At 39.7% G+C, this 104,371-nt stretch overlaps 5 protein-coding genes across 27 annotated transcripts in view; 2 read left to right on the forward strand and 3 right to left on the reverse strand.

Annotated features, from left to right (window-relative positions):
* Nucleotides 1–3,626, forward strand: part of casz1 (castor zinc finger 1) — a 175,482-nt gene extending 171,856 nt beyond the window's left edge. For all 21 annotated transcript variants that reach the window (XM_079674826.1, XM_079674829.1, XM_079674825.1 and 18 more), the window contains one exon: nucleotides 1–3,626. This exon is cut by the window's left edge and continues 1,558 nt beyond it. The gene's annotated coding sequence lies outside the window, so the exon portion shown is untranslated.
* Nucleotides 3,627–17,354: 13,728 nt separating this feature from the next.
* Nucleotides 17,355–66,364, reverse strand: pex14 (peroxisomal biogenesis factor 14). Its single transcript, XM_079679759.1, is given in 11 exon segments — nucleotides 17,355–21,213; nucleotides 22,542–22,943; nucleotides 22,945–23,017; nucleotides 25,428–25,519; nucleotides 30,636–30,733; nucleotides 34,656–34,758; nucleotides 36,762–36,847; nucleotides 39,331–39,456; nucleotides 45,554–45,638; nucleotides 63,194–63,244; nucleotides 66,272–66,364. Coding segments are annotated over 11 exon segments (1,176 nt in total). The 5' UTR covers nucleotides 66,308–66,364; the 3' UTR covers nucleotides 17,355–21,189.
* Nucleotides 66,365–68,434: 2,070 nt separating this feature from the next.
* Nucleotides 68,435–73,783, forward strand: dffa (DNA fragmentation factor, alpha polypeptide). The gene is made up of 6 exons (XM_079676007.1): nucleotides 68,435–68,662; nucleotides 69,803–69,961; nucleotides 70,064–70,218; nucleotides 70,554–70,758; nucleotides 71,237–71,361; nucleotides 71,776–73,783. The coding sequence occupies exons 1-6, from the start codon at nucleotides 68,569–68,571 to the stop codon at nucleotides 71,986–71,988; spliced, it is 951 nt and encodes a 316-aa protein (XP_079532133.1). The 5' UTR covers nucleotides 68,435–68,568; the 3' UTR covers nucleotides 71,989–73,783.
* Nucleotides 73,784–75,404: 1,621 nt separating this feature from the next.
* Nucleotides 75,405–83,777, reverse strand: masp2 (MBL associated serine protease 2). Of its 2 annotated transcripts, none has more exons than XM_079676005.1 (6): nucleotides 83,409–83,777; nucleotides 83,113–83,335; nucleotides 81,918–82,095; nucleotides 81,183–81,314; nucleotides 76,092–76,288; nucleotides 75,405–75,879 (listed from the first exon to the last, which is right to left on the reverse strand). In XM_079676005.1, the coding sequence occupies exons 1-6, from the start codon at nucleotides 83,513–83,515 to the stop codon at nucleotides 75,718–75,720; spliced, it is 999 nt and encodes a 332-aa protein (XP_079532131.1). In that variant the 5' UTR covers nucleotides 83,516–83,777; the 3' UTR covers nucleotides 75,405–75,717. The 2 variants fall into 2 exon arrangements, with proteins under 2 accessions (XP_079532131.1, XP_079532132.1); XM_079676006.1 differs by having other exon boundaries at nucleotides 83,113–83,189; nucleotides 83,409–83,487.
* A 16,949-nt stretch (nucleotides 83,778–100,726) lies between these two features.
* On the reverse strand, nucleotides 100,727–102,189 carry sst6.1 (somatostatin family member 6.1). Of its 2 annotated transcripts, none has more exons than XM_079676009.1 (2): nucleotides 101,657–102,189; nucleotides 100,727–101,283 (listed from the first exon to the last, which is right to left on the reverse strand). In XM_079676009.1, exons 1-2 carry the CDS (start codon nucleotides 101,759–101,761, stop codon nucleotides 101,056–101,058), a joined length of 333 nt encoding a protein of 110 aa, XP_079532135.1. In that variant the 5' UTR covers nucleotides 101,762–102,189; the 3' UTR covers nucleotides 100,727–101,055. The 2 variants fall into 2 exon arrangements, with proteins under 2 accessions (XP_079532135.1, XP_079532134.1); XM_079676008.1 differs by having other exon boundaries at nucleotides 100,730–101,295; nucleotides 101,657–102,177.
* Between the last annotated feature and the right edge of the window lie 2,182 nt (nucleotides 102,190–104,371).

The raw sequence follows: 104,371 nt of genomic DNA on the forward strand, positions 1-104,371 counted from the left end.
GACTTTAATTTATTTTAATTTGTTCACTTTTTTGTGTGTGGTTAAAAGAAAAACTGTTAGAAAAACAAAAACAAATCTCTCTATATAACTATATATGTGTGTGTGTGTGTGTGTGAACGATGATATACAAAAGGAAATTGCTGGCACAGGCGACTGCAGGGCCGAGGAGACAGACAAAGGGACGTGAATCACTAAGGGGAAGCAGGATGCGTTCAAACATTTGATCTTTCTTTCTGTATTAATATTATTATTAATTATTCTGAGACACTGAGAGAACAGGGAGTCGCTCTTCGCTCGTCCCCGTCTCTCTCAGATGTTGTTCGTGTTCTCGATGACATGTGGAATTGACCAGTAAATATTTGGTCAGTGGGGCGGTCTCAACAGTTCTCTGACATTCTGCTAGCAGCGTTCCACTAGCACCCAAACCAAGCTCAGCCCTTTGTAATTGTACCCCCCTGCAGAGGAATCAAGTTTGTGTGTGGATAGTGCACTTTTATATTAGCTGACCACGGTGATTACGATGATAACTCATAAGCATATTTAAAAATATTTTTGTTACCATTTGCATCTTTGCATTACAATTTTGTTGTGTTGTTAGTCAGAAGCATATCGATCTGTGAGCAGGCGAGGTCGTGATTAACGGCAGGAGAGCCAGGATATGGGGGGGGGGGGGGGGGTCGGACTGACCACAGGAAAAGATGAGTCACTCCGATGCAGAGCGAGGGGAGTGTGTTTTATGTTGACATTTGACAGACCGAAAATGTCTCAGCGGCATTGTTTCCATTCACTTCGGCTGTGGTTGAGCTCCTGTTGTCACGGTTTTTATTTAATATTTATGTGACCTTCCAATGAGAAATTTTAGGGTGTTAATGCACTTTCTAGGTTCATTTTTACCGTCTGAAAAAAAATGATATATATCTTTTAACAGGGAATTTTGCTTTAAAGATGTTGTTTTAGTTCACTTTTGCTTTAATGCACAAATAGATGTTAGTGTGACAAAGAACTGTTGTTCTGTGATTTATTTAAAGACTGGCTTTTTCTTTTTTTCTTTTTTTGCTTCTGTGATCCGACAGTTTTAAAAAAAAAAGAAAAGGAAATGGGTGCATCAGAAAGAAGGTGCCCCCTGACGAGAAACACTAATACGGACTGTGATTTGAAATGAACTCTTAAGAAGTTCATGGCGATGCTCACTTACTGTAGAACTAAATTATAAATATGTCAAAGCCATCCTCTGGTTTATATTGAGCGAATATGTTCGACCAAGAAGTGGACACACTGATTAAGAATGATCTCCTGAGCTTGGCATTGGAAAGAAACCATCATAATATAGGGAATAAATAAGTGTGTAGATGATGTTCCTCCAGATATTGTTTTGAGAAGAAAAAAAAAGGTTGTACAGTATTTTCCTCTGTAAAAAATAACTATATATGAACAAAATGCTCTTTGATGAACAGCTTCCTTTCAAAAGAAAACCGTTAAGAGGAGAAATGAATAATAAAAAGTAAAAAAATTCAAATAGCCTCATCATAGTTTGCTTGTGTGCGTGACCTTTTTTAATTACCCCAGACTTTTGGGGGGAAAGCTGTGCATACTGTAGCATTGGCAGATTTCGTTATGTTTGCAGTACTTATTGTTTTCTTTTTCCAAACTATGTCAGAAGCTCAAACTAAAATACACTGATTTGAATTAATTCATCGATGTTTCTGTTTTATTTATCAAACACTTTTTAGTGACTGTCATTTTTCCATGTGTGCGCTTTTGTTCTTCCTCATGAATTGAAACCCTTGGTTTATATTGACTTTGCTGTGGGCCTCGTTCTCAGACTGATTGTCTCCGGGGATCCAGAGCGGAGCGGAGGCGTCGCCACGTTTGTTTTTAGTTTCTCATCAGATAACTGTAGGGGCTGGGAGACATCGTGCACTTGAATTCAGTGTGTGTGTGTGTGTGTGTGTGTGTGTGTGTGTGTGTGTGTGTGTGTGTGTGTGTGTGTGTGTGTGTGTGTGTGTGTGTGTGTGTGTGTGTGTGTGTGTGTGTGTGTGTGTGTGTGTGTGTGTGTGTGTGTGTGTGTGTGTGTGTGTGTGTGTGTGTGTGTGTGTGTGTGTGTGTGTGTGTGTGTGTGTGTGTGTGTGTGTGTGTGTGTGTGAAAAATAGCAGGATTTATAAAAAGTTGAAAATAAAGAAACTATAATTATATAACAATACACATGTAGTGATTGATAGTGCTTCAGCCTGAGGACATTGTGTGTGGACGAAAGCAGGGCAAAGGTCACAGCAGCGATCTCTGTTTCTCTATCCGTCAGTGACACTCCTGGTGTGTGTGTGTGTGTGTGTGTGTGTGTGTGTGTGTGTGTGTGTGTGTGTGTGTGTGTGTGTGTGTGTGTGTGTGTGTGTGTGTGTGTGTGTGTGTGTGTGTGTGTGTGTGTGTGTGTGTGTGTGTGTGTGTGTGTGTGTGTGTGTGTGTGTGTGTGTGTGTGTGTGTGTGTGTGTGTGTGTGTCTCCCCCTGAGAGAGACAGATAGGCCGCGGCTGTAAGAACACAGACCTGTGGCTCTGTCCCAGCTGCTCAGAGCCTCATATTTCATGACCTTGTGCGCCTTTCCCCCGTTTTGTTCAACTTTCAATCCAACTGGGACACTTTCTGCCACAGAATTTGAAGAAAAACAAATGAAAACAAACATCTGCATCCATGCAGGTAGAGGAATCAACAATATTTGTTGTTGTGGTCGCCCGTTGTTCACACTTGACATTCTGGTGCGGGAACAAGATCAGAGCTTCGGACCATTAGGGAGAGTTAGAGTCCTGCTACTGCTAACAAGATGGCTCTCTGTGTCTTGTTCACCGTTAACAGGGCACATTTATTTTAGTTCTTTTTTTTTTTTCTTTGCTTTGAGCCACGTGCTGGGCTCTCCTCCCACTCCTCATGTCACCCAGCGGCCAGTGTGCCGGCTCTCTGTCCCTTCGTCTACAGCTGTTCCTGTCCTTCCTCCTTCACTTCCTTGTGATGTTTTTTTTAATAAAAAAAAGAGAAAAAAATGTGGGTAAAGGCATCACCATCTGTCAGCCAGCTGGCATCCTGTATATAATCTACTAGAAAAAAAAAAGAATAAACATGAAAATTATATTACACAAAAACCAGACGGAAACGACCTCCAAATCCTGCATAGGCTGCTGCCGAAACGACAGATCATTTTACTGTTTTAATTAACGGAGTAAAAAGATGGTATAAAAAAGTGGGGGGGAAATAAACTGAGATGTATTTCCACTGCTGCGAAAAATGTAATATGAAAGCCTCCTGCTTACTGCAGCGTACTGGGTAAACAGCAACATTTTAGACTTTGTAAAATATATTGCACTTTTGGACTAAAAGCCATCTCCCGTTAGCGTTCAATTTGACTAGACTCATGAGACATTTTATATGAAAAGCAGACAATGAAGCAATTTTTTTAAAGTCTACTTGAATGTGTTGCCCTCAGCACTACTATTCATTCTTGTCGTATTGCTTATTTACACTTGGATAACAGTGCTGTTCATCTTCATTGTGCTATATTTATGTTTTTCTTCTGTTTCTGCATGTCTTATGCAAAGATTGAGCTTTTTATTCAGTGAAATAAAAACATACTGAACGACTGTAGGCCTGTTTTCACTGTTCATGTCTTGTTGAATGTCAAAGAAGAGTATGACAAATCTTTCAACTGATGCATACCTTTTCACAAAACACAACACCAGGTCGTGTATATTACGCGTGCCAACAATTTGTGCTATGTGCCGGCCATCGCTGACACGCAATGGGTTGATGTGCCAGGAACAGGTTGAGTGAGAGAGAGAGGCAACAGTCGGGGCTGGGAACATACACGACAGGTGTGCACTGCATATGTGGTCACATGACGCCTATAAGGCAGATTAGGGCCCAAACAGATGAAGCGCTGCTTAATGGCAGCTTTTATTAAGTTCACAAAGCGTGGAGGAGGGGGGGGGGGGGCAGAGGAAAAGCAGGTGGCTGGGCCCGGGCACTCTGAGATGAAGACAGATATTGTACAGTGGAATCAGTGGAGTGGCCACTGTGGAAGGATTTATGAAGATTTGTCCGCTGTGGACTCACCGAGTCCTGCGTAATACAGCCAGAGAGGGAGAGCTGGAGAAGCTCAGAGAGAACAGTGTGCCAGCCAAGAAGCCAGAGAGTGCTATCATATAAAATGAGATTAAACTATTATAATACCTATAACAAAATTAAAAGAATGCACAGAAATAATGACAAATGTAATATAATATGGAGGAAAATGTTAGGTGTACATGAAAGTAAATTTTTTTTTATAAAAGATCAGCTGATTGACATGTATTATTAAATAAATGCACATTACGAAAAACAATGCACTTCTAATGACGACAAACCAACTACCATACTGTATAACTATCAAATATATCAACACGTGGTACTGGTGTTGAAGACATTAAGACTGTACTATTATAATATATATAAATAGTGAATATTTACCTACAAATATATAAAGAGAAAAATACATAATCATATACATTTTTCTTAAACTCAATGTGCTGCACGAGAAAGGAAGGAACAGGTGATATTGTGTGTAATCACTATCTCATGAGCATATTTGAGCGTAAAGGTGTCATATCAGCAGAAACTACAAATGGCTCGATCATTAAAGGGAGGCCGTGATGATCTGAGTCTCTGTGTACTGTGTGTACTGTGTGTACTGTGTGTACTGTGTGTACTGTGTGTCCGGGCCTCAGACAGAGACACTTGAGTGAGATGTGATGTCAGTTTAGTCTCCATCTCTCTGCAGAGCTGCCTCCAGGCACACACCATTTAAACAGACAGACTGTTCACTGGTTGTTAATCTGCCATGTCCCTCATTCTGGGTCATGCTTCCAGACTCTCGTGATTTTAGCTTTTTTTAATTTTGAAAGATACATTTCACTCGTATTTGGGTGGAGTCAAACTAAATTAACAGTTATTAATTTATTGAAAAATAACATCATCAGGCATCAGAGCAGGGGTGTCAAGTGGGGGGGGCCAATTGCCCCCTTCAAAATATCATAAAAACCGAGATAGTATAGCATGTCGAAAAAAACAAACAAAAAATAATATAGTATGTCAAAAATATAATATAAAAAGGTAGTATGTTGAAAAATAAAAAAGGGACAACAATTTGTCGAAGATATCATAAAAAAGAAAGGACAAAAAACGACATAGTATAGAAAATATGAATATAGTATGACGAAAACATCAGAATAAAATGATATACTCTAGTATGTTAAAATTAATAAAAAGTCATAGTAAAGTATGTTTTAAAAGCATATTCAATTAATATTATTGAATGTCAAAATTGAATGTCAAAAGTTAAAGTTATATCATAGTATGTTTAAAAGTCATAAAAAAGTCAAAATAGTCAAAAGATTTATAGTATGGCATAATATGTCACAAATTAAAATCAATATAAATAACAGAAACACATAATCACAATGTACTGAGCTATTAGAGAGCAGAGACAGTTTTTCAACTGCAAGGAATCAATTGGCCTTATTGTGGTATGGGCACTCCTAGCTACATCCTAGTTCTGGCAATCAAAAGTCCCAGGCTACTTCAACAACACAACATACAATTTATTTAACGTAGAAATCAATTAGACATAAAATAGTGCAATAATCTGTTTAGCCTGAGAGCCCCCTGTGGAGGGGGCTGCAGGGTTTTTTTCACGAAACTGTGTCTCAGGGCTTCTTAATATTTAAAAACCTAATAATGTGTAGCACCAGATTAACTGGAAGAAACTCAGCTAACTGACGATACAAACCATTTCTACCAAAACATAACACAAGTCTCATAAGAAGCGTCTAAATGACCCCTGAGCGGAAAAATGCTAACGCACTTGGCACAGAACTCAAGGTAAAGATACCCTTTTTACTTATTGTAACTGCACATACAAGATATCCGATTAAAGATGAGATTCCACAGATTATATAGGTATTAGTATCAACACTGAGTGATCAGAACTTGCGACATGGGAAGCAAATACAGACAACACACAATGTAGCTTTAGATAGCAAAACACGGAGATATGCTCACCTTTAGCTGTTATTGTGATCAAAAGTTTTGTTCAATGGCATTAAACGATAAAAACGTGGCTGAAGGTTAATCCATAGGTTAATCCAATGTGTTTGTCACTTTGAACAAATTATTGATAATCCATAATTCCATTTTTATGTAAAAATCAGAGAATAAATATTAGCTGCTAATGGTAGCCACCAGAGTTATCGCAGCTTCCGGTTTTGGCTACGCGTCACTCTCACTCCTGAGTGGCGAAGTCACGCCCATCTACTTCCGGTCCATGGGACCTTATTTCGGAAAAATTATGTATTGAAGTCAATGGAGAGAGAAAACGTATCTTTCGATCCCGTTTGAATTGTGCCATGAATTATACATATGATGTTTGTCAATCTTAAAAAATAATTTCCATGTCAAAAAAGTCACAGTTTGTCGTAAAACTGTTGAAATATAAGACTATGAAAAATATGCAACTACTGTAGAAAGACTACAAATCCCAGAGTCGCGTAAGTGATGTCACAATTGTTTTCCTCCACTGAGAGATAGCTATTAACTAAGATCAGCGCCATATAGATATAATCCATCTATATGGCGCTGGCTAAAATAAGATAATATAGGGGTGTAACGGTATCCGTATTTGTCCCGTACCGCCACGGTTCGGACGTCACGGTTCGGCACATGCAGTCACACGGCGAATACGCCTTTTTTACGAGTGGGAAAAAAGCCGTATTACACTATATATAATCCAGGGGGCGGTATTGCGCCTAAAAGCCAGCCGCCCGTAAATAACAAATGAAGAACAACACAACAAAACGAACACAATACATGAAGAAGAAAAGTTAGTAGCTAACTAGCTATGGTGAGTTCACACAACACACAGGAGCTAGAAGAACCACCTGCTTCTTTTAGATCAGGTGTGTGGGAACATTTCGGGTTCCCTGTGGACTACAACAATGATGGGGTGCGAGTTGTGGATCGGACGAGGACGGTTTGTCGGTGTTGTTCGACAGCGGTGCGGTATGCTAGTGGTAACACGTCAAACATGCTCAATCACATCCGAGTCAGTCTCAGTCCCCAGCGAGAGGGTTTTCTCGACGGCAGGTGACATAGTTACCGCCAACAGATCTGCCCTCACTACTGACAACGTAGACAAACTCATCTTTTTGAAGAAAAACTTTAAAATAGAGTAAAGCTTGAGTACCTTTTATTTAGGTATAATGGCCTCACACACTCACTGTTAATTACAGATGTTAGACATTGCTCCTAAAGATACAGATTTTATTTTGTTTTATATTTATCATTGTATTTATTTTTATATTTTGACATCAGGAGATATTATACAGTTCTGTATTGCCTTTTATTGATTGTGATTGAAACATTTTCTTATTATTTATTTTAATATTGTCAAGACATACTTTTTAGTTGTACAGCTTATTTAACCTTTTTGTTTGACATCAGCCATTATAAATAATATGGCCTTCTGAGTGTGTGTGTTACTGTTTGTGGTTTGTTTTTAACTGTGTAATACAGTTAATGATTCCAAATGTTAGAGTTCCTTATTTTCATACCAAAACTTGCACTACTCTACTAAAATTATGCATTTGGGACTTTTTTTTAGCTTTTCCTTGTTGTACTTAACCCGTACCGAACCATGACCCCCAAACCGAGGTATGAACCGAACCGTGACTTCTGTGAACTGTTACACCCCTATAAGATAACTTTAACAAGATGATGGGTCTTGCTCGTTCTTTCGCTTCCCGTCTGATGAAAGGACCAGGAGTGGCTGGATCAAGTTAGCTAGTAGCTAGCACGTTAGTTAGCATTACAGCCTTGTCATTTTTATTAGCCTTAATATGAAGTAACCCAAAATGTTAAACAGTAAGAGTAGTAGTCATATTTTGTGAACCCTTTGAAGAGTACTGTCACCGGTGTGATCATTATATAATACACAATTTAAGCCCGGGGGAGAAATGCTAACGCTAGCATCGGCGATCGCCGATCTTTTCTACTTAATGCTATCTGCACAAGTGGTTGACATTAAACATTAAAAAGACCAGGCAGTTCAGAGAGAATCAAAGGAAGGCAGGCAGCTTTGCATGACATTCTTCTGGACGTTTCATTGTGGTGATAGTGAGGGTAGTCAATCGTTTTGTTGACAAGACAGTAGTGACGGCCATCTTGGTGACGTCTGTGTTGTTGTGCGAGAGCAGAGATGTAGTTCTTTGAGCGTTTCACACAAAAAAATGTTACTTCACAGTTTTACGACACTTTTTTTTTTTTTTTTTACTTGCAAAATTATCTTTTAAATTGACAAACATCATATGTGTAATTCGTGGCACGATTCAAACGGGATCGAAAGGGAATCTTTCTCTCTCCATTGACTTCAATACATATTTTTTCCGAAATAAGGTCCCATGGAGGTCCACCGGAAGGGGATGGACTTCGCCACTCTATTTGGTAACGTGTGTGTGTATGTGGAACCTCCCCTCGATTCCATTAGCTCTAGCTGTTAAAAAGAGATGTCAATCATCAAAATCGACCAAGGGGGGCCAGAGTAAGGTCAAATCCACCAAATGACCCCAGAAGTGTTTTTTTTGTGCTAAATCTCTCTAAAAAGGTCAAATTTCACTTGTTTTGCATCAATCTTGATACAGGGTACTTATTATATGTTATAGTTTGGATTCCTAAAGCTTTTAGTCTACCATCCCATCATTCAAGGGTGGTTTTCACTATAAGTAATTTTCTTTTTTTGGACGGACACTATAATTTACATTTTTTTACCGTGTTCAATCTGAATTTACTTTAAAATAAAAGCATCTATATTGATTCTGACACTTCTACATCCAACTCACAGATGTAACCTTGCTTTGAGAAAAAAGATTATTAATTTTCCCCTTTTAGAAGGGAAGATATGGTCATTTGTTCTGGGAATGTCATTTTTGAGCCTGAGACCTGAAAAACAGGCTCAAGGCTTAACAGGATAATCATCATGGTGCAAGTAGGTTTCAGGAGTAATACAAATAAATACATAGAAAATAGAAAATAAAACATAATATACTATTAAATACTGTAAATCCCAAACATACTGTATACAGTTTAATTTATAAATATATATGAATATGTGTGATATAAACATCTGAAGTAGCATTTGTCGGCAGCAGACAGAACAGTTGGCTGCTGGGTAATGGAGGCTTCTGGGTGATGGAGGCTTCTGGGTAATGGAGGCTGCTGGGTGATGGAGGCTTCTGGGTAATGGAGGCTTCTGGGTAATGGAAGCTGCTGGGTAATAGAGGCTGCTGGGTAATGGAGGCCTTGATGATCTTGTGAGCCTTCTTTTCACACGGCTGGGTGGAGAAGTCCTCGATGGTTGGCAGTTCATCATAAGATACCATATAACCTTTTACATAAACAATAAAGTTGTAATTTGAGTTGCAACTCTGATTTTATGAAAGCTTTTTGCTGTTAAACCAAAAACTACACTGCTAAAGTCCATAGTTGGAGTTGAATGAACCAACATTTACAAGTTATTGTGCTATACTATCAATTCACAGTGTGCTCAAACATCCTTTATCATCCACCCATAAGCAATGCAGCTAAAGTAATTGCATTAAAGAAATGCTAAAGTTGTGTTTTAGATAACTGTTCATGTCCAATTTACTACATACTATACTGATGACAACTCTTTAAAAACAAAATGTAAGATTAACATAATCTCAGTACCACAACAAATAGAAACGCTTTTTGCATCAAATGAATGAGTGACATGATGTCCCCTATCTTTGTCATCAGACACAGTCCAGTGTGTTGTTTATGTACCCACAGGTACACACAATGTCACATTTCCTGTGCATATGGCTGGCCCACTCATTTTACAGCTTCATTGGCCCATTTATAGTTGACGTTTTTGGATGAGATGTTTCCCCTTCATCTCTTTCAGCACTCAGCCCGAGTTAGACCTCTCTTTAAATCCGATGCCCTTTGCAATAGATGTCCATTTATCTATTTTTGCATGTGTATGGGCTTATTTTGGAAAGACCTCGGTCACACGGCGGAAAAGGGGGCTGTGTGAAAAAAGCTGCTTTGCCATTGGTAGCAGCTGCTGCAGCTGAGACACCTCTGAGGAAATGGAGAATTGGACACACATTCATCCAATTTACCATTAACAAGACCTTATTGGATGCAGGGCCATAGGAACATGTGGCTTTGCCTTATGTGGCTCTGTTTAGATATGCTGCTGTTCCACCTGTGGTACTGGGTCGCAGATAGACTGGGGGTCTGTGTCTGGGGATCTTAGTGTGGTGTGACAGTGATCAGTCTGCTACAGGCAAGGTGTATTGTGACATATTTACAAAAATAAATAAATAAAAAAGCATTTATTACCATTTATATTCAATTACAGCACCTACAAATGTTGCCATTAAAGTATATTAATGGCGCAAAAAAGATACAACAAGAACATATCAGGGACTCAAATTACAAGAATTTTCATTTCCTCACTGTAAAAACCATCTGTAGGAAAGTCTGAGCTGAAACACGAGATAGTTTCAAACATCAAACACCAGAACCGGTCCACAAAGATCTGCGAAAACGAGAGATTTCCATGCGTTTTAAATTTTCCACATTTAAAACCCAACCACACTGAGAAACTAGGTTGTTGTTAAGCTTTTCAACATAGCAACCAGCGGTCAGTCGAGTGTTGACTTCATCCTCCTTTAAATATATAATTATCCTTTAAAGATCAGTACAGATCCACTTCTGTGTGTGCTCAGCAGGTTTTTGGATCAGATATTTTTCTCTTGTGCAACACCTGTGTGTTTTGTTTCTGGCTGGGTAACTTCTTTTTTTCTCTTTTTTTCCATAAACACACCTCACGTTCTTTGGAAGGTGGCGTATCTCGAAATCTTTGTATTTCAACACATTTTTCTTCTGTGGAGACATAAAGATAACAAAGCATTTTTCTCACAGTTTTGCTGAAACATTCAGTCAGTGAAAACAAACAACGGTAGTGTGGTTATTAACTTTAAAAACCAGTAATACTGGATTCAACTCCGGCCAGTTCACAGGAAAACAAGTGGTCCGGATACTGCTGATCAGATCGTCATGGTAATGCCCACTTTACCTCTTTGTCTTCAAAACATTAATTTAGAGTTCAGGGCTAGTAGGAAGGCAGGAATGATTGCATAACAGTAGAAATGGCTAATGGGAACAGTATGAATCTATGCAACTCATGAATGTAATGTGTACATTTTAGTACTTTTTATTATGAATTCTGCCACTAGAATTATAATTATTCCCCCCATCAGATTTGACAATCAGGCACTGTTTTTGAATACTGATGAATGTTTGATTCTATATACAATTGTAGTGTTTATGACCACACAGGGCCGGCCCTGAGCAATTTGCTGCCCTAGGCAAGATTTTAGCTGGCGCCCCCATGACCACCAAAACAGAAAGATATGGACACAAGATGTGTGCAAATGTATTTAGTTTCTCATCCATTTGAACATTATTTAAGTGGGGGGTGGACCTAACATCCTCTAGAGGGGTCCGGGGGCATGCTCCCCCCGGGAATTTTAATAATATTGAAGTTAAATGCATCAATCTGGTGCACTTTGAGAGATCTATGGATACATCTCTCAACATGAAACAGGACTGTAAGCAGATTTTCTTTTCTTTATGGATATTTTACAAAACACTCTCCTTTTAAACTGTATTCTTGTATATTTATAACAACTTTTTTTTACTGTCATATAGTATTTTGTACCTGTTTTTCATCTATTCTCTTATTTTTTATAACTATAATGATCATATAAAGGTGTGCCTTTACCTCACTGAGCTGAGGTTATCAGAGCCGCTCATTCTTTCAGGAGAGAGCTCTCTAAAACTCTCCCCCCCCCCTCCCCCCGTGGCCGCTTACACATTAAATTCCAATATTAATTTTTTTTTTAAACAGAAGCTGTATACGTTTTTGGGGAGTTTGATTTATTTTCAATTAAAACCTATAATTGCACACTAAAACCATTATTTAAAAAAAAAGAACTATTTCACATAAACCTCTGGTTTTTACTGGGGCAGTTCAACTTGATTTGGGGGGGGGGGGGGGCGCCATAGTTGTACGCAATATAGGCGTAGTTAGTTATAACATAACAAGATGTACTTTGTTGATCCAAAATCGGGAAATTGTGTTGTTCTGAAATTAAAAATATATATTTTTTGCTTCATTTCTAACTTCTTTTTTTTTTCTCCCCAATTGTCGGTTCCCCCGATGGGTTGATGCGCCCTTAGCATTCGCCTATACTGCCTATGCCAAGGGCCGGCCCTGTGACCACACATGTGCTGAGTTGGGAACAAACACCGTTCTTGTATTTCTGTTCGCTCTGTTCAAAGTGAGCACATTTTCTAAAACGGAGGGGGGGGTGTTATGTTACACGGGAGATGTTATTTGGTAAACATACAGTTGTCATCTTACAAACACAAACAGAATCCAGTGGAAAGATTAGTGTTGAGGCCCTTTAAACAGCTTGTGAAAAACGAGCCTCCTGTCAACTCTGTTACATAAATGTTTACTAAGAAATACCAAACATTGTGTTCTATTTATTTTACTTGCCTCTAGTTTGCCCATTGCCACAGATTAGTCATCCCCAGAGTTAAACACGACTTTGCCAGCAGAACAAACAACTAGTAGCAGACAGCGACCAGAAACAAGTGCAGAAACGGTTGATCCGGCTGGCTCGTAGCCATGCAGCCATTACCCTTCAAGTAGTTTGCTTCAGAATTGGACCAGAGGTCTCCAGAGTTGAGTTGGAGTATTTCATCACTTTATAAGTCTTATCCAAAAGGGCAGAGCCTGGAGCAAAAAAAAAAACTAATGGCCCGGCGCTCTCTCAGAGGCCAGAGTAATTCTCATTTCACTCCAATTGCCACAGCGCAGCACGGCTAACTGGCAAGTGAGGCCCGCTGCTGCTTTCTTGGCAAACAGAGAATTCTTAAGTGCTAAGCTGTAAATTTGCTTAATATGACATGAGTCCGAGGGGAATGGGATCATTTTCTTTCAGGAAAAAGCCTGGCATATTGGCTGACAATAAGCTGGAACGGCCCGACATGGTGTTTCTGCCCGGCGATGATGGCTGGAACACACAACGGACAGCTTTTGACAGAGCTGTAAAACCGCTTGACTCTGGCACCGGCGCTGGGTGACTCATTCTAATGTTAATACTGGGAAAGCCTTGTAACTTTAATTTCTGTGCAAGAAAATTATGGTTTTCTCCTTAAGCGGCTTAGAGTGGTTTGTCTGTTTGCACAAGGAATTTGTTAATTACTGAACGTGAGAATGTGCAACATACACAAACCTTTCAGTAGGTTTACTTAATAATTTGCTTATATTGTAAAACATGGCAAATGGAGTCTCATTTACATAAAGAAACAATACAAGTTTGAGTTACAAAATGCAGGAAGTATCATTTGTTTCATCTCTGACTCCTATCTGGAAGCAGTCAAGGGTCAAATAAAACCAACATGTGCTGGCCATTCTAAAACTTAAAAGATAATTAAAAGATAAGTGCAGTTGGTGAATGATTACCATAAGACTGGTGGATAGTAGTTAAGAAATAATGTCCCAGTCTGACACAGGCTGGGTGTGTTTGTTCCATACAGATTTCCTCACCTTATAATTATGTTGCAATACATCATCTGATCTTTAGAGACCTTCCTTGGGGGTTCATAAGTATTTTTGGTACGTACCCATAGTAAAAAGGTTGTAGGCTGCCAAAATGTCTCCAGGTTAGAATCCTGCTTGCAGAATTTCAGGCAATGTCATCCTCCCCCCTTTCAACAATGCATATTTCAATAAAAGGCGCTTTCTGGCCCAAAAAATATCTTAAAACTAAAAAAATATTGTCACTGCTCCCATGTGTCGACATTCTCTGGGTGGGAAAGAGGATACAGTTGAAATAGCGTGGGGATTTTAATAGAAATGTGACAACTGTGGCTTTAAAAAGGCAGCATGTGGTTCTACTTGTCTACTTGTCTACAACTGTTACAATACATTTAAAATTAAAGCATTACTATCAGCCTTTTTTCTGTTGAATGACAGTTGAATATCAGCAGCCCCCTCCCACATGAAACATAAAAAGCCCGGTTTCAGTATCACAGCTGTGACCTTCATAAAACAGAGCTGGGCAACAGGTGGGCATCATGTGTGTGCTAATCTTCCATATTATGGTTGTTGATAACAGACACTGCACAGCCCCGCTCAGTTAAAACTCAGTAATTTAATATGGAATACATCAGCAATGTGATATTTGTAGTATGGAAGAAGCCAAGGTTGGGGAGATTCTGCTGATGCTAAGAATAGAAAATGTCCATCATTCACTGTGGGTTTCTGTTACCAGAAGAATCTGAGGGTACCACAGACCCTCCAAAACAAGACATTGGGTGTCCACAGAGGGATTTTAGGATTATTTTTTTCACTCACTCTCCTCCTCACTGAGAGCATGAAAATGTGGATTGTATTTCGCTGTGACAATCCATGCCAATTTTGGAGGACGGGGTTGTTGAATGTGTATCCTTTCCCCTATTTTCACAGGACCATCCTACTTAAGCTATAAATTCTCTCACAAAGCTTCTGTTGGATGAAAGTTTGGGCATCTAGGCAGCCGTTGATTCAATAATGACTACAATAAGAAAGCTATAGGCCTGGTCCATCCTATGATAATTTATAATGTACGTTCTGGATATAACACTAACACCGCAGTCAGAGAAAGAGTATGTTTCAAAGTCATCCATGACATTTGGTACAAGCATTCATGTCCCCCTTAGGATGGATCCTAATTTATTCAGTGATATCTTATTCTTTGACTTTACATCTAGCGCCATTATCAGGTCAATTCATGATGATTGAATCGCTAGAGGAATTAATGCCATTCCAATCAGCCTAAGCTGTAAGCAACTTTAAAGACCTAATGTGAACGTGCTTGACAATGTACTTGCTAATGATAGCATTATCAATACATGTATGTAAGCGTCCCAACGTTAGCATTTAACCCAAGCACCGCTATGTCTTAGTGCAGCCTCGCTTCTCAACTTGAACTCAACAGAACATGAGCCCCATTGTAAATGCAAAAAGCCATGATGAAGACAGTGATTGAACTCTCTATCCCCCCTTTGTCTCCCCCCCCCCCCCCCCCCTCCTGTTCGCCTGGCCAGCCTGCTTCAGGTGTTCCTCAGTCGGGCCCTGTGATTAGTCTAATTTGCAGAAACGCTGGCGAGCCTGCACCTGTTGCCCCTGCAGCCTGCAGCCGCGGCCCCTCAGCCACTGACAGGCCTTCCCTTGGATAATCTAATCTCCTCTCATCGGCGTGGCTGCTATCCCAGTGCAGGACAAGGGCGATCATTTTTTCTAACACTTGTCTTCCTTCGTTTTCTCATGGCCACCATACTCCTGATGGCTCATAATTGGACCATTCATAAATACTGCCAGTTCCCACCTCACTGTTTTTTTACACCTTGCCGCTCTTTCCTCTCACCAACGCCTTGCTCTGCATGCCAATAAGGTGGGTAAAGCTTTCCTTGAGGTCCCGAAAAAGGCCCAGCAGTCTTCCACATGACAGCCTTCCAGTATTCTCCATTTGGATTTGAAACGGCGCCAGGAGAAAATCAAGTGACACAGGCCACACAGAGTGGAAGGGAGGGAGGGAGGGAGGGAATGTGATCCCACTTGATTGTTGAGAGTTTATATAGCGAGTGATGACAAAGTGCTTTATGACTTTGCAGTGTTCGCTGGGCCCTGCGATTGAGGCCTTATACAGGCAAAGCCCCCTGGTGACCTTGGCTTGTCAAATGTTCTCATTTTCACCAGGAAGGAGCCAATGCTCAGCGGCTGCTCAGAGCTGGTAAGCTGCTTTTAGAGAGACAGCCGCTGAGAGCTTTTGGAGGTGACCCAGGCTTCCTTACTTTCACAGCTGAAAACAGTATTTAGGAAACGCATCAGTCACAGTTTAGGCCTACAAACCAAGTGAATTTTAATCCAATGAAGATTATAAATCCATGAATATTTTTGACAATGCTAAGAGTCTGTAGCCACGCTAGCAGCTATGAGAATCTTTGCTTGAGCTAAATGAGTCATTCTACAGAAAAGGTGGAATCTGGGTGATACAAATCTGCTGAAATATATTCCTTCTAAACACATCTAAAACCTGTTAAATAGCAATAACTAACTCTTAACTTGATGAATCCACAACAAGTAGAACTTAAAGTATTTTTATTATTTTCATACATTATACAAAGCTTATTTATATAAGAACGTCACTGGTGTTACGTGTTACCAGGAAGAAGAGTAACACCAGTGACGGTAACACCAGTGACAATTTGGAGAAAACACTACCATTTTAACAAAATGGCTGCCATGTGTCAGACCAAATATGGCTTCAGTCAATATCAATATTGTTTAACTCTTCAATACAATACATTTTCCCATTCAAATGTTCACCCCTAGGGCTATGCAATGAGTAACACCAGCGCCATATAGATAGAATATTTTCTCTATATTGCGCTGAGTAACACTAATGACAGACTTGAAAGACGCACGTAATCTCTTGTTACAGGAGGCTCTTCAGAGACAGTACATTACTTCAAAATAAAAGCGTTTTGTGTAGCAGTAACACCAATGACGTAATTTTGGGTGACTGACATTTATGGATATTATTCATAATAATTTGCGTTTTTTTTTACCATTTCAGTGTTATATTTAATGTTATGTAAATATGAATGAGATGTATTTATTGAAAAAAAAATGTTTTAAATAAACTATAGGCTCCACTTCCATGTATGATCAAAGTGACAAGGCAGTTCCTTGAACTTGGCATTTTAAATAAATTGCAATTTATGTATAATTTTTTTATTTAGTACTATTGCAAAGACAATCTCTATTTATTCAACATAGATAATGAATGTGAGTATTAGGTCAACGTCAAGTATTTTGGTGTCTGCAAAAGTAAGTGACAGTACTTCCACCTTTTCTGTAGAATGACCCAAAGGCTAACGTCAGAGTGCTAACAATCTTACAATGACAATGTCACATTCTGAAGTTACATGTATGTTTACCAAGGTCACATAAATATTCCCCATATAAATGAATTATTTGACTTTATGTTAGGGTTCTTAAATAAGAAGTCAGGGGAATCCCTAATCCAGAATTCCTCCTCTGGACACTCGGTACAACTTCTGACTATCTTTTTAAAAGTTGTAGAAATAAGACAGTCAGAAGTGGTGGAACAATCAATGGACAAACGGTAACATTCCTAAAGCCAGTTCTATTCTTTATTTTCCAAAAACAAAGAACATAAAAGGAAACGTTGTTGTGGAACTAGAAAGATAAGAACATCTTGAAAGACGTTTTATTTTTCACTGCAGACGTAGATAACATCAGACCAAACAAGGATTCCTGAGGAGTAAGAGGATATTTCCAGAGGGGTAAAGCAACCGGAGGAGTTCCACAGGGCTCGTCACAAATCAAATATTACTTCAGATTTCTCCCAGATGCATGCCACGTGCATCTTATCTCACAGGGAAGAGGAAGAACAAGTATTTGATCATTAGGCCCCCCGTTCCTGCATTGCCAATGACCTTTCCTATGCAAATCTTTACAGGATACTTCCCCTTGGAGAGAGATGTTAGGAAGCCGTGTGAGGCGGGGCTTGAAGAACTGGACCTACGCTGCTAGGTGGTGAACTGAATCGATGTGTAATGAGAAAACAAAAGCTGGACCAAGATCAACGCTCAAGGACTCAAGAAGGAGTTTTAAACAAGTAGAGCTGGTGCATGTCTGCGTGGAGCAGGCGGAGGCACGTTAGCTCTCTGACTGGCTGCTCTGGGCTAACAACCCTTGCATTGATCCGAGGAGACACTCAGCCCTCTAACCTGCTGAGTGCTCAGTTCCAGTGAACAATGGAGTTCAGAGCGCGTCGATACACTACCCTATTGAGTGCTCTCCGTTTAGCAGCAAGATTGATGAGGTTAAGGCTCCCAACCGGGGAGGCAAATGGTGTCAAAACCAAGGTGTTGCTTTGGACAAACAATCCTTCACTGGACCACCACACTGAAAGGCGCTGGTTACTGGCTCACACTCCAGCTCTACCCAGGAAGTGTACTCACACAGGCACAGGGTTTCTGAAAGGGGTTGCAGACTGTGGTGGATGTTGTTAGGACTTATAAAATGCAGATGAGAATATGAAGGTAGGATAGATGGCGCTTTCTGGACAGGAATGTGCTGCAAATCCCCTAAGACACTAAATGATGTACAAGTGGATTTATTACAGTCGGTCCCTATAAATCTAAGGTTGGCCTGAACTCCAGGGAGAGGTTAATGGATTACAAAGGGATGTGGTATCGAACCTCAGAGAAGTTTATACACCTCATCAATATGTGAAATGCTATTGATCATTTAGACCCTGATAAATTAAATTCATACACTTGATAGCAATATTCAGAAAGCCCCGGATGAGGGAAAATTCAGCTCAGTTTCTATTTGTTGGATGGGGACAGTGGGATCTTGTTTCGGGAAAACAATTGCATATTAAGAAAACTCAGGGTGGCCGTCAGTGATTTGAGCTCTGAGGACTTTGTTGGAATTATCACCTTAGCCTACCATAAAGCAGTGGTTCTCAAACTTTTTCTGTCAGGCCCCCCCTTTGGATAAAAAAAAAAGTCGGGCTCCCCCAACACAAATAGTCAGGCTGAGTGGCAGCGCCAGAGATTTCTTTTGGTGCTGTGGGGTAGCTTGACGTTTCATAGAGGGTGCTCAAACATTTAGGGTTTCCCATTAATGTACCGGTGGCTACAGTGGAATTTTCTACTGCAACAATCCCCACGCATATACACAACGTACCCGCAACTGTTACAATGAAGGCTCGATAATCAGCTCACGGCATATAGGTGTAAGCAGGGGTAAAGTGCTATTTTTATAGGTGGTGTGTGGACGTCACATAGGGGGGGGGGGGGGGGGGGGGGTCCGGGTGCAAGCTCCCCCGGGAAGATTTGTTGTTAAATATTGAAGTTAAAAGCATCAATCTGGTGCACTTTGAGAGCAAAATGAAGAGATCTATGGATACCTCTCTCAACACCAATATGAAACAGAACTCTAAACAGATTTGCTTTTTCTTTATGGATATTTTACAAATCACCCTTTTAAACTTTATTCTTTTTTTACTGTCATATAGTATTTCATACATATTTTTCATTTATTCTCTTATTTTTGTATAACTATAATGATCATATAAACGTGTGCCTCGGAAATAATTGTTTACATTAATGGTGACCAAAACGTTTGAGACCCACTGAGATAACACAGAGAGTCCTTTAGATCACTGAGTCTCTCATTCTCTCAGGAGAGGACTCTCCTCCACTTTGTTGTTGAAAAAACATTAGCACTCTCTCTCTCTCTCTCGCTCACGCACACACACACAAAATGGGTCATTCCACACACACACACACACACACACACACACACACACACACACACACACACACACACACACACACACACACACACACACACACACACACACACACACACACACACACACACACACAGCCGAGCTTTAATGAAACACAGATCCAGACGTAATAGTACTGTATCATATTATTTCGAATCAATAATCTTTCAAAATATGATTTTTTTTTTTTAAAAATAACTATTTTTCCTCCTGGTCTCTCGCGGGCCCCCCTGTCATGCCTCTGCGTCCCCCTGGGAACTTTGAGAACCACTGCCGTAAAGTATACTGTAACATCCACACTTTTTTGCTCTAATGTAAATCACAAGAACTTATTGAAGCTGAGATTCTGATTGTTACTCAATATGAAATGTGCACCAGATCAGACAACTTTAGGAATGTTGATATACATAGTCATAAGCAACAGTTATTAATTATAAAATGTTGCAGTTATTTAAAAATAGTATTTAAATATATCCTGGATATCTTGAAGCTCCCAATGTATTCATAATAGTAGAATAGGAAACCCTTTATGAGAAGGCTCTACTCCCACAACAGAAACCAAAAGACACAGACGAAACACCTACAAATAAACAACTCTTCACACAATTAATGTGAAACTATGTCACTTACTCATTTCCAGAAAGAAAGCAAGCAAAAAAAAGGCCTAAAAGTCCCCCACCATGTCATGCTCTCTGAAAAGTACTGTACTATTCTCCTCTGTATCTGCTTGTACAGTAGAGCTGGTTTGGAGAATGAGATAATTGAAATCATAAAGTTGACCAGAAATGATTTTAGATTTCAAAGAGTTAGTGTATTTCTCTCCACTGTTAAAATGTCACAGTGTGGAGGTAACTAAATATGTAATGCGTATACTTGGGACGGACATACGATGAAACATTGTTCTACACAATGGAAGTCAAATGTTTCAGATTTGAGTAATACCTAACATTTTGTATTAAAGAAACTACCCTCATATTGTTACTTGTTATGAGAAAACCTTCCTGTATCTGAACATAAACTACCACATTCACACACTAAAATGTTAACTGCAACCCACTTCTTGCCTTTATGTTAATTGAATAGAAGGAAATACATAATAGGTATATTAAACTCAACTATTATTTAAAAAAGGCACCCTGAAAGTCATGCATTTTGCAATGTATCTACTAAAATATAAACTTGTATTGAAGGAAAAATATAAACATAAAATGCTCATAATACTAGGTTAAGTAGTAGAGTAGAGTTGATTTAAAATGAACATAACAGAGATTTTACTTGAGTTAAGCAGATTTATTTCACATATGTACACCTGTGGCTGACATCCAGACAGTGATCAGTTACAGAGAGGACCAATCACAGGTTCTACAGGGGCTAAAAGAAATGTTACATTTCTTGATTAAGTGCTTCTTTTAGCCAACCTTATTCATCCATACATAGTCATCTCTTCTGAATTAAAATATATAGTTTACATCGTTCTGCATCGTCTCATCATTCAAGAGTTTAACAGAAACTCAAACAACATCACTTGAAAGTCAGGATGGGTGTCACACGGATACGTGCAGAGCCCCTCTACCTCTCTGTGTTCCTATAGGCCATGTGACGGCTGTGGAAATGGCACCAGAGCTGATATCCCTTCTTCTCACTCAGGGACTCTTCTTGTTAGCTGGAGACAGAGTGAGTAATTCAATAAGTCAAGTATTCATTTATTACTTTCCTTTTCAATCATGGGGCAATTTTTTTTTTCTAACTTCCCCCAGCCACCTCCACACTGAGAATAAAAAAAAAGTGATTCAAGTTCTGCAACTTCCATCCGTGGCAGCCCTCGTTGTCTTACTGCAGCTTAATTACAAAAATATTGGCGCCGTTTTCTGTAAAGATTACTCACTGTAGGAGGCCCTCCGTAATTTGGACCGCAGGGTTTGTCACGGGAAATAATACAATGGAACTGGGCTTTCTGTATTAGATTTTCTCTTTTAGCCTCCTTGACATTTCAAGCTGCATGAACTAATACATCTGTTATTTGTTGATCATTTGATTATTAACATACTTCACAAACCAAATCAGCGGCCCTGCTGGAGACACAGACACAGCTCAGCAGACAGTCTGGGTTTTCTCTCGCCTGCCACGCGCAAACGCACTCGCTAAAGATGCACAATTCAGCCCTCGGTAAAAAAGGAAAGCTGGGGGAAAAAACCATTTATCTTCCCCTCCTTTGAGCGTATGAGCACTCTGACACCGGCATGGAACAAAGCCCGTCATCACATTCTAATCTCGAATTTCAGGGCTTTTATTTCACCCAAATGCCACCCTGCTGGCCTTGTAAATTATTGACAGACTGACACCAATGCGAAAGGACACATAAAAGAGGCTAAAAGCTCCGGCCCTGGAAGAGCTTGTCCTCTCCTATTGCCATCAACAGGAGAGCGACTCTGCTAATGTTCCCTGGGAGCTCACGGTAACTTTGAGGCTGAAGTGTCAACATATGACTCCTGACCTCCAGCTGCATCACACAGGAGAGATATTGGCCCCTTGGTCTGTATGAAAGCCCTAGTACAATCACAAGGAAATGATGTGAATTATCTGATCAAATGATGAAAATATAAAAGCAGTCAGTCACACATGGTTAGTATTGCATCCAGCCTTTCAAAGTCATTCTGATTTGACTATTTCTTGACATTTCTCCTTTTACAAAAACAGCATGGTGGGTGGCTCGGCGTGCACTCATTTAGTTTGTGTGATGAAAAGTCAACCGTGGTAAGCCGTGTGTCAACTGGAGATCCAATATTTGTCAGTTTTACGTCTCCTCACGCCTACTCCTCATTTAGCTCAAGAATAAGATGTTACAGACACAAATATGAGCAGACAGTTAGGATGAATAAAATAACTAAAAAACAAACAAACAAGTGAGAGCAGAGAGGATGAGAGAGAGTGGGCAGAGATGAGAAGCGGCGTTAGGAGAGGGTTTTAGTTTTCTACTGCTATTTAATCCACCTCGCTTTCAGTGCTGGCACCCTCGGGGCGCCTCAGTTTGTCCACCTGTTCATTCATCTGTCCATCCCCACGCCGGTCCACTGAGTGCATGCTTACACCGTCGTCGTCTTTCTCTTCTTCCTCTTCCTCCTCTACGTGGCTTACCACCTGCTCCACCTGCTCCTCTTCCTCCTTCTCCTCCTCCCCCTGCACCTCCATGCGGACCTGGTCCTTCAGGTCAAGGAGCATCGTTGCAGCGGTGCCGTTGTCTCCATTGATAACATGAACTACATCAGGCTCTCCCATTGCATCCTGGGAGCTGTGGGGTCCATCTTTGATTGGGGACGAGTTGGCGGACTCGTTACTGACGGGGGAGATGTCGCTGCTGCTGCTGGTGGTGTGGCTGACTGGCGGAGAGCCGGGGTACCGATGGAGGCTTCAGAGGAATCTGCCAGGAGGGGATTTTAGGTATAGTGGGAGTGGAAGGGAATTGTTTCCTGTGAAAAAGCGGGAAAGAAAAGAGAAAAGCATGATCACAATGTTATTAAAAAACCTCACTGTGATCATTAGAGCTTTCCCATAATGTAATCAGGCATTCTGCAACCACAAAATACATATAGCTTTCTAAGCCAACAAAGTGTTGACTGACAGCGTATCCTCAACACTAGTTTACATTTGAGCATGCAGCAACACACGAAGCACACTATGTCATTCTCATCATTACAGCAGAGAAAATGGCTTTCCCCCCCCAAAGAACCAGATGTTTGTCACACCTGGCAGAGATGCTCTAAGATTTTTTTTTTAATTACATCCACTGCAGCTTTTAAGATCAAAAAGACAACGCTGAATCGTAATGTGATAAGCACTTCTGGGTGTTTTAAAAAAGAGAAAAACAGTTTGGAGATGATTTGGATCATTTGAACAGGAAGGGAACACGTTTGGAGACAGATGGTGATTCAGAGCCTTTAGTTTGTGATTCAAGCCTTCGCCAGAAAACTCATTGTGAGAGTCAGGATGAAGTGAAGAAAGCAAATGACAAAGGGATTATTGCTGATTAGAATGTACGAGGGGAACAAAACACGCTCAGCCAGACAGTTGTGAGGTAATTTTCGTCCTCGCCGGGTTTCTGATGTACACTTTTACTTCAGGCTTCATTATAGACGCTGATACATAATCATGCATGCTAATGGCCTGACTGAGCTGGGTTGGGCCTAACTAGAGTGAGGAACAAAGAAAGAGAGAATGAGAGGATGTCTGGCATTACACAAAGAGACCTTTGACAAAACCAAATATTGTACACCTTGTATTCAAATGTAGCAGGTAGGATGACAATTTCTCCTGACTACAAACAAACCAAGCCAAGGTAAGGAGGAAGGAAATAAGGAAGAAAGAGGGAAAAGGAGAAGGAAGGAAGGAAGGTAAGGAATAATAAATGATGGAAGAAAGGAAGAAAAGAAAATAAGGAGGAAAGAAGGAAGGAATGTAGGTAAAGAGGAAGGCAGTTAGGAAGTAAAGAAGGAAGGGAAGTGAGTAGAAACAAATAAAGGAAAACACAAGAAAGGATGAATTTAATATGAAAAGTAGGACAAAATGAAGATCGAAACCAAAGGAAAGAAAAAAGAAAGGAAAGAAAGAAAGAAGGTAAGGAGGAAGAAAGAAAGGAGAGTAGGACAGAAGACAGAGAAGGGATAGAAGGAAGGAAAGTAGGATAGGATGAAAAAGGTAGAAGAAAGGAAGGAAGGAAGGAAGGAAGGAGGGAGGATGAAAAGAAAGAAGGAAGTAAGGAAGGAGGAAGACAGGTAGGAACTGAGGAGCTAACCTGAACCCTAACCTCACTGGGGGAGATACCGAATGATAAACAAGTACCTGTGTTTGATCAGGAACCATAACATCTCTCTTGGTCTGCGGTGTCAGTTTGCATCCATAACACGACTGAAGACGTGTGGTTTTCTTGCTTACCAACAAAAGCATTAATACAAAGAAGACCAGCTGATGCCTGCAGTATGCTAATCGACCGAGGCACTGTAATCAGTATTATAACCTCTAGCGCCTACATATTCAAGATGAAGGATTTAGCTTTAAGTGTGCGAGTCGTTTGGAAGAGCAATGTGACATTATGTGTTCTTTAAGTTTGATTTATTCAGTCACAAACTCAAACTTTCACACCATAAACCACAGAAGTGTACAGTGGAAGTGGGTATGCAGATATAGATGTATAATAGGGGTTTTGTAGTTTTGTAGTATGTTGCTTCTTAGATTTTATAAAATATATAAATAATGAATCTTAACTAAATGTAACAACTCACAGTCTTCCTCAGTACATGGGACATTCATGCTCACGTGCAACATGTAACAGTACAAAGACAATATTTCATACATGAAACTGCTCCCACAAAAGAGGCCAAAGACACATTTTCACTGAGTTGGACAGTAAATTAAATATATACCTTTTAAAAATAATTAATTAAATTAATCAATTCATTTGTGTCCTTATCTGTCATGTGCAAACCAAAAATAAATAGAATAAATGTCATTTCAATGTGGCAACGTCAGATTATGTGGATAGTTGAAACATATTTAAATGTTATGTACACATGAAATATGGCCTAAGTGAACAATGGTTCAAAAGAAGTGCATCCAGGAACATTGAGTGGTTGTCCATTTTTACACACACACACACACACACACACACACACACACACACACACACACACACACACACACACACACACACACACACACACACACACACACACACACACACACACACACACACACACACACACACACACACACACACACACACACACACACACACACACACACACACACACACACACACACACACACACACACACACACACACACACACACACACACACACACACACACGGATAACTTTGTTACCTGCTGAGCAGTAAGCCCTTCAAAGAGACGATCTCGGCCTTCAGCTCTCCAACAGTTTGGATGTCCAGGACACGGTGTGTTGAAGACGAGGTCTAGAGGAAACACACAAGACACACACAACAAATGTCACAGACACACACACACAAAACTGTTCAGGTCACATGTAGGGTCAACACACAAAGTCAATACACAACTTTCAACAACTCCTCTGTGCTCAGTCTCAACAACATGAAATTATAAAAAAAAGCTTTGTATGAAAAAAAGCACAAAGGGTTCAAGGTAAACAAATATGGTAAATGCAAATGCTAAAAGCCACATGTTTTTGTGTGGTCAGGTCATTCGTCGCCATAACAACTTCACAACGGCTTACGGCTGGTGATGACAGAATGGAGGACTAACAACCCCACTACAGCCACTTTTATGGCGTTGACTGCTCAGAAAGTCCAGTGAGTGTGAATCATGCTGTTTTTACATAATTTTCCATACTATCTAGAAAAAGATTAGGCCAGTGTCTTGTGTTTTGGATAATGACTTTATCTTGAACAATGGTCACATTCATGAAGGTAGACCATAGTTTGTTCTTTTTTTCTTTTATCAAAGGCATGTGTTATCACACACACGCTGGTATGGCATGAGATGCTTCAGGCTATAAAGGCAAGTATTTGAATGGCAAATTGCTGCAGAAAATCTGTCTCTGCAGCACCTTTTTAGGGTTGGGCATGACCTTACAGTGCTATGAAATGACAGGTTTGGAGAAGTAGAAAACATCGAGGCAGCTGTCAATTGGGATGATAAAACAGAACTGGGGCAAAGTTTTGTGACTCCTGTGTCACCACAAAATAAATGGAAATCCTACTCAAGTAGGCCAAGAGTGGAGTTCAAAGTTAATCTGAGTTTGTGAGATGATGACTAAGTTAAGACACAATAGGAACATTACTACCATCCAAAACCATTGCATTTTTCTTTTGAAGTACTGAAGAGTTGCACTGCTTCTAGCCAAATGAAACCTGTAATGGGGCACCATGAGAAGGCATTGCTTGCCTTAAGTCTCAACCCAAAAAAGATTGGGAACCAGTGATGTAGATAATTGCTCCCCATCCTCGATGCATTGCTGAGTAAAAAAAGAAATATAACAAACATGTGCGAGAACAGGGGGAATAGACTGATGAGACCAGAGGGAGGAGAGGGAGAAGACATGGGAGAAAGTGGGAGAAAAGAAAAGTAAAAACTGTAATTAAGACTCTCCTGACTCACTGGAGGAAGCTTGTTAGGAAGCCTGGACCCCCTATCGAAGGGAGAGGGATAACTTGGACTCTTTGCCTTGTAATTAAATCTAAGAGAAATTAATTGAATCACATCTGAAAGGGATCAGACTCATTTACAGTGGAAGGAGGGAGGCAGAGGAGGAGAAGTGAAGGGAGACAGAAAAGGAGGCTTTTTTTTGGCTCTTATCGACTCCTAAACCTCGCTGATAAGCAGCCCTGCTTTAGAGGTGGTGCATTGGAGGCCTGCTGAAGACACTCTTATTACAGCCGTCACCTCATTAGAACCATCTTAATCCCTCGCCTCCCCAAGGCACCCGTATAATAAGGCTGGATTCTGCTTCTCTCTCATTTTACATCGGAAAAAATTAATTGCCGTATGGGCTGAGCTAAAAGACTTCCAAGGCAGAGAATCGACTTAAGAAGTATGCAAATTGCTCCAAATAACTCGAAATTATTTCTATATCACTTCACATTAGAAGAAAAGGCTTTAGAAAAGGATTGTTAACCGCCAGCTCCATAATGTGCATTATCTTCCAAGCAGCACTATACAATATCACACATCAAGCCTTGTCACACAACACTTCCACTGACATATGTCTTATTAAGTCTGAAGAAACCTAATTAAATGTTGGGCCAGGACTGGATTTCAGCTTTGAGATACATCATGAGAGTGTGTACACACATTGTGTAAGAATCTTGTGTTAAGTGCACTAGCTGCTTAGGTGGAGCTGAGTGGAGGGGTATCAGTGACTGGAGAGATAGAAAAAAACACAGCTGACTTAAAAAGCCCCTCCTGAAGAGCTGACACATATCCCAAAGACCGCACTGTGTATATGATGTGATGTTTTAACAAAATGATGACCAACAACTTCTGCAGTTACTTTTTCAGCTTTCTTGCAAAAGAATACCTGCCATCAAGAAGATATGTCTTTGTTACCAATTTTATTAAATAAATACTCAAAAGAAAATTATTATTTTCAAAGGTTGAATGCTGCATATGTGACTTAAATGTAATGTGTATTATTTCTAAGAGTTAAATGTTAAACTTAGCAGTTCTCCTGCTGGTTTCTAGGATTTAAGCTTGTAGCTTTGAAAAGGTCTGTCTGCGTATATTTATGACTTTATACACCATTCAAATATTCTACGCAAATGTCGTTATTCATTGACCCACCTGCTCTCATTGACTAAATAAATGAAAGCAACACAACTGCTTAATTAAATCAAAAAGTATGAAAGTTTCAGAGTTGAGTGGAAATGTCTCTGCTGCTCTTTCCTCTGGGGTTTGACTTCTATCATACTTCCTGGTGTGCAGGTGCAGGGCTCTGAGAGCTCTGTTTAGCCAAAACAGTGGAGAACAAAACTCTCAGCTTGGCACTGCACATCCCAAAAATCATCATGCATGAACAAACAACCAACAACCAAATGAACCCACCAGCCACAACCAAAAACAGGACTAAGCCCCGATGAGAGGAGCCACCCAGTATCAGCCACCAGTGTGATGGCAGGATGTGATTTTGTCGTGTAAATAGTGTACATAGTAAAGATTTGCTGGTTTAAAAGCCTTGTAGCTAATGACTCGGATGGGTGCCTGGGTGTGAAAAGGGTTGGCCTCTTTCTGGTGGTTAAGTAAGCGGTTCAACAAAAAAAGAAAAAAAAATGTATCACCAGCAAAGAAAAAAAAAGACTATCAAGTCTAGCAGCACCCAAGGACGGCAACGCATCTGGCTAAATGAAGATAAATGCCTGTGGACCATTAGCAACAAGATAAGATCTTTAACAAGGCTTGTTTAAGAGTGTCTGAAGGCAAATTAATTCACAGTTACTCTGCCGGCAGACAGTGTGTTTTCGTGTAACGCATGTATATTTATGATGGAATTAGTTTCAAAGGAAGTCCCCAGAGGAGTGTTTTTGAGTGGAAACACTGGTACAGTGCAATTGATTTTACTCTATTTATGCACTTTCCCACTGGCAGTTCATCTCCCGCATACAAGGAGGCGGTTTCTAATCTTCTATGTAGTATCCACTAATAAAGACAACGATCAGTGAGTTGAGACAGCAGGGAAAACACATTTAACAGGCAGATTTGTAATGATAATGGAGCACAAATAGACTGGGCTGTTTAACATCAGAGCTGAATCATCTCATCCTTGGACAAATCTATCCTGAACACCACTGGTAGAACACAGCTGCGTGACTTTGAGGAGTCATGATAACTGAGAAAATGGTGAAAAAGAGAGGAACTGTCTCCGGTGCTAAAATATGGAAATGTGTAAAATCAGCGTGTGCTGCGTGTGTGCACATGAGTCATCTGTCTGAGCTCACTTCCATAATGAGGTCCCCAGTTTAGGGACAGTAAACGCACTCTGCAATTGAGCGGTTTCCAAACTACGAGAAATGTTTACTTAGCAGCTGAGGAAACAGAAGTCTCCATATGTTTCGGGTTAAAGGCACATTTCCGCGTTGAGAGGTATAATTGCTAAGCGTGGAGCACTTTGAGCGGCGTGGTGAAGCAAACCCTGAAAGCCGCAAACGGTGAATGATAAGTAGCTCGCCAGCTCCAACATGTGTTTCTCATCAAACATCCAGGACCTGAAAACAATTTCCCAATTTCCCCCGTGGCCTGAGACAACAGAGGGCCTTGTGCCGACTCGCAGGGAAAATTTAAGATCAACACTATAGCTATAAAGCAGAGTTTATGATTTGTTTAATGGGTGTTTTGATTTGAATTATACTTTTTATACACTACTGCTGTCCAACAAGGCACTTATAGCAAATGAAGTAGACACTTTTTAATCCAATCTGTGATTCGGAGATGACAAATGAAAAGAAAAAAGCATTCCACGTCCCTTTATGCTGGAGAGAACTCATTGTTTGATGTGTTCCTACAGCCTGTCTGATAGGAAACTTTAGATAGATTTGAGACCAGCTGACTTGGGCCTCTTCGGCTTTGTACTCGCTCAGAGGGACTGTGTGGCTTAGATCTTGAAACAGCCAAAAATGAGCTATGAGTCGTCAGTTTTTGATGAACCTCGTCCAGGGAAGAGATTCATATTTTTTTTCTCCTCGTTTGTGCCAAAGCAGATGTGTCCGCATATGTTTTCCTGCGATTTCCAGATGCTACAGTGAAACACCCATGTGCTTAACAAGCTGTGGACATAAAACATTGTCTAAGATTGTCTCTTCCAAGGCACTTTTTTTTAAAGCCCAGAGATCATAAAGCAATTTATGAGCGGTGTTATAAAAAGCAAGCAACATTTCATCTCAGCACATAAGTTTTTAGACCAATCACTCACACCGTTTCACCTAAACACTTACAATTCTGAGTAGATTATGAACACTGTCTATAAAAATCAAGGCGAAGAGGAACGACAATATGGTTAAAGATTATGGTCCAATGATGAGATGCACCATACCTTTTTGCAGCTTGTGTTCTGATGATATACAGTATAATAAGGCTGTCCATCTAAGGTGGTTATGACTCGGGGAAGCACGGAGGTTTTAGTACACAGAGGCCTCGAGAAACCTTTTCTCTCCTCATCAATCTGCAGAATTCAACCTGCAACTTTACGTTTACGGAGCTCTTCTGCAATTTCAGAGTTACTGCCTGTCTAGCTCTCCTCAAAAACATTAATCATACGTAACAAACCTTGAAGGTGCAGTCCATAACTTTCATGCTCAAACTACAGTTAAGATGCACTTCTTGCCAGTGAGGTGTAAAGTTGTTTCAGCTCATTGTGGTTAGTTTGGCAAAAATATAAAATAAATCAGACGTGCCAATTTCTGCTGTAACTAAATTAAAGTAAAAACAACTACAGCTCTGGAGAACGACACTGTGATGTGAAGGTAGATTTTCAGATGTTTAACTGAAATTGCTGACATCATAGCAAACTGATTGTGCTGGTAAGAGAAGAGCACAGAGTTGCTGATGAGGTGTTTTAGCTACCTGTGATGAAGTCAGCTCTTGAGAAAGCTCCTGGATTTTCTGCTGCTGCTGGATCAGGAGCTCCTGGACGGAGACCAGAGTCTGCTGCAGCTGGCTCACTGTGAAAGCAAGATGGTAAATTCATCAAACTTTTAAAAAAAGAGAAAGATTATGTTGTTTTGGTACCTCAGAAGTTAACATTTTCTTTCAAGTGTCGTCGACAGAACAGATGAGACTCAACTTGTGTCAATGATCAAAGCCGTCCTCTAAGAATTGTAATCAAAGTTAATACCGGGTAACTTAAGTCGCAGCTTTTTGGTCCGAGGCGCTGAGGGTAGAGGGGGGGGGGGGGAGGGGAGGGGGCACATAGGATGGAGATATTAATCTCTAGTGCCTGAACTTAAATCAAATAACAGTCTCTAACCTTCCATTATCCACCCAGACACTGCCTTCTAATGCATCTTAAATCCTCAAACGATCAACAAAGGAAAAAACAAGGCTCTCATTTGGGAGGAGGCTGCCAGACAAAATGTCCCCCCTAATCCTAATAAATATTGTTCTTTTTCCATTGACTTTGAAGATTGAATTAGTTCAAGTGTTGGTGTTGGACGAGGGTGTATGATTTCAAATAACACCGAGCACAGTTTGTTGCCCCCTGCTTCCAGTCACGCGTGTATTACCAAACAATGCATTAAGTTTCCCCGAGCTGATTATATTACAGAAAACCAATAAACATTCATATAAATCATGGGCGTGTAAAGTGTTAAATCAAGCCTAATAGGATTAACATCAACAGATATTGTGGCGGTCCACTGCTGAGGTTGTCAGGCCAATGGTTAAAAGCCTGAGCTGCAGCCGGCTGGACGGGATGTAAAGAACCCTCCTCTCACATTAACCCGGGACAAAAGACAGAGCTCGGCTGTGTTTCTTTTGAAAAACCAACACACACAAGATATTTGATCTTAAAAAAAGCTAATATCTTGTAGTAACACCTGTGTTTAAAAGGGTGGAGTAGTATCAATATAGGTGGGGTGCTGAACGTTTGATCTTTTCATGCGCGCAGAATCCTTTGGAACACGTGTTTGAGCAGGATCGTTGGTTGGAGCAAAAAAAACTCATTGTGCAATCAGTTTCAGTTTGTTACTGAGTTTGTGCTTCAGAGTGTGACCAGCCTTTCTGAAGACGGTAGTAAAACTAAAACACCACGGCCATCCCTGCTTAAAAAGGTGTTGCTATGACAGGGTGTGCACGCTAAACCAAGAGCAGCCCTATTAGTCTCTGATTCCACCTCACCACAGAACAGCTTATCCAGATGTGTGTCAGTCTGCCAGTCTGTAATACTGTGCCTCCTGAATTACCACTGGCACCGCTTTTTCAGCCACTTCAGCCAAACGCTCCAAATCTTTTCATGTCCCTCCACAAAGTTAACTCCTGGACTCTTCGGACACTTGACAAAAATGCATAACTTCTCATCTTCGGTTATCACAGATATGGAGCCAAGAATAATGAAGTCAATGACTTTGGCCAGGCATGAATCAGAAGGAGGCTGTAGCCGGGGTGTGTGTGTGTGTGTGTGTGTGTGTGTGTGTGTGTGTGTGTGTGTGTGTGTGTGTGTGTGTGTGTGTGTGTGTGTGTGTGTGTGTGTGTGTGTGTGTGTATGTGTGTGTGTGTGTGTGTGTGTGTAGAATCAGAGACAAGATGTGTGAGGCTTGCAGCTGCTGCGAGGACGGTGCACATTGTGTATTCAGTAAATTATTCAGTAAATACCTCGATATAATGTACACTACATATGTCCAGGCCTGTCTCTGTCTTTAATGGCCAGCTGGTCACCAATATGGCTCCCACCGACAAAGAGTGCCCAAACAGCCGCACAATTCCATTACAGCCTGGGTGCGCTGAAGTAGTTCCAAGATCCATTCATTAATTGTCTGTGTGAAGTTGTAGGCAAATCATAATGGGAGTCAAGGCCTCCTTACTCTCGAGTTGGGGCTGGCGAGAGAGACTAATGTGGTCCCCATTCAAAAGGATACATCACCTCATTGCGCCCGGCACTAGAGAAATACATGAACTTTAACAAAAGGGGGTTCAAGCAATTGGCAGCAGCGAGGCAGTCGGTCGCTATTACTCAGTGCAGCGAAGAGAGAGGGAGCAATAGGGAGAGGAAGACAAAGGGAAAGCAGAGGGAGAAAACTCTCAGTGTAATTGCAACCCCTCTCCCCAACTGTTAACTACAACAGTCATTAACTACAATAGCAGCTTGGCTACTGCAGTCATAGCAAATTAGTTCCCCACACTGGCTGAAGAAAAAGACTCATGTTTTGTTTTTTTCCACTGGAGTCTCACCTACGCGGTGTAAAGCACAGGAGGACTCTCACTGTGAAATCCTGTCTGAACCGACAAACAAAACAGGGTTTGTAAGTTGGCAAATCTCCAGAAAGTGATAAGTACACGAAGAACAGGCAGTGAAATAGACAGAGGAAATGTGTTTGCATAGTTGGGAGAAAATGACCATAAAAGAGCGTGTATTTGTTAATCAGATTCAGGGTGGCACACCTTGCACGCGATCGCACACAATTGCTGCCCTACATCTACCTTAACCGGCCAGAAAACAAAAGCCTGGGTGTGACTGGAAACAATGATAACAGCACTATTTTCATCCTCACTATGTCGGTCCGTGACAGGAGCAGCATAGTCAAAAAGGTCATTTGTTTTAATTTAGAGATGAAGGGGGAAAAGTGACAAAGGATGGTTGTGTTAGTCTCGCTGCAGCTCAAAACCCAGTAAACACATGCACGGTGGTAATTCATACCATTTTTAAACAAAGATACAATCACTTAAGTAATGCAATATTTAGCCAATAAACTTGTGAGGTTATTGCAAAACACCTTTAGGATTTAACATCTCAAATCGAAAAATACCTACATAAGGAAAATGCCATCAAAGAGTTAGTAATTCATTCACAAATTCTATATTGTCAGAAATGCTTTAAATATTTGATCTTATTTCCAATTACCTAATGCCTTTTAGTTATTTTACTTAAAGCAGGCTTTTAACAAACAACACTGCATATTGTCAGCTTTACAAAAAATGTATATCACTTTTTATCTTTTTAAATACAGTAAACTCTCTGCAGGCATAGGTTTAAGCATGCGTCGACAGTGTTTGTTTAGTTACTCTCACTGACTATGGGCGACAAAACTTCTTCAATCCAGCTTTTACTTGTTGTGTGAGCTGTCTTTGAGTATCCTGAACAAATATATTCATATTTAACTTTCAAAACGCTAGTTTCAGCAGTCATTATTTCTAACCGACTAGCTATCTCAAATGGGAATTGATACCTTTCCGGTGAAAACATACTCCAGTTCAACGGGACTGCTAACGAGACCAAACTTTCTCAGAGTGCCTCTCTCATTTACGCCTCCCTAGATTTTTAATTATACTGACGAAGAGCAAGAAAGCATCTTTCTCCCGGCTTCACTCTCTCTCCATGTCTGACAGCGAGGTTGAGATTCCTCACCTGTCCAACACGGGAGCCGCACCTGTCACCCTGCACTTAATCACACTAGGGCCAGTGCCGAGCCCAGACGCTACACAGTGGCATGCCACACGCACATCCTGCACGCAAAAGCACTCACACATACAAACACACACACACACACAAATACGCACAGAAAATTAAAATGAACTTTCTCGCAACCTACAGGGAAGAGGGTGGATGACGATGATGGTGGTGGAGGTTTGGATGGGGGTGATGTTGGTGCAGGGGGAGACGGATGGAGGGGGGGGGGATGAGAGAGGATGGGTGGTGGGGGGGGAAAAGTTGTCATTTCCCAACTCCTCATTAATATTCCGAGGTTAAGAGCTTTTCAGCGAAACGTAATTAATTGAGCCCGAGCCTGACAGTAAACAAGCAATTTCAAATTAAAGCGAAATGACAGCGGCGTCATTTGTTAAAAACGTGCGGGGGCCCCAGATTTTGGCGACAGATAAATGAGGGAAAATGTTAAGGAGGGAGAAAGTGATGAAGATATTAATCTTCACCTGTCTGTGTCAGCGTGCCACTCATTGCCGCAATGTTGCTCTCCATCCTCTGCAGATGCTTCTTGTCCTCTCGGCGGCCCATAATGAGGGGAAGGATGTATTTCTGCAATTAAAAGCATGGCACAATATTATAATTCTCTCTGGTGGGATGGGGCAGAAGATGAGGAAAAGACAGGGCCACCTAGACTTGGCAGCATAGGGTCAAAAGCATTGTTTTATTGGACGAGTGCCTCATTGTCTAAACTGCCTGATTATGTGCATGTTATTTTTTTTGTGGCAGAGTGCCCAAGCAACTGATAAAGACATGTCCACACATCTAGTGTTTAAACCATTAGTTGATTACAAAATTAACCAACCTTTTGATTAACCATTAGTTGTTCAAGTTACTTATCAAGCATTTATGTCAAATAGTTGCTGTTTCAAGATTTGCTGCCACTATTTCATACCATTGTTAATGAAATATCTGCTGGGTTTTTAGTCTTTGGTCAGAAAAAAAAAACACTTTGAAGATGCATCCTTAAATGTTGTTCACAGGTTTCTATATATAAATAGACAAACACATAAAACAAATATATTTATACTAATCTACAATGAAATTGTTAGTTGAACCACTTCAAACATATTTTGAGCAATATACATGAATAAAACCCAGGAAGGGACAGTGAAAATAAGACAGGCCTCATGGGGAAAAACATGGCGATGAACCCTGAAAATAGTCTAACAAAACCCCAACAATGTCATGTTGTTTATCGTCTCTCTGCTGCTAAATAAACAGAACTCCACCAAAATGATATGTTTGTCTGACAGCCAAATGAGGAGGTTTGCTATCCAGTGTGAGTGTCAACCAGATGAGCCGCTGGTGAGTGTCTCACTGAATCCTTTACATATGAGCAGATCCAAGCTCACCAAATAACATCAGAGTTGATGTGGTCCTAGAGGGCCGCACTGAATTGCAAACGTTTGTTTGTTTAAAAGCTGAATAAAGGCAACTTAATACCTCACAGCCGGTTTGCAGCCCTCAGCTGCCCGAGCCGGGTTTTCCCTCCAACTCAGGTGGCAAGCCGCAACACCAGTGCAAGTAATAAACACTTTTCAAAGAAAAGGATTAAATGAGTGTCAACACGTAGTAATTAATAAGTGGGTTGCTGGGAGTGTGATGTTTACAAGGTGCGCCATAACATAAATAAAGTATGGGCAGAAGCCTGGACATATGGTGCGACTGGCGCTACGCTCCAATGACATGACAGCAACCTGTGCCGTCCCGCCGGGGTATCCCACCTCATAGGGGACCAGTGGCTGTTAAACCCTTTGGCACGTAGGAAACAGTGTGTGTTTTCCTCAGTGGAAGAACACAGAGACAAAGGGACTGGGCATGTGCATCCTTATAAAAAAGCTGCGTAAAATGGATGAAATAATAGGACATAACAGGATCTATAGAGAAGTCAATATGTCCGACAGGGTCAGGTAGGCATATGCAAGTACATGATACGCGCTCCAATTCTCTCTCGTGCACACACAGAGGGAACGGCCTGTCATCCGGGCAGAGAGCTACTGCTAGAGCTCCTGTCCTCCTCTAAAACGAGAGTAATGGCTTCCACATGCCACTCAGACTACTACTAACAACCACTATGGGATTAATGTCACCGGGGACAAGGGGCCTCATGAGCTCATGTTCAAGGGCTGCTAAACCCGATAAAAAACCAGGGTGATTATTTTTAGCCGGTAGGACGTCAAAAAAATGGTTGTGTGCTGTGTTGGCAACTATATTTTTTAAAGGAAACAAAATGTATATGGAGAGGAGGAGGGACGGGGAAGTTAAAAAGAAGGGCTTCAAATGAGATCATGCTTTGACGTAAAGCAGGGTGGCTTTAATAACAAGACCAGAGTGATGTTACATACTGCAGAGGCGCCTTCTATTCTAGCACCATCATTCATCATGAACTGATGTACTTGCAAAGCCCACCAATTTTAATGTAATATCAGGGAGGCAGTACTGACAGATCTTAGGATGCAAAGGATAATTTGTAAAACAAATTTTAGAAAGATTACCTGTGAAAAAAGTCAGTGAGGAAACATAAAGAGCAGGAGAAGCAGGGTGCAACTTACTTTGTAAAGCTGATGAAAGCCAAAGGCGATGCCAACCATAATGATGGTGAGGGCACCATAGTCTCTCCATCTGTAGCCTGTGGGACCTGAAGGGGAGGATAAGTTGTTTGAGGTTAATGGGAAGTTTAATTTTAGCTCGAAAGTTTATATCATACATTAAAGTTTGTAATAAACATTTGTTAATGCATATTAGATTTGGTTATACTTTTTATGTCCCTCAATGTCACATAATCATTGCATGGTTGTATTCTTTAGATGCTGATGGATGGAAACAAGTTGTGCTGCATCACATTACTGTGACAATGTAATTTATACTTGCTCTAATTATTGTAATGTTATTTGTAGTAGATTAGACAACAAAAGCACGTTCGGAACATCTCCTAAATAATTCATTTTAGACTCTAAGAAATAAATGGAAGCTAATGGATGCCTTGAAGTACAGTAACAAATAGATTTATCATCTCTTACAAAGCACAGCCATCTAGTTTGTTGAATGAAAATGAAATGTTTAGTTTAGACAATTTGTACTTAATGCAAACCAATAATGTGTTCCTTTAAAATAAAGATATCGTAAAAATAAATTCATAAATGAGCTCAATGCAGTACAAATGCTGTTCTTTTCATTACAATCAATCATCTATTTATCCATCGAGCTGTTTACATTCAACTCTGACCTATACAGGGTTAGGTAAGCAAAGCATCACCCACTCTATCCTGCTCATCCAGAAAGGACACCATTGTCTTCCACTTATTTTGGGGTTGGGCCTAATACAGTGTTTGCAAATAAATCACTAAAATGGACAGGAAGGTAAGTCTTTGTGTGTGTGTATGTGTATGTGTATGTGTGTGTATGTGTGTGTGTGTGTGTGTGTGTGTGTGTGTGTGTGTGTGTGTGTGTGTGTGTGTGTGTGTGTGTGTGTGTGTGTGTGTGTGTGTGTGTGTGTGTGTGTGTGTGTGTGTGTGTTTAGAAGTTGACTGCCTTGCTGAGTGACAGATAATGTGAAAGTGTGTCATTGTGCAAGCTGTCATCTGGGTAGGCCAACTGTCTGTCAAAGTGGAAATTCCCCACATAAGAGAGGCATTCAACTGAAAATGTCACTAAACAACAAACAGGTCTGCAGGAAATATACTGTGAGCTTTTTCTTTTAGACACTCTGGTTGTGCCCAAATGAATATGAAATTATTAGCAGATAAGCCACTAAAGTACGCCACTGATATTCTATTACAGGTCTGATTTCACCTAATGGGTTATGTGGGACGCGTTTACTGGCTTGAAGTGAGCAAACCAGATTGATCTTGTGCCTTAACACTTGTGTGATTTAACATGCAAATAAAATGAGAGAGCCACTGTCATGTTGGACTATATGGTATTTCTCAAGGTGAATGCCATTTTATTCTTCTTACTCAAGGGCAGGTTTCATTGCTGATGCAGCATTCAGGGATGAACCTCTAACCTTTCCAATCGAGAATTTTGAGTCATTCTCCAGCATCCATATGGTAACCACATAAATTTGGGTCTTCATCAACATTATAGCTGCAATAGACTGTCACCTATCCCAGAATACCTTGCTTCTGAAAGGCCTGGGAGTCCTTGGGATAGGTGGTTGACCCTGAACAAGCCTCACTGCATCACACAGTGTCTTCACCTGCTCTTTCCCCCCCGTTAGGACCTTTCATTCTTCCTCTGTCTCTCCTTTTTCCTCTACCACTTCCACTCTGCCATCTTCCTTTTTTTATTTGGTCACTTAAGCTGTGGAACTGTGGTATCCATCCCCCGTTTTTCCAATCTCCTCTCAAATTTATTGGGTTCAGTGGAGGCCTTCCTGTCCTTCTACCGCGTGGAAATAGAGATCAGAGTATCCATTACTTCGACAGAGATGGATGCGGGTCCCCGTGCACCGTCCCCATAACAAGGACATCAAAGGGAGGTAGCCCCCTCTTTTCAGCGTGACCCCCCATACAAGACTCCCCGCTCACACCTCATTATGCAGCTCCCTTATAGCCATTTTGATATAAAAACCCCCCACTATGGACGGAGAGCCGCGAGTCTCTCTAACTACATGGCCATCCCATCAACATCACTTTCATTACAAAACATGAGATGCCAGGGGAGTCAAGGACAGTGTGGTAATAAATGAGGGTGGAATACATCTGGAATCATTGTCATATGGGTTAAGCATTACGCGGACTTCATTCTGCATTGGTAAATCAGTGGACAGCACTCATAACCTCCTGAGGTAATAAAGATACAGGTTGCAGTGTGGGGTCTTCCCAGTGTGGACCCCTTTGAAACAGAATGGCAAGAGACTTCATGAGCTTGTGCTGTGCAATGTCATATCCCTGTCCCTTCCCTTCATTGTTGTATGGCAACATGTATGTAAATATTCTGGTTTTGATACAGATAATCCTCTTAAAGGGGTTTTAAATTAATAGTAACAAGAGGGAAGATGTCTAACAGCAAATCTGATTAAGTTTTTTTAGACTTCTTTCTTCAGATAAGAGTGCAGATAAGTATTAATATTACATATATGCATGGTATCAAAGGGAAGAAAAGGATGTGTGCACTCACTATGTGGTGCAAGAGCCAGCTGAGTGGCATGGTGTGGATGTGGGGGCCCCACAGGGATCAGAGCCAGGACTTCTTCAGTACTTCCAGAGCGCTGGATGGCCAACTCTACCTCCACATCCGTGAGCCCTGGAATACAGACACACACGTTAGAGACATTTGGAGGAGGTACAGTCACTGTGTGTTAATGGGAAACGCCAAATGGCTCCTTCGCTATCATAATCTATGCTTAAATACTTCCCAAGCTGCCCACAAATCTTTTAAGTACAATTTAGAGAAAGTATGACAAATGTTCATTCAATTTTGCCTAACCTCCTCAAAAATGCATTTTCATTTCATAATTCAGAAATTCCACTGAGAGTTTCCGTTTTAGGGACATCCATCAAAGGCAGATAGCGCGGAAAGGTTCACACAATGAAATCTGAAACTCTGCTAGCCTATTAACTGCCACCAAAGGCAAAGAAAATAAGAGTCTGTCCACTTCTCCATTTATATTTCCCATGTGGAGATTTCATACACCCCAGACAGCGAAAATGCATTATTTTAATTTCTTCATTGTAATGTAAATGTATTACATAATTTTGCAAATGCCAATATAATTTAATCTTCAGATCTTTTTAATGATTTTAGTGATGATTAAATTGCAAAGGGCTCCCTGATGGAGAATCTGAAGGGAGGAGAAAAAAAATCTAATATGAACATCTCCTTTTGTGGCAAGAAAGGATTTTATTTCAGGCGCCATATGCTGTGGGTCTAATTTTCTAATGAGCAACTTGGCCTTAACAAAAGAAAATAATGACAACTATTGATGAACTACATTAAAAAAAACATTAACCAAATCATAATAAACAAAGCTGAAGACTAAGAACCAAAAGAAATGACAGTAATATTAGACAATTATGAGCATGGTTTACCTTACGATAAAAAACAAGCTAAGTCTGTATCATCATGTGGTCCATTGCTTATTGTGGTCTAACAGAGTATCTCTCTCACTAACATCTCACTTCCTTTGGCCATTTCCCTTGCTTATTGACAGAAAACCCCCTTTGTAAGAGAGCCTTTTACCTGCACTGTTCCCGGAGGATTTAGAGAATTTACACAAGCTCAGAATAAGCTTCCTTCATCCTTTCCAGAGAAATCGAGCAATTGGAAAAGGTTCAGTTGCAGAGGTTCAAGAGATAGTCCAACGTTTTCATTAAAAGTAAGTGCTCAGAGCCAGATCCTAATATCTCTGGTACTGACCTCCAGGGTGGTCTTTACAAGAGAAGCATACAGTTTCACCCAGGTGAAGTATTAATATTATAAACTGTGTAAACATGTACAGAAGAGCTTTTAACTTCTTCAGGTTTTTCAATACTTCTTATACTATGATTCAATTATCCTCCCGTTTCAGTGATCTATTGAACCTTTGCCCGTATCAGCGGCACAAAATCATGGAAAAAAACCTGCGCTAATCTACCACACAGTTTGTGCCAAGAGGAGGTCCCTCCCGTCACCTATTTAAATGCTCCGAGGACTTCAAATGGCCATGAAAATGGTTGAATAATTGAAGGCAAATATTGGCCAGCCTGTAGTCTACAGCCGGTCCTGAGTGCCAGGAAGTGGTGAGCGCCATGTGCTGAGTTTGTGCAGTCAGACTGCACTGTCAAATAAGCAATAATGTGTCCCCGGACTCCTGATTCATCTGACCACAGCAGACTACATGGTGGCAGACTATTGAGTGAGACATGCAAAGATCTCCGTTTCACTGAATGAGAGGAAATAAAAACAAGCTTCTTCCTTTCACCTTGAAATGTAAAGTCTTTTGAAAATAGAAAAAACACATTTATGCTGCCATTGAGCTTAATGTATGTACATCTTAATGGCTGCTCACACCTCTGATGTTGTTTATGCAGCAAATGAAAGGTTTTGGTAGCTTGCATTAAAATAAAATACATGAAAAATACTAAAGCTGTTTACTAGTCAAATTACAGCTTGTTAAGTTGTGTTGCGTGCTCTGATCTGTTTATTGTTGAGGTGAAGACAACAGCAAATGAAAGAACCCTTAGATCCAAAAGAAAAGGGAACACGGTGAAAATGAGTTTTACATATAAAAGGAAAAGACCAAAAAGCGATTGGGAAATTTATTATGGGTTCCAAAACCTGTGGAATGACCCCTGGACCCCTATTTCAGATCGACCTGTGGTGAGATGAATTTTTTAAGACATAAATTACACCTAATGACGACACCATAAAAAAGAACAATAATGGAAAGCTATTCTGTATTTCATTATACTGTATTATTTGGTGCACCTGATACACGCAGGGCCTGTTTATGAGTCACCGTATTAGCAGATGCTCAGCCAAAGCATTTGCTTTGACCTTGCCATTCTCATTGGGGCATGAAATTACGGTGCTGGCACCTCGATATTACAGCTATAAATACTGTAAACTGCATATCTGGGCTACGTTTTCTATTGTCTTTCAACATAAACCTGATCGGTATTTATTTAAAGGAAAACCCATTGCTCGTCAGGTTATTTACAGCTCTATTTTCACTGCCTCACATTCTCTGGGTATTTTTAAAGGGCAAACAGGCAGCGAGGCTCTTACATTAAATCCATTTCTCCAATTCTGGCACTTCTGGACTTTATGGGTCAACACATAGGCCGGACAGCCAATTATAAAAATTGCTTACTAAAATATTTTCGGTGCTAAAAGGTGAATGACTTCTTCACTGTCGTCCCAAGGCCTGAATTATGAAGTTGCCCTTGAGTGAAAATTACTTACATTTTGAATATCGTATTTAGAAAAAAAAGAAGGCATGGCGGGGGTCATAAATAGATAGAGGTCAATGGGTTATTAAGAAGTAGTCAAGTGCAACTTCTCATGCGGTGCTGGAGAAGGAGATTCTACATGTCATTTGGTGAGGTACAACTGCTTGAAAATAGCATGCCCTAAATAATGACCACTCTCATAGAGTATTCATTTATGTATTAAAAAAGGGGACTCTGCTCTCATTTCCCTGCTTTATCACCTTGTACTGATGACAAAGTAGGCAAGGCCTAGGCTAGGTGGCGCCGTGGAGTAATTTATAACCACATCAATCCCTTTACCTTCTATGCAGGCCTTGGTCATTGTCATTTTTGTCCGAGAGGTGAGTCACATAACCCCACTTACAAGCAGCATCCTATTAATATCTGGGATGATGAACCTTATCCTTACCCTTACCTTCAAACCAGGTATGGTAATAGACCAATAGCCTACCTGTGTTCCCTGTGACCCTCGATCACTGCCCCTCTAGTCAGGGTTAAATCTATTAGCATTATTTATTCAACTCAATAACAATTGGGACGGTATAAAAAAGAAATAATTCAAGCTATCATTTATGTCTCAGTGACAGAGAATGTACTGTGCCTGTAATGCATTTAATATTGTATTTACCTGCATGCAACATTGTCTGTGTACTCGTAGTGCTTTATTTTCCCATACAAACTGCACTTAGTTTGGTAATCTTGGAGAGGCTGAGTGATGTCAGTTTAGGGGCCACGGTCAAAGTGACATGTTGAAGGCTGGAAAATGTGGTTGACTTTATCCTGGGAATTTGATTTTTTTTTGGTAATTATGTGTGTAACTGCTAATTGTCTGGGCTTAATGGCGGTGCCAAAATGGGGCCCAACGCTCTTTAGTTGTTACATCTGTTAATTGTAGAGGACATGGATGGCACAATTCACTAGATGAGACTGGAGCACATTATATTTCACTCAAACACAATAAAATGTACTTGATCTTGGCAAGGAACAAATAAAGCAAAATTGCCTCAAGATGGCTGCAAGACAGTTTAAACGCAACTCATTTCCCGACTCCTCTGCAAGAGAAAGAAAAAGACATCTGGGTTTGAATGAAGATTTATATTACATCTAAGTGACAAAGTTTCAATATTTCAGCCAGTTTATTCAACAAGGACTCGAGAAGGGCAGATAGAAATATTGGACTGCATAATTGCCAATTCATAACCTTAAATTGACAGTTGAAGGAAAACAGAAAATTATATATTTCAATGAATATTGAAATAAACCACACTATTAGGGTCTCTTTGGAAAAAAAGAGATGTAACTAGAGAGGCATCCTTCAGTGCAGATTAGGGCACAAATGCGCAGGAAAATAATATGCAGGAGCGAGATTATTGTGTAAAGATTCTGCAACATGCAATCAAAGTGGGCCCTATTTTCCCCTTCATCAGCTGTCCGGCGTAAGTACTGGCAGCAAGAGGAATCCAATTTAAAATCCACTCTACCGGGAGATGGTATTGTTTCATTTTATGTGTGCTTTGACATTTCTGCCTGTTAATATAGAGTAAAATCCAGAAGTATTTACATAAATATGACATTAAACTGTATTAGAAATTAAGACTGACACATTTGCTGTGGCGAGTGAGGGAGGAGGATGATTGAGTTTCTAGGTCAAAGGGTTGAGAGGACAATACATGCTGGTTACAAAAACGGGGAAACCGTGAGTACTGGCTTGGTGTAAATCAATGCCATAGCCTAATATGGCAGAAATGAGACGGATACAAAAAAGCAACTCAAAAATCATGATGCCTGATGTTCTCTTTGACTATCTTGTGCCAACTTATTTCATTTATTTTAGTCAACAGAGAAACTTGATTTTGACACGTACTTTTTTTACCTTGAAATTGTTTTGTTTTTTTAAATTACACTCACAGTAAAATAATGATTATTACAGAAATGTCCAAGATCGAGCATGTCACAGCCTTTTTCCGGAAACAGTTTCCTGTAACTTAAGCATTTATAAACACGGCGTTTACAGTGTAATTCATGCTTTGAGACACTTTCCTGTAACAACTCGAGGAAGCTTTAAGTGTTTACAGGATTTCAAGGTTCACTGTTGTATGACTACACCTAAGTCCTATGAAAACGGCAGAGTGCTACTCAAACATACTTTGTGCTCAGGGTTTCATTGCTCTATTGTCTCTCATTCTATACCCCCTCTCTATCCATGAGATCAATGTCTTTATGCAAATCAAGGGTTCTTGTTTAGATCTACAGTGGAAAGGACTTTCCAAAATAAATCTGCATTAAAGCATCATACATATTTCATGGACTTGAAGTGCAGTAAGAGCAAGCCATTTTAGATAGCAGAGCTCCGCGAAGTTTAACACTAAGCAGAAAGTAAGAATAAAATGTGGCTTAGTATGACATCACTTCGTATTGATGAGGCCTTATTACATTTGAGATATCCAACAGTAGATTATGAACATGCCTTGGATGTCAATAATGAGACACAAAGACAAAGACATTTCAAAAGATATCAAGAGTCATTAGAGCCACATGAGATGTGTGTATAGCAGCAGGCAACCATGGATTTGGTTTCAGGTTACCTTCTCCTGTCATGGAGCTTTTAGGCTCACTTTTCACTGTTTGACCACTCTAATGCTGGAGGCAGTGTCCCCCAGCAGGGCAGAGGTACAGCCCCCAAAGTACAGAAATGTTTTGAGAAGAAATTAAATAAAAAATATTTTTCACAAAGACCTTATCTAAGAGAAAAGCCATACTCTCTCTATGTACATACTCTGTGTACATATTGTCATTGCTCAGCCATAGACTGACAGTCAGAAACACATGGCACAACACTGCACATTTCCACCGCCGCTTTATATTGAACCGATTTAAATGAGTTCAGAGTAATAAAGCTTTTTGCAGGTTTATTGCACAAACAATGTGTCAGAAATAATCTCAATGAATTGCAAAGAAAACTGAAGAGCCAGCAAACATTTCCACCATCCCTGCTTAGAAAACCTCCCTGTGTCATGCTTCAAATTTACGATAACAGTTAAATTAAGTAAAAGGGTTAAAATGCTGGAAGGCAATATTGATAATTCCATTGAAAATGCGGGATGGAGTTTGTCAATATTAATTTTCCTGAACCCAAAGGAGCATCCCAACTGGTGTGTCATTTATTCACGGGGCCTGAATCATGCACTCTGAAGCTAAATCGACCCCTGTAAGACCCCCAGGGCAAAGAGCTACGGCCACAACCTTTGACCCTTATAGACTAATCTTACCAAAAAAAAGACATGGCGTGTGGATCCCCTGACTAACCGCATTTTTTTAAACACATACATATGGATTACAATGTTAATCCTATATTCTGACATATATATTGTATTTGTCCAGGCTTCCTGCATTGCTTTCAACATAAATCAAGAACAAATCAAATGTCTCACCTTTTTTCGTTAAGAAGGCTTTTCTAGTGGCCAAGGGACTCTGACGTACTTTTGGGTTCTGGAGAAATTTGACAGCGGTGGTAATCTGTGAAGAGAGACAAATGTGATTAAATTCCACACAGTGAGATAATGTGAGATGAAGGAGATATGGTCTGCAGGATAGTGATGCTTTCAACGGGACACACAACAGTCTAGACCTTCTTTAAGAAAAAGGTTCGTTATAAATCCAGACAAAAACTTAAATGGATATAATTTGATAGTTGCTTCTAAGCCCCCACACCCAGCAGAGAGTAGAAAGACCACCTGACCACTTTCCAGCTAAATGTGGGGAATGACCAAATCAGCAGTTATAAAATTAGCCCATCAAGAGTGCTGGTCAAATGGAGTATGGAGCTTAATTTGCTATTACCCTCTTAAAGACAAACTTCCATTCTTAAGTGCGCAGTGGAAGAAAATCTATACTTAATGCAGAGGTGATCATTTGTATCTAATAACTTGAGAATCCTAGGCTGAAAACTTCTGTAATTCTTCCAGTTAAAATCCTGCCATGATCAAATCACCCAGCCTGAATGTTGTAATGACTTGAAACGTTAATGCACTAGAACGTTAAATAGCATCAGAACATCAGTAGTTTTAAGTGCACTGCGTTCATCGATTCTATTATGTTTTCCTTCGAGATGCACCTTAATTTTCCACCCCAGTATGCATTTCCAAGAATTGGAGCGAGAAAAAAAATCTTCCTCAAATGGCATTAAAACATAAATTTGAAGTGGGCGCCGTGAAGTGGCGCCTCCTAAAATAGATAAATATGTAAGAACACAGAGAAAGGGGAAACACACTGGAGGGGAGGTTTAGATGACTTATTATCGCACCTGTGGTCCCCGTGATTCAATTGTAAAAGTCATCCCTCTAATAGGTTGAAAGGTTTTGATTACTCTTCTTTTCTCTTAGTGTTGAAAGATACAAAGTGATTGAGCGCCCTGCCAGTGGTAATTCGTTTTGGGTAATGCATTGCATATACTATGAACCGGTTTCAATCCAAAAGAATTGCAGTTTAAACTTGTCCAAAGGGTAGGTGTGGCAGAGGGCTGCATAAAGAGCTGGATTTCTGTGACAAACACACAGTACAGTAGAATATCATGGCACAGGCAACTATAGGGAACACATAAAAACATATTTAACTTGTCTTTAGAACACTATGAATACACTCAATGAGAAATAAAATGAAATTTAGTAGTTTTTGAGTCAACAACGTTTTACTTCAATTAGGTACAAACATGAAAATAATGATGCACAATCCATACATTTACTCTTGATTTATACTTTTTTTGTAACTCTACTTTAAGACAAACACAGTAATGAAACTTCAATGTCAATTTTATCAAAACATGCCAGATTCCTCCCACGAGATCCTGGCACAATTTATTTAGACACTAATCTACCATTTCACTGTGACACCACCGTGACCTTGGTGTACATATGGGTTACGCAAGGGGTATGGAATTTCCTGCATCTCTATATGCTGAGGGCTTATTAAAGTCACTCACCCGGAACCTTCATTGTGACAAGCAGATTAAACCATTTGCATGGTGAACCCCCAACTGATGTTCTGGGCCAAAAGATACAGTCAAAACACAGAGCAAATATCCCTTTGATAACGAGACAAAATCATCCTGCTCTTGGCAAAGCTCTTACTGCTCAAGTTAAGTGAGCCAATGAGAGTACTTGTGGTAGAGGCAGAAACCAGAGATAATAAACACACTGAAATCTAATATTGTAATATTTATTCCAGTAAATAACGGAGGCCCTGTGAGAGGTAATGACCTAATAGAGGAAGAATATGCTGAGTGAGCAAACCTTGTTTACGTACTCCTAAAATTTCAATAGCAAAATATTGACAGGGAAATGGTGTCAATGTTAATAGGCATAAGTATGACATCTTAGTAAGGACCGCAGCTTGCTCAGCGGCAAACTAATGAGGCAAATGTCCATTTGGTTAAATCTGTAGTGGAAGGATCTTCAGGGAGAGGAAAAGTGCACTTCTTAGCAGATGACATAGATGCTTTGCACAAGTTCCACCCAGACATCTCAATCAATTATAACCACATTGCACAGATTTCAGTCTTGTCTTGTTATTGACTTATGGATCATCCCATTTATAGTGTTGGGTAGCACACAACTGGGCTTTTAGAGGGTTAAGATGGATGGAAATGTATGCACATTTGGGTTGGAAGTGTAAATTACCAAAATAAAATGCAGGTGAATTTCCTTCATTTTTGGGAAACTATAGGAAAATATTTTGGTGAAATCAATGTTGGCTCTTTTGTAAAGCTTCTTGTAAAGCTTTGACTGCTAATGCACCAAAGTGCTCCATATTAACAGCAATAATCTTTACAAACCAGATAACCAATAAAGTGTCAGGTAAAGCCGAAAAAGAGGCGAAAACTCAATCATAGGAAGAGATAACATTAACCAACACACTTAAAGAGAGTGAAGTTGATGAACAGACAAGATTACAGCAATGTTATTGAGTTTGAATTGGACAAGACTTTGCGCTGCACTTGTCTGAAAATTACAATTGTGATACGTTGAATTGTGAGAAATGAGAATAAAAACCAATTATGTTCGAACCACATGGTTGGACGCCTGAGGGAATCCATGTAACCAGTTGTATATGTTTGCTCTAACTAGTGAGAGCACTTAACTATTATATACAGTGAGGCCTGCAGATATACTGCAGGTGCGCATTATGGGGGTTTCAGAAGTACTTGGAAAATTCATAATTTATATACTGAAACAGCAACAAGCTGTATGATTGTTTTCGGCTGGTTTCAATATTGGAAGTTACAGTTAGTTTCAGTATTTGAAATTAACTAGAGAAAATCATTTTAAAAACAACAAATGTAAAGATGCAACAGAAGAAATGGTTTAAAACTTTTGAAAAGGCTATAGGACCAGAAAGCAGTGGTTGAAACTGTGGCTTTCCTTCCTAAGAGGTTCGCTGCATGTTGTTTGACATTTTAAATTACATATACTTCACGTTTTTAAATCTCAGGGCTTATCTAAACTTCTATCCAAGTGTCATTGTATAATGAAACAAAACACTGCGTTGAGGCGATTTAAAAGTAGAAAGTAGTCACAGATTTTCTTTTACAGAAAAATACATTCCCATGCACTTAAAAACAACTTCATCTATTCCACAAAAAAGGTATATGTAACAATGAAGATATTCAGAGGTCATGATGGAACTAGATGTTTGGTGGGGGGGTTCAAAGGAGGGGCTAAGAGGAAATCATTAGCAAGTATAGGATTCAGTCTCAGTGTGAATCAATTCATTCCAAATTGCCCCGGCCTGTACATTTGTGGAGAAGTGCCCCTGATATAATAACAGACTGATAGACATGAACAAAAATTGTGTTAAGCTGGTCTCAAGTTTCCCCCCCAAACACACGTTTGGAGGACCAAAAGCGAGAGAAAGTGAGAGACGGGGAAAAATGAAGCTCTATATTAATTTGGTGCTTTCATGGATGATCTGCTATCAGTGGCAGCTGTCTTAAATGACTTAACCCAATACCTTTCTGATACCAGAGCTCTACCAGGAAGGAATGAAGCTTTAATGCAATTATTGTGTTTCCTTTAATCGCCTGACTGCTTGATGTGGCCAGCAGTGCTTTTTAATCTTTTGAAAGAGCAGCTTTAAATGCCCTTCTAATTGTGACATCTTTCCCGCCTTGATGTGACCTTTAGTGGAGGAAGTAGGGCCTCATGGGAGCAGCAATAGGGAATTATTGACCCTGAGAGACATCAGGAAGTGAGGTGCAGACCCGACCACATCCACTCTCGCTCAGACCCTGCAGGAGCTTCAACGGCTCTGCTGGAGCTGAACCATTCTGACAATGACTGTACAAAAGAAACTTGTCGGGTCTTTGTGTCTCTTTTGGGCAGTGCTTTTCAGAGAAGCTACACAGTGAAAAGAAAAAAAACATTACTGAAACTCAATATCAGTTAAATCAGATAAAAAAAGAGTACGGGTGAAAAATGTCCCTTAAACGAACTAGTAAAAATCTTGCTTTACTTTAGTTATAAAAAGGACCAGCGAGGGGAAAATGAATAGAGTGGTTTTGGTTTTGTGTGTCTTATTCTCTCCTCTGTGGGTAATCAATTGTTATCGAATGGTATGAAATTTGAAAGATCAGAGTCAACATAAATGAAAAAGGGTCATGGAAAACTTCATTGACATTTGCTTTGCAAAGGTTTAAAAATAACATACAGCGCTGTATCAGTGTCAGTGTTAGAGCCATGGGCAAGGCTACAAACATGACATCAAAAGCACATTATGCAAGTTTTGTAAAGGGGGGGGGGGGGTTGGTGGACGGAAATCGAGCTTTTTTCAAGTCCACTGCATGTACAGACTAAACTTTCCATTCAGCAGCATTTCCCTATCAGAACTCTGTGATCACAAACACGGAAAAGTTGAGTCGGTTCAGCGGTAAGAAACACTTGGGGTTAAAGTGCATTTGATCCAGCGAGGACACCATCAAATTGTAAAAACTGTGCAGAGTACAAATAAAAGCAGATAATACAGCCTTCGAGGTCATAGTAAGGCTGTCAAGGAAAATAATTGTTTTCCTAGTAGGTAGTTTTACTAGGCTGTAAAATTATATTTTAAAACTGTAAACTGTATTTTAAGACTCATTATGTCGGGTATGAAAGATGTTACCATGTGATTACTTCACTTCCTGTTCTTTGTACATTTAGGTTATGATATGTCTAAAAACTGGGGTCAACAAGTGTGCTTTGTCTTCAAAGGTTTGAGTTTAAAAAATAATAATTCAGCCTATTTCAAGGTCTGAATGAACTAGATTGAAACAATTACAACGTACTGCAGCATTGAGAAACAGTAGTTGGTGCTCACAGTCTTTTTGAAATCAGATGAATCAAAGTGAAGGATTTCTAATATTCTTGTGAGGCCTAAACCTGCATAGAAACAAGTGGCATCCAGCCAATTCAAAACTATCTAGCGGGGTCTGACGTTTCTTAATGTGTAACTGTCAGTCGGGCTGCCTGGGGTTGCCCTTGCTAAACTAGCGAGACAGATGACTGTTAGATAAGGACGTCCCCAGCGGGGCCCTGAGAGCCCCGATGACTAAAGAGCAGCGACTCCGTCAGTGACACCTCACTTTCACCCACTTCGGACACAAATACTTATAAAGCCCACAAATTCCTTTTAATTCAGGTAAAAGGCCCAAACCATGAGTCTGGAGCTGCTCTGAGAGATGAGGGTCATCAGAGATTAACCCATGGCACTTTAGCAGTGGGGGTGCAAGAGGGGAGTCGCAGCGGAGCACAACAAACTACTTAGCCACCACAAAACATTCCAGCCCCTTCTCAGCTGCAATCCAGTAATGGATACTTCCTCAGCTCCTCGATTGGTCAAAATATTTTCATACAATAATTTAATTCAGAAACACATTTACAAAGCAGGAGTAATCAATTTTAATTAGTTGATTTTTTTTTCATTCGCATAAAATGTAATGTACTGCCATCGATCTCCTTTGTTCTTTAATGCAGTGCCTCTTTCCTGTAATACGAAGCTTTTCTTTTTCTTTTCTTTTACAGTCAATGATGACATTCTGTGACAAGCAGTGCTCTTCAATAAAGACGATGAGCGTTACTTAACACAAGAGTGCTCACAATGCAACTTTAAAGCAGGGGAAGTGCTAAATTATGTGGTTGTACTTTTTGAAATGTGCAACGTGTGAAAAGTTAGGTTAAAAAAATGAAAATCAATCATATGATTTTTTTTTTTTTAAATACAATAAAGCTATACAAATGAGTATAAACTCTGGCTGCCAATATTTTGGCTATCATAAAAAAAATGTAAATCAAAAATTACATATTTATGTTATTTTATTACCTTAAAATAATTGTGTAAATGTTTTTTTAAATGAACAAAAACTGAAGTGGGGAAAAAGATTAAAAGTCTTAGAATGAGACATTACAAATATAAAAAAACCTGGTCATCATTGCTTGCTCTCTTGAATTTCATAAAAACATCATTTTAGTACATATACTATCTGAAAATATTTTAAAAAAAGAAACAGATAATGCTCTGAGATAAATAAAAACGATTCAAACAATTACATTTGGAATTATAAGTTTTTTGCCAGAAACTGATCTGCAGGAGTCATCTAAAAGTTATTTTGTGAACATAAATTAGAGAAGCAACCGGCTTCAGTCACATAAACAAAGACAAAGGCTTAACTTAAAAACTGCCACCACTCTGTTTGTTGTCCTTCATATCATCAAGGCCCGCCAGCCTTTCACAATCAATTAGTTGATTGAGGCAAAACGCAAGCGGCACCAGCAGCAAACAACGTGAAGCTTGTGTCCAAGCGACACACCACAGAAGTTGTGTAGTGGTGTCAGAAGAAGAGCTGCCTCCGTCACGAGCAACTTACAGTGACAAGCCTATCCTCCTCTGTTGATCCAAACTGCTCCTCTCACTGGGAAGACACCAGCCCAGTGACACACACACACACACACACACACACACACACACACACACACACACACACACACACACACACACACACACACACACACACACACACACACACACACACACACACACACACACACACACACACACACACACACACACACACACACACACACACACACACACACACACACACACACACACACACACACACACACACACACACACACACACACACACACACACACACAGCGAGAGGCAACTTGAAGTGAACTTCTGCGATGGGCAAATAATGCAGGGAGCTCGGGTGAAGATGCAGAGAGTTGGCATCAGTTTTGTGTGCAGTCCTTTCAGCCTGCCAAATAGACTAATAAAACTAGAATAGAGAGGGCAGCGACAATAGGGAGAGAGGTGTCCTTTTATTGATCAAATGATTCCTTCTTGGGTACACTGTGCCACCAAATGAGAGTCTGCTCACAAAGACAGCCAGGCAGTTTGTGACATTCCAGTGACATTATAATCGCGCGTCAACCCATTTCCAGTCAATAGGCCGAATGCACTAATCGTACGTCTTGGATCAACAATTTCATGGTCTTCAAAGGGGGGCAGGAATTGATGGCATGACCCTCCACACGGGGTGAGACCCCTCTATCCTCAGCGAGTGCCACAGCGAGAAGGAAAGGAGAAGGATGGTGTTAAGAGAGAGGCATCAAGCCAGGAGCGCAGCCAGAGAAGATTAACATCGCCATCTACTGGTCAGGGGTGGTAGAGGTGGAGTCAGAGGGGGGAGAAAAGCCTGGCAGTTCAACCTTGCGGCCTGTCTTTCACTGAGACCTGTCAGAAACATTTAGACACACTTGCCAAGACAATGGGCCACACATCTACAGAGGCAGATACGTCATCCTGAAATCACCATCAAATGAGGGAGGAAACTTAGGGCAGCAGGACTTGGCTTGGTTTTGGAGAAGGAAGAGTCTGTTCCTGATCACACTAGGGTGACAAAGAAAAATGTTGGCTAATTCTGCTTTTCTGGAGGCTTCCAGCTGCCAGTAACAATCTAACCTCGAGAGTAGGATAAGCATAAAAAGATTGCAGTGCTGAGAGCGTCAGAAAAAAACACTCATCATGGTCGCAGAAGTAGCAGGGCTCTTTCTTCTAATTTAACCCGATACCAGAGAGGATACAAACACGACAGCTCGTCAGATCAAATAATAATTCTTCATTTCAACCTTTCTGAGCCAGGGAGGCTGCACACTAGAGATTTCATTGGCTATAAAATGTCATAAAGCGACGAAAGCAAGTGTGACATTTGGTTTATGCCACACCTAAACTTTATCCACCTCTTCTGAGAAGTTCAGACAGAATTTTCAGGTTTTGCAACATGTTTTCCAGATTGTTAAGAACTTTATGTGACGTATAAATTATATAATTTAAAACTACTCTCAAACAACTCCAACCTTTCGGCTTAAATCACAGATATCACGCAATGTTTGTGCATTTATGATCTTTCTGTAGATCTCAGATTATTAGTCTTAGTTGATCGCTCTCCCATAAAAAGGTGTCTATATTGTAGAGGAATCTTAAAAAAACAAGCTTCCCTCTACTTTAAAAGTAGGTCTACCAAAATAGAAAGATTTAATCAGCATCAAAACAGCAGATAAAAGACGCAGGAGAAAAAAAATCATAAAGGAATGCTGCACAGCACCCATACTTTTTGTGACTACGTGACAGTCACAGGCAGCGGTCAAGTTTAGGCGTCAACACCCATCTGAACTCTACATCAACTCACGTGGTGACGGGGGAAAATACATGTTTTACCGGGCTCCTCCAAAAGAAAGAGGAGAGGAGAGAACCCACAGTGAACCACTATAATGTCACACAGGGTGGCGTGTTACAGCAAAGGGGCTGAGTTGGCAAGCAGCTCAGCAGCAGACGCGCACCTGTTCTGACATTTTCTGTCGACCTTGACGCAGAAAACACATGACAATGCCACTCTGTGCATTTCACAAGTACAGGCTGTTTGACGAAGCCCTTCCCCTTTTCTTGTCCCCAACCTAAAACTACTTTCCAGGCAGCATGGAAGAAAAGCATGACGTAGACCAAGGGACAACCAGCACTAAAGTCAAATACTGATAGTAAATATCAGTGAAAACAGTTATACACAACATCTGATACAAAGTCATTTTTGAGGAAAACCAGAGAAAGTGTTCTGCTTCCAGAGGGTCGCAGGCCACCAATAACTCCCTTAAAATTCAAAATACGACATTAAACACGATCTGAAAGGGACACAAAGGCCTCAGCCTTTCTTCTTTTTAGTCAGTTTCTATCATCTCATTCTCACCCTTTCTTTTGAAGTTCATGACAGAGCTACAATGCATTCATCCAGCTACTATTTTAATCAAAGAGAAAGCAAAGTAGTGCTGCCAGGAGAGCCGCACAGGAAAACAAATGCAATCTTCCTGTTAATCACTGCATTAACAAGAAGTCGACAGACTTGACGCACTTGCCAGGGAGGGGAGCCAGTCCAGGTGTTGGATAATTGTCAGTTGTGCAAGTAGCTTTGGTTGCTTTTTTACTGTGCCAGCCTCTGTTTCACTGCTGGTCTACACTTGTGCCCCACCTTAATGATAGCTTTTAAAAGTCCTTTTTCTGCTGAAGGCTGCACACAGACACTAAGAAATCTTGGCAAGTGTTTCTCCATGCTGACTGTAGTGGACTATGTATGAAGGATTAGACGTCCTGCTTTATTCAGTGCAGCTCTATTTTAAAGTATGAGGAGTGTCTTATTTAAATGAAAGGCCAAAAACCACTTTAAAAAACACATACAGGCTTTGTAACCCTTTATGGAAAACAAGTCCATATATCCTCTTCCTGGCAAACAACCATATATTAGAAACGTCACAGTAGCCCGGAAAAAAACAACTTGCCAAGACAGCAACTTGTCAGAAATGATTCACGTGTTTCTCTGATTCTTAAAAAAAAAAATCCTTCATCTGTAGGTGAGGAGAACGTAATTATGAGAGGATATGTATAACAGGCCAGGCTCAACTTTTCATTATAAAAACACTGGAAACTTCACCGTTCACTGTCAACGCACAAACATATCACACATCTCAAGTTAGGCTAATTAGAGTGCTACATTTTCACTTAAGTGCTCTTAGTTTTGCGGGTTTTAAGATAATTTATCTCAGTTTCTGTATTTTGTCACTTTCATTTTAGCCTGAAGAGTAGCCCACTATCTCTTTTTTTCAGATTCCCCAGATAAAGCCACAATCTCAGGGCGCCACACACAGAGAAACTCCGAAATCCTATTAGCATTTTGCTTTCATTATTTTTAATCAAACCCAGAAAACTGACACATATTAATTAATATCCATTACCAGTTTTTTTTTTTGCCTCTCTCCCAGAGAAGACGTTGGGGGGGAAAAGAAGCAATTAACTTAACAAAATAATCAAAAAAATTGTTTCAGAAATCCCTGATAAATGTCATGTGAGGTCCCGTCTAAATGTAAGAAGTGCAATACATTCTTGCTGTCATATTCCATTAAACTGCTATTACAGTCTTGATAGAACTATTAGTCACTACATTATTAATAACATTAATGTATTTACATTTTTGGTGTACAAGCCTGCTTTCATGCAATAATTTATGAACCAGACTTCAGATATGTTATAACGCTCCACATCTAGGCTCTTTTGTGTTTATTATTGATTGTGAAAACCGTCAAAATTCCAAGTCATATCCCCCTCTGCCCTTCCCCCCACCCCCTTAATGTACTGGAGTGGGCTGTTTACATTAAAGGACTGGAATAAGTGCATTTACATCTGAAGCATAACTTCATAATTTACATTCCAACATTTATTAGAGGTGACAAACGAGCATTTGGTCCACTCGTGCTTTTCCACAATGCAGCACTCATTCAATCCATATAAATTACAGCTGGGCTAGGGAGTGCAAGAGCAAATTATTTTATTATATTTATGCATGTATGACTCTATAGGGGGTTACTAAGACAAACAGGGAATTACTTGATTAGGCCAACTGTGGTTAACAAAGAAAGAAATATGAGACTGCAGGTTAGGCCAATCAAATTTCAGCATTATTTAAATGGTTGGCCTCAATTCAAAAATGTAAAATACACAGATCTTATTGTAAAAGCTTAAGATCAATAAGACTGTTGTATCTATAAAACGGGTAAACTGCAGACTCCATTGTTGACTTCACTTAACAGTACACAACTGTGTATTTTATACCGTATAAAAGGGCTCTTTTATGTATCGCAGTCCCAATGGCTTTCGCTGAGCTAGAACTAATATTATTCAATTAAAAGAAACTTGCCTAAAAGGCAGTATTATATTACATAATTAGACAGAGCAGCATTTTCAGAAGTGTAGTTACAAATGCGCTGAGGGGATCCCAGCATTTGAACAAATATCTGGCGCTGTAGGGGAGCTTGCCGACAAATTAACAGCTAATAACTTACTGGGAAGCCAGATAAAGAGAGAAAAAAATGTTCCCCAAAGTGTCAATTACAAACGATTTTTCCTCTGATTTCCCACACTTGTGATCGTATGATGTGCTCAAAAGCATTTCGAATATTGAGCCAAAATTGCATCGTTGTTCATTTATTTATCTTCTTTTTATTTTTTTACACACTGGATTCATTCACAGAGAATTAATTCAGCAGCGGCAGCAGGATAGTTTAGGATAGCTCTGAAAGCGTAGGCGTATGGCTCCCTCGTGAGAGCACTTGCTGGTCAGAGAGGAGACAGACGGACGGGCGCAGGAACAGGGGGAAATGAAGGGGGATTCAATCAAATTCATGTTCATTAAAATCAGAGGACATCACAAAAATTAGAAAGATGCTGACAAATCAAAGGGTCTCAGTACCTGAATTACCATAGTCATTTACTTATTAAAGCCAGGATGCTTCCTGTCAATCAAGAGCCATCACATTCTCCATTTGCGGCGGAAAGCCAGCGTAATTGCTTCTCATACTAATCAACACAACTTGTGTAATTATGCCTTGAAAGTGACATTGGAGGCTGAGAGCGATGTGAGCAGTCTTGACAGCGGAGACATCTCAGATTCATCGGGAGATTTCCAGCCTCGCTGCGAGGAGACAAGCCACTCTCAGACCAAGTTACTCACTCGAGCAGTTTACAACCATAAACACAAAGAAAAGACGATAAATCAAGCCGAAGTAATTACAAAGCAGAATACAGAGTATAAAGGAAGCTCGGCTCAATAAGGCCACTTTCCCAAGTATATTGAGGCAAAATGACTACGCTGTAATTAAAACTGCTGTCGTATTTCTATCATTTCTTAAGTAAACATATTGTGACAGTTCACTAAATTGTGGGAGAATAGGAAATTACAGCTCTGTTACCATGCTGTTTACATTAATGTACTCGCTGAGCCGAAAACCCTACAAATGAAACCCTAAGTATTCATTAAAGTTTATTGAATTCTGCTTAATCACAGACTTTACATGTGTCTTCAGAATGAACTTTGGGTAAAACTAGCTTCAACATTCCTCCAGGCATAGGAAAACTATCCAAACCATATTCCCAGGCTGCATCTGTCACCAGTCACACTGCGGCCCAGCCAGGAAGGTCAGAGCGAGGTCAAATTACTGCAACAAATCAAGAGCCAGGGGCCACGACATGAGACTCTATCTACATAAAATATGCATATTATTGACATACAGTGACAACAGATTCTTCTTTATATACTGTGAACTTTACAGTGAATTAAGGATTTTCAATGCTCTCATCAAAATCCAAAGATAAAGATGCTGCATTGTCGGGATTTGACGACGCAGATCTAGTCCGGCTCAGCACATAAGGCAGAGACCGCAAAAAAAAAAAAATGGGCTTCATCTGTGCTCATCTCTTTCAAAGAGATGGGAGGAACCATCAGAAAAAAAGTCACCAACATCAAAAAGAAGTCAACTGATAACTCTGGCATGCTATGAGTAGAATAATGATTTCATCTGCAAACAGAAATAAAGATGAGAGATTTATGGCTCGTAAAAAGTTCAAACAACAGAAAAAACCAAAAATGTGTCATTCCTCACTTATGACCTCCACACTTTGGCACATGTTGAAGACAAAGTAAAGAAATGCCCTTTTGTGTGAGAAAAACAAGAACGGTTACAGATATAGAAAACAGAGGCTTTTACAGGAAAAGCCTGTGTGATTCAGCCTCTGCGTTCAACTCTAATGAGTCAAAAAGTGTGACCTGCACTTAAACAAGAAGTCACAGCCAGAAGCTGTAAACTCATTTTCCCCATCCGAGCCAGCAACGTCGGCAGGACCTGGAAGATGTGCTCCGAGCATGCACGATAAATCTGACGTGAAATCATAATCATAAAAGCAATTAGCTGACCCTGCGCCACTCGTCCTTGGACATGACAGTGAGAATTCATACAGAGTCCTCTAAGGAGGCTGGCTGCCGGGTTGGGCGAGGAGGGGGAAAAGTGCAACACAGCAACAATAAAACAGAGGGCCCTTCTTGTATCATTAACCACCGAAACAAACAGCGCATGATGCACAATGAGTGTTGCGCTGAGAAACAGAGAATTGAGCTTTTAAAAGATAAAAACTTCGACCGCTGAAACAAACTGTGGTGGGCAGATGTTTCACATGTAAACCTATGGGCATGGGAAATTAAACACAATGATGTCATGGCATTATCATTTGTAGTGTTCCGTTTGTAGATCAGAGTTTACTTATTTCAAATGAAACACAAGTGCATGAATAGTAATGTCCCACACGCCTTTGTTCTGTGCTTCTGCAGAACATGCAGCATGTTTAGAATCACATGTGACAGGATACTAAATCTATTGACTGGGCGATGGCAGGTGATCAGATTTATTCGACTTTTCCCTTTCAAGGAGTGTGTTAGAATCTGAAAAATCTCTCTTCTCACACTCTCACAAGCACACACACACACATCATTTCTCGCCATCACTTCCCACCGAGTAATTACAGCAAGGCCGAACTAGTGGCTGCCACCTAGTGACCGTCTTCTCCAATAATCATGAAATATCTCTATGGCTCGCGCCCCCACTCGGACCATAACTCTCCTTTACTGCAGACAGCTCCAATAAAGGATTACAATTACAATTAAAGTAATGAGCAAAGAGGAAAAAAGGAAAATCTCAGAGAAGGTTCCCTTGACTAACTAAATGGTAGCCTAGTTTCTTGACAGAATGGAGTTACCATATCAGACTCATTACCGGCTCCCATTTCTTATTCTGCCCTAATAATTAATTTGGGGCGTGTTGAAACCTGGAGTCCTCAAACATTTAAATAATGGTTTCGAAAGTGATGAATGTGAAATGAATTGAAATATGAATGCTGCAATAAGAGATTAACTTCTTGTTATTTTTGCTTTATGGTGGTGAGGATGTAAAAAATCGGAAATCACTTACTGTAAAACATATTATCTTTTCTTTTCTAGAAGATTGTGCAAGTCATATAATCCAGAGAATAAAAAACAAACATGCAGAGGAAACACATTTCAACAAGCACATGGGGGAAGTCATTGGGGGGAAAAAGTACTGAGTCAAGACCCGAGAGTAACCTCTTGACTTCCTGGTATCAACGCTGTGTTACAGTTGTGCTACACCCACGCATGAAGTTTAAAAAAATCTCTTTTTAGCGCCAACATATGAGGAACATCTGTCTGCCTGCGACTCATGGGGCTCAGCTGAAGAGTCGCCAGGGAGAGCGGGGTGAAATGAGGAGAAAAAGAGCCGGAGAAAGACAACAGGGGACGACATCAGCGGCAATACCTTCACGACACTGGCTGAACCATTTCTGTTGGCCCGTCCTCTGCTAACCTGCCAGGTCCCCCACAACTCCTGCACTTAACACACTGTTGTTTTTTTCTCCCTCTATAGTGTGATGGCTATTGCAGAGGGGCTACGGAAATTTGGAGACTGCTGAGCCAAAACAGATCACTTCAAAGCGGCTTATTTAACGCTTGCTAAATTTTTCATCACAGTCGCTTAATATCCTGGGGAAGGGGAGCTTTTGAAGTTGCTGTGAGACCGGGGATGTTCTTCTTACAATTATTTTCCCCCTCCCATTACCACCCTCCCTCTGTTGTACTCAAACCCCTAAACCTAAATACAAACACACTCAGTTAACACTACTACATATGCCCACATGCACATACAGAGGTGCCAAGATGGTACGGATGCAACTCCTGCACAAGTAAACCACATGCTTGCCTACGCACACACAAACGCATTTCTTTTCATTTGGGTAATTTTTCAACATGTTGAGAGTAAAGGACGGGTCTAATTCTAAAAGTTTAAAGAACAAGAATAATATTTGGTGAAATGGTCTACACTCCTGTAGATCAGCTGCACAGCTACACACATTTTCATACACACACTACGCAAGAAAAAGTTTCTCTTTTTGTTGGTCTGATTATTTGCTGCTTCCTTTCTTTATCATATAGAATAGTAAACCAACAAATCTTTGGTTTTTAGACAGTCAGACCAAATAAATAATTTAAAATTATTAAGTGTTTTTTTTATATTTTATAGACACAAGATTATGCAAGAAAATAATAATTATCAGATGAATAGATAATTAAATAATTTTTAATCTATAACAAAAATATTTTCTGCACGATACGAGCATCTCTATGAATGTTCTTATTCTTTACTTTATTTTCATTTTTTATTTAAACTACAATTTCTAAAGAAACAAGTGTGGATATGCTGTATAGCCGTTATTCATTCTTCATTTCCCTAATAGCAGACACATTTGTGAAAAAAAGACTAAATGTAATTTTGAATGCAGCTTTTATAATGAACAAAATACAACATAAAATACAATATCTAGTCTCATATTACAACATTCTCTTATGATACTGGATAATATGTTGACGTATTTCCTTTTTTCAGAGCTAGCCCTGCTCTCTTTTCATGTGATCAAAGGGATTTGTAGACATATAATTATTGTTGTGATGCGTTTGGGTGGATATGAAGGCAGTGAGGACTGAGTGATCGGAGGAGACGAGGAGTGAGCGCAGGGTTTCACTGCAGGGAGAGAGCACAAAGACCAGGGAGACACCGGCGAGAGACTGGAAGGGGAAATGGCCATGGCAGCAGCGAGGGGAAGGTGGGGGGGGGTTATAGATGAAGCAAGCCGGGGTGAGAGTGAGCAAAGAGCAGCGCCAGAGGCAACAGCAGCGGCTGGCAGCCACTGGTATACCAGTCAACCATGATGGAACACGCACTCCAACAGTCCCTCCCTCCCTTTTGTCTCTCTATAACTGCAGGTCCGGGCCTCCCCCTCTGGCCCGGGTGGGGGCAAAGGCTGTGGCTGAGCTAAGGCCCCCTTTTGCCACAGAGGAGCGCCCACACTGTGTGCCAGGGCCTGCTGATCTGGGCGAGGTGAGTCAGAACCTGTTAACATGACTGGTGTCCCCAGCCTGACACACTGGCTTGCTTGACATGCACATGTGCACATAAATGTTCTACAAACGTGTGTGTGTGTGTGTGTGTGTGTGAGTGTGCTCTCTCTCTCCCCCCCCCTCTCTCTGCCCTACCAACCCTGCCAGCACTCCCTTTCCTCTCATCCAGATACAATCCTTTCAGACATAAATTTCAATTATTCACCTCATCCAAATAATGCCATGTGACAAGAATTATCCCTACTGTAATAATCCACTTAACTGGGAAAGAGCAGCTCATCAAAACGAGAAAGGAGAAAAGGGCTTGGAAGTGAGGGTGGTGGTGGTGCGGGGAGACTTGTCAACCAGTCTCGAATCAGGACCCTCATAACAAGAATTTCTTCCCTTTTTGAGGAGGCAGTCTCGAAGCGCACTGGGATGATGAAATTGAAGTAAATTGAAAGAAAGCCTCGGAGAATGCTCCCACAATCAATAACCCCAGGATTAAATTAGCCTTGGCATGAAGGGATGATGGGGGGAGGATGAAGAGTGAATGGTGGTGAATGACATTGAGACATGTAGACTGAACAATGCAGCACTCCTGTAACCTGGATGCTATGTCCATACAAGGACAGTGAATGCACCTGTGATGTATTCCATCCCACTTAGCGATAAGACAGTCCCGGCTATAATCATTGTCATCACTTGATGCGAGCAACGTGTAATGAACACTTCCATTCACACATTACGGAGAAATGTATTTACAACTTAGAGAACTTATGAAGAGTCGAGAGACCCTGAGATAAAGGGGGGACAACAATCATGTGAATATTTCTTATAGCTGAATATTAATATGATGTACTACTGTAATGCAGCAATTGAGCAATATTTACAGAAAGTGGGATGCAAGGAAATTAAAATATTATTTTACTGCAGTCTACATCTTTAAGAATGAATTGACTGACTTTCTTTGAATCTGTTTTTGAGGCTACTATACAAAGTCTATAGTTCATTTTTTTTTCTTCTTTCTATTGGTGACCTAGAGACAATTAAAAAAATTGGATCAAACTGTGGCTGATGACCCACTCTTGAAACAATGGGCTAAAAATGAAATAGATATGTAGTAAAAGTGTTGTGCTAGACATGATTAAAGCAATGTTAAAGCTAAAATAGACCTTTTTCCTCTAAAGACAAGGAACCTAGAGTACAATCTCATTATTGACTTGGGGACATCAGAGTGGTGCTAAAGTGAATGTCAGCTAATTGGAAGGCTTCACCACTTGATCTCACTGGGGTTTGGGTAATATAATCTGGTAGTGAAGATAATTATTTTGCTAATAAAAAATTAAAAAAAGAGTACCAACTTATTGAATTTACTAGATCATAAAAAAGTCGACTGATTCTCAACTATGTGTTATCAATTGCATAGTGTATCTTGACATTCATTCTCTCCAAACAGCTGGTTTCATTGGAAAGCACACAATTAGTACTTGGTTGACAATCATGGCATGCAACATTCATCAATATTTAGAAGCCATAAATAATACACATGTTTGTTTTTTTTACATGGGAATGGGATTAAATTAAATGTGAGTATCATTTGATCTCACCTGCAATGCCTATCATTTTATATGCACTTATATTAATTAGCCATTCTAAAATTAGTTTTCAACATTGTGGTTATTAGTCAAGTTATTTGTATAAAACACTGAATTCTTACCAGTGCTTCTCTGGGGGGGGCCGCCGTATCATCTCCAAGCGGGAGGCCAGGCTGAGGGGATAAACAAACACTTGTATTAGACTGCCATCTACTGGAGGATGGAAGCTATGCTGGTTTTTGGAAGCAGTGATCAAATAGCAGCTGTTGTGGAAAATTATTAAGAAAATGTATCCAGAACTGTACAATTTTAAATACATTTGCTTTACTTGAGTATTGTGTGCAACTGTATACTTCTACTCCCATACAAGGTCCTTCCTTCCTGCAGCGGTCAGACTATATAACCAGCACGGCCCCTAGTAGACACCCCCCCACACACACACACACACACACACACACACACACACACACACACACACACACACACACACACACACACACACACACACACACACACACACACACACACACACACACACACACACACACACACACACACACACACACACACACACACACACACACACACACACACACACACACACACACACACACACACACACACACACACACACACACACACACACACACCTCTTGTTGTTAAATATCAACTGTGTGCAATGTGTGCAATATATACAGTTGCAAGAAAAAGTATGTGAACCCTTTGGAACTACCTGGATTTCTGCATAAATTGGTCATAAAATGTGTTCTGATCTTCATCTAAGTCACAACAATAGACAAACACAGTCTGCTTAAGCTAAAACCACACAAACAACTATATTTTTTATGTTTTTATTGAACACACCATGTAAACATTCACAGTGCAGGGTGGAAAAAGTATGTGAACCCTTGGATTTAATAACTGGTTGACCCTCCTTTGGCAGCAATAACCTCAACCAAACGTTTCCTATAGTTGCATATCAGACCTGCACAACGGTCAGGAGGAATTTTGGACCATTCCTCTTTACAAAACTGTTTCAGTTCAGCAATATTCTTGGGATGTCTGGTGTGAATCGCTCTCTTAAGGTCATGCCACAGCATATTCTCAATTGGGTTGAGGTCAGGACTCTGACTGGGCCACTCCAGAAGGCGTATTTTCTTCTGTTGAAGCCATTCTGTTGTTGATTTACTTCTGTGCTTTGGGTCGTTGTCCTGTTGCATCAACCATCTTCTGTTGAGCTTCAATTGGTGGACAGATGGCCTTAAGTTCTCCAGCAAAATGTCTTGATAAACTTGAGAATTCATTTTTCCGTCGATGATGGCAATCTGTCCAGGCCCTGAGGCAGCAAAGCAGCCCCAAACAATGATGTTCCCTCCACCATACTTCACAGTTGGGATGAGGTTTTGATGTTGGTGTGCTGTGCCTTTTTTTCTCCACACATAGCGTTGTGTGTTCCTTCCAAACAACTCAACTTTGGTTTCATGTGTCCACAGAATATTTTGCCAGTAGTGCTGTGGAACATCCAGGTGCTCTTTTGCAAACTTCAAACGTGCAGCAATGTTTTTTCTGGACAGCTGTGGCTTCCTCCATTTTATGACCAACTTATGCAGAAATCCAGGTAATTCCAAAGGGTTCACATACTTTTTCTTGCAACTGTATATATGCTGTTAAAAACTGTGCAATATATACCTGGCTGCTAAATCCTCAGAACTGTTACAGGGTGTGTATTTTTGTAAAATGTGTAACTTTTTTTATTATAATTTCTTTTTTTATCTTAAGTACTTTTTGTATGCATGCTTCGGTAACATCATGCCGTCTTTGGCTCTTTTCTGCTGTAACAATGTACATTTCCCCTCTGTGGGACGAATAAAGGTATTCTGATTCCGATTAATATCTTGACTTACTAGTAACTTTACAAATTTTGATTTTCACAGTTTGGATGCATTTTCAACAGTAACGATACGAATGTATTGATCATAAGGTGCAAAATATAAAAGTACTTCAAATTACAATGTACATATTACTGCATCACCAACTATAATGATTACAATAATACATGCCACTATTATACTTGGAGAAGGCCCTTATTTTGATGCTTATAATTTTGTCTTTTTACTCCAGTAAAATTGTGTAAGTAAATTGACAAGGTAATTGATACTTCTTCTTTAGTAAAAATTTGTTGGTGGAAATACTTCTTCCAGCATAATTGAATTTGCCGTGATCATTCATCAAAAAAGCAATATCACAAATTAATGCTGCCGAAATAACAAAAAAAATGCAATTCTTAAAATACATTTAACAGCATCAAACTACTCAGGAGAGTTAAAGACATTGCCACATACAACTACTTCATAACAGACATAATCAAATCTAGTCAAGTAAGTGGTTAAATCCGTGGTAGAAACAGAGTAGTAAACGATATACATCGACATAAACTCGATACACGTGCATAAAAAGGAATACATATTTATGGCTATGCTCATGCACCAGTTGATTAATTAGTAAATAAGTAATTGTTATGCAAATGTTAGCATGCATGACAATCATTCATGACTTCAGTTCCTTACTTAATGTCTTTCCTGCTTCATCAGTCTCTTGGTTTACTCAGTCTGCCTTTTCATGGTTAATGATTAAACTATGCTCTTTCATTCTGGATAAAATATGATTTATGCTTGCCTAAATGAACAGTGGATGTAGAGGCAAATTGTAAAGCTGTCCTTGCATACATGTTTAAGCATTGCGTTTATTTATGTGTATTTTTCTGCTTGTCAATGTTAGCAGAGGTTCGAGTGATCCACCAGGCTTGTTTGGCTTACAGTGACCTTTACACATCATGTCATAATGCACAAAATAAGACAGAGAAAGAAAGACTACACGTTGAAGTGGAAGGACGTACTATGCAAGGTCATGTTAAACAGACTACTTAGAACAGACACAGACATTTTAGCATCGTACGGTGAAGCAGAATAAAGTCGGCCTTTTGCGTTCACTTTGTCAACACAAGCATGTCTGAACTTTTGAAGCGATGCAGCAGCTAGCTAGCATGCTAACTAGCAAGTGTTTGCTAACCTCTTACTAGCAAAGCAGTTATAAAAGTAACTAAAGAAAAGGAAGGCATTCAAGTGTCATGTCATCTAAATACATTATACTGTCGCGTCTGAACAATGAGAGGTGAATGTATTTGTTGCATAAATGTAGACCTGTGTTGGTGGATCAGGTTGCTCGGTGGATGCCATCTTCCTCGTCTTCTTACAGGCTGCTCGAGTGAGCCACTCTCGATTGCTTTTCCTGAAGGCTCTAAACACTGCATATTCATCACACAAAAACGGACTTTCTTATCTTATCATTTTACAAAAACACTATTTTTGTTATGTCAAGGAAAATGCCATAGCATGTGTCCTGATTGCTCTCTCTAAAAATAACATAAAACTATAACATTGTGTTAATTTGTGTGTGCCTTTATATCAGTGTTTTGGACTACAATTGTTTGCCTATCTGATATCCCACTTAATTAAAATATGAAATACTTGATTGTGCTCCTTGTAGTTTCTGAGATAGCCTACAGCCATTTTCTTATTATACTTTATACTTGGTCTTTGGGCAAATTAGATAACCGTTTTAAGAGATCCTCACTCTAAGGGTTTGACTGATTTTTTTATATTTTTTCGTTTGCACTGTACATATACATTCAGAGAAAACAGAAGTCAAATGAAAGGTACTTGGAATTTGCTTTGCAAGCACGATATGCCCAACTTTGATGAATAATAATAGTTATGTCAGTAAGCTATTTAAAATATAAGATGTACTGGCCCAGTGTGTGTTATCAAATAATAATACCAAAAAAAAAATAGTTTAGTTACTATTTATAATAGTAGTTCATAGTTATAAAAATCAGGTTTTTCCAAGGGGGCACTTTTTCAAATCAATTTTTATTCTATTAAAGGATCACTTTAGGTATGATAAATAATGCAGGGACAGCATTTAATGCAGGATATTGTTTAAAGATATGTTGTGCATGAGTGGTGCATTCATTTACACAAATCATAACAAATTGAATCAACAGAAAAAGCAGTCATCTGGGGCCATTGAGGCTCCTGACAGTCTGGGGGCCGGGAGTAGTTGGTCCCATTATCTGTTTTATAATCCAGCCTTGATTCTGAATCTGCCTGCCCAAGACAATCCTTTCAGTTGAGGCCAGTACCACTGATATAAGCTGTAATAATAATAATGGAACATTAAACGTCATTATTGCCACCAAGTGACACATTAAAAAGAAGTGAAATTAACTACACTGACTGTAAAGACGATGCTGTTTTAATATTTCCTGAGAGAAGTTGACACATTTCAAGTCAGAGTCTACTGAAGACAGACCCTGTGTGATAACATAATTTACTATTTATTATATGGCTACTACGCCTGTTACAACAACCAATTTATAAGTGCAAAAACGAAAATGTAACTAAAGTCCGAGTTAATTGTTAATCAGGGTTTACAATCATTTGTCTTAGAAGGGAAAGATAGAGCAAAAACTAAAAGCAAGTGGGTAAAAGGAAAATGCTGCAGAACAGGTATGCAGATGATGGGTGCTTGTGGAGAAAATGGAGATGAGTACTAAATGTGTTCCAGGCCCAGGCTCTAACAGTATGTACAGAACTAAGTTGAGACAGGAGAAATGCCACAGAGTTTATGCAGAAAAAGACCTATAGATAATTTAAGTCCATGAAAATATTCAACCACCAAATCGAAAAAGAACAGGTCTGCTTTTTGTCCCCGAAGCCCAAACAAAAAATGTAGAACAGCTATCTGTTTGATTCCTTTATTATATCAACAAACTATTCATGGCGGAGTAACATTTATTATTTTGAATTGTATACCTTCCTTTTCCCCTTTTGAGCTAATGGTTTGAACTTTCTATTCTCTTGGGTCTTGTATGACTATTTTTAAATACTTGTATGTGTTTTTCTTTGCACTTTATCTCAATACTTCTCATGTTTTATGTAAAGCTCTTTTAATTTACTTTTAGCTAAATGTGTTAACTAAACTTGCCTTGCCTAAATCAGGTACATCCAGTACTTTTCATGAGTTTATAACAATGGCAATCAAGAGAAGGTATAAAAGAAATAGCCAAACAAGGTGTCAACAAAATAATACAATTAGACATCCTTTCACCTTAAAATGCCATCGGAAGTGTTTGTTCAATACAGGCATAATATAATGATAAGACATTCACATTTTGCACAACAAATAGTTGGTATTGTAAAAAAAAATAGGTAAGTAAATTAATAGAAAGAAAAAAATCTGAGCTGTAATGTGACTTTTCTCCAGAAGATGGCAGTGAAGCAACACTAACTCAGGACGCTACCTTTCCACCTCAGAGAAGAAGACACCGCCGCGGTTCCGTGTTCGAAACTCGAGACAGGCGAGAACTGCAGTCCGCATCTGACAGCTTTAAGTTTGAAGAAAGAAGAAAAATCCGTTTCTCTATATAAAGCCAAGAATGACAGATAGGAAACCGTGTAGGGTGTGCAATTTCACACGGCAGAAATCATACGGGTTGGTAGTTCCCTCCTTAGCTGAGCTGAAGACAAAAGGTAAGTTAGAATGGCTAGAATTTGTTAACATGTCTAAAGGGTGACTATCATATCTGGCTCCCATTACCAAAACTGTTTTATACTATACATATTTAAGAGAATACTCACAATAAGTCTATAAAGCAGTCACAATAACTTCATTTGTTCTATATTTTACTAAACTGAATTGTGCCATCTTATACACAAATGTTATGATGTAAAATGATTGTCAGCACTGTTTCGGCTAACATTGCCGCCATTTGGAATTTGCTGCAGTTTAGTCTTGCTAATCTGTCAGCATCAAGAACGAGCTGAGTAGAGCAACATCGTGTTGAAACTTGCAGGAACTAAAGATGAAAAAGTCAGGCAAGACCTCCCTCCTGTCCTCCCATTCCTGGAACACTAGTCAGCAGGCGTTGCCCATAGCTATGGATACTTTACACTCTGATAAACCTAAAATACAGGCTCTGTCTCAAGTGCTGTCTTTTTTTTTTTTTTTAACTATCTCTATCTTTAAATCCTATTACTCCATGAGACACAAAACCTGACCCTTTGTACACATGCCAATGAAATATGTTGTTACAGCCATTTTGTTAGAGAGTACATACCAGAGGCTATAAGTAGGCTACAGTTAAACACAAAATAAAGCTGCTCACTGTTGCTCTATTAAACTGTGGTTAATGAATCAAGTAAATGGTTTCAGTTTTACTTTCACCACAAAGATGCTTCACATGTGATTTCCAAAGTTACAGACTCAGTGGGGACTGTAACTTATACTACCAGAGCCATGTTTAGCAAACCCATTGCTGAATTATAGATTGTTCATTAACAAAGAATATACAAACAAGTAGAAAGGGCCTAATGTTGGATTGGAGTAAACAGCACAATCAGCAGTGATTGTGCTGTGATGAAAGAAGAAGTGACAGCTTAGACGGATTGAGTTGTTTGTCGAAGTGGTCAGTATTTGCTTGAATCCTGTGATAGTAATTTGCTGTGCGATGGTGTGTTCGTTGTTACTGCCTGAAATATTTAGCTTAGCTGGAACTTAGTTGTCCTGCTTGTTTTGCTGTGATGTAGGCTATGGCTAAAGTTTATCAAAGTTCTCAGCACTTGTCATAAAGGATATTCACAAAAAAACTTAAATTTCTGCTCTTTCCACAGGAAGTGAGTCTCTTGGGTTCAGCCCCGCTGGGCCGGTCTCAGTCGTCCTAGAAGATGATGGGACGATAGTAGAGGATCAGGCCTACTTTCTGTGTTTACCTTTAAACACAAAGTTCATGCTATTGCATGAAAGAGAGACATGGTCTCCAGTTCGCAGGAGTAAGCTTTTTACTTCCTTCTGAGATTTGTCACAGTGAACTAATTCCTATAATTTTACAATGAAATGCACATCCCTGTGTTCTAATTGACTTTTCATTATAGTGGATGGTGGCACGGCCTGGATGGCCAGGGATTCTTTGGTGCTGGATGCCGATACTGTGGACGCCTCCAGTGCTATAGCACCCTGGTGGAGCCTGGCTCAGCAGCTGAAGCAGGACCTTTCCAGCATCATCCTCATGTCTGAGGCCGAATTACAGGTGCTAGCATTATTACTCTGTTTCTAAAAAGATGAAATATGCCTTGTGGCAGGCATCTCCTTCTTTCCATCTTTAATTGATTGTGTTCCTGTGTAATATCTGCAACACACCCATATGACATGTGCACTTTAAAACTGAATTCAATCTTTATAAAAAAATAAGTAAAAAGAAAACATTTTTGAAGATTTTATCGGCTTGACTTTGACATGTTCTGTTCTCTTCCTCCTTATTTTGTTCTGCTTTTTGTTGTTGCTGTGAAGCACCACATAGACCAACTGTAGTGTTCTTTATCAAAGTTAAAGTATTGTATTGCTTCGTTTCACCTGATGTTCCAGACCTTAGTGGATGCCCCATGCCCCGAGCTAGCCTCTGCTCTGGGCTTCAAGGAAAAGAAGGCCGAGGACCTTCAGCACACACTGCAGGGCGTTTTGGACCGACGAGAGGAGGAGAGGCAGTCCAAAGAGTTGCTCCAGCTCTACCTTAAAGCTGCGGAGAAAGAAGAAGGACAGCAGGAATCGTCAAGCCAGGCCAGCCAGGAAGGTAAGGCTGTGTCATTGCGGGGTGGTTTTCATTTTTACAATACGGAATTTATTTAAAAAAGACTATTGTATTATAATATAATTCCTGGTTAAAACCTTTTATACTGTGGCTTTCTCATGCTGTGTGATGAGTTGTCTATGTATTTCACAGTTTGGTTAATGAAGAGAGTATTTCACAGCAATAGTGGTTCTAGGAAAAGCTATCATTTTCAATTTATTCAAGCCCCTAAAATCAAATAGTTAAGATAATTAATGAAAAATGTTTTTCATTGTTGTTATTTCTTTCAGAGCAGAGTTTATTTTGTCAGATGTAACTTTGTATTTAGAGGGCTTATAAGATAAGAGCTATGCCTTTGCTTTATAGCCACTAGGTGGAACCATTGTTGCTGCTAAATAATCCCACCTCTCAAAGAAATTTATTCAAAAAATGTCCTTATACAACCAATTATCCTGAAAGAGAATCCATTTTAATGTGTCAGGGGCTGTAGAAGTGGAGGTGGATGGGATGGAGGTGGACTCTGCATCCGGATTCATATCCAGGACACTGATGGTCCTGAAAGGAAAAACAAGCCCAGAGACCAGACTCTCCACTGAGGATCTGCAGGTAATGCTCTCAGAGACTCAACACTTCTACAGTGTGTGCTTTAACATGCCTTAATAAGTCTCTTTTAAAAATTACGGAAAGCTGCAAGTCCTGACACAACACATTCATACTTTATAAGTGACTCTGTCTTAAAGTCCTAAAGGGCATTCACTTGAACTAAAATGCTAAGCTAAGATTTTGTCAACCCCTATTTGAATACATAAAGAAAGCTAAATATTAGAAGCACCTTTCACTGGTATAGAGTTCAGTGCACAAACACCACTAACTACTCCCTCGGCTCTACTCTCACAGTGTCAACAAAAACTGAACATTATAAGAGTCACAAAGGATAGGATTTATTACAGGGATGTCTGATTGGATTGCATTATCTTTCTATATGTATCTAAAAATGAAGCCTCCTAATGTGTTTTTTAGATGGTAGTTACCAGAGGGGTGGAAGCGATGGAGCAGGTGCTGGGCTGGGACAGAACGAGGACTTCTGTGCTGTTGCAGGCCTGCGAGGCAGAGCTGACAGGACGTCTCCAGCAGGTCCAGGCCGTGCAGTCTATCAGGAGCAACGCACAGCTGGACAGCGGTGTGCACAGCGCGGAGGAAGCTGCAGAAACGCCATCCCAAGGCAGCAACTAGGCCGAGGCTTCACCTGAGAAGAGACTGATAAGAAATCACACTACCTGCCTCAGGGTCAGAAGAATGGGATATTTCTCATAGTATCCATAATGCTGGAATCCATTAATGTTAATGATGTTGACATTTGCTTTACTTTGTGAAAACTTGCAAACCACTTGAATTATTTTTTCCTCAAGCAGAAGCAGCACAGTCATTTGCACAAGCAATGTTCATCAAAGAGATGCTAGCGCTAACCACTGGCTTCACCTCTCTATTTACTCCATATTGTGATTAGTGTCATGCTGTGAAATTAATCACAGGTCAACACATCCATGACAAGTCAAAGCTAGTTTAGCTTAGCATAAGGACTGGAAACAGGAATAGCTTGCCTGGCTCCTTCCAAAGGTAAGCAATTAAAGCTACTAGCACCATGTAAGCTCAATTTTAACATATTATTTCAGTCCCTGCTCGATGCCTTGCAATCTCACTGCGGTGACAATACTCCTGGAAACAACTGTGGGTGAACAGCAAGAAATAGCCCTAATATTGCCCTGCAAATATTGCCCCATTGTTTGATTTAACAATTGAGATATCACATGTTAAGTAATGAGCTTTAAGGGGTGCTAGTGGGCAGATTGTGTTAACTTCACAGCCAGGCTAGCTCTTTCCTCCTGTTCTAAGTCCTTATGATAAACTCTGCTTATGCCAGCTACTTTTTTAAGTGGATAGGCATGAGAGTCAAATCAAACTTCTCATATAACTATTGATGAATGTGTATCTCCCAACATTTGGAATTATACTATGGAATCAGCTTTCCAGTATAATTGTTTACATTCTGCTCTCTCTTAAAAAAAAATCAGCAAATTGTACAATGCATTTTATTTTAAAAGGCTAAATATGTGTACGAAATGTACTTACTTTTGCTAGAGAAACCCTGTGGAACTCCAGTTTATGGTACATAAATATATTATTTTGTGTAGAAATAGTTTTATGTTCTATCATTGAATTGTCATTTACATCTTAATTATAAAGGATATTTTTGACATTCAGAGTAGCAGTGCGTTCCTCATTACATGAGCTGGGAGCCAGGCGGGCCCCCCATTTTAAAGGCACCTCCAGTCAAATCTTAGAATAAAACAATTTCGAAATTGTGGTGGAAATACTTAGATAACAGGTATCCCTATTCAGGATTTAGGGAACATACACCGTTTTATGAATATGCACTTATGCCTAAATGTGGTACTTCCTTTTTCCAATTTGTACCACATTCTTCATGTATGTGCACCTTAGTTTGAAATGTCATTCATATGTGAGCAAACTCACCATGAATGCTTCATTTGATCAAAATATGGTGAGCTCAGGAACTCCTTACCCTTGAAGGTACAATACCAAAGTAACTTGTACATTACAGTGCAGACAGACGTTTCTGGCAGAAAACCAAATATATTTTTGATAAAAGCTCAGTATTAATCGTGAAAAAGTAGGACAAGATGATATTACTTCATACATGAAAGCTTCACTGAACACATTATGGGCACAATGGCTTCGTCCAATAGAACCAATATTTCTGGATGAGAGCTCATTTAAGACCTACTGTTATATACTACTGGCTGTGTGGTGTAAGATGGTGTGCAGGTCTTTGTGACTCACCCTGTAGAATATAGCCTTTGTCATGCCTGTCATTTCATCAGAGCTCTCTTGAACAATGAACACACATGAGGCGGAAGGATCATCTTTGTTGTGTCGTTGTGAGATTAAGATGTCATCACCAGCTTGTACTTTAGCATAAAATAAAGAGGAAAGTAGTGCATTCACATCAAGATCCGTCATTTATTAAGCCGTCACTCTGTTTTGCAACCCTGTAAGAATTGATAAGTGTCAGTTAGCCAACACATTCCGACTTTGTATTTATTTTAAACATGCAAATATTGGAATGGAGGTTTCATGAGTGTACATTATGTGATTTAAGGTGCCTTTTATAAACATGTTAAATGGGGGTTGGAGGGATTTTTCTAAAATTAAACAGCCCTGAATTTGACAGTGCTTTCATCCTTTATTATTAAATTCATGACAATTTATGCACTGAAAATTCTCATGCACAAACATCTGTTTATGTATTCATCCTTTATTTAACCATTAAGTTCCTATTGAGATAATATATATTCTGCTATGGAGCAAAATAAGAGGTTTCATAACTCATAAGTACAAATATTGTCAGATTACACATAAAGAAAGCTAGCAGAAATACAAAAACACACATAGTAAATACAGGAATTTAGCGGTTAAAATTATGAATCCAAATAATAGCACTTGTTAAAAGCTAGGAGCCCTTCTTTGTGAAAATGAAATTGAAACTGATAATTAAATGCTTTTCCATAGACATAGAAAAAACGACACAGTTCAGCACACCATATTGTCTCTTACAAAATAGTAGGTTTGTGCACACATTGTAGAGTTGTGGACAACATAGTGATGGGTATGTTAGCTCTGCAAGCTGCTGCTAGATATTTTCCAAGAATTGGTTAATGGGTTTCACGGTGTGTGTAATTCCTGTGTATTCGGCTCCAACTAGGCTGAACAGTTAGGAGTGAGTGGGGTACGAGAGCGGTCGATTGTGCATGTGTCGCACTGTCTAGGTGGATTGGATTATAGTGCTCAAGTAACAACTGGAGTTTTTTCTTTGTAAGCACCCGGTTGCCCTTGGGACTCTAGGCCTTTCATGCTGGAAACAAACCATATCCCATGTGATCAGATGAGTTTTAGAGAACACATGTTGACCTGAGGCCTTTGATTCTGTTGGGTTTACAAATGTCAAGGTGATGTATGGCTCAGTACACACATCGCTAAGTTATGTTGGCTTTCAAAGTCCGAAGTATGTTAGCAGCGAAACAGACCTGTCTACAGTAAGTTAACATAATGAGCTTTTTACAAAGTCACAAGTTCACAGAGAAGTGGCATTGGCTTATTTCAAGAGACCAGAAGAAAATGAATAAAACCCTGCATCAAATCAACACAAATGCAGTTCTTTCTCATAGCCGCACGTTCAGGTGTGCTCTTTAGCCCCACTTGTGGGCCACAGATGGAGGAAATGTTAGCAGGGGAATGCAAAAGTGTCAATTGAGAGGCAATTTCATGTGTCTGAAGAACCCCATAATGACTGTTTTGATAGAGGGGCAGAGCTGGGATTGCTGAGAACAAGCTGCATAATGTATGAGGGTTAAACGACTAGCAGTCATCGCTCCTTAGACAAGACGTGCTGACGTACACTGCATGGAATTTTGTTGTTATTTCTGCATTAATATGTGTTTCTGTCTTCAGCAGGAAAAATGCAGAATGGTACACAGCTTAGTACAATGTGTGAATGTTTACTCGTGTCAAAATTCTTGTCTGATAACATCTGGCTACATGCTGTATGGTCAAAACACTTACATTAGCCATTTTAATGTCTTTCTTCTTTTATTCCCACAAGCAGCAAAACAATGAAATGCCAATTCAAAAGTGGTTAAAAGAGGTTTTTAAAGGTGACATTACAACAGCATCTCAGCAAACAAAGAAATAAAACATTCACAATATCATTGGAAATTACATACAGACAAAATGTGGAGATTATCATAAAGATACATTTCTTTGTGCTTGAACACAATATCACAAACACACTGAATCTTTAAAGATTACCACAGTGTAAAAGTCACTGTGTCAAATATTTGGATAGCATATATGCTCACACACAGTTTTCATGTCAACAAGCCATCAGGATCCAGTCTTAATACTGGTATACTTGATCTTCCATCCCTTGTTCTTCCCACTAGAGTCAGATCTGAACACAACATGCACTTGGTAACTTCCTGTGTCAAACCGACCGGGTGTTGTTGATCCACAAAAGGGTCCATACTCTTGTCCAGTTGTCGAAATCTTGTAAACAAAAAAGGGGGAACATCAGGTAAGAAGATTAATTAAAGCCCTGGATGATTTATGTCCACCCAAACTTAATTATGCAGGAAACGGCATGCTCATGAAGTATATCACCCGAGGAGGACAAGTCTGTAACAAACTGCCTTCACGGGCATGAGGAGGAATACATTGCTCATTCATCTCCCTGCGTGTCCTGAAATCACTGAACTAACCTTCAACATATCGTATGGACAAGGGACATCCGAGTGTCCCTCTACGTCAAAGGGCTCCAGGAAGTCCAGGGTTATTCTGTGGCCCTCTGGCAGACTTATGGTGTGATCACACTGACTCATGGGGGGGTAAGGGTTCGGGTAGCCCGGACTGGTCAGAACCCCCGACAGCGAGGTCAACACCTGGCTGAGGCATGGCACTGCAGAGATACTCAGATTTTCAGGCATGTTTCAGATATTGTGCGCAGTTCTCTCTGTTTGAGCCCTTGTATGTTACTTGGAAACAGGGGCGGATCTAGACAAATATTCATGGGGTGGCAAGAGGGTGGCAGGAGAATTTCAGGGGTGGCATCCCCTGGCAGAAGTATATGCTGATTTAATCGCAATCATATCAATCAATGTTAACTTGGAAAGCCACAATATTGATATTTTAACTCAATAACATTAGGTGACATTATTGTGGCACATCAGTAAAGCCTTAAATATAAATATATAAGGTGGCTTACGTAATTTAATGAATTTTAACTGAATTAGTTGGTTTAACTCTTAGACCAGCAGGGGTACCAAATATGCAGACTGCTGCAATACGTACATTAATTAACTGTCTCATCGATGTTTGTCTGAATGAATATGATAATATTAACAATCATATTATTCCTATCAGCTGTCAATCACTGTTATGATTCACATATTCAGTGTTATTATTAAATAAACTATATTTTTTGGAGGAGTTAATGATGAACGTTCCTCAAGATGCTTGCTCACCCTCCTTCAAATTTGAAAGACCAGTAATTACTATCATAATTCAAAAGAATCAAAGGAACAGTTCAGCGCCCCACAACTTCATTGCAAACAGTTACAACCTTGACTTTACATCAGAAAGAACAAACATTAAAGAAATGACTAACTGCATCAGTTAGGGTTAAAAAACGTGTATTCAGCTAAAACATATACATTCCTGAAGTTATTATCCAGTGGAAAGCCCTTACCAACTGGCCTAGTTAAATCAAAGTAGTTACTTTTTTTTGGCTGGGCAGTGAAGTTTTACACACCGTCTTATTTGACTTTCTCAGGACTTGAAACTGTTTTTTGGGGGCAGACCCCCACAAAGAAGAAACATGTATTTACACATGTAAGGTCATCTTCTTAAACAGTTTATTATTCTCATCGACTCATCCGTGAGCAGAGCATCAAGTTGGCATGCCTATAACAGCTGAATGTGGCGATTACCATCTTGATCAGCAAAACGCCTCACAAACTTATTAAGATTTAAAGCTATGGTGCGTTTTGATTCAATGCTGAGTACAGCCAAACTTGACAGGCTCTTCTCTATCATAGTAGACCGCAAACAGTGGCGGCGCCAGAGTATTTGTGTTGGGCAGTGGTTAATTTGAGCCGGATCCTGCCGGAACAGGATCCGGCACCTCTTCATTTTGGCCACCCTGTGTTCCGGCACCTATTTGGGCAGATCCGGTACCTCTCACAAAAAATAAAAATAAAAAATGGTTAAAATGAAATAAAATATGCATATATTAATTTACAGAAAAAACCCCAAGAATTTTATGTCGTTTATTAAGATTAAGATTTGAAAGAGTCGGAGATCTGTGTTGACCCACTGAAAAGCTGGACCAACGGACAAACGTCTTTCACTTTTGAAATTCGCCACATGAGGAGCACGTCGCAGAGAGGAAGAAACGGTGATTCAATGCAAGCATGTCAAAAAGACAGTTACATTTACTGTCTTTCTTTAAAAAGAAGGAAGAGGTAATAGACACTTCAAAACGAGTCAGAAAAGCCTCCACAAGCAGCGACGAGGGCAGCTGCAGCGGTCATGTTGATGGTCAAAACCAGGAGGAGGTTAGCGCCGCAACAGCTAGCCAGCTAGCTAACCGACAGCTAGCCAAGCCCGGGCAGCGGGTCAGGTTCACCGCCAGCCGGAACAGGAGCCAGCTACCGTCGGCCAGGTGGACCACCAACAGCAACGGGTGGGTACCCTGGCATCAACTAGCCCGGTACAACAGCCGGGAGGACCGTATGTTATCTCAAGGAGGCCGGATGCCAGATAAAACTGGATATAACAAGTTCATTGAGGAGTTGAAGGTGCTTTACGCACAATACTGGCCCGAGGACGCAGGTGCTGTATGGAGAGACTGAGGTCGAGTCACTGTGTCAGCGCTTCAACATTGCCAACCCGCGCGCAGTCATACGGGCCTACAGAACGTACAGAGACTCAGATGGTAAAGACACCCCCGATGAGCTGATGGAGTTACTTGTTGCTGTCAACAGCATTCCCATTGCAAGTGCTGAATGTGAGCGCGGATTTTCTCAAATGAACTTGATTTGCACTCCCAACCGTAGCTCTTTGCTCACATCCACCATGTCATCTTTACTCTTCCTAAATCTTGTTGGACCCCCCCTGGCTAAATTCAATCCAGTCCCGTACGTGAGGTCCTGGGTGGCCAAAGGACACAGAACTGCCACAGACACACGCAGTAAAAGCAGAAAAAAAGAGATAGAGGACAATCCGGACATGCTCGTGATGTGGGGTGTTTTAAACAACTAAATATGGTGAGCAAACATACTGTCTATTAATAGGCCGCCGTGCCAATCTTTGAATAGGCCTAATAAAAAAAATGTTTACACGTTAAACCTGTTGAGAAATTAATTGCTGGCTGTATACTGAAGTCCCACCTGTGGTGATGTGGGCATTTGCCTATGTTGTGCGTACTAGCCTAAACAATTATAAATTATCGTCATAACATTTATACCATAGATACTATTTGAAATTGAGGCTTGTAAGTCCCACAGCGTTGCAAGTGGACATTTTCATGTTGTTTTCAGCACCTTTTCTGTATACGTTCCGGGACCTGTACGCGTCTCGTCATCCCTGAGCTGTCATATGTACTTTGCGTTCCGGCACCTTATGATTTACAAATTAAGCACTGGTGTTGGGTAATCTATGGTAGGGCTAACCCATACAGTGGTGGGGCTCCAGTCAGTATTTGCAATGTAATTACATACACGCTCCCCTTGACAGTGAAACGCCACGCGTGAGGTTTAGATTATTTCCCTGTCTCAATCCAAATTGAACTGTATGAAATAAAAAGGCAGATTTGTCTTGTAGTAAATAAAAAAATGGTGGGGCTAAGCCATTTATTGGTATGGCTGTAGCCTACCCCAGTCATACCCTGACCGCAAATACCTCATTCCTTCTCTCCAGTGGTGTAGTGGGGATTTTTTTACTGGGTGGACGGGGTGGTGGGTGGACGGGAGACACTTGTGCTCGTGAACTGTCAACGTGGGGAGGGGGGGGGGGGGCTTGGGGGACCTCTGTGTCACCTGTCAGCGCAACTTACATGATGCTGTCAGCGAACCGATCCGGCCTTTCTGCGCGACTATCACTCAAATGCGGGACATAGTCTCAATGTGTGGGACGCGGGACAAATAATACAAATGCTGTGTGTGCAGTCCCGCACAGTGCGGGACACCTGGTCACCCTACACACACGCTTCAAATCAAGTTGTATAAATGCTTGAGCTACGTTTTTATTATAATTACTGTGAAATCTGCCTATTATGTTTTCGTCATTAATACAACAAACACACACTTGCAACTGATAACACTGGCAATGATTTTAGATGTATTAGACTATTAAAAAAAGAAATTATGCTTCAAATAAGTGGGGGTACGGTGTACCCCCGCGTCCAACGCCCACTACACCACTGCTTCTGTCTACTTGTATCCCAAATGCTTCTCGTTTTGCCCTGTCCTCCCGTTCAAATGAAATCGCCGCCAATCATATTTCCAAGCTCGCGCCAGGTGGGGGGAGGGGTTACAAGGCTCGCGTCTTGTGCTGCATTCACTTGCACTCGGACATTAGAGATTTTCTCTCATAAATGTCCGATGAGCTACAACTTTTCTTTCAAAACAAAGCTGCCAAATGGGGTGGCAGCTGGGGTGGCAAGGCATTTTTCTGAGGTGGCAGCTGCCACCCCGTGCCACCGCCACTGCTTGGAAATACCGGTGAACAGGTGTCATATGTGCAACAACACAGAACAGGCTATGAAAAAGTTATTGTAAGGAAGAAAATAACTCTTCCGCGTCAATCGGGACATTTACTGGCATAAATAATGGGATTCATTTAGGTTTGCATTATTGCGCCGGCAAGGGTGCAGATGTTGTTAACAAATTAGTTTTGCAAAGAGGCTGAGTTCCTATAATTCATACAATTAGTACAATCTGTAGGCAGATAATCATTTTTGCCTATTCATTCCATGATTTGTTTTGTCACCCTTTTTCCTGTGGCATAGAATAATAATTTCAGGCACATCAACTGGTAATTGTGATTAATGACATAGTGTCAGTACACTATTGGTGCTGCACACAGGTATCAATTTTTAATGCCATTTGAAGTTTGCTTTCCCTTAGGAATCGACAGTAATTAACCTTGTCTTGCATCAGCTGGCATAGATCAACTACTTTATGCATCAGTGTGCCATTTCAATCTGAAATAAGTTAGAACAGGCCAGTTATGATAAAACGAAATCCAATCTAGAACACTATCAACTTTGTGCCCGACTTTGAAAGAAAATAGTTTTTTGAAGATTTGTTCTGCAGTATTAACATTTTGAAAGACAAATGTTATTTATCCAAATAATCATCTTTAATAACACTTTACAATACTGTAGACTGATCTAATTTTCCTCTACACTTCAGGGTAAAGTCTGAAATCACCATCATTTTGTAATTATAACACCTCAATACCACAGCAAGAAATTGGGCCAAATTAAAGACTTGGTCATTATTTGATTATATAATCAACAAACGAGGTGGAATTCTACTATGTTAAAGCCGAAAATATCAAACAGAAGTCAATGCAGACTAATGTAAATTGCTTTACTTCCATCAATATCTGCTGTGTCTGGCAGGGGGGATCTGAGCTGTGTATTTAGCTTGAGAAACCCCATAAAGAGATCAATCTACAGTCAAATGTTATGTGCCAATCCCTTAACACTGAACCTATCTTTACAGCGTTTGACCCTTTGATTGAGCTCAGATGAACAAGCCTCTTGAGCTTTTGGCTATGGCTCTTACCTGTGCAGGATCTTGTGTTGTCATGGAGAAGGTACCCTTGTTTGCAAGTGCAGTAATATCCGCCTATGTAATTGTGGCAAAAATGATCACACACTTTCTCCATATCTATCTTCGATTCACACTCGTTGATATCTGTAGGAGACAAAGAGGTTAACACTTCGCAGTAGATATGTAGCTTTCAAGTCTCCTTAAAATGTGACTAAAGTCAGGATAGTTTTTTTTAATTGCATTTTTCTGGAGAGTTTGTGTCTCCACAGCAATTTAGGCTGACAATAAATGAGTCCTATGTGACGTAACTCTAGAAGACACAAATAAAAGGTGCTGTAGAAGGTTGTTCACAGTGCAACAGTGTTAATTTTATGACAACAGATATTGTAGATTATATTAATGAACACTTAAATCCGAAAAAGGGAACATAGAGATAAAAACGTTTTGCTCGTACGTAAGGATGCAAAGAGAAATAGGAAGTGTATGTCAAACTATGTTATTTAATTGAATTAGCCGATACCTGTATGTCAATTAAGTATTCATGTATTTCATTAACAGTGTTTGCTATTGCTTCGTCACTAATGCATTTCTGTTGTTAATCTTTCGTTTTCAATAATTTATGTATAGACATGGGATTATATAATCCTGCTTTTATCTTTAGAAAGAACATTGCACATTGCTTAGTGCAATTACAGCCAATACAAATGTATATACCTTGTGGCAACAAATGTCACTTTTCTGCATCACCTTCTGCGGTGTAAAACGCTTGGAAGCCCGTGAATCGGCCCTCGTTAGAGTAGTCACTCCTAAAGACCAACGACATGAGGCGCCCGGCTGACAGGATGACGGTGTTCCTCGGGCTGCTTTCATAGTTCTTCTCTTCCTCTCCACAGAACCGCAGGGTTTCGTTTCCCTCCGCCAAAACCTGGTTTGATACGGTCAGAGGCTGTTTAAAGATCATGCTACAGAGGAAGAAGAGCTCAGACTTCTTTCTTAAGTAAAATATGCAATGTATGGCAAAGTGTAAGTCTTTATGCAGTGGTGGAAGAAGTACTCAGATCTTGTACTGGAGTAAAAGTAGAAGTTCAGAAGTGTAGGAATACTCTGTTACAAGTGAAAGTCCTGCGATCAAAATGTTACTCAAGTAAAAGTAGAAAAGTATTTGCATCAAAATATACTAAAAGTACTAAAAGTAAAAATACTCATTATGCAGATTGGCCCATTTCAGAATAATATATATGATATGTTTAGATTATAGATATAGATACATTAAAGTGTTATCAAAGCTGGTAAAGGTACAGATTATTTTAATGACTTTGTATATTGCAGGGTGGCTGGTGCATTTACTCCAGGTGTAACTAAAGTCTTATTTAAGTTTTGATTATATTTCACATCATTAAACAAAATCTGCAAAGTAACCAAAGCTATTAAATACATTGAGTAGTGTGATTTACCTCTGAATTGTAGTGGATTAGAAGTAAGAAATAGCAAATAATTGAAAAGTAGCTCAACATTTTACTTGAGTAAATCTACTTATAGTTACTTTACACCACTGTCTTTATATGCATTAATAGCCCATTTCAGTATGGCATTTATTTGTATCATTTTCAAATGGTAAAATAACATTACATACTGCTGCTGGATTTCTTAACAGAAAAGAATAAATTATAATGTATTAACCATTTTTTAAAATATATTAATAATTAATAATCTGAATATTTCAAGTAAACAGTAACTAAAGCTTTTAGATAAATGTACAAGAATAAAAAGTCAAATGTTAGCTTCCAAAAGGTAGTGATATAGAAGTATAAAGCAAGTACCACAAAATAGAAGTAATAATACTTCTACTTAGGTGCAGTACTTGAGTAAATGTACTTTATTACATTCCACCAATGGCTAACCAGTGCAGATAATGGGAGTTGTAGTTTCAGCAGTGTAATACCTGGACGTAGTCATATTCACACTGGTGTGAGGGCTCCATGCTGAAGTGGCTGAAGTAGAGTTTGACCCTGTGGCCCTCTGGGACAGAGATGTTCCATGTTATGAGCTGGTTGTCAGGGTATGGCTGGGGGAAGTGGGGGGAGGTGAAGCTGCCATATAACCCTGTCATTTCCACACTCAGTGAGACATGGAAGAGGGAAAATAGGACAAATACACAGCCCCCACTGGGCAAAACTAGGTGTGATGGCAGCAGGTTAAGGGAATATTTAGCACAAATAAATGTTAACTGACACTCACCTGGTCATGTTGGCTTCACAGTCCCCAGATATTTTGCAGGTTTTGGAGAAGTTCAGCCTCAGTGATCCGAGGGTAAATGAACCCAAGCTGTCCTGGCAGGCCGACATGTAAGTAAACAAAGTGAGACAGGCACATGATCATCTTGTCATCTTTCCCCACCCCCATTTAGGCACAGAAATCTATCAAATCCATTAATGCCAGAAAAACCTACATCTATTTTATCCTCTTAAACTATTTTTCTTATTGATTTATCACTTACCACAATTTACTTCAAGTGAATTGCCTTCAGCAAAAACAGTAAGGAAGACTGAAAGCACTTAAAAAAATAACGCACTATTTGGAAAACCTTTCTGTAGTGTTCGTCACCTTTCATTGGTAATATCTGTAGAATTTGCTACCTGTATCACACCTAAGCGCCCTGTAAAACCTGTTTACACAGTGATGCTCATCAGATCAGACTCATGTTGCTAATTATATCAGACCTTGCTCTCATGGTTGCTGAGCAGTAAAGCTGTTAAATAAAAGCCTCGGGAAAAATGTGGCTGATTCCAACCTTTCTCTTCGACCTTTTACTGTGACGAGCAAGGTCACCGAGGTCAGCTGGCCAGTTGCTTCTTATTGTCCAAAGATCACTTTTTATTTTTTTAAATAACCTTTCAAACTCTTTGCCTCCATTGTTTTTATTTTTTTTAATTAACAAAAATATATGTCTTATTAAAGAAAACGTTTATGTATTTAATAACTTTAATAATTAAAATTACATTTAGTTCTCCTGACAGATAAGAATGAAACCCATCAACATAAGCCAGCTCTATATTTAATAAGAAAATGAAAACATTTCAACACAAAAATTAAGAAGGCCTAGCAAAGCAGAGTTCCTCATCGCTAGGTTTGGACAAGAGAGAGCCAGGTCGGGCAACACAAGGTGAACTTTGACTCATCGTGTGGTTGGCGCTTCGTCCCCTGGCGAACACACACTCCCTGGGAAGTGTATGTGAATGGGTAAATGAAAGGCAATTGTAAAGCACTTTGTCTGTAAAGGCAGAAAAGCCCAGAGTGGAGTGCAGTCCATTTACCATAATTACTATTACAAGGACAGAAGCCCACTATTCAACAACATTTTTCCAGTCAATGACACCAGACTGCGTCATGATTTTCTTTTAATTTCAGCTAAATTATGATTTGTAAAGGTTTTAATAAGGAGGGAATTGCAGTGTATTTATTCTGTCCGTTTCGATCGAATATGTATAGGGGTGTTTAGAAGTTATGGGGTGACCAACACCCATTTCCCTAACGCTAAAGCACTAATAGCTATTATTTGAAGTAAATTACAATAATTATCGACCTAAACATCAATGGGTTTTTTCTCTTTGCAGATGACCTTTCTTTTCACCTGATTGTTCGCTGGTGGGATGTTGACTGTTGAGCCATTGTGGAGTCTGTACTGATTGCAGGTGTTCTCCTCTTATATATCATCCAGCTGCCACTCAGCCATTGATGCCGGAGCTGAAATCATACCCTCTGACAATACAAAAAGAAATCATGGACAAAATATGTATTTGTAATAGAAAAACTGTTCATAATAATAACAATTGTAATGCTCATTCAGAAACAGGGTCTACTTTTTTTTGTTCCTGGAAGTAAACATGAATTAAAAACCCTACGCTGATCGCAGATTACTCTGTTTGATATTTAACGTGAAATAGATAAATACCCTAGGATTTTATAACATGCTTACCCTTGAAGGAGCTGCATCTTACCTCAAACACTATAAACCTCTTGATATTTTCTTGCTTTAAACATATCCCACCAAGTTTTAAAGTTTGGTACAGAGAGATCTTCTCTAATCTCCCTCATGAAAGAATATGTGCTGTTTTAAAAATCGAATTACAGACTTGGTCATCTTTTTAAAGTTGATTGACCTCCACCATAGTCTGGATTACTTATTCTGCAAATACTTGAACTCCTAGCGTGATGTTGAACGCTGATTTGAAGGATTTAATGTGCCCTCTCTGTACCCTCCAAAGAGTGGCACAGGCTTAAGTATTACTGGTCACTCCTGAGGTGGCTGTCAGAGAAATGTGGGCCCATGTAACGGCCTACAAAGCTGTGTTCTCTATGTATGTATGTATGTATGTATGTATGTATGTATGTATGTATGTATGTATGTATGTATGTATGTATGTATGTATGTATGTATGTATGTATGTATGTATGTATGTATGTATGTATGTATGTATGTATGTATGTATGTATGTATGTATGTATGTATGTATGTATGTATGTATGTATGTATGTATGTATGTATGTATGTATGTATGTATGTATGTATGTATGTATGTATGTATGTATGTATGTATGTATGTATGTATGTATGTATGTATGTATGTATGTATGTATGTATGTATGTATGTATGTATGTATGTATGTATGTATGTATGTATGTATGTATGTATGTATGTATGTATGTATGTATGTATGTATGTATGTATGTATGTATGTATGTATGTATGTATGTATGTATGTATGTATGTATGTATGTATGTATGTATGTATGTATGTATGTATGTATGTATGTATGTATGTATGTATGTATGTATGTATGTATGTATGTATGTATGTATGTATGTATGTATGTATGTATGTATGTATGTATGTATGTATGTATGTATGTATGTATGTATGTATGTATGTATGTATGTATGTATGTATGTATGTATGTATGTATGTATGTATGTATGTATGTATGTATGTATGTATGTATGTATGTATGTATGTATGTATGTATGTATGTATGTATGTATGTATGTATGTATGTATGTATGTATGTATGTATGTATGTATGTATGTATGTATGTATGTATGTATGTATGTATGTATGTATGTATGTATGTATGTATGTATGTATGTATGTATGTATGTATGTATGTATGTATGTATGTATGTATGTATGTATGTATGTATGTATGTATGTATGTATGTATGTATGTATGTATGTATGTATGTATGTATGTATGTATGTATGTATGTATGTATGTATGTATGTATGTATGTATGTATGTATGTATGTATGTATGTATGTATGTATGTATGTATGTATGTATGTATGTATGTATGTATGTATGTATGTATGTATGTATGTATGTATGTATGTATGTATGTATGTATGTATGTATGTATGTATGTATGTATGTATGTATGTATTGTGCTAGTCCCTCAATGAAAGTCTCACCTGGTCCAACCGGGTGAAACATGTTGTTTTGCTGGAGATGTCTAACTTTTGTTTAAGAAACCTTAGGTGATCGACTGACCTATTAAACAACGCAGTTTAATAATCGTTCTCTTCATCTCGTTATTGCTCCAAGTCATCTCTCTCACATGGTCATTGTCGAATGCTCATAATGAAAATTCTCATGGCATAGAGAATCATTTTGTGTTCCTTGATGGGATCCCAGTGATGCAGCACTGTCCAGCTTGGAGGGCTTGAATGCTGGCTGATGAAAAGTGTTCTCATCATCTGATTCACAAGCTTAATGAGGGGGAGTGTGTTATCCTTTATGGTTAAAACATCTGCATTTCCAGCATTTTACACATGTACAGTTCTGAATCATCGATGGCCCCTACATTCAGTTTCCCAATCAAAAAGATTGCCTCCTAAACACAATTTTGCAAAACCTTTCTGTTTAACAAAAACATGGTTAGTCATAAAATAACTCAAACATGCACATAAAACAAATGTGAACAAATTCCCTGAGGGGCAGTGTTTAAGGTCTCCCTTTGTTAGTATGGGCTACTTCTAAATGTCATGCAGCGATTGGCACTGAAATGCTAAATCTCTAGTAATTAGAAGCTGCAAGAAGCAGATCATTCAAAATGTACTTCTTGTTTGCTGTATTGACTGAACACAAAAGATGTGTTGAGTGGGTTATCTGTAGTGCAGTCATTAAGAGGAAAAAAGGAAACCTAAACATCTGAAAATGCTTACAGCTGCTAATAAAAGCACCTTTTCCATTGCTTGCTTTTTTGTAGCTGCCCTGCTTTATAACCTTCTTCACACCCTAAAGTCATTGCTTTCACACCCTAAGGTCATACCTTTCACAAGCTTATAGGTCATTCTATAAGGTGTGACAAACCTTTCATTTTACTGTTGATGGCTGTGGACTGGAGGCAGAATTCAATAATACAGGCGATAATGAACGGGAGAATAGGAGCACATCAATACAAAAATACAAGGAATCAAACATAAGAATAGATAAATGCAATTGTAAACTCTGTGCATTTAAATTCTTATTTCTGAATTTGAACCGGTGTCTTTTGGGGCCGACAGACTAAGTGGAGCTGAACAATAAACATTTAATAAATTGCAACTAGGTGTTCACTAAAAAAAAAGAGATGGATGTAATGCACCAAACCACATTTCTATTCATTCAAAATGTCCAGGTTTAACGTTTTCACCTGCTTTCCATCCAAAATGAATAACATTGTGTGTGGTGGATGTACACTTTAAACAAGTTTGTTAGGCTGCTAAGATTTTTTGCAGAACTGGAATACATTCAAGATATTGAACTGCAGTGTGTTTGTTATGTGTGTTGATTAGATACAACATGTTAATACATTTTTTAAATAACCAAACGTTTGCATTTGAATCTGAAGGTGAGAAGCTGTGTCCTGTGTTAAGTGGTGAGTATATATGTAAATTAAATCAAGCAACTCTGAATGCCCTCCTCAATGCAAACAACAAACAAACATTATAAAGGCTTCAGGGTCTAATGAATACTGGGACTAGCTTTGTACATGTGCAACATGAACAAAGCACATTTGCAATATTTAACTCAATGGTGTGTTTCTGCATGTACCATAGATAATATCTCCACACACGGAGCTGAGCTGGCACTCAAAATGTGTGGAGACACAAGTCGCAGGTTGTTTTGATTTCAGCATGATCAAATCTTGAATTTCCATGAGGCACACGCTGTCCTCACAGCGCTGCGTCACCTGCTTGCTGTACCATGCCTTAATGAAGTGCTTCCTTATATGAAGTCAGTCAGTCATTAAATAAAGAATAGGCCACCTGACATACATTGAAAAGACGAGAGGACTGTGGCTGTTTGTATCTGGTGAGTCAACACCGTCACCATGCCAGCCTCATCCTCTTTTTCTTATACCTTGCTGCAATCACTGTATTCTCAAGCACTAACTGCAAACTGTAATTAAGGACTTGAGTAAATGGGGATGTGTCATTTCAGCAGAACACAGAGGAACAATATAGAGTTAATCCACTGTAATTTGCTTTTCTACTGTAGTCCATACAATAGGGTTTGTCTTCAACAGCAAACCTGCTGCAAAAAAAGAGAGTTTAGAAGCAGTGCTGCCCAATATCTAAGAATCAAATACTTACACTGATTTACAAATGTCTGAAGTTTAAATGCCTAAATGTTAAATGTTGCTGGCAGGAACATCCACATTGAATTCACAGAACAAGAACAAATATGTTTGAATGTCGCTGCCACTCCGGGAACTCACTCTGTCAGTGCCTCGAGGCCAGATGTTCATGAGCTAAAGAAACAGAATTGATTGAATGCCGTCAATATAGCCTATATTAAAAAATGTCTTTGTTCTCTGGGGAGCAGCGGGTTCCTGTTAAATGTTTCCATTAACACTGCCATTGTTCTTGCTTATTGTGCGTGGGCACAGAGAATACATTAAGTGGCACAAAAACAAAAATACACCTGGAAATGACTCAAAGCAATTTCTTGCTAAAGACTCATTTCAATCCCCTGCATGTTCTGAGCACATGGAGCTTTCTTCAGGGCTGCTTTCAGAGAAAATGACATAGTGAAAATGGTGCTCGCAAATAAAGGCAGAGAATAAATGTTACTGGTGCTGCACTGTAATCTTTGTGGGCGTAATCAATGTTAAAAGAGATACCCATGGGGGGAAATCTGCCCAAATCATCGGACAAAACACAATTTAATTTGAAAAACATGAGGGTTTTAGTCAAGGCAGATCCGTTTTATTTAAAAAGCATGCTTCATACAGAAGGTAGCTTCAAGTGGCTGAACAGAGACCCAGTTAAATAAAAATTGCATGAAAAATATAAAAGATTGATAAATCCAGGCAAAGGTTGTTAGGCTTGAAAACATTTGTTGTTATTTTCATTTTTCTAAAAATACCAAATCATGTGTTTTCTTTACTGATGGAGCAAACTGGTTCATTCTGCATAAATCAATAGAATGTTTTGGTAAAAACCACAAATGTTGTTTTTTAAGTAAATGTAGTTTATTATGTTAAAGGTTAATGAAAGTCTTATCCCATTTCACAGACAAACTGTCCTAATCAACCTGACTTTATAAATAACAATCAGATCAAAACATGTTATTTAAAGTTGAAAGATAGCCTTTAACTTTTGAGTAGTTTACAAATCCACTGAAATATGTCAACAAGTTTTGTATTGTTTCACTTCAGGATGATTGCAGTGACAGAGCCGTTGGGCAAAGTGTCCCAGATGCTAGACCCACATGTTCAGAGTGTAATTTATTGCTCTAGAATCCCCAGATGCTAATGATAAAGAACGGCTCCTGATGAATTGATGTTGAGTCTTTTTGTGCTGGATTTCATCCCTGACATCAGGCCTATTACTCTTTCGATTTGGCCCAGCGTGGTTCTTTTTCACGGATAACAAATGCGGCCATTTCCTTGCTAATGCAAACAGGCCCAGGATTTAGCAATTCAGTGGACTGCCATAAGGCGGTAAAGCATTCAGTGACGTTGGAGCGAACAGGCAATGATGAGAAATGGCACACAGGTGCTGCTTCTGCCCCTGAATCCTTTACTTCATTATGGTGCCTCGGCTCGGTGCCACCACGCTTTTTCCTTCATTAGGTTTTAAACAGCTCCCTTTCACGAAAACAAGGAATTAAAATGGAAAGTTAAGAGATAATTTGTAACTTGATTATCCAAAACAACTTTCACCGAAAATGCCTCTAAGATAACTATTAAGTTAAAATCAGCAGTGAAAATGTATTCTAATAACATAATACATCCACTCATTGTGAACATACACATGCTACTGATGTAAAACGTTATAATAGTGCTGACAGGCCATGACTCAATAAATCCAGTAGGGATATTAATGGGGGGTTTCTTCTTGTATAATTGATTAAACATTTTCAGGTCTGTTAGGCTTGAGAAAAATGATGGTCAGCCTGATCATTAAACATGGATTTCCGATATGAGTAATGGCACGACTCTCTCCTCTGCAGCAGCGGGGACTTCACATGCTACTTATAAACGAAAACCATCACTGTCACCCGTAATGCTGTGGTAACATTTAGGATCTTTGTGTGTGTGTGTGTGTGTGTGTGTGTGTGTGTGTGTGTGTGTGTGTGTGTGTGTGTGTGTGTGTGTGTGTGTGTGTGTGTGTGTGTGTGTGTGTGTGTGTGTGTGTGTGTGTGTGTGTGTGTGTGTGTGTGTGTGTGTGTGTGTGTGTGTGTGTGTGTGTGTGTGTGTGTGTGTGTGTGTGTGTGTGTGTGTGTGTTTCTCTGCATTGTGGCAATTTGACAAATCTGTTTTTGTTGTTGTTAAAGCAACTGCAATCAGGTGTAATGCCATCCCACAAGAGCCCAATTGTACCAAAAATAGTCTTAAGCAGCACTACATACTGGGGAAAATAGCATTACTTGAGCTCCTCATCTGCTGCTGTGGCAACGAATCTATTACAGGTGCAAAGGCTTAGCAAAAGAAGGAAGATCACAGGATTGTTACCCCTATGATTAGGGACCAATATTGTACACATCATACAGAATGCTGGAGTATTTAATCAATACAGCCGATATCATCTTGTAGCTCTTTGAATCCCTCTCTGAAATCCTTTTCCTTTAATTACACTATCAAGACAAGTGGCTTGTGGTCATGAGTCTGACGCTAAGTGCTAAAGAACTGCCACAGTAACTCCGACCGCTATATCGCAATGGATACCTGGATAGAAGTTTGCATTTTCAAACCACTTCCTTCAATACTTTCTATGACTCTGTGGTGGCATCAGCCATCTCCTATGGATTGGTCTGCTGGGGCTGCAGCATCTCGGCTGCTGACAAGAAGAGACTGAACAGAGTAGTTTAGAAGGCCATCTCTGTCCTGGGAGTCCTTAGGACACTGTGGAGGTGGTGGGAGATAGGAGAATGACAGCCAAACTGTCCTCCCTGCTGGACAACGTGTACCCCCCCCCAGGCCCGGACTGGCCATCGGGAGGACCGGGAGGTTTCCCGATGGCCTGGCCTGTTAATAAACCCCGAGCCTGTTTTTCAGGTTTCAGGTTCCAAAATGACATTCCCAGAACAAATGACCATATCTTCCCTTCTAAAAGGGTTAAATTAATAATCTTTTTTCTCAAAGTAATGATAAACCTGTCATTTGGATGTAAAAAAGTCAGATTCAATATAGATGTTTTTTATTTTAAATAAAATTCAGATTGAACATGGTAAAAAAATGTAAATTATAGTGTCCGTCCAAAATATATTTTGTACTTATAGTGAAAACTAACCTTGGATGATGGGTTAGTAGACTAAAAGCTTTAGGAATCCAAAGTACAACATATAATAAGCACCCTGTATCAAGATTGATGCAAAACAAGTTATATTTGACCTTTTTAGATAGATTTAGCAAAAAAAAACCTCTTCTGGGGCCATTTGGGTGGATTTTCCATATCTCTGGCCCCCCTTGATGGATTTTGACATGTGACATCTCTTTCTAACCGTCAGAGCCAATGGAATCGAGGGGAACTCCCACATAGTCCTTATTTGGTCATGTGTGTGTGTTTGACTGCCGCATAGCCTAGACCGGAAGCAGCAGCCACTCTGGTACCATTAGCAGCTAACTTTTGCCCTCCGATTTTTACATAAAAATTGAATTATGGATTATAAATAAAACAAATTATTGCCCAGAAACTTTATCAACCTATGGATTAACCGATTCAGCCACGTTTTTTCTCGTTTTAATGCCATTGAATACGTCTTTTGATCAGATTAACAGCTACGGTGAGACGATCTCCCTAGAAGCTACGTAAAGGTACGTGTTGTGATGTCTGTCTTTGCTTCCCCTGTCGCAAACTCGGATCACTCAGTGATGATACTATATACCTAAATAATCTGTGGAACCTCAGCTTTAATCGGATATCTTATATGTGCAGCTACGATAAGTAATTAGGGTACTTTTATCTTGAGTTCTGTGCCAATGTCCGTTAGCATTTTTTGCTAAGGGGTCATTTAGATGCTTCTTATGAGACTTGTGTTTTGTTTTGGTAAAAATGGTTTATATCGTCAGTTAGCTGAGATTATTTCCGTTAATCTGGTATAACACATTAATAGGTTCTTAAATATTAAGATCCTCTGAGACACAGTGTCGTGGAAAAAAACCAGGGGCTTAACAGGTTAAGTGGCCTGCTGGCCTGAGGAATCTTTTTTTTTTATGTATGTATTGTGAACGCAAAGCTGCGCAAATGTGGGTCTGACTCTGCCTCACAGAGGGTGATTGGCTGTCTACATGATGTGGCCTGCCTACATGGCCACTTTCATACAGATCATACACTAATGCCCTCGATTGGTCTCTGTGTGTCATTCAAGCTCGGGAGGGTGTGTATGTGTGGCGCGAGCGAGAGAGAAAGCGCACGCACCGGTTACGTGTATTGTTGTTGTTAGCATCTGGTGCTATCTAGCTGCGCGAACATATAATGAGCTCTCAACAAGGCGGAGGAGAGTCCTCTCCTGTCAGACCGAGAGACTGATAACTACAGCTCAGGTGAGGTAAAGGACTCTTGAGTGTTTAGATTTAAGTTTTTAGTTAACTCAGTCTAAGTTCTCAGTGGGTCACAAACGGTTTGGTCACCATTTATGTAAACACCTATTTCCATTTGAAGGGGGAGTGATTAGTAAAATATGCATGAATAATAAATAAATAAATGTTAACTAGGCGAAAAAAGGTAAGAGAAACTTTAAAAACTTGTTGAGAGCTAAAACTAGTCTTTGCTGCTGCCTCAAAGAGGAGCAGGGGGGAGACGGGTGAGGCTGGTTCAGGAGCCGAGACACACTCACAACTATAAATGAACCAAAAACAAATAAATAAACAAGTTTCAATGTTTTTTCATATTGGATATGGTATGTTATTGGTTATGGCCATGTTCTTATGATTTTATGTTTATTTAAATGTATACAGTTCTGTTTCATATGGGTTTAGTCTCTCTTTATTTCCCCCTCAAAATGCACCAGATTGATGCATTTAAGTCCAACATTTAAAAAAAATCTTACCGGGGGAGCATACCCTCGGACCCCCCTAGAGGATTTGAGGTCCACTTCCATTTAAAATATGTTCACATGGATAGGTTCCTAAATAGATTTGCACTTTTTTTTAAATAGTAACCCATGTCCATATGTTGTATCAAATTGTATCAGTGTCCTTTGCTGTGAAGCGCTTCGAGATTTGCATATGAGAAGCGCTATATAAATTACATTTATTATTGTTATTATGTTTATTCTGGGGTAGTAGATTTCAAGTTTAGGGCTATCACTATGGGCAGCAACGCTGTAAATATTGACAAATAAATCCAGGAAAATGGTACAAAAGAAAACTGGTAGTGGCCTGGCTGGGTGTATAATTCCCGGCCTGACTTATTGTCCCAGTCCGGCCCTGCCACCCCCCCCCCCCCTCCAGGACACCCTGTCCGCACTGTGCAGCACCTTCAGCGACAGGATTCTTCACTAGTGGTGTCTCCAAAAATAGATACCCCAGGTCCTTCCTTCTTTCAGGCGTCAAGCTGTATAACCACCATGGCCCCTGGTAGACGCCCACACCTATAACAACAAAGACTAGACTATAACACCCCTGTTGTGCCATACTACTTATGTGCAAATATATAAACTGTAAATAACTGTGTAATACACTGTATACTCCAGCCCAGTGGCGTAACAAGGTTGTGATTGGCCCCGGTGCAAATATTGGCAGCCACGGCCACGGATACAGCTTCACTTGTGGAGCTAGATGGCAATGATGGTGGTGAGGCAGGTGAGCTATCCTTAGCCTCCGGCTCCGGCTGCCGCTGCACGTCAACATTGCTAACGCTAGTGATCGATTTCGAGGACGATGTATGATAAAAAAAACTGTCTCATTTTGTCAGTTTAGCTGTTATATCTCACAGGCTCCGCCCTCTACTGGACTCTATGGGTACTACCCCTTGACCTTACTATGCACTAGTTCACTTACTGAGATATCGTTAAACGTAGCCGGCCCCTCGGGGCGGGCCTACCTGAGTGCGCAAGCCCACCCTATATAAGGCGGCCTCGCTTCCTGACTGTCATCCTTTTCTCTTCAGCGAGCAGGATAAACAACTGAGAGAAGCGGAAGAAGAGTAAAAGGAAGAATAAAATAATGAACACACCAATCCTAGAGCACTGACCCTGTCTTACGTGCACCGGCCTAATTGCAGGTGCCAATCCCCACCGCCTTTGTTTCGAGTGCTTGGGGCCTGAACAAGCCGGGGACGGCCTGACCCAGTCTGACCCAGTCTGACCCAGTCTCCCTCCTGTAATGCCTGCCGGATGCTACCACAACTTCGCCGCCGGCACCGCATGGAGCATTTCAGGCCTACTACGAGGAAACGGAGGACCACGTGTGGACCTCGAGGTGGTGGAGATGGAGGAACAGGATGGGGCTGGGGTGGTGTCCATTTTTGCATATGCCCATGGCCGGCCCCGGTTCGTTGCACTGGCTGCACCAGCGATAGTTACGCCACTGCTGGTATACTCCCATCTTTAATACTTCCACCTGGCTGCTATATCTCAAAACTGTTACTGGTACTGGATGTGTATCATTTAAATTGTGTAATTTCTGCTTTTCTTAATATTTGTATGCATGCTTCTCAATTAAAATTAAGCTACATCTGGCTCTTTACTTGCTGTAACAAATGTAAATGTCCCATCTGTGGGATGAATAAAGGTATTCTGATTCTGATACTTTACAACTACCGAACATCTTATATACCAGAGAGTATTTTTCTAACTTACGATTTGGTCTTCACAACCTTTTACCACAAAGACACCAATAATTTGCTCGGACCACACATTCTCACAGAAAGGGTTCAAAACAATAAAAGTGATCAGATTAAGTGTCAGACTTGAGAGTCATTCATTGGATCAACGAAGCATGAAACAATGAACCTTTACATGTTTTCCACCACTGCCATCAAAAGTACAACACCACCCACACACCATTGCACCAAAGCCTCTGCTCTGCTGATTATACATTGCTCATAACTGTGTATTTAAAAAACTGTAGAGACACAGTGTTCTATAAACTGATCCTATTGATTTTTGGTCCGTTGAGTTTAAAATGGCCCCTGGCTGCGAAAATCTGAATATAAATTTGAAGTGGATTTGCAATCTAAATAGTTACAGATCGCAGGTCTAAAATGTTCATAAGGGAAGGGCGTCATAAACTGCAAATGACAAAAGTGAAGTACAATGTCTCATGAATGGACATTTCTCTCCCTGACGCTTTGTTGCTGCGTGGCAATTTGCAAGATGTACTGTAATGCTGTTTTTCAGATCTAAAGCTCATATATTGCTCATCAGCACATTTTACACTGTAAGAAAGAGTTGTAGTTTTACAAAATGTTTTACAAAATGGTCAGATGATTTTAGGCCAGGGTGGCATTGAGGGCTAAAAATGGGCTAAAACATATTGTTCCTGCTATACGGCCACTGACTTATGTTGCATGTCATCCAAATTAATCAATAACTCCAAAACATATTCAACTACATATATGTGCATGTTGCCTTACAGTTCCATTGGAAGGTCAGTTCAAGTAGGTTCAAGACCATAAACATAATACCTGCCAAACATTGACATGTTAGCATTGTCATTCTGCTAATGTTAGCATTTAGCTCAAAGCACAACAGTTGTGCTTAAAAACAGCCTCACGTCATGGCTGTAGTCTTGTTTTAACATATTCAGGAGAATAAAGTCAAAACTTCTTCTCATGTTATTTTTATTTACTCTTTTAACTGGTAGTCCTAATTACACAGTGAAGGAAACATAGGTACTTGTCATTGCGTGCACTCTAATGAGCTTTAGTTTAAGACCTCTCATGTTGAAGATTGCTACTTTTGCTACAGTAAATGTAACCTGCGGTTAGCGTTCTACAGCACTTTAAGGTCATCATTAACTGAATCTTTGAAACCCTGTGTTTTACTTTCTCACCACAGACCTGCCCAGCTTCCCAAAGCAGTGCCATACAAAATAAACAGGGTCACAATAGTGACCGGTGTGCAGCATCCCTGAAGCCCTTCCTCGGGCTGGTGACAGCTTATTTTCGGAGCCACGGCTTCAGCACTGAGAGAGCAGAGGGCCCGTAATGATCAGCTTTTAGTGCTGGCATAGGTCGGCTGATTAAGCCATCAGGCATCATTAGACCCTGCTGGCAAAAACAATCTCATTGGTGCTCCCAAACAGGAGAACTCTTTGAGAGAAAAACATCAGAGGACACTTTAGCTTGTGTGGTGTGTCAGGAATAGTTTGGTCAGGAACAATGAGGTAACATTCAGCGGTCAAAGACCCTCTACTTCTGATGATGTAGCTCTTTGCCTTTGAAAAGCATAATTCATGTAATATGAGACACCTGGTTGTCAGGTGCTTGCTAAAATTATTCTAAAAAAGACAGAAAGCAAGGGCTGATCAACAACAGGAAGACATGGCATCATAATACTTTCAACTAAACAGAGGAGAGGCCCTGAAAAGGTCCTAATGATCTTTCTGCAGACACAGCGACAGGTCCATTATTCCTACTAGGCATGTCCTTTCCCTGGAGCATTTTTAAAAGTGGTGACTTATATATTTATATTACTTCAAAATGCCTCAGCTAGTCTGTGGATACAACCTCTCTCAAATGTCACAACTAAACAAATTGTGCCGGGCTGACAGAGATGAATAAGGCTGCTGCAGGCACTGTGTCCAGAGTCTCTGGGTTAATAAAGTACAAGTACTACAGAATGCACAGATCTTCCATCTCTGGTTTTTCAAATAAAGCATGTACACTGACTGTATAATGTATCACATAAAAATGCATAAGGGTATGATGAATGTTTTTCATAGCCAAGATGTCAAATTAATGTGGTTATGTTGTATATTTCAAATGTACTCAGTGTTTGGTTACACAACACATCTATTGTCAACTTATCAGCTGCAGTAATTATTCAATGTTATGTAAATCATTATTTATCAGCATAATGTAACTCTTTGTTGATAGAGTTTTTTGTAGAGAGAAGACAGCCCTTTCTTTCAGCGGGGGTCTCGACACAACATATCTCTAACACCTTTCCTCAGAAGCATTAGCAGAGCGCTCCGTGTTAATTTGGCCTGTCTTGACCGATCAAGGCCAGGTTAAAAAAACATGTGAAGTTAAGCGTTTTAAAATTCTCACTGAGGGATGAAACACAGAGACAAACAGGGACCATGTAGAATTCAATGAGGCAGCTTATAATGAAGGTAGGTTTAACATTTATTGTCTCTACAACTAACATTTATATTACAAATAGTGTTTTGACTAAATGTTAATATAAATATATTGATCAATGGAATATTTATTTGTAATGACTAGATGTTCACCAACCCTTTTCAAACATTGTGTGTATTTTTTACGGTTGTGTATATTTAAAAATCTGACTTTGAACATCAGGAGTCATTCCCAAGATCACCTATGCTCACTGTTTTTGCAACAAGAAGTCAGACATTTAAAAAAAACATGAATCATATGCCACATGCAGACACAAATATTAATAACAAATACACACATCAACAAAAGTTTAAAAGTGAACTTTGAAGTCGTTTTTTCTCCTTACAAGGAGCTCCAACAAAATGGAAGTCTTTGTTATTTTCATATACCAGCATGAAGTCACATTTAAATTTGAATTACACAGTTAAGCCTGAGCACTCCTCTACGTCCTCCTTCACATCAAAAGGAAAGCCAATAAAATGCTTTGCTTGCAGGCATCAGCTTTGATGTTTGCTCCTCTGCTTGCTCATTTGAAGCCCGGGGGCATGAAGTCAGGAGTGGACAGCACCTTTACTGACATCGTTTTTCATAACCTCAGCCCCGGATGTACTGATTGGCATCATAGGCTGTTTTTTTTGTAGCAGCATATGATTCTCTATTCTTCAGAATTATTATTTATTTACAGACTAGTTATTCTCCCACATGCTGTAAGTCTAAAATATGTCATTTTGATAGGGAGCTTTTTACTTTATACTGCGTAAGAATTAGAGATACTAGGTGATGAACTGTAATCAAGTAAGCCCACAGGAACCTTTGTCTGTTCAACATCGTTAACGCGAGCGGCGGAGAAGACTTCACAGCGGTTGCGAGAACATGTAATTACATTGCTTAGAAATGTGTGGAACTGTAACTCACCATCAAGGGGTGTTTTCATGAGATTATGCAGCCTTGTTCAATAAAAACTAGGATGGATCATTGAAGGGCTCTTTTCACTGCCTATAAAGGGGGAAAATGTCATCACCGTTGCCTTAAAATTCCCACCTGAACATGAATCAGCACTGTGAACCTATGTTAACTCAAGTCTTTACACCTGTGAAACAAGCATATTTATGAGCCATCATCTTCTATTCATCCTGTTCAAGAAGATAACAGTTACCCAGTCGAGGTATGAATACTGAGTAGGATTTCTATGGATCATTATTAGGTTATTTAAGAATTCTCACATTTCACTTAAGATTTCAATTTTATGATTGCATAGTGCCATATAATGTGGATAAATTACTGGAGGCAGTATACTTCAAAAATAATTTTCACAGGAGTGTTGTATCATTTTTTCTTTTCAGATCTATTGCCAGCTTTTTTCTCATAAATTCACCATGAACCAGTAATATGTAAACTTCATGCCCTGCACTTGTCACTGGGGAAAGGCCAAAATGTGCTTTACAAATGTTAAAAATAAGAACATGAAAACAGTCAAAAGCGACTGCATTTTTTTAATAATCTACAACACATTTAGACACACTAGAAAAGCACAAAGGAGCAACAAGGCCAGTTCAAAACAAGTAAGTTAGTGCACAGAACAAAGGCCAGACAGTATGAGTGTATGCGTGAATATATTATGCAAGTCATTTGTATAATGATAGAAACTGCTATTATAATGATATGCCTTTTGCTTTCGTGATTCACCAGTCAGCCTTTAAGTGTTGGTAATTTGTTTGTGTTGTTGTTTGTTTTTGCTCAGCGGTGTGATTGGCCATCTTTTCACAGCTATTTAAAAAAACATAAGTAATTTGAACTGATCAAACAGCAGGATATTTCACCCGCATAATTTCCCTAATGTTATCCATCAGTTCACTCCTAGGGACTGTGGACCCGGTTAGAAAGTCAATATTTGATTGTGTCCAGCACCTACTCCACTCTCTACTGCAGTAAGTGGTTAAAAAACACACATATCACAACGGTTGTACATGCCAGAAGGGCTGAGAGAGCGTGTGGTAATTGTAGTGTGACTGATTGTGGGCCGACGCTTGGTTTTTGTTGAAGCAAGAATCGAAAACAGGGTTGATAAGGTCACACAGAAAACACTTCATTATCGCAACATGCACTACCAGTCGTGTTTGTGCATTTAAAATCAAACAGTGAGGTTTGATTAGTTTCAACCGTACACCTTATTTACATTTAGATTTTGTTTGAATGTTTTATTGTGTTTTCACAATCCAGACTATGTACTCTATCTGCTGCTGTTCCTGACAGTGTTGAGTGAATACAGGGCTCTCTTCTAATTTATTTACTTTTCCATCTTACTGACATGTTTAACAACCTGTGATCAGTCACTGAAGGATCTCCCAGAGCTTGTGACTAGGAATTAATAAAGGCCACAGTCTGGTTACTACTAAAACATGTACAAATGTGTGAACTAAATCATATTTACAGTATATTTTTAAATATTTGTTTTGTCTACTTATTTATCTATAAAGTATCAATTCATTTTTGTCATTTGTTATTTATATAAAAAACTGTAATAAGCCAAAATTGTGCCACTTTTTATTGTAATAGTTTTCCAAATCGGAATATTAAATGTTGGCTTACGCAATATTTATTTCCCATTGAGTATTTATTTTGCCAGAATAAAGGAGATGCACACATTACAAGCTGCGCTCTGTTACCTTGTAAGATCGAGACTGGAAAAAAATGGCTTTCATTGTAGGAAGTCTGTGCATTGTACCATTTACAATGTTGCTTGATTTTGAGTATATATTTAAATATTCACCCTTAAATATTTCCACAATTTCTTTGTATCAATTGTTTAACAAAATATGACCGTTTCCCTATTAGGTATATTCACGAAATAAATAAACTGTGATAACCATCCCAAATGATATATCCATGCTTTATTGTTTACCCTGAAAGAAACAGCTACATAAATACATACATACATTGTATACATAAATAGATAGATACATAATTAATATTCAAACAGACACACTGTGTCAGTGAAGTCCATCTATGCTGCATGTCTGACAGGTGTAGATGTTATGTACAGCTGAGGTCTACTACAGTTCATGTGGAGCTGGCAGGGAAGGAGTACAGGAGGCGATGTGGACACTGTTAGCAAGAGGTGAACGTTTTCCAGAAGAAGTTTTTACAGGGGGCTTTGCGGTCACGCTGCGGCAGTGATAGCCTGTTGTAGACGGCCCTCTCCTCCAGACGGGACTCCAGCGGCTCCTCCAGGTCCAGGGGTCCGGCCTCCTCCGGCAGCATGTTGGTGTCCAGAGCTCCGTCCAACAAGCCTGACACCAGCTTCAGGATCAGCTCCTTTCGCTCCTTACTCAGCTCCTGACCAAAAATCTGTATATAGTTATTAAACATATAATTAAAGAGATTAGGTCATGTGAAAATGTAAAATCTTGTGATCTTGGGTATTATCATTTTTTTTAAGAGGCTTAATAAAAGACTGTATTAACTTTATATTAGGTTAATACAATTTTCTTGGAAAATATATTTGTATTCCAAATAAATTCTTTAAAATAAAATAAAAACTCACAAGCTATTTATTTTCTGAGGATTTTAAAAATAATCTGGATTTTACTGTTATTATTTTTAAAACTTAAACATTTTTCCCTACAAAAAAATTGTCAAATCTATCAATAATAACTTTTAAAAACAAGAAATACATTTTGTATAAAGGATACAACAACATTTTCCTCACCCTGTTCAGATGGATGGAGCTCCTGTCCCCCACAGGAAGCACGGAGGCTGCTCTAACAGTGTACAGGACCCCCATGAGAGCTGCTAACACCACCAGGAGCTGCATGCTGTGAGAGGAGTGCAGTTGACGGAGCAGATCTAAAGCCAAAAGAGCAGGAGGCTCACAGAGATGGGAGAATGAAGGTAAGAGAGAGAGAGGGAGAGTCTGAGCAGCTCAGAGATCCAGAGGAGACTGGTGGAGAAAGTGCAGCGCGGCTGGTGGTCACCACTGATGATTCTTCTGCTCTACCTCCAAAGTCCCTCACCCTTTTATACCCCTTTCTGCCACTGACGTACAGTGTGGTGGGTGTATGATAGGGGGTGTATGTGTGAGTGGGTTTAGGGGTGGGGGGTGTTTTTGTGAGCGTGGAAGAGGAGGGGAGATGAACGGTTCAGGACAGAACAAATGGAAGCGTCGATCACTTAACCTTTTTGACAAATTGTGAACATCTGCAGAGGGCGAAGACGTCATCGGGCTAAAAGCAGTTTTTGACATCAACATGTCACTAATGTATTGACAGTTATGAAAGACAATCTCAAACAAGACCTCTTCAGGTGGTGGACGGACAATTCCACAACTCATCAACCGCCCCGAACACTCAAAGTAAAATGGCAATCAAAACAAAATCCCAAAGCAATACAAATGGACCACAAGCTGACTTGTTATTGTTATCTCAGCATCCCCTTGTATTGCTCAGTGCTTCTGTCAACATCTGATTCCTGTCACAGTGCCTCTACGAGCCTCTCTGACACCTGCAGATTACAATTGAACGGTCTGACACTTACTAAGACTGAGGAAGTGCCTTCAGGAAATGTATCGACTTTAGCGGAGTAAATACAGTTGGTAAAAAGAAGAAGGACCAATTTATTTTGCTTTTCTGAATCAAACAATATACAATGGATTTTGTTCAGTTACCATCAAATAAAAAACTGTATCCAAACTAGTTTTACAAAACAAAAAAGATGTCTGTAATCTCGTCTAGCAAGCCACAACGACTGTGAAAGTACAATAATTATAATTTAAATGTACTATAGCTGCAGCACAATTAAATTCACACTCTAAGCTGTGCGGATTAGTGAGAAATGGTTTCCTGGCTAGCAAAACACATTACAAATGTGTCATTTACCTATTTTCTTACCCAAGTTTTTATTATAAATTATTCTTCCGAGGTCAGCACTAGACAGTGTTTGAATTATTTATGTAAATATTACATAAGGCTTAATATTACATTACATTTGAATTTAGCAGAATACATTAAAGTCAACAAGTGATTACATTTAGGATGTATTTGTCTGATAGAAGCTAAGCAGAAACATATGCATCTTACGTAAAGACTTGTTTATTTCTCATTATTGTGGCCATTGTATGCAACTAAATAGCATCATTAAATGTAGTTCACAGCTTAGAAAAGAAAGATTTGTCTGAGCTATTCCTAATCTGCTGTAAAATCCAATTAGACTGGTCTATATGAGCTCAACCACTCAAAACATACACCGTTGTTGGAGAAGAACTTGTTTCAAATGTTCAAGCAGCCCTCCGGCATAAATTGCTGAATTAGCACAACTGACAGTTTACTGTTGTGACGTCTTTAGACGGTGCTACTGGCAGGGAACATACAGTACTTATACTCTAGTCGATATGTTTAAATTGATTTGTTGTGCTTTCAAAACAGTGTTTGAGGTATTTTCTTCCATACACTGCTAAATCTCAACATGGCCTGGAGGCAAACCCAAGATTAGCTGGGTTTTGAAACGGCATTATATTTGCAGTTCAGTGTGTTTGAAGAATCAACAACAATTGGGCTCCTTATAAATATTTGCTGTCCAAACTGAAAGAGACTTCAAGCTGTGAGGAACGTCAGCATGACGACAGGTCTGGGTGCTCCCAGATCTTATTAATGTGCGTGGAAGTCTCCATTTTCACTACATCTACTTCATGTATGGCCTCAAGCAACACTTCAACAGCTCTCTGATAGGGATCACAAAGGAACATTAAATATGAGATCATCTGAGGATTGGGTGTGGAGTCGTATCTATGAAATAGATGGATCCAGACATACGGGTAAAACTTGTCAAAATGCACCAGAAATGTCTAAATTTAACTTGCATTAAAGTTACAAAGGACAAGAAGGTGAAATGTCTTCAAAGTTCTGTCACTGCAGAGTATTGTCGTTTAAATGGATAAACATACATTTTAATACCAACAGTTACTCTTAAAGGATCTTAATGTAAGACAGTGCACTTTTCCATTCCTATATTACTGCAGTGAACATTCATGAACATGAAGAACCTTGAGTGCATCCACTTTAATGCACTATGAAAGCAGTATGGTAATAATGTACTGTTGCAGGTTGCTCACATTTTAATAGAAAACCAGTGACGGCTGAGGTCTAACACAATAATGAAGGTTGATGCAACTTAGGGCAACAGTGACATTTTCCATTGCAAAACACTGACTGATGGGAACAATTGAAAGGAGCCAAGGGGCTTTTCATCTAAATTCAAAGAAAACCAAGTTTAATTGAAATGCATTCCTTTACCATCATATACATAACAGATTAAAGAACGCCATCTTGTGCCTGAATACTGAAACTGCACTTGTACATAGCCATTACTGCAACTCTGTTCATACCAGTACCTCCTGCATGACTATGTTCAGGGTTAACCATTCTCCATG

Source organism: Notothenia rossii (genome assembly GCF_949606895.1).
Source record: "Notothenia rossii genome assembly, chromosome: 4".
NCBI lineage: Eukaryota > Metazoa > Chordata > Actinopteri > Perciformes > Nototheniidae > Notothenia > Notothenia rossii.

Excerpts from the sequence above, each read along its gene's own strand:
- dffa (XM_079676007.1), top strand. The coding sequence starts at position 68,569 with ATGACAGATAGGAAACCGTGTAGGGTGTGCAATTTCACACGGCAGAAA. Across the intron at positions 70,219-70,553 it reads TGTCTGAGGCCGAATTACAG|ACCTTAGTGGATGCCCCATG; the intron begins GTGCTAGCATTA and ends CTGATGTTCCAG. Across the intron at positions 70,759-71,236 it reads AAGCCAGGCCAGCCAGGAAG|GGGCTGTAGAAGTGGAGGTG; the intron begins GTAAGGCTGTGT and ends TTAATGTGTCAG.
- masp2 (XM_079676005.1), bottom strand. The coding sequence starts at position 83,515 with ATGTCGGCCTGCCAGGACAGCTTGGGTTCATTTACCCTCGGATCACTG. Across the intron at positions 83,336-83,408 it reads TGTGAAGCCAACATGACCAG|TGGGGGCTGTGTATTTGTCC; the intron begins GTGAGTGTCAGT and ends AGTTTTGCCCAG. Across the intron at positions 75,880-76,091 it reads GTCCATACGATATGTTGAAG|ATTTCGACAACTGGACAAGA; the intron begins GTTAGTTCAGTG and ends TTTGTTTACAAG.
- sst6.1 (XM_079676008.1), bottom strand. The coding sequence starts at position 101,761 with ATGCAGCTCCTGGTGGTGTTAGCAGCTCTCATGGGGGTCCTGTACACT. Across the intron at positions 101,296-101,656 it reads GCTCCATCCATCTGAACAGG|ATTTTTGGTCAGGAGCTGAG; the intron begins GTGAGGAAAATG and ends AACTATATACAG.